The sequence below is a fragment of the Bubalus bubalis genome, chromosome 1 (assembly GCF_019923935.1).
Source record: "Bubalus bubalis isolate 160015118507 breed Murrah chromosome 1, NDDB_SH_1, whole genome shotgun sequence".
Classification (NCBI taxonomy): Eukaryota; Metazoa; Chordata; class Mammalia; order Artiodactyla; family Bovidae; genus Bubalus; species Bubalus bubalis.
Genome location: NC_059157.1, coordinates 152,361,174 through 152,505,352, shown reverse-complemented (window position 1 = coordinate 152,505,352; position 144,179 = coordinate 152,361,174). Strand labels below are relative to the sequence as shown.

The following is a 144,179-nucleotide window of genomic DNA, read 5'->3' as shown; positions in this document are numbered from 1 at the left end:
TATTTACCTGGTACAGAGTGGGAGGGGACTATCCAAGGGTATGGATAGGAGGAGGCAGGAAATATTGGGGGTCATCTGGAAGGCAAGCAACCAGATGTCAGAAGCAGAGACCAAGGTGATTCTCCTAAAGTCACTGGGACGATACAGAGCCAAGTCAACTGTACAGGTGCTAATACAACTGCTGTTCATTGAATTGCTGGAGGGAACCAAAGCAGAACCCTCTGTCTTACCAAATAGGACTTTGAAATTTTCATTTCCAAAAGCTGATCTGAAAGCAGTGATGGGGGACTTCCCTGGTGGTCCAGTGGTAAGAATCCGCCTTCCAGTACAGGGGACACAAGTTCAATCCCTGGCTGGGGAACTAAGATTGTGTGTGCTGCAGGGCAGCTAAGCCTGCATGCCACAGTGAAGACCTAGCACAGCCAAAAATAAATAAATTTTTGAAAAATTAAAGCACTGGTAATGTCTGACCCATAAGTATTTAAAATATTTACACTTTACCTGAAGAACATGTTTTCATCAAGTTCATCTATAAAGCAAGACTGAGGCAAGAAGAAAGTTAGGCTTGCACTCTCTCTCTTGGTTTTCAGAACCGAGACAAGGTCAGGGCTCCTATCCAGAAGAACCTTCCAGACAAAGTGAGTGATGCAATCAAAGTTTTTTCTGGATTTCATAAATCTGGGGTAGCTTACAACTGATGGGCGACTACTTCCAGGCAAACCGAATTCTTATAGACAAGACAACAGCTACATTTCCTGAACTGCTAGCTTTTGACCTTATTTCCAACACCTGGGAACTGAAGACACTTCCTCCCACATCCCAAGAACTTACTCTTCAGTATTTTCTATTTTAAAATTGTGGTGTAATTGCATTCTTATCCCGCATGACAGAATTTGGGGATTGTTCTGATTCAGCTGCAGGGAAGAAAGTTCTGTTTCTGTTCCAAGACAACCTTTGTTGTTTTTTATTATAAAATAATTTACGCTTATTGTATACATTTTAGAAAGCAAAGAAACATCTGAACATACAATTAAAAATTCACTGTCAATAGTTGATGTGTTTTCTTAGGGATTTTCTTTCTGTATATGTGGCATTAGTGGCAATGAATCGGTGTGCCAGTTCAGGAGACTCAAGAGACATGGGTTTGATCCTTGGGTCGGGAAGATCCCCTGGAGAAGGGCATGGCAACCCACTCCAGTATTCTTGCCTGGGAAATCCTATGGACAGAGGAGCTTGGTGGGCTACAGTCCACAGGGTCGCAAAGAGTCAGAAATGACTGAGCGCACATATATGTGAATATAGCTGTAATTACGTTAAAAAGCATGACCTATTTTCCCTTAGGGAAATTCATAATTGGAGCTGTCTTCTCTCTGAATTTCAGCATTTCATACATCACAGGGGCCACAATGATGTGAAATAAAACAAAGTATAACTATAAACTTCTACAACTACTTGAAATGATAAAATGAATACAGTCTTTTTAAATGGGTGATGTTCATTATTCCTATCATAGACAGTATCCCAAATTACAATGTCTACACAGAGACTTCCAAGCCACTGAGCACCACTGCTAATTTTTGCAAGACATGAGCAGTCTTGGAACCAAAGAGTTCCCTTCCTAACCTTGCAGGAAGAGGAGCCTCCAGGATCACAGAGAATCATGGATTTGCAGAACTTTGCTGTATTACTGGTAAAGGTGGTGCCTGTAGCCCCAGTCTCTAAGTGTGACCAGTTATTAGACTGATATCACTGAGGATCTTTGCCTTTCCTCTCTGGAAGCTAGAGACTAGTTAATACCATAATTCCTTATACCCCTAAACCATAGTCCATAAGGCAAGCCTCTCTTGGTTTCTGGTATCTCACATATTCTTAATTCTATATTCCTTAGAATTTCTTTCACCATCTCCCTCCATTATCATTTTTTTTCCTAAGAAAACTTCTGATCATTCCCCCTGGAATCCTCACTCCATGTAAAAATCCTTGCAACCTCTCCTATTTCTGGTAATGTCACAGGTTATTTGGACCAACTTCCTGCCGGAAACAACTAAAAAGGAGCTGAATTCATCTACATTCACTCAACACCTCCATTTCCATTTCTGAAGGATGTGGAAACAGCTCACTTCACTTCAGATGTCAGTGTTTATTAACACCGGGGCAGGGAGGATAAACATCTGAACTGTCAGAGATTAAATAATTGAGACAGACAGGAAAGCTTTTTATGTTGATGTTCTTACATATCATTTATTGACAATCCAATCCTGTTTAACTCTTTCCCATCCCATTTGGGGGTTTGTCAAGAGCCCGCTGGGATATTTTTTGCAAGCCATTTTGGACCAATTCTTTAGCAAGCAAATGAAATCTCTGTAAAGGGTGGCAGGCCAGTGGTGGTCATACTGGGAGAGTCAGACCCTTTCTCGGTTTGGTGCCAAGCTGGCCCATGTTCCCCTTTGTGCATAGTTCAAACAGCTCCCAGGCACTGGGTCTGAGTGGGGTCTGACCGCTGCCTCCCCCTTTCTGAGTTCCTCTTGCTCACTCATTCTGATAACATTACTCAAACTGAGTCAGAAGTTGTGCTATGATTTATATGCCCTTTCCTGTACTGCTTTGTATATCCTCTAAAGTGAATAATTATCTATTTTTATTTGATTATTTTCCAACATGTTTTCTAACAATTTGACCACACATTTTCCATCAGTCTTCTAAATTCTTCTCAAGATGTTTGGAGACATCAGGTTTTCGCTTGGAAATTTCTGACTTGTTCTGACCTTGTTAAACCAAAATTGAGGGGGGGAAAACCTAGCCTATAATTAAGTAAAGATTCTTCAGCCATTATAAAAGTCAAACAAGAAGAAACAAAGGAAGAAAAGAGAAACTGGAAAATCTTAACATACTGATAATTCTGTAAGGAAAATGAGCTTAAGAGTTGTGAATAGCTAAAATTCCAAGCTCAGGAATTCCCCACTCCTGGGACAGCTTTGTGATTTCTCTCTCTCTTTCCCACATGAACTGTGCCCAGACCTTCTCACTCTCTCCATCTAAGACCTAGGTCCCTGTCTCATCTCTCTTTCCTCACTGCCTGTTCCAGACCCTGGTGGTCCGGACATCTTCCTGACTCACCCCTCACCTCCACTAAGTCTCACTGCCGGATCACACGCCCTTCCCCAGTCCTAGCCCACACTCCCAATGCCCTACACTCTGCCCAATCACTTCTGTTGTTCTTAATTATGCACATGTCTTGTGATTACTGGGGATTCCTTGGTGGCTTAGATGGTAAAGAATCTGCTTGCAATGCAGGAGACCAGGGTTCTATCACTGTGTCAGAAAGATCCCCTAGAGAATGGACTGGCAACCCACTCCAATATTCTTGCCTGGAGGACTCTAGGACTGAGAAGCTTGGCGGGCTACAGCCCAGGGGGTCGCAAGGAGTCGGACCCGACTGAGCACAGCAGTGCTAATGTGATTATTATTTATGCTGTGCCCCCTCCCCACCCACTCTCATATAGAGAGACCTTAAAGTTATGTTCACTGATGTATCCAAGAATCAATAGGACAGTGCCTGGCACACAGTATGTGTCAAAAAGTGCAACTTTTTGTTGAGTGAATAAATGTGATTTCTCAACCCAGCACCCCAGATGCTTTTACCATCCTAGTTTTTTCCCACCTTCATTGTGTCCATTTTCAAACTTGAATCTACCCAACACTCATTTTCTCAGCCTCTGATGCTGTGGCTTCTGCTATTTTCAAGCTGCTGAGAGTCGCTGGAGAAAAATCACAGAGGCCTGCCAAGGGGATCCTCCACAAAATCATATTGTTGAACTCATATGTGACTTTAATCATGACTAACGATCTCTGTGGGCTTCCCAGGTGGCTCAGGGGTAAAGAATCCACCTGCCAAGCAGGAGACATGGGTTCAATCCCTGGGTCGAGAAGATCCTCTGGAGAAGGGAAGGGCAAACCACTCCAGTATTCTTGCCTGAAGAATCCCATGGACAGAGGAGCCTGGCTAAAGTCCATGGGGGTCATAAAAGAGTTCGATACGATTTAGCAACTAAACAACAACCATCTTTGTATTTATCTCAAGTTGCCTCCCTAGCAAATTCCACACTGTGATGTTCCAAAACATCTTTCCCTTTTGTATCTGTGTAGAGTCAGACTTGTTGCCAAGCCACAGCCAATGTTTAGATTTGAGCAATTGTTTTCATTTTTGTAATGGGTTCTTTCCAGCTCTATTTTGTCCCTACTCTTCTGGCCTCTTTCCCTCACCTACTTCTAACTTAGGCAATCTCGCTGAATTTTAAATCTACTCACAAGCAGACTTAAATGATTTTGTTTTAATAGGGTTTTAAGTTTGTTGTTGATGTGTTCTAGTTTCTTAGGTAATTTTAAAGCACTTTGTACTTTGTAGATTAATTTTGATGATCGTATAATATTCTATGATAATGTACCTACTTTCACTAATGTTGGACATACATATGTTTTTCCATTTATCATAAAAGCCTAGGCACATAAATCTTTATTTGATATTTCTGCAAATTCTTAACGGTAGATTCCTAGATTTATTGGAGCAAAAGGCCTAAGCATTTTAAGACTCATGATAAATGTAGCCAAATTTCTTTTCAGAAAAATAGTACTGATTTATGTTCCTATTAGTCGCAGTGATCACTTCATTATACCCTCACCAGTACTAATATTTTTGTTTTATCATTTTTTTCAACTGGATACACAAAGAATAGTGTTTCACTTTAATTGCATCTCTTTGATCATTTGTGAATATGATATTTTTCACATATTCATTAGCTATATGTACTTTTCCTTTTGTGGGTTGCCTATTGAATATCTCTCCCCATTCATCCGTTGAGATATTCATGTTCTTGGTCATTTTGTCTATGTTATTGAGAAATCTGTTGCAGTAATTGTGTGTAATGTTTGCTAGAAATAATTTTCTGGCTTGAAAATTGCCTTTTCATTCATTTTTTTCTTCTTAATATGTACACACCATTTTTAAATCTTGTTAGAGCTTTGTATCTTTGCCTTTGGGATCTTTGCATTTGTTTGTAACCGTGGAGAGTCTTCTCTGATCCAGACATTTTATATTATTTTCCAGTTTTTGTTTCTAATAGTTTGTCATTTATAAAAGCTATTCTTCATATATTTGTATGTGCTATGATATGAATTTTTCCCCCAATCAGTCAACCATTTGGTCCAGTTTTGGAGTTTTAGATGGACCAACAAATAATATCCTTTCCCCATCATGAATTGGAAACCTATTAAGAGATAAAGACACAATGCACAATGCAGCCAGATGTTGTCTTCTTTCTTTCTGGGTAAAGCTGATTAGAACATGTAATTTTAGATAAACAGCCAGAATAACCTGTTAATACACCTCACCCCTGGACTAAACTGTTGGAGTCACATGAACTCAGGCCCTTCTAAGTCAATTCAGCTGTGTCTGACTCTTTGAGACCCTATGGACTGTAGCCTACCAGCCTCCTCTGTCCATGCGATTCTCCAGGTAAGAATATTGGAATGGGTTGTCATGCCTTTCTCCAGGAGCTCTTCCAGACTCAGGGACAGAACCCTAGTCTCTTATGTCTCCTGCTTTGGCAGGCAAGTTCTTTACCACTAGCACCACCTGGGAAGCAGGTTGTGCTAGACCCCAGTGATTTCCCATCAGACAGGATCAAAAACTTCCTCAATAAGAGGCCACAGAGCAAAGGGCAGAACAGCAGTCTGCAGCCCAGCAGATCCAAGAGAGGAGGAGCCTGAGCCACTTAACACTCTATTTCTTCTTCCAAACTCATCCGTGAAGTATTTCCCTCCTCTCATTCTAGGAAGGAGAAAGTGAGGACTCGGGAGAGAAGTGGGGCATGGGACTCGAGGTGAAGACTCTGTGCACAGAAACACACATTTAGGAACAGTTTCTCTCCCTTCCTTTCTCCAACCCCTCCCATCCACACCAATAAATATCTAGCACTCTTCATCGGAGAATCTTCCACTTGAGTCCTTTCTGTGACACCATCTTTATCATCATCATATCATCACGTGAACTCAGGCCCTGCTGTGCTAAGTCGCTTCAGTCATGTTGGACTCCTAGAGACCCTATGGACGTAGCCCTCCAGGCTCCTCTGTCCATGGGATTCTCCAGGCAAGAATACTGGAGTGGGTTGCCATGCCCTCCTCCAGGGCATCTTCCCTACCCAGTGATCGAACCTTGGTCTGTTTCTGGCCTATCTATTCTGTTTCACTAAACTATACTAGTAATAGAAACAAAGTGAAAGCATTATTGTTCTTCTGTTGTCTTTCACTTTCTGGGAAAACTAATCCCTCTCTGCCATCCACCTGTTTTGTTTTGCTTTCTCAAAATATAGTAGTTACTATTGCCTGTTGTCCTCCAGCTGCATTTTAGAATGATTTTGTCATATTCCAAAAATAACCCTATTGGGATTTTGATTGGAGTTATATTATAACTATAAATTAATTTGGCAGGAAATTGACATTTTTTATAATATTCAGTTCTCCCATCCAAGAACACAGTATGGTTATGTTAATATTGAAGTCTTCTTTTATATCTTGTAGTAAAATCTTGTCATTTATTCATATAAATCTTTCATAGTTCTTGTTAAGTTATTCCTAGGTATTTAATCTCTTTTGTTGCTATTGGGAATGCAATATTTTTCTCCATTATGTTTCATCACTAGTTATTGTTAGTAAATAGAAAATCCAGTAATTTTCAGATATTTATCTTAATATATATGTGCATGTGTGCATGTATGCAGGTGTCCTTAGTCGCTCAGTCATGTCTGACTCTTTGTGACCCCATGGACTATAGCCCGCCAGGCAACTCTGTCCATGGAATTCTCCAGGCAAGAATGCTGGAGTGGGTTGCCATTTCCTACTCCAGGGGCTCTCCCCAACCTAGGGATTGAACCTGTGTCTCTTGCATCTCCTGCATTGCCAGGTGGGTTCTTTACCACTGAGCTAGCTGAGAAGCCCCTATATGTGTGTAGCTTTCATATATTAAGTCATTCTTTTCCCTCTTTTATTAATGTCAATATTTTCTTCCTTGGGCTTTCTAGACTGGAGCTTTCCATGGTGTGCTTCGTGCCGCCCACTGTTGCGCTGAGAGTGGGACTCGGGTGCTCTGTAAAATACTGACTGCAGCAGTCAGGGAAGGTCTGATGTGGCCACTTGTAGCTAGTCACCTACAATCAAGAGGCTCCTTGGAGACTCAAGAGAGAGTCCCAAGCAGAACAATTCTGACTATGAGATCACTATTAGCAATAAGCACAACCAGCCACATCCCACACTCCTTGCTTTGTGCCAATCTCTTAAACCAGTCCAAGGGGTGCCCTCTAGCCAGGCAAGAGCACATCTCTGCCTTGTAGCCCTGGGATCATGGAGCTGCTGGAGGGGTTTGGGTACCAAGTGCCCACAGGCCCAGATCACAACCCAAAGAAGCTAAGGGCAGGCACTTCACCAGCCATCAGCTTGAAGTCTTGGTCCTGACACACAGGAGATGCAGCCACATTTTTGTGCCAATGGATTCTTTTAATGACATTCAAACTACTTGCAAGGTGACTGCTCAGATAACACCAGTCTTTTCTTCACGTTAAAGAGCTTCATCACTTCTTTGAAGCACGTGATACGAAAAAGCTACATTGATTTGAAAAATCTATTTGCATCATCACAGCAAATTTCAGTATCACATTTGCCAATGAAAGAATAAAAAGCTGTTAGATTCTCTTGGCAACTATTATACATTTTAAAGATTAAAAACTAAATATTTAAAATTAACAAATTATATGAACAAGGTTTCTCATTCATATTGACTAATAAGAGATGATCATTAAAAAGTCAACACAAATGGATATTGATAACTCTTTCAGGCATATAATCTTTTTAAAAAATATTATTTATTTATGTTGTGCTGGGTCTTCATAATTATATAATATAAAAACACACTAAAATTTTTCACCAAACTATAGAAAATTGCCTCCAGCCTTCCTATGGTTTATTCCAATATATCTTACAGATATTATCATTTTCTTCAAGGACCATACTGTGAAAAAGGACTGAGAATCTCTGTTTTAGTTGTTCAGTCACTCAGTCATGTCCAACTCCTTGCGACCCCATGAAGCGCAGCACACCAGGCCTCCCTGTCCATCACCAACTCCCGGAGTCCACCCAAACCCATGTCAGTTGTGTTGGTGATGCCATCCAACCATCTCAGCCTCTGTCATCCCTTCTCCTCCTGCCCTAATCTTTCCCAGCATCAGGGTCTTTTCCAATGAGTCAGCTCTTCACATCAGGTGGCCAGAGTATTGGAGTTTCAGCTTCAACATCAGTCCTACCAATGAACACCCAGGACTGATCTCCTTTAGGATGGACTGGTTGGATCTCCTTGCAATCCAAGAGACTCTCAAGAGTCTTCTCCAACACCACAGTTCAAAAGCATCAATTCTTCAGTGCTCAGCTTTCTTCACAGTCCAACTCTCACATCCATACACGACCACTGGAAAAACCATAGCCTTGACCAGACGGACCTTTGTTGGCAAAGTAATGTCTCTGCTTTTGAATATGCTATCTAGGTTGGTCATAACTTTCCTTCCAAGGAGTAAGCGTCTTTTAATTTCATGGCTGCAATCACCATCTGCAGTGATTTTGGAGCCCCAAAATATAAAGTCTGACACTGTTTCCACTGTTTCCCCATCTACCTGCCATGAAGTGATGGGACCAGATGCCATGATCTTAGTTTTCTGAATGTTGACCTTTAAGCCAACTTTTTCCACTCTCCTCTTTCACTTTCATCAAGAGACTCTTTAGTTCTTATTCACTTTCTACCTTAAGGGTGGTGTCATCGGCATATCTGAGGTTATTGGTATTTCTCCCAGCAATCTTGATTCCAGCTTGTGCTTCCACCAGCCCAGCGTTTCTCATGATGTACTCTGCATATAAGTTAAATAAGCAGGGTAACAGTATACAGCCTTGACATACTCCTTTTCCTATTTGGAACCAGTCTGTTGTTCCATGTCCAGTTCACAACAAGAGAAGCCACCAAAATGAGAAGTCTACTCACCGCAAGAGAGTAGCCTCGCCTCTCTGAAACTAGAGAAGGCCTGTGAAGCCATAAATAAATAAATAATATTTTAAAAGTTATAATTCCAAAATCTGTTGGCTTCTGTCACTTACCTTGTCTCCTATGAGTTGACATTTCCCTGTTTCTTTGTAGGATGGCAATTTTGGATTGTAGATTTGATATTTTGATTGCTAGGTAATGAGGCTCAGGATCTTGTTTAAATCCTACGGAGCATTTTTATATTTCTGTCTTAGCAGGCAATTGATCTGGTTGGGTTCAGGTCACAGGTTCTGACCAGTCCTGTGTGGGTTGCAGTTCTAATGACAGTTGAATTCTCTGAGTTTGCAGGGCTACTGTACGTGCCATCCAGGGACCAGTGTGAGACCAGCATGGTGGCCTGTCACATAGCTCAGTTCTCAGTTGTCTTCAGCAACCTATTTAGGGCCAGGTCTATACATGTACAGATCAAGAGTGAGGGGGTTCATAAACAACTTGATGGGGTTGATTTTCTCAGCTCTTTTCTCTTTAAGATCATCTTATTCTTTTCAGTTCCCTGGGGCTTCCCTTTTCCATCTCAGTGTCTAGCTACCTGACTCTGCTGTGCACTTGCTACATGAAGCGGGCGTTCCCAAACCAACAATATGCACTCAATAGGGTAGGGCCAATTAAGTCCCATGTCCACCCCCAAACCATTGACAGTCTGCAGGGGCAATGCCTTGAGCTGACTGGCATACACCAATCAGGACACTCTTAAAGGGCTGAGAATGGTTGACATTTGACAAAATCGGGCTCTGTGAAGAGCAGTGACATGGCTGTTGGGGTAGACAGCCAGGAGTGTTTAGCCAACACTTCTTGTCTCCTTTTCTTCCCTGAAGCACTAAATGTCAGCAACCTCCTCCCAATCGCTCAGGTTTAAAACCTCAGAGTTTTCTTCTCCTCTGTGCTTCTCCTCCCCATCTTCACTCCTGCAAACATACAAACAGATGCTCAGCCCCCTCACTAAGGCCTCTCTCCTTCATCCTTACATTTTAAAGCCCACCTTTCATACTTCCCTGGTGGTCCAAGGGGTTAAGAATCCTCCTGCCAATGCAGGGGACGTAGGTTTGATCCCTGGTCTAGGAAGATCCCACATGCCGAGGGGCAACTCAGTCCATGCGCCACGACCACTGAAGCCCACGTGCTCTAGAGCCTGTGCTCTGCAACGAAAGAAGCCACCTTAAGGAGAAGCACACGCACCACAACAGAGTAGTCCCTGCTCACCACAACTAGAGAAAGCCCGTGAAGCAATGAAAACCCAGTGCAGCCCAAAATAAAAAACAAACTTAAAAAATAAAGCCCTCCTTTCTGGCTTTCTTGCCTCAGATTTCCCCTCTCTGTGGTTAGCATCTAAAAGCAGAGTACAACTGATTATCAAATTCCCCTGCCCTGCAGAAGAAAGTCCTTAGTGCTGTGACCCAGGCCTCCCTGCATCTATTCTAACCTTCCATGTCTAGGGTCACATGACAGCCCTCTGTCCCCAACACTCCAGCAGCTACCTTTGACTAAAGGTCAGTCCTTAAACATACCCTGCATTTTGTGCCTTTTGTTCCAGCTGTGTCCTCCTAAAAGACCCTTCTACCAAATCACAGTATTCAAGGCTCAGCTAGCATGCCATGTTCTCCCTGAAACTGAGCCCACAGCAAGTTAACATTCATCCCCCTTCCCCTTTAGGCCTCGTGGACATCTCTACTGTAGCTTTTGATCACCATGCCTTGAGTTGCACGGTTGTCTCCTTCACTAGAGCATGAGCTACTTAAGATGTGAGACCCTCTCTTGTTCTCCTTTGTAGCCCCCAGAGTGTCTGGTCCAGTATCTCAGACACAGTAGATACTGACAACATGGTTGTTTCATTCAGTTCAGTTCAGTCGCTCAGTCGTGTCCGACTCTTTGCGACCCCATGAATCGCAGCACGCCAGGCCTCCCTGTCCATCACCAACTCCCGGAGTTCACTCAGACTCACGTCCATCGAGTCAGTGATGCCATCCAGCCATCTCATCCTCTGTCATCCCCTTCTCCTCCTGCCCCCAATCCCTCCCAGCATCAGAGTCTTTTCCAATGAGTCAACTCTTCGCATCAGGTGGCCAAAGTACTGGAGTTTCAGCTTTGGCATCATTCCTTCCAAAGAACACCCAGGACTGATCTCCTTCAGAATGAACTGGTTGGATCTCCTTGCAGTCCAAGGGACTCTCAAGAGTCTTCTCCAACACCACAGTTCAAAAGCATCAATTCTTCAGCACTCAGCTTTCTTCACAGTCCAACTCTCACATCCATACATGACTACTGGAAAAACCATAGCCTTGACTAGACAGACCTTTGTTGGCAAAGTAATGTCTCTGCTTTTTAATATGCGAGTTCAATTAAATGGACTTGACTATTTAGCCTCTAGGCTTTCCAGGTGGCGCTAGTGGTAAAGAACCCGTCTGCCAATGCAGGAGATGGGCTTGATCCCTGGGTAAGGAAGCTCCCCTGGAGGAGGACATGGCAACCTACTCCAGTATTTTTGCCTGCTGAATCCCATGGACAGAGAAGCCTGGCAGGCTACAGTCCATAAGGTCACTAAGAGTCGGATATGACTAAAGCGACTTAGCATGCTCACATGTAACATTCTTGGGATCAAAAGAATAATTGAAAGGTGAAATAATTGAAGGTGAAAAATAAGTTTCACATTCTAATAGGCTTATGTGGGTGTCTTACTCAAAAGGCATTTAAGAGGAGAAATCATTCCCTCCTCAGCGAAGCCTGGGTGCTTACCCCTATGCTACCATAGCTCCCTGTGCCCCTCATTTTTATCATTCATCACTTTTCCATTACTCGATTAGTATCTGTTCCCCCACCTCATGATTTCATATCATTCTTGGAAAGTAGGGACTCTTCTTTCTTATTCTCCACTGTATGTCTGACACCTACTACAGTTTCAGGTTTGAAGAAAGCACTCACAAATATTTATTCTTTGAAAGGAATTCCATAATTAAGAGCTACTAAAAAGAGATAAAAAGAAGTTTAAGTCTGTTATATAGCACTGCAAATTGCAGTGATGAGAAATAAATTTGGACAACCAGAATCAACTGAACAACAGCAAATAAGAAAACACCATAAAATATAGTCTACCTTCACCAAAACAACCTTTGACTTTTCCTTCTCTTTCTCCCTTTCTTAACTTCCCCAATTTTCATTTTCCTTTCTTTTCCCTTCTTGTTTATACATGGGAATGGGACTGCCAGTTTTCCCCTTATTTCCATTCTCATCTTCTTACACGTGAATAGAGTTTTTAGTTCATCATAAAGCCACATAAGTAAAGTTGATATTTCTTAGCCACCCTTATAGCTTGGTATAGCCATGTGGCTAAGTTTTGGCCAGTGGGAGGTAAGTGGAATGATGAGAATGATATACGCAAATTTGGGGTTTTACCCTTCACAGAAAGAAGTGTGCTCTCTCCTTCCATCTATCCCCTTCCCACCAGCTGAAATGCAGATGTGCTGACTAAAGCCAGAACAGTCCTGTTGGCCCACAGAGTAGAAGCCGCATGTCATGATGTAGCAAGAAGATTGAAGAAGCCTGATCCCTAATCCCACATAGCCACCAAACCCACCCTGGCTGCTTCAACCCACATTATTAGGAAAGTGATCCAGAGAACTGTCTATTTTATTGACCTTTGTCTCTTAAAGAACACCAATATTTACAGCCTTCTAGAGCCTGTTATACAGAGTGAAGTCAGAAAGAGAAGAACAAATACAGTTTATTAATGCATATATATATATATATATGGAATCTAGAAACAACAGTATTGATAAACCTATTTGCAGAGAAGAAATGGAGACTCAGGTCTAGAAAATGAACTTGTGGACATAGCAGGAAAGGGAGTGAGTGAGTGGGACGAATGGAGAAAGTAGCATCTATATATATATATATATATATATATATATATATATATACACACTCTGCTGTGCTATGCTTAGTTGTTCAGTTGTGTCCGACTCTTTTGTCACCCCATGGACTGCAGCCCACAGGCTTCTCTGTCCATGGAATTCTCCAGGCAAGAACGCTGGAGTAGGTTGCCATGCCCTCCTCCAGGGGATCTTCCCAGCCCAGGGATTGAACCCACGTCTCCTGTATTGCAGGCAGATTCTTCACCATCTGAGCACCAAGGAAGCCCTAATATACACTATCATGTGTAATGATACATGGTTAGCTGATGAGAAGTTGTTGTACAGCACAGGGAGCCCAGTCTGTGATGCCCTAGAGGGGTATGATGGGGAGAAGGGAGGATGGCTCAAGATAGAGGGGATATATGTATAATTATGGCTGATTCACTTTGTTGTATGGCAGAAACCAACACAACATTATAAAAATTAAAAAACAAAAAAATTTTAAAAATATAATGCATGGTCCTCTTTATGGCCATTTTTCCTAATAGAGAAAAAAGATACCTTTGAAAAATCCTACATTTGCTCTGTGTCTTGAAAAATTACAGATACAGGCTACTTTGTAATATTTCTATTAAAATAATGTTGACTTTTCAGTGTCTAAATGAGAAAGGAAATGTCGTAATTGGATGTCTATTGAGAATCATCTTGGTTAAAGAAAGGGGTTAGGCAACTATACCCATTGAGACCTTTGAGACAAAAGGGAAAAAATCTAGCAATAACATTACTGATCAATATTTAATGTTACCTTGAGTAGGCAGCAAAAGGGATTCTATTGAAAATGCCTTTTAAATTATGTTTGTCTCTCAGAGTTCTGAATCTTTCATTCACTTCTCAATAAAATGAATTAACCACTTGATTTGTGGCCTGGCAAAGCAAGGGGAATTATTGACCAAGAATCTCCCTAAAACACCTAGGGTAAGTACTGAGATGTGTGAATTTCATTAATTTAGCTGCTGAGATCTTTGATTTCTTACTCATATTTTTGCAACTTTTCCAACTTATTGATGATAACTTCACTTTTTTTTTTTTTAACCACACTGTGAGGCATGTGGGATCTTAGTTCCCCAAACAGGGATTGAACCCTTGCTGCTATAATAGAAGGTCAGTCTTAACCACTGGGCTGCCAGAGAAATCTAATAACTTTATGTTTTAAATTAAAAAAAAAAAACAATAGACTCAACATTCTTAGATTTAACCTCATGGTTTCTAATATCATGAAAAACTTAGGAAGTACATGGTATGATATTACATAATTGCTCGAGTTCACAGAGGAAATTATATCCTAGATGATCCATTTGACAGTTCATAAAGGTCTGGGAACATTCAGGATCTCACTTCTAGTATTATGACAGTCCTCTGTTCAGCAGGAAGCTTGCCTGGTTCAATAGACTTTGTTCACCAAGAAATCTGATGGAGGATTTCCCTGGTGGTCCAGTGGCTAAGAATCCACCTGCCAACACAGGGGACACAGGGTGGATCCCTGATCCAGGAAGATCCCACATGTCTCAGAGCAGCTAAGCCTATGCACCACGACTGCTGAATGAGTCCTAGAACACATGCTCTGCAATAAGAGAAATCACCACAATGAGAAGCTGACACACTCAATGGAGCGTAGTCCCCACTCACTGCAACTAGAGAAAACCCTCGCTCAGCAATGAAGACGCAGCGCAGCCATAAGTAAATAAATATTTATTAAAACATAGTAATAACGAAAAGCCAAACACGTATTAAAAAAAAAAAAAGAAATCTGATGAAGGTTTCCTTCTATACAGTCTAGGCTCTGTAGTGCCTGAAGGACCAAGAGAAGAGACTATTTCTTTTCAAAAACCTTTCTGTTAGTCCTTATTGGTAATAGAGAGAATCAAGTGTAAGTTACTGATCCCTCTTCCTTACAAACCATTCCCTTGTTGAAGGCACATCTGCATTACCGGTAGATGTGCAGTTTATAAGAAAGCTTATCACTCAAGAGATTGAAGACGAGTAAGACCCTCCATAGTGGCATCCTGGACTAGAAGTTCCTGTGTGTTCACTGTTCTCTTCAAGAACCTATCACAGAAAAGAAGAAGAAGAAGAACCTAGCCCAGGGTCATGTACACAGCAGGTGCTTAACAAAAATCTGCTGAATGAATAAACAAATAGATTCAATGCATAATGTGAGGAAGCATAAGACACACTTCCTGCCTTCGAAGAGCTTACCAGTCATACATACCCATTACGTAAACCAGAAGAAACTCATTTCCTAAGAGGCAAAGGATTAATACAGATTTTTAGGTACTATAGTTTTTCTGGAAGGTCATTCTGTAGGGTTTTGATTGAAAAAGACAAAGGTGAGATGGGCCAAAAGAGAAGGAATTCCAGAGAAAAAGAAGGCGGGCATTAGGACACAGCCCAAGACACCAGGCAGATTAAATGGCAGAATAATGAAGTGGCTGAGGACAAGGTCAGGGAAAGAAGCTGGGGCTGTGTGTGCAGACGGCTCCAGATGACCAGCTGAGAGTGTGGGGTCCATTGTGGGTCATGGGGAGCCACTGTACTTTGCTCCACTGGAGAAGACAGACAGGAGGGGGCAGGAATAGGGGGCAGCTGCTATCAGGGCCGTGTAACCAGGAAAGAGTGCTTACTAGGGCAGTGGCAGGGCAATGCGGAAAAGGCACTAAAACATCTAGAAGCTCAGCGAACCACTCCTGCAGGAACCGGGATGAACCTGCAGCACTTCCTCAGGCATCGCGAGTCAGTCACCTGGGTGCTACTGTGACACAGGGCAAACTAAAATCGACTCTGAAGTAGAAAAAACTTTAAAAAACAGCTCTATTAACTTTGTTTAAATTTGTTTCAGAAATACACAAAGTCATTTATTTTAAAAAATACACAAAGTATACAGGATAAGTAAAAATTACCCCAAATCCCACTCTCAGCCACCAAGATTACTGTTATTATTTTGGTGAATACTTGCCCTCACATTATTCTATACACAGATACATACAACATATGATAGAATCTTATTAGATGCAATTATTCCATACAAGCTCTTCCAGAGTCAATTTTCCTCACCCTCTAAGACGTTGTAAACATTTTTGCATTTTGATAAATATTGATCTACATATAATGATGTCAATCAGTTTGCCTCTATCACAACGTTCCACTGATGGATATTTGGATTCTTATTCTGTGTGTTGCTCTAAACAATCCTGTGATTAACCTCATTGTGTATATTATTTTTCAACTGTGTGATTATCTCCTTAATACAAATCGAAGAAGTTGGATTAGCTAGGTCAAAGGTATATATCATTTTATGTTTTGACACATATTCCCAAACCACCCTCCAGAAAAGTATGTTTATTCATTTACACAATAACTGTTTTTTGAGCACTTACTATGTACCAAACACTGGAAATACAAAAGTGAATAAAATGGACAAAGTCTCTGCCCTTATGGAATGTACATTCTAATGTAGGACAATAAACAAACAACTAAACATATATTGTCAAATAGTGGTAAGTGTTACAAAAGCACAATAAAACTGAGTAGGGGGGTGGAGAGTCCCAGGGGTCAGGGGAGGAAATAGAGTGTTTTACATAAGATGGTGGGGAAGGGACTATGAGGAAGAGACATGATATCAGACACATGCAATCAGACACGTGCATGCCTGTGGGGACAGCAGTACAGAGAGGGAACAGGAAAGCAAAACATCTGACGTGGGAACACGGCTGGCATGCATCATGGCCAAAAAGCCAGTGTCTCTGGAGAGACTGGAATAAGAGGGAGAGTTGTGGGAAATCCAGATGGAGAGGTGGCCAGGTCAGACCGGAGAATTAGGGATGAGCACTTGTAGAGGTGTTCCAACTCGTTATGATCTTGGCTAAAGGAATGAGACTCTAGCCTGAGACGATTAAAAGGAGAAGAAAGATGGAACTGGGTCTGTTTTAGCTGTGTTTTACCACTGCTCAGTCTTCTATTCACTAAACACTGCTTAATGGATGTCTGCATTCCTTCTTCCCCTCTCCCAACTCCACTTTCCCACTTATGACTAGGGTCTGGCAAGAATGGAACACATGTAGGACTATGTATATGGAAAGTGATTTAAGCGTCCATTATGCAGGTCTTATTATGAAGTCTTAGGATATCTCCCAACTTCAATGGGATCTGAAAACTCCTTTTGCTGGCATCTTAACTAAGCTGAGAGATTCCCTGCTCCCATGATTGGAGACCTCTATCATCTTAATAAAAACTCAGGCAGCCACATGGGTTCATCACGGCTGATTTAAATCCATATGAACTTTCCCAAGTCCTCCTAACACAGAATTTTTAACATGGAAGGTGATCTATAAATATATACTGGAAAAACAAAAGAATATTCACAATTTTTCTCTGAAGGCACCTTTACTTTGTAGGAAGAAGCTCTATCCTATTATTTTGATTAGTGTCAGTTTCAGGGGACACATTCTGACCACGTTCTTCAATCTGATACACTTTGATTACAGTTCCCTGGGCCCTGCCTTTGAGTGTCTCCTTACAATCTTCTGGGAAGGTTCAGGGGATTTAAATGTGTCCAAAGAGAGCTTGGGACTTCCCTGGTGGTTCAGTGGTTAATAAGACTCCACGTTTCCAATGTAGGGGGATTGGGTTTGATCCCTGGTCCAGGAACCAGATCCCACATACCACTACTAAGACCCAGAGCAGCCCAATAAATACTTTAGGGATCCCAGGTGGTTCAATGCTAAAGAATCTTCTTGCCAGTGCAGGAGACAGGAGACAGGAGACATGGGTTTGATGGGGAAGATTTCCTGGAGGAGGAAATGGCAACCCACTCCAGTATTTTTGCCAGGAGAATCCCATGGACAGAGGAGCCTGATGGGCCCAGTCTGTGGGGTCACAAAGAGTTGGACACGGCTGAGTGAGCACAAGGAGAGCACCCACAGACAGTGTTTAGGGCAAGGTTTGAGTAAACACAGGGCTTTACTCTCTCCCATGGTAATTATCTGCTTGGGATAAGGATTTCTTCTCCAGTGTTAGTATAGAAATTGCACAGCAAAAAATAAGACTAAGAGCAAAAGAAATTTTTTTAATTCAAAGAAGAAAGGTGATTTGCTGACAATGGAAATTGCAATGTTGGCTAATTTACTGTTCTTTAAACAAATTAATAATAGTATTTTCTTCTGGTTATGAAAGTACTTTGTACTCATTCTAGAAAAATATTTTAAATATCAAAAAGCATAAAGGAGAAAATAAAAATTACTCATAATTCATTATTCACAGATGACATTTTGCTGGATTTCCTCCCTTTCTAGACATCACTATGATCATACTATATATGTACAGTTTTACATCTCTCTTTTTCACCTGACAACAAATTCTGAACCTTTTCCCCCAAATACATTTTTTAATATTATTACTAAAAGATACACAATGTTCCAACTATGCCTTTGTCATAATTTATATTATGTGTCTATTACAATTAATAGGGGCTAGAGAACATTAGTTTTCAATCTGTATTATAAACTCTTATAAATAATGTTTCAGTGAACATCCTTATACATAATCATTATTTAAATCTCTAAACAATGTCCTAAACTAGACCCTCAGAAGTATAATTACTTGCTCAAAACATGGGACATTTTAAAAGTCTTTTGATAAGTATTTCAAAACTGCTTTCCAAAAAGTTTATATTAACTTAGACTCTCCCACTACTCTCAACCATCCTGCTCATGCCACAGCATTTTAAGAGAGTAGCAAAGAGATGCTGGGTTCAAATCTCAGTCTACTATCTTAGGGAAGTTATTTAACCTCACTAAAGTTCAGTGTCCTCATTTGTAAATCAGGGATAGTAATGGTTATCTAGCTCAAAGAGTTGCTGTGAGGGTTAAATTAAATAACATAGAATTGCTTAGTACAGTCCCTAGAACGTATCAGGTAGTCAATATTAGCAGCTCTCATGTAGTCAATGTTACCAGTAACCAGTAACATCACCCTTCCCCAAATTACTGCTAGCCAGAGCAATATTTGGGTGCAAAATCCCCTAAACACAGTCATAAAAAGTACCAAGCTTCCCTGCTGAAATAGCTGAAGTCACTCAATTATTGTATCCATACACAAAGCCTCAGTATTCTAAAAATACTCACCTATTTGGTTTCCACCTGGAAGCAAAAAGGGTCTACTGAAAGGTGTTATCTACCCTCTATACATTATTTTAACAATGGTATGTTTTTCTTTATTATTCCAAGGGAAATATTTATTTAAGGGTCAATGGCTCAAATTTGGATTTTTTTTTTCCAGCAAGAGAAGGAATCAACATAAACAGCCTTGTAATTCATCAATTATAAACAGACCTCATAACCTTCAATCTATTATGTTTTGGTCACAGCCTCTCAGAAGAGATCCATGTCTTTTTTTTAAAAAAAGTCCCTGAACAGCTTAACAAAGAAAAAGTTATTCTAATTATTTAATAATCTGAAAGGTCCGCTGGAACTTTGCTTAGAATTCAGTGAGTTTTTTATTTGACTATTCTCAGACTCTTCGGTTGAGATGATCCCAAGGTATTAATAAATGAAATCAATTGTGGAAACTTGTTTATTAGATAGATGTCCTAAAATTGCTGCAGGAAATTAGTTTAGCTCTATTTAATCCAAAATAGATCAATTTCAAGTGGTTTATGGGAATATATTTGATTAATCTTTCTATAGAGCTAAATATTTACTGGGTGTGGAAACATTAGTTCTCAGCTGATGGAGAGAAACTGCTCAATAGTGTTCTGTGTCCATTGTCTAAAAGGCTATTACTATCAGTAGAATAAATATACAGTTTTAAGTTCCTTGGGCTTCCCTCATAGCTCGGTTGGTAAATCAGCTGCTTGCAATGCAGGAGACCTGGGTTTGATTCCTGGGTCAGGAAGATCCGCTGGAGAAGGAAATGGCCACCCACTCCAGCATTCTTGCCTGGAGAATCCCATGGACAGAGGAGCCTGGCAGGCTTCAGTCCATGGGATCGCAAGAGGACACGACTTAGTGACTAAACCACTACCACCACCAAGTTCTTTGAAGTTCCTTGACACTGGGTAAATTTACACCATTGGTTAGGAGAGAAACACTGGGGCATTTCATGCTGTGAAAGGATTCATTTTGATATTTGGCAAAACTAATACAATTATGTAAAATTTAAAAATAAAATAAAATTTAAAAAAAAAGAAAGAAAACAACAGAGGAAATGAAATTGTAGGATATCAGAAAAGGTCCTGACTGCTGCTTTCACCTGGAGTTTCTTCTCTGGAAATCTACTCTGGTCTGATACCAAAGGTAGCATCTGGGGACAGAAAACTGATTCAACTCTTCCCTTTCTGAAGTACAAATACGGCCAGTGTTTTCCTGCCCTATTTTCCTTCTCCCTACTCTGAGATCAGTGTTATCAGACCCTGTAAATTTCCCTTGCAGTGGGTCCCAAATAAACAGAAGTATATGATAACAAGCAGTTGGGTTTAGACGTCTTTCTGTCCAACTGTTTTGGCCAAAAAAGATGGGTAATGCTTCTTGTGAGATAGACAAGGAAAAATTCTTGGAATTGTCCAGAATCTGAGTAAGGGAAAGGTACTCCCTCCTTGCTGCAGTGGCTATCACTTAGTTTGACAAGCAAAGTGCAGGGTAGATTTTGCTCTAAATTATCTCTTTGGCCTACACAATCATATGGTGTAACCCTAAATTTCATTTTCACAAGTGCCATGTGTGTTGCTGAATTCTTAACAGTAACATAAGAAAAGCAACAGGACAAATGATAAAACATAACTTCAGATCTCAGCTCCAACCTGGAAATCAAAAGGTTTTATTGTGATTCTGCACGTGCCCATCTCTGTGCAAGGCATGCAGGGGATACAAATGGAAAAGAAGGATGCAATGAGTTCCTGAAGGATGCTATGGTGTAAAGGTCTCTCGGTATATTTCTCATTACCTGTTATAGAAGAGAAAGAAAGATTATCATATTATCTTCTCAATAATAAGACCTTGTTTAAAGTTCTAAGCTTCTGCTAAGAATATCAGAGCCCACATAGATTCAAATCCCAGTACCGTTCCTTGCTAAATATAATTTTCAATGACTCACTAAAATGTCCTGTTCCTCAATTTCCTCATCTATAAAAATGGGGATGATAATACCTATGTTATATGCTGTACTGTGCTAAGTGAAAACTGAAAGTGAAAGTTGCTCAGTCATGTCCAACTTTTTGCCACCCTATACACTGTAGCCTGCCAGGCTCCTCTGTCCATGGAATTCTCCAGGCCAGAATGCTGGAGTGGGTAGCCATCCCCTTCTCCAGGGGATCTTCCCAACTCAGGGATCAAACCCAATTCTTTACCCACTAAGCCACCAGGGAATCCCAAGAATACTGAAGTGGTAGCCTATGCCTTCTTCAGGGGATCTCCCTGACCCAGGAATCAAACCGGGGCCTCCTGCATTGCAGGTGGATTCTTTACCAGCTGAGGTACCAGGGGAGCCTGTGCTAAGTAGCTTCAGTCATGTCCAATTCTTTGCAACCCCACAGACTGTGGCCTGCCAGGCTCCTCTGTCCATGGAATTCTCCAGGCAAGAATACTGGAGTGAGCTGCCATTTCCTTCTCCAGAGGATCTTCCCAACCCAGGGATCTCTTATATCTTAACCCGCATCTCTTATATCTCCTGCATTGACAGGCAGGTTCTTTAACATTAGCGCCACCTGGGAAGTCCCAAAGGTCATTCCTATTATTCTGTGTTCATCACAGCTCTTCTAGTGCCAAGGATAGTATATTATTTTTAAAAAGAAGAATTCCATCCATTGTCATAATCACTCTGAATTTAAGCTTTAACTTTGGAATGCCTAGCAGACCCTGTATCTAAAAGGGCTATTTGGTTTCTATTTCTAGCCATGGCAGGCTGGCTTGTAGTTAAAAAAAAAAAAATCTTCCCATGAAAATAGCTAGAAGAACTAAAAAAAAAATTTTTTTTAATGTTAATGTCTGAAAACATTGAAGAGCCACTGAGGTAGCCAGGGCTTCAAGAGTCAAGTCAATATCCCTAAAAGAAGGCAAACTCATTAAGACAAACCTGACATTCTACAATCCCTACCCAGTATCTGCTGACTCACATGCATAATGGATAGAGGATAGAGAACCTGAGCAGAGAGTGGCTTTTGAAAAGCAGAAAAGGTGAGCAGGAGTTTTGGCAGACTCATTGGAGAGACAAATATTGAAGCTCAGGGCCACCGAAACAAGCCAGGACTTGAGATACTAAGATTTTGGAGGGAAAAAAAGTGCAGAAAACTGATTTAAATAGAATTATCTAGTTTTTACCTCTACATATTTGCCAATTAGTAAGCAGAGCAGACCAAGAGTTAGAGAGGCAGAACAAAAGGCTATTAAGAGACTGAGAAACTAAACAGAGCTAATGACAGTACCATGCTGCTGCTGCTGCTGCTAAGTCGCTTCAGTCGTGTCCAACTCTGTGCGCCCATAGATGGCAGCCCACGAGGCTCCCCCGCCCCTGGGATTCTCCAGGCAAGAACACTGGAAATGGGTTGCCATTTCCTTCTCCAATGCAGGAAAGTGAAAATTGAAAGTGAAGTCGCTCAGTCGTGTCTGACTCTTAGCAACCCCATGAACTGCAGCCTACCAGGCTCCTCCATCCATGGGATTTTCCAGGCAAGAGTACTGGAGTGGGGTGTCATTGCCTTCTCCGAATGACAGTAACATAGTACTGGATAAATAAACATTAGCACTTAGAGTCTAGCAAAGCAGAGTGGGTTTTATAAACATTTCCTGCTTTCAGTGGAACTGATTGAACCATATTCTAGAAATAAGGGTAAATAGATGCAGATCAGCCCTGTAAAGGCTTAAAAACCCAGGCTCAAGTCAGCTTATTCCCTTATTAGTTTAAGGTATTCTGCTTTTAATCTGACCATTTGCCAGAGTTAACATCATTGAGAGTCTTTATAACTTTTCATATGCAATGTCTGGCATTCAATCAAAAATTGCCAGACATACAAAGGGACGGGGCAAGAGAAAAAATACACAATAGAAACAGATACAGAGATGATCCAGACACTAGCATTATCTATCACAGAATGCAAAATAACTGTGATCAACATGTTCAAGAAAATAGATGACAAGACGGAGAATTTCATCAGAGATTTGAAATCTATGTATTAAAAATAAAAAGCCAAATATAAATTCCCAAACTGCAAAATATAATAAATGAATTTAATAGCAGTTTAGACAGATGAAATTGAAGTTCAGTAAATGAATTTAACAACAGTTCAGATAGATTAAAAATGTATTAGCAATTCAGAAGATTGGTTAATAGAAAATATCCAGATGGAAGTATCCAAATCAAAAAAAAAAGAAAAAGGTGAAAAATACAGAAAATAGCATAAAGATATGTAAGACATTGTGAAAAGGTTGAACATATGTGTAATTAAAATTCCAGAAGGGTTCTAGAGTGAAACTGAATTGGAGCAATAGGGGCAATATTTGAGAATTTTTCAAAATCAATTTGAAGGTATCAAGTTATAGATTTAAAGGGATCAAGTTATAGATTCAAGAAGTACTACAAACCTTGAGCAAGATAAATCCAAAGGAAAACACATCTAGGAATAGCATAACCAAATTTCCAGGAAAACAAAACAAAAAAAGAAAATCCTCCCTAAAATCAGTCAGACTATCTTCCATATTACCCTCAGGAGAACAATGAGAAACAGAAGTAATGGAAGTCAAAGGACTCTGGGATAACATCTTCTAAATGCTAAAAGAAAATAACGGCCAAGCAAAAGTATATTTCAAATATTAAGGTGAAATAAAAACATTTAAGACAAAAAGTAAGAGGATTTGTTGCCAGCAGACCTGTGCTTTAAAACAAAGAAATCTAATAGGAGCCCTTTAGGCAGAAAGAACAATTATCTCTGGTATAAGATCATAAAAATGTGGAGGAATAAAAAACACTGGAAAATAAACATGAATAATGACTATATAAAACTATAAAAATGACTATTTGGAGACTTTAAAAAAGCTAGTACTAGCTAGCCTGCTTTTCAGGTCTTGTATGTTGAGAAATTTTCACTGTTTTTTAAAAATCAAAAAAGGATTGTCTTAACTAAGACAACAAAAAAAGGAATATTCTGTTTCCTTCCACATGAGGGGCCATACAGCATCAAAAAAACTAACCTCAGCCTTTCTACTCACTGAAGAATAGGGCTTGTGATGGGCCCTCCAGGGATTATTTAAAACCTCATCAATCACTGTTTAGAAACCAGCCCCACAAAAGGAAATTATCAAGACTCTTGAGAGTCCCCTGGACTGCAAGGAGATCCAACCAGTCCATTCTGAAGGAGATCAGCCCTGGGATTTCTTTGGAAGGAATGATGCTAAAGCTGAAACTCCAGTACTTTGGCCACCTCATGTGAAGAGTTGATTCACTGGAAAAGACCCTGATGCTGGGAGGGATTGGGGGCAGGAGGAGAAGGGGACGGCAGAGGATGAGATGGCTGGATGGCATCACTGACTCGATGGACGTGAGTCTCGGTGAACTCCCGGAGTTGGTGATGCACAGGGAGGCCTGGCGTGCTGCGATTCATGGGGTTGCAAAGAGTCGGACACAACTGAGCGACTGATCTGATCTGATCTAATCTGAAGATGCTAACATACTAAGGGCAAGGCTGCTGTGTTACAGGGCCTCACCCATTGAACTGTGTGTACATGATCCCAATAAATTGTCCCAACAATCCCAGCAGGTAGGTGTTTTTCTTCCTGTTTTATAGGAGTTCAGAAAAGTTAATGAAATAACCGAAAACTGTACAGTTAGAAAACGATGGAGGGAAGGGGAGGAGCAAGGACCATGGCCTCTATGGTAGCTCTTGCAGTAGGCTAGGAAGGAGAAAGGTGACGCATTTCGTGACAGCTGTTTGCCTCACAAATTCCGGGACTCATGCAGTGCTGTGAAGAAGCTGTTCACAATATAAACAGATAACAAGCAAGGAGGACCTGCCTGTTCCAATGGAAAATCCTTATAAAGAGCCTCTGAAAAATTATATCTTGTGTGGAAACCGTGTAGATTGTAAGAATATACAGCTTTTATCCCAGTTTATGTCTCCATTTACTGGATGCATTTATGGGAGGCACATAACAGGTCTTTGTGGGAAGAAACAAAAAGAAATCACAAAAAGAATTAAGAGAGCTCAAATATAGGAAGTTATGCCAGTTACATATAAGGATCCTGCATATCTCAAAGACCCTAAAGTTTGTAACATCAAATATAGGGAGTAAATTATATAAAGTTGTCATCAATAAACTTACTTTGCAATTAAAAAAGAAAAAAGAAAGTAATGGATGTTTAGATTTTAAACCAGTTCTACAAAGCCCATGGTCTTTCCACTGTACCAAGCCAGAGGCTAGAAAGGCTCCAGCCAGTGAAATAAAGTGAGTCACATAATAGTTAAAAGAGAAGATCTAAAGATGTGTAGCACATGTGCGCAATACTCTTCAAAACAGAGTGAAATGATAAAGGGATGGATGGATGAATGAATGGACGGAATACATGTGCATGTGTGCTCCGTCGCGTTCGACTCTTTGTGACACCATGGACCTCTGGCCCACCAGGCTCCTCTGTCCATGGAATTTTCCAGGCAAGAATACTGGAGTAGGTTGCCATTTCCTTCTCCAGGGAATCTTCCCAATCTAGAGATGGAACCCGAGTCTCTAGTATCTCCTGCATTGGCAGGTGGATTCTTTATCACTGTGCCACCTGAGAAACCCCAGAGATTATACAACAGTGTAAATCAACTATGTTTCAATAAAAAAAAATTTTAAGAGCTATCAGAATGGGCCCAGCAGCTCTCTGGGAAGTTCACTTCACCTGCCAGTAGGTGATCTTTTAAAAGACAAATAAAGCAAAACAAAAATAAATAAAGCTGCAATATATTTGAATGTTAAATAATTCAAACAATAAAGAAAACAAACAAAAAATCAGATTTTCTCTGTACTTGAAAGATTCAATCTCCTTCTCTAGTGGAAATGGTCGTTGATTTTTTTATGCTCTTATGAATGTAGATCTATGTTGATACTATACCTACATCTATGTGTACATATATATGTGTGTGTATAAATATATATGTATATACTTTTTCCTTGCACAAACAGAAGCATACTACACAGTGGACACTGAGCCTTAAGAAAAGCCATGCCTTTGGGGGGCATGGCTCACAGCATGTGGGATGTTATTTCCCTGACCAGGGATGGAACCATTGCGCCTTGCATTTGAAGTGTGGAGTCTTAACCACTTGTCCTCCAGGGAAGTCCCTGAACCTTGATTTTTCACATAACTATTTTTTTCAAGATTTTTTTCAAATGTGAACCATTCTCAAAGTCTTTGTTGAATTTGTTACAACATTGCTTCTGTTTTATGTCTTTTGGATTTTTTGGTCACGAGGCCTGGGGGATCTTAACTGCCTGACCAGGGGTCAAACCCACACTCCCTGCATTGGAAGGTGAAGTCTTAACCACTGGACTGCTAGGGAATTTCCTCACATGAATTTTCATATAATGAAGGTTGATCTTATCACACATATAAATCTAACTCAAGCTACACTGAAGAGTCCATTGAAAAGATGAACTATCTTTTAATGAAATAAGCCCTATTAATGGACATTTAGAGTATTCTAGGTCTTTGATATTAAAAATAATACTTTCAATGGAAATAAGTCCTCATGTATATGTGAAAGTGTTAGTTGCTCAGTTGTGTCTAACTCTTTTCGACCCCATGGACTGTAACCCGCCAGACTCCTCTGTCCATGGGATTCTCCAGGCAAAAATACTGGAGTGGGTTGACATTTCCTTCTCTAATATGTGCAAATAGTGTATAGGATAAATTCTTGGACATAGAAATGCTGAGCAAAAGTATATATGTTTTTTTTTTTTAATAGCTATGGCCAACTAATGCTTCCAATAGATTGCACTAGATTTACACTCCCTCCAACATAATATGGCAACCAATTTCAACATACCTATAAATCATCAAAGTTTTTAGTTTTGTGAAGTGTGAGGCTAAAAACCATATCTAATCATTTTAATTTGCATTTATCTAATTTTAAGTGCAGCTATTTGTCATATGTTTCTAAGTAATTTATCTTTCTTTCTTCAAAATGTCTATTCATATTCTTTGCCCATTTTTTATTGGATTGTTGACTTTTTTCTTTTTAATATTCATATTCATATACTAAGGAGATGAGCCCTTAATCTGTCACATACTGTTGCAAATTTTTTTTTTCTAGGTTATTATTTGTCTTTAAATGTTATCTATGGTATCCTTTTGTTGTAGAAATGTTTGTTCTTTATATAATCAAATTTATCATCTTTTTCTTTTTAATGTCTAAGCATCAGGTGATCTCATTAGGCATGAGGCTGCAATGGCCAGGAGCCATATCATTTTTGCTTGTTTGTTTGTTAAACTGTCTCAAGATGCAGAAAAATTTGCAACGATATTCATAAAAACCTTTATTCTGGAGCACCAATGAGCAATAATAACATCTTTCCTGGAAATTTTTTCTTGAAGACCATTGTCAGTATTTTTGAGGTTATTTAAGACAGTATGATAACATATAAATGTTGCCTATAGAAACAATACTATGAACGTTTAGGACTCCCCTTTCCCCTCATTGGGAAGTTGCCACTGAACATTTAAAAGACTGCCAAGAGGCAGCTGTGGAAGAAACTAGTGACCCTGTGCCTTAATCCAAAAATCTTAACTACTCCTGTCACTGTGCAGTGGTATTTCATAGTGATGACTGTCTTCAACTTTACAAATACTTACCTGGTGACTGATTATATAATATGATCCGCATGACTAAACTAGGCAACCAGGCATTACCATCTCCATTTTGCAGATATGAGAATTAGGAAAGGCAGTGGCCTTAGTTTATACAGCTACCAAGTAGCAGAAGGCAGCTAGAATTAAGGTCTTTTGATCGTAGATGCAAAGTCAGTCTTTCTGGCTCAGCTCACTACTTCTCTCCCTGCTGCTAAAACACTTCACCACCAAAAAAAAATTGCTCCATGGAACCAGCCTCATTAACATGTCATGCCTGAGGCTTGTCTATTCAGTTCAGTTCAGTTCAGTCACTCAGTCGTGTCAGACTCTTTGTGACCCATGGACTGCAGAATGCCAGGCTTCCCTGTCCATCACCAACTCCCAGAGGTTGCTCAAACTCATATCCATCGAGTCGGTGATGCCAAACCATCTCATCCTCTGTCATCCCCCTTCTCCTCCTGCCTTCAATCTTTCCCAGCATCAGCGCCTTTTCCAATGAGTCAGTTCTTCACATCAGGTGGCCAAAGTACTGGAGCTTCAGCTTCAGCATCAGTCCCTCCAATGAATATTTAGGACTGATTTCCTCTAGGATTGACTGGTTGGATCTCCTTGCAGTCCAAGGGACTCTCAAGAGTCTTCTCCAACACCACAGTTCAAAAGCATCAATTCTTCGGCACATAACAGGAATATAAGACTCTGCTTCTTACCCTGACAGGTCACCTTTCAGGAGCAGAGCTGTACTGGACCCCGCTCTGTCAGGTGGAGCATGAGAACACCAGCTGATTTATGCTCAAATTCAATGATCCCTATAGAACAGAACTGCAGGAAAACTGACAGCAGACTCCTCACTATGTTATGAAGGACACTGGTGTTTACAATACCTACTTACAGATTCACATTGATACACAGATCACAAACCTCTTTGGAACCTCACTTCTTCCAAGAATGGGCTGCCACTCTAAATCATGGCACCAAAGATACAGTGCTAAGTCTTCAGTTCAGAGCCTATGACTGTGAACTTGTCTCCTAAGGAGAATAACAACAAAGGCAGGTAGTCTGAGCAACTACTGATTATTTGGTACAGCTGCAGATATCCCGCACTACTAATAATTTAGACAGTGTAACTTATTTCAGTTTGGGGGTAGGAGAAGCCATCCTGTGTACTCTAGGATGTTGAGTAGCATGTGGCATCATTTCTCTACCCACTAGATGCCAGTAGCAATCCCTGTCCCCATTATAACAACCAAAAACTGTTCCAGACATTGCCAAATGTCCTCTGGGGAACAAGACCACGTCCAGCTGAGAAACAGTGATACAAGACCTTAAAACATTCTGCCAAATACCTGAAAAGACCTCTGATTACCAGTGATGGATCTATTAGATGAGATCTCAGATTGGTCCACTGCTCAAACTCAATGGGAAAAGAATGACTAATAGAAAAACTATCTGAGTATACCAAACTACAATTAAAGTTTGCAAACAACCCACTCCAGTATTCTTGCCTGGAAAATTCCATGGACAGAGAAGCCTGGCAGGCTACAATCTATGGGGTTGCAAAGGTTGACTGAGAGACTAACACACACACACATACTTATATTTATATATATTCTTTATCCCCATTCCTCATTCTCATCCCATCACTCCTCAGTGGGATCTATCCTAATATGTTTAACACATTTCATTTGTTTGCAAGTGTCCTTGTATAACATGTACCATTTTGAATATATTCTTCTCATTAAAGTAAACACAAGTCTGCAACTGCTTATCCACAACTCTGAAACCTCACAGCTCTGGACCCCAAAAGTTTTTCCTTAAACTCACTTAGCAAAATCTGATGCATGGGACATGAGGTTATTTGTAGCCTTTATCCACTTAATGTAACCCATTCCTACATTTGGCTGCAGAAATATTGTGTTCAATCATGAGATGCTGCCTTTTCTTTTTCTAAAATCTAATTTTTTTGTATTTCTAAACAAACCTGACTGCAAGAGGTTTAACTGTCTGTGTCTAGTATTATACACAGATCTTATTCTGGTTTTATCTTTATGTTTTTACCTAGTATTATGTTTTAAAGATATACTCATATTGATGTGTATACATCTAGTCCACTGCTTCTAAATGTGGCAGAATACTATAGGAAGTGGATCCCTCACATTCTATTTATTCATTTCCCCGCTGGTGGGCAGCTAGATGGTCTCCAACTCCCACCACTACAACCAATGACTTAAATGTATGAACATCTTCATACATGCCCTTTTATGGACCATGGGATCTATATCTCTTTAGGATGTATACCCAAGCTAGAACACTGGATAATCAGGTATGCATATACTTAATCCAACTGAAGCCAGACGCCAAAATGCCCTCCAGGATAGCTGCATCAGTCTACTTGCATTATATAAAAGAACCTGGGATCCTACATTTTCACCAACACTTGTCAGTGTCCAATGTACTCATTTTTTTTTGGTGGTCTAAAAGGTCAAAGTGATATATTCTTCTTCTTTGCTGTTGTAGTTTTCAGATTATACAATATTTGACCATCTCATGATGCTGGTTAGCCTTTGAGGTTTCCTTTCTGTATATTGTTGCCTGTTCATAAGTTTTGCCCGTTGTCATTGGGGTTTCTTTTTCTTACTGACTTTTAGTCTTCTATACCTCTGTACCTTCTATACTTTCCTGTTGGTTTTAGACATTGCACAATATTTTCTCCCAGTCTGTCAGCTATCTGTTAACTTTGTCCATAGTTAACAGGAAATCATACTACAGAAATTTTTAATTTTATGTAATCAAATATATGAGTATTTCACTTACGACTTGGGGCTTTCCTGTTTTTTTAAGAAGTCCTTCCCACTCTTGAATGATGAAGATAGTGTCCTACATTTTCTTCTACTACTGTAATAATTTTACTTTTCACATTTAGTCTTTAATCTACTTCTAAGTGGCTCCACTTCTGTATGATAAAATTTTCTACTAAACAATCCATGCTTCCCTGATTGATCTAAGTGCCATCATACCTTTATACTAAATATACATACATATGAGTCTGTCTATAATTTTCTATTTTGTTTGAAAGGTGCATTTGACTGTCTTATTGCCAAATGTTATTTTTATTACTATTGCTCTGAACTATATCTTTATATCTGGTAGGACTATTTGCCTATCTCTATTATTTCTTTACAGGTTTAACTTAGATATTCATGGGCTTTTATTCTTATATATTTTGAAAGTTAGTGAAAGCTAAGTCACTCAGTTGTGTCCGACTCTTTGCAACCCCATGGACTGTAGCCCACCAGGCTCCTCCGTCCATGGGATTCTCCAGGCAAGAATACTGGAGTGGGTTGTCATTTCCTTCTCCAGGGGATCTTCCCGACACAGGGATCGAACCCAGGTCTCCCGCATTAGAGGCAGATACTTTAACCTCTGAGCCACCAGGGAAGCCCCAAAGCTAGAGTACTGTGATTAGGCTTATTATTAAGTTCCTCAGGAAAGTTATTTGTAATTTGTTTTGGGATTGCATTGAATATGTGAATTAACTAAAAGAGACTTGAGCTATTTATATCTTAAGATCTTCCACCCAAGGTTATGTGTTTCCATTTAAATTAAATCACTCTATGTTCTTGACTGAATTTTCCCCAATGGTGATTTTATGCTTACATTAACTCATGTAATAATCACAACCACCCTACAGTACCTTTATTATCATCATTTTTCAGATAAGGAAACTGAGCTCAGACAGATAAGTAATTTGCACAAGAACACACAGCAAGTAACTAGCAGAACCTGGATTCAAACAGTTTAAAGTCTATATTCTTAACCACTGTACTGCTTCCCCATCAACAGGCAGTTACTTTATAGTTTGGCTGCTATTGTGAATGGTATCTTCTTTTTATTACTGTCTATTTATTATCTGGTACATTATTTTTATTATGTTTTCTAAAAGGTTGTTACAGATGTAGAGAAATTTGGTTGATTTTTGAAAGTTAGTATTTGTATCCAATGAAGTTTATAGATAGAGTTCATACAGATTAATTCTCTTATTAGTTTAGTATTTGATCTATTCTTTCTGTTGCTTTTTTATATATCAACTCTAAATAATGAGAGTTTTGTCTTTTACTTTCCAATTTTAAATCTCTCATTTCTTTTTCTTTCCTTATCTCATTGGCCAAGACTTCCAATATAGTGCTAGACATCATGTAATAGTGATCATGGCCAAAGAATGTCTTTTATAGAAGAGTAATGTTATCTCAGAAGAAGGCTGTCCTTTTATCTTGGCTACAGAATGTGCAGCACATCAGAGAACTGTTTCACTAAAGTACAGGTTAGAAACCATGTCTGGTGGCCAAGAATCCATTCTGAGCATAGGCCTGATGTTCATTTACGCTGCAGAAATTCTTTTGCATAGGAGACAGGCCTTCCAAGGGAGAAATGGCTCAGCTAAACTTGACTTCATTCTGACTTTGCTGCTGCTGCTGCTGCCAAGTCGCTTCAGTCGTGTCCGACTCTGTGCGACCCCATAGACAGCAGCCCACCAAGCTCCCCCGTCCCTGGGATTCCCCAGGCAAGAACACTGGAGTGGGTGACTTTAAGCACACATAACTCCATCCTAAATCCCTATGGCAACAGTACAGCCCAGCACCCCTTATTTGCTTCACACAACCTGCAGATGCAGCTGTTTCTGACAATGCATTGCTCTCTATCCCCAAGGGGTAATTCATAGACCACAGCATTGGAAGGAGCCTTAGAGAGCAACTGTTGGTCTCATTTTATACACATCTAAAAGTCCCTATGGTGAGTATCTCATAGCAGATGATCTGCTAAGGGGACTGATACCAACAAAAGAGAGAGCTGGAATCAGAAAAGGGGTTAACACAGCTTTCTCCTAATTGGTTTCATCACCACATCTTTAGTAAAGGTTGGCCCTGCCTTGCATTCACAGTAACATCTCAAGGCTTACTACGACTTCATCCATCCAGACTTCAACAGGAATCCAGAGGAAGTGCCACTCTTCTCTCCTGTACTCCTGAAGGCTTATCCCTCTACAAGATGAGTGCATCTGCCTAAAGGTGGACACTGGACACCAGACACTGAAGTTCTGGGGCCATAGTGCAGTCAGATCCATTGGAGGCTCTGAGTGGATGATCAAACACACCCTTCCCTTTCATACATACCCAGGGTGACTAACGCTCATGGTAGAAATGAGTGAACTAAAAAGTCCCACAGGAACCTCAAACCCAACACATCCAAAGTGGAACTTCTCAGTGTCTCCTCCAAACTCACTCCCCTCTTACAGTAACCCCTGCACAGGAACCAGAACAACCTCTCTTCACCCATCCTCAGCACCTTCCTATCCTACACACCTGAGGAGTTACCAAGTCTTAGTCCCTCCCCACCCTGAGGATTCCATTGCCCACCCTTGAGGCTCCAATCTGAATAGGGCTTGGTCATGCCCTCCACTCCTGACCCCTGGGACCCATCCCCCGTGTGTATGTGTGTGTTAGTCACTCAGTTTTGTCTGACTCTTTGTGACCCTATGGACTGTAGCCCATCAGGCTCCTCTGTCCATGGAATTCTCCAGGCAAGAATACTGGAGTGGGTTGCCATGCCATCCTCCTCCAGGGGATCTTCCCGACCCAGGGACTGAACCCAGGTTTCCTCCACTGCAGGCAGATTCTTTACCTTTGAGCCACCAGGGAAGCCCCTCCTCCACACTACTGCTGATTTTCCCATCATGCAAATGCAACCGCATCTCCTGCCTAAAACCCTAGACTGCGTCCCACTATTCTCAGCAGAATGTACACTTCCCAGCAGGGACCCTACTACCCCCACAGCACAGCACCCTGACCCTTTCCAACCTCACACCCCGTACAGGACTGCTAGATCACTCCCTTCCTTTACCTTCCCCAACCGTGTATCTGATCCCTGTTCCCTCGACCTAGAACTTGCATCCCATCTCACCCGCAGCGGTCTAATGTCTACTCACCTGTCAACAATCAAGTCGCAGCTCCCTCCTTCTGGGCGCTTTTGCTGCCTCCTCAAATGCATGCTCCTTGATGACGTTTCTCCGACCTCTCCTCCCAGGACTCTGTACATCCATCCCACTAAACTCTAATGATTCTCTCCTGGACACTGTAAGAAACTGGATTTTCTAAGAGTAGTTATTGCATAGCCAGTCTGGTTTCATCCCTTTTTGTATTTTAGATGGTACCCAGGAATAAAACACATTGAGTCAGATTTGGTGTGGGAGTGAGCCGAAAGTGACCAGTTCACTGCTGGGTGCCCCTCGGTGTCACCCTGGCACACCGTGGACTATATGAAAAAAAAGAATGATGATTGAATGATTTGCCTACCCTCCTCCAGAACTAGGCGAGAGGTCCGATCTCATCCTAGATTTGGGTGGACAGGGGGTGGCCTTACTCGGTGTTCCGTCGGGAGGGGGCGCTGCGGGGCGGCGGGGCCAGGGCTGGGTAGCTGGGGGCGGGGGGCGTCCGAGGAGGGCGAGCCAGGGGTCGGGCTTGCCCGGGGACCCTGCGCCGCGACGCTGCGCCGAATTTCACTTTCGTTTTGGGCCAGGCCGGAGGCGGCGGGGCCGTCCCGGAACGACTGCGGCCGGGCGCACGGGGAGTTAATCCGAAAGCGCTCCAGCCCCGCGGGCTAGACTCCACGTGTCATCGAGAAGCTGATGTAGAGAGAGACAGAGAGAGAAAGCAAGCAAGAGATCAGAGTCCCGGGAAAGTCCTGCCGCGCCTCGGGCAATTATAAAAATGTGACCCCTGGGTTGGCCTCCCAACCACCACCCTCACCTGCCGCGTGCACCCGTCTGCGTCCAGCTGCCGGCTCGGTTCCGCGTCCCCGCCGCTCCGCTCAGCATGTGCCCGCTTCGCAGTGAGTAACCAGCCTCGCGCTCTGGTTGGGGGACCGCGGCCGGGAGGCAGAAACTTGGGATGGGCTACGTGGAGACTGGAAGACCGCAATCTCGTGCAGAGGAGGAAGGACGCAGGGAGACACTGCGGGCTTATCCTGCGGCCTATAAGACATCCTCTCTTTCAACCGTGGAACAGCCCCAGGAGCTAAGTATTATGCCCACTTCACAGATGAGAAACTGAGGCCCCGCAGGATAATTTCTTGCCCAGGCTCCCTGGGCGACACCATTAAGAGGACAGATCCCAGCCAGTCGGCTTCAAAGCAAGGCTGTGTCTACCCACTGTTTCCAAAACACTGGGTGGCTTCCCCACCTGGCCTAGCTTTCCCTCCTCCTGAAATGGAGACTTCTTCTGGGTGAACTCTGCCCTGCACCCTGGTCTGAACTCACAAGGCGATGTGTCTGTGAGTTGGTTTCCAACCCTAGAACAGAGCACTGACCTTCAAGAGCTTAATTCATCATCTCTCAGTTGCTGAAAGATCAGTGGGAGGTTGGTGCCCAGAAGGAGATGGGTGGACATGGCCAGAAGAGATGGAAGGTGGAGGCCAGCCTGCTCATTCGTCTCCTGGATTCCCTTGCAGGCCTCCTCCTCATATCCACCCTGGTTCTCCTCCACCACCTGCCCCACCTCAGTTTGGGCAGGAGCCTCCCCACCACCACAGCAAGCCCAGGAAGGAGTTGCCTCGACTACTCCCAAAACCTGCTGAGGGCCGTCAGCAACACGCTGCAGAAGGTGAGCTTTTCATTGTCCTTGTTCCCACTGCAGTCTCTCTAGTTAAGGGACATCTCTGAACCCCTGGTCACCTGAAGGAACTGCAGGGAAATTGTGGAAGTTAATCAGGAGCTGTCAAGAGAGAAAGAGGGAACTTTACAAATGGCCCAACTATTAGCTAAAGAGTCTCAATGAAATTGTGTCTCCAGAGAAGGCAGGAGAGGTCATAAATTATAATGGCATTCGTTTTGGCTGTGCCTACACAGAGGAAAGTGGATATTTACAGTGTTCCCTGTAGCCTGCCAACAGAGATGGAATTGTGTCAAGCCCACACTCTTCCTCTGACAACTTATCAATCCAGGAAACTGTTATTAGGGGCGGCCTCTGTGCTCCGGGGGCTACAAAGATGAATCGGCCCTGCCCCACACAGTCCTCGCCAGCTTCCAGTCTGATGGCTGTTTGTTGTTAGAGTAACACATTTCAGGGGGCTTATGACAGTGCATGTCCAGGCTTCCTTTTCTAGGGGGCGAGTTATCTAATTTTATTTAAAGCTTCAGTCATTTTTTTTAGCTTTCATATTTTAATGCAAAAAAATTTTTCTTCTTCTTCCTTTAAAAACTTTCCAACATCTATTGCTTTGGCTGCAACAGCCTAAACTGATATTTTAAAAGATGTCCTTTGACCTTCCTGCTCTCTAGAAAATCTTTCTTGAATATTTCTAGCTTGTTGCTTCATGAATATCTTAAAGTAAGCTCAGTGCCACAAGTTCTCCTTAACGAACTCTCCCCACCTCCAACCTTTTATAATGAGCTGACTGCTGTTCCTTACAGTTCAATCCATCTTAATTAAAAAGGCAGTTCACCAAGTGAAAACTACAGAGATAAGTCCTTTGATTCCTAAAGAAAAGTATGATATGGATAAAATTTAGGAGCTCTGATTTAAATAGATGCTTCATGTGAAAAATTTGACTCTTCTACTCCCAGAGGCAGCACCAAAGGTCAGAAGATCACAGAACTCAATTTGATTTTTTAATATGATTCCTGTGTCAAATTTGCCAGAACAAATCAGCTGGCTACTTGTAGAGAAAACAGAGGTAGCAAATGCATGTGATTCAGAGGCTATATCCAGCCCACAGATCTGTAAAGTTTGGTCAGTGTCTTTTACATTTTATTTTAATTTTTGAGTTTGATCTCACTGAAAAAGTAGACCTTTCATATAAGAATCCAGATTTCTAGCTTCTCCTGAAAAGATTTGAAGAACTATAACAGTTGGACCCACATTTCATATATATATATATATATTGCTCTATTTATTCATTTTTTCATTTTAAAAGTACTTATTGAGTGCCTACTGTATGCCAGGCAGTATTTCATAGATTCATCTTTTTTAAACAATGCCATAATAATAGAAAGTCACTGTTTCATTTTGGAATGCTGCTGCTGCTGCTGAGTCGCTTTAGTCGTGTCTGACTCTGTGCAACCCCATAGACGGCAGCCCCCTGGCTCCCCTGTCCCTGGGATTCTCCAGGCAAGAACACTGGAGTGGGTTGCCATTTCCTTCTCCAATGCTTGAAAGTGAAAATTGAAAGTGAAGTAGCTCAGTCGTGTCCGACTCTTAGCTACCCCATGGACTGCAGCCCAAAGGAAGGCAATTATCACAGAAATAAAACTATTGTCTTATTTGGAGTTTTTTTTCTTTTTCTTGTTGCAGTGTAGTTGCAAATCTAACTTTTTACAACCTGCTCAGGCCTCCAGGAGCAGTGTATTCATTTTCTATTGCTGCTGTAACAAATTACCACAAACTTAATGGCTTTAAGCAACACAAACATATTATCATATAGCCCTGGAGGTCAGAAATCTGAAACAGGTCTCACTGGTCTAAAATTAAGGTGTCAGCAGAACTGTATCTCTTTCTGGAGACTCTAGAGAAGAATTCATTTTCTTGCCTTTTCCAGCATCTAGAAGCAGCCCCCATTCCTTGGTGGCCCCCTTCCATCCTCAAAGCCAACAAATGAGTCTTTCTCATGCTTCATCTCTCTGACCTTGACTCTCCACCCTCTCTCTTCCATTTACAAGGACCCAGAGATTACACTAGACCCACCCAGACACTCCAGGATAATCTATTTCAAAGTCAGCTGATTAGCAACCTTAATTTCATCTGCAACCTTAATTCCCCTTTGCCACATAAGGTGACATAGTCTCAGGTTCTAGGGATTGGGAGGTGGATATCTCTGGCGGGGGCTTTTCTTCCTGCCCCAGAGAGGGTCGCAAGCTTTGCTACTTGTTGCCCACACGTGTCCTGTACTCTCAAGCTTTGTTTCATGGCCCATGCTGTTCCCTCTGCCTGACGATCCCCCTCCTCTGAAGATGTCCCATCTCCAGGGAACCTTTTCATCTCTTTCCACGCCCTTCTCAGAGCCTTCTGACCCTTCAATTCAGCCCTTCTCACCTGCCGGCATGTCCCCTGGTCATTTGGGCACTGGCCTGTCTCCACAGCTGAACTGGGAATCCTGGTGGGAATAATACAGTCCCCTTCTTTGTCATATTCCTTAGTACCTAGCATAGCATATATCAGGCTTGTTGAATGGAAAAATGATCTCGATCTTCAATCAACAAATCATTGACTTCTTAAGCTAAATTTCATAAATATGTTCAGCATGCTTGTAAGATGATGTGTGTGTGTGTATATACCACACATTAAATCTCCACTTGTTTTCATGGTTGCATGTTTGTTATATCCGTCAAGTGGTGACCTTAACAATCCCCCTCTAGAAGCTATATTTGAAAAAGATATTCATAAAACACAGATGCTTTGCCAAAAGGAAAAAAAACTGTTTTCACCAGAAGCAAGTGTCCCAGCATGGTGTAGAGGCTGATTAGCACAGCCTGTTGAAATGATTTGTAGTATTTACATAACGGAAAAACATATCATCTGGAGAAACATGTCATAAGCAAAAGGAGAGGAGGGAGTGGGAGAGAGTGTCAATGACCTGTTTCTTTGGTCTTATGAAGACCTTGAATTTTCTACAGGTCAGAGATGGTGGTCAAAGGCAGCCAACTCTTGCTTTTGGTGCCTTATTAATATCATAAGCTGAGTTTTTTTTATATTTTACAGGCCAGACAAACCCTAGAATTTTACTCCTGCACTTCTGAGGAGATCGATCATGAAGATATCACCAAAGATAAAACCAGCACAGTGGAGGCCTGTTTACCACTGGAATTAGCCACGGTATAGAGGATTTTCCTCCCAAAGCTTATAACATGGTTAAGGGCTGTGCATCAGACCTCATCTTCTTCCAAAAATGTGCATGCTTCTGGGCTCTGTCCTCATAGGATGTCAACAGGCCCCCTTGTAGAAGTTCAATTTGAAACAAAAATGTGTAAAAATATGTGGTTTTTTACAACAGTGTGAAATATACATAACACTACTGAATTATACACTTTAAAATAGTTAGGATGATAACTTTTATGTGTTTTTTACCACAGTGAAAAAATTTGATATGTTTGAGGAGTCAAAAAAATTTATATTAAAAATTAGTATCTTTCTCATGTGTGATTTTTTTTTTCTCTAGAATGAGAGTTGCCTGGCTTCCAGAGAGACCTCTTTTATAACTGTAAGTCAGAAAATTGAAGGTTTCAGCTCATATTATGAATTCATATCATTGATATCTCATTATTTTTTTCTTCTAGAATGGGCGTTGTCTGGCTTCTGGAAAGACCTCTTTTATGACAGTAAGACACAAGATTCTTTCTTCAAATGCAGCGTTGGGGTAGGGGGGGATGTTTTTAGCCCATCTCAATGGTTCCTTCCCCACTTCGTTGTATCACCCAGACCCTGTGCCTTAAAAGTATCTACGAGGACTTGAAGATGTACCACGTGGAGTTCCAGGCCATGAATGCAAAGCTTCTGATGGATCCTAAGAGGCAAGTCTTTCTAGACCAGAACATGCTGGCAGCTATTGCTGAGCTGATGCAGGTAAGACCTCCCGTCCTTCATGCTGAGACAGCCAGCCAGGGTCCCTGATGAAGGGCTCTACTGTCAGCCCTTCCTGGATTGGGCGAGGCCTGAAATGCCCCCTTCAAAGCCAGCTACATAGTAGGGGAGACAGCCTTGAGGGCGCCCTCTAGTGAGAGGGCAACGTGAGCCAATCACGTGAAGGAAAGCAGCCTCCCGCTTGCTGATCATGCGGTGTGCCCCAGGCTCTGGGCAAAGATGTTCATACGTGTGCTGTCCCCACGGCAACCACATGGGGTCTGTGGAAAGGAGGAATCCCATGCTTAGAGGGTTGTTTGCTTGTCCGAGGTCACACAGTTTGGAAATGGCAGAGGTAGGATTTAAACCTCCAAAAAGGGATTCCACTCCACTCATCTTCTCACACATCTCGAAAACCTCTGCAATGTTCATGACAGGGGCCAGCATGCATATCTGCAAATACTGTTAGTAAAGACACACTAGTCTAGTGCCTGGATAGGACCCATCCGGAACCAAAATGTGGATGGAAGAGAGAAATGACCTATCACCTGGGAACATCCACAGTGTTACTCAGAGACAAGAACTTGCTTTGTAATTTCCTGAATAACCAGAACACATGATGCTAATATGAAACATAGAAATAACCACTTAAGAAAGAGCAGGGTGCTGCTGTGGTGACCAGGGCATGGGATAAATACGGTGTCAAGAATGATTATCTGAAAAGAAATTTATTTTTATTTCATTCCTTTTTGGGGGGGGTGCTAAATTACTTGTTTGAAAAGCAGTGAACATCATGCAAGTATCAAAGAATGTTACCATCTAGACAGTTGTAGATGATATTTTATTTTCAGGACCAAGAATGGAGTCAGTTCCACCAGAAATCAGACAACTATGCCCAAACATTCTGCACCTCTGTGCCTCAGTTTCTTCCTCTCTGAAATGGGGTGATGACCCACTCTACATTTCTTTTAGGCTTTTTGTGAGGAAGTACAAGCAAAAATGCTGATCCTTGTGCAAATATATGGGCTTCCCAGGTGGCACAGCAGTAAAGAACCTGACTGCCAATGCAGGAGACCCAAGTTCTATCCCTGAGTCAGGAAGATCCCCTGGCAGAGGCAATAGCTACCCACTCCAGTATTCTTGCCTGGATAATCCCATGGACAGAGGCGCCTGAAGGGCTAGAGTCCATGGGGTCACAAAGAGTCGGACACAACTGAGCAACTGCACACACATGGTCTTGCGTTGTGTTATCAAATTTAAGGGCTCAAACTGGGAGACCCAGTGCCAGGTTTATATACTCTCACACGACGAGTATCTGTAGTCAGCAGGTCTGATACTGACAGTTTCCGATCAGTAGCAATCCATCACCTCCCTGTTCTGAAAAGGACATAGCTTCTTAATGTAACGAACAAAAATTAATTGGATATCACAGCAGATGTCTCTTAACAGAATTGTTCCTTTCTAAAATGCAACTCCCACTGATGATTTTCTAAATAGCTTTCAGGGTCTTTTCAGAGCTCACTGAAGATCCATGTGCTTGGATAATGAGCACTTCTTCTCTCAGGTTCTGCCTGCCCATCTGGCTGGGAGTGGATTTGCGTTGGGTTTAGGAGAAGCAATGAGGGAGTGGGTTGCAGGCTCTGAGACGTGTATTGGCTTCACCCGTTTTTACAGATGAACGTTTTAATTTTGGAATACCGTCTATGTCATGCTCAATATTTATTCTCCTAGGCCCTGAATTTCGACAGTGAGACTGTGCCACAGAAACCCTCCCTGGAAGAACTGGATTTTTACAAGACAAAAGTCAAGCTCTGCATCCTTCTTCACGCCTTCAGAATTCGTGCGGTGACCATCGACAGAATGATGAGCTATCTGAGTTCTTCCTAGAATGCTGAGGTTTCTCCTAACCTTAAAATCATTTTTAGAACAATTGGAACCAAAGAGATTGTAATAGGGCATGGGTTAAGAACTGGGGAGGGGGTGGCTGGACCTGTCCCTACTGAAGCTGGTACAGAATTCTCATGCTTGTTTTCATGAGTCATCTCTCCAGACTTGCAGAATGTGACTGTTCTATCCACATGATTCTTTTGATCAAGTCTATTCATATTTACTAGGCATAAGTTATTTTTATAAGTTTTGATGAGCAAATTGATGAGGGCAAATGTCCTCACAGAACGTATTTTCTTTTTTTTTCGCTTTAAAAGAAGAGTAAGGAATTATAAGCTATTTTAGTACCAAAGTGTTTGTAGAAACAAACACTCAAACATAATTTATTTTAAAGTATTTATTTATATAATTTTATGTTCATGAAAGGGTGTGAACTAATTTATATTTATTTATGTTATATTTATTAAGATATTTATTGCCCAAGTGGATTTGAGATATATCTTATGTTGTTCTAAAAATAAAATGGATGAATTAAAAAAAAAGTAATTCTGTTTTTCTAATGTGATTGGAATGCTTTGAGTGCTAAAATACACATTGTGGGAAAACGGAAAACTGGTGAAATTTGAAAAACATCACCTTAGAAAGAATGCCACGATATCCTTGCCCATTTACTAGTTCCTTTAATCCCATATTTTATTTTTGTAACATCTCTAAAAAATTTTATTATTTATTTATTGGCTCTGCTGGGTCTTGGTTCCTATGTGAGTTTTCTTAGTTGCGGCAAGTGACCGGGGGCTATTCTCTAGCTGCGGTGCCCAGGCTTCTCTTCGCCATGGCTTCTCCTGTTGTGGATCATAAGCTCTAGAGCACGGGCTCAGTAGTTGGGGAGCTTGGGCTTAGTTCCTCTGTGGCATGTAATCTGAATCTTTCCAGACCCAGGGATCGAACCCATGTCCCATGCATTGGCAGGCAGATCCTTAACCACTAGACCACCAGAAGAAGAAAGTGAAAGTGAAGTCGCTCAGTCGTGTCCGACTCTTTGCGACCCCGTGGACTGTAACCTACCAGGCTCCTCCGTCCATGGGATTCTCCAGGCAAGAATACTGGAGTGGGTTGCCATTTCCTTCTCCAGGGGACCTTCCCGACCCAGGGATTGAACCCGGGTCTCCCACCTTGCAGGCAGATGCTTTAACCTCTGAGCCACCAGGGATACACTAGACCACCAGGGAAGTCCTTTAATCTCATATTTTAAAGGGAGCCTCATAAGCCTGATCTACTTTAATTCTGAGGCCATTTGAGTGAAGTTACAGCCTGTGAGTATATACTTTATTATTTTTGTTCAACATCTGACTCTAAAAGTAAAACACATAAAAATGTTTTTCCCTATTAACCACAGCTCAGTAACATACTGTGCATTAGCCAAATACATAATAACATCCTCCAACTGGGAAAAACATCATTCAGAGGCTTTCTAGTTACATTATTCTAATTTTTGTGACCCCTTGGTCTCTCAGGGGAGAATTGTTTCTAAATTACAATAAGAAAAACTCTCCCTTTGCTTTAAATTATATAGAACTCCTGCCCAAACCACATGGATAATAGCCTTGCTCTGGCTTGAGAGATGTGCTTTTTAATTCTTTAAACAATGAGAATTTTAAAAGATTTACCTGATGGAATACCATGTAATTTTCGAACTCTGTTAATCACATTCCTCCTTAATATGAAAAGGCCATAAAGAATGGACTATTCAGAGTCCGCCCCTGTCCCTCCTATCTTTTCTCAGGTGAGTCCTCCCCTCAGAACTCAATTCGTATCCCAGTGAACAGGGAGGGGAGTGTATATGACCACCCCAGGTCCTCACCTGTGGAGAGACGTACTCGTTTTTCAGAGTCTCCCCCCGCCAAATTGATGTACAATCGGGTAGAAATCATCAAGCTAAGATCCCATCACATGCCTCCTCTTCTTTAGGGACTCCTCCTCAAGCTTGGATGGCCAGCAGGTAATTCACAGATAGGAGTTTCTTGCCTCTGAGTACTGGGTTTGGGGCGGCTGGCTTTGATCATGGCAAGAATTCAGTGGCTTTGATGGACTGGCACCATTGAGTTGCCGGCATCCCATCCCAGCCCCTCCTTGGAATGGCAAGGTTGTCTGGCCGGTTGTCTGTGCCTGGAAACGAGGACAGGCAAGACTGTCAACTGTGCTATAGACTGGGTTTATACAAAGGATCACAGGTGTCTCCTTGGTTCCAGAAATTGCCATGACATATCCTTCAAAAACATTACTAGCCCAAGAAACATCTTTACAACAAAGTCTATTCTTCACTACTTGACCAGTTTTCTGGTTTTTCTCATTTAAGCCTAGTCTGCCATTTACAACTTGTATGATGTGACCATGTTGTTCTAACCTCTCCTTACCCATTTTCTCTTCTAAAAAGTGAAGATAGGGACTTCTCTGGTGGTCCAATGGTTAGGGCTCTGTGCTTCCACTGCCGGGGCTACCGGTTCAGTCCCTGGTCAGGGAACTATGATCCTGTAAGCTGTGTGGCACATGACCCCTAAAAAGTGAAGCTAATACTAGAACCTACCTCAAAGGATCAGATCAAGGGTTACATAGAGCAACTCCTTCAAAGCATTACCAGTGCACCTGGCATGTAATATGTACACAATAAATGGAAGCAATTTTTGATTATGATTATTAGCCCTTAGGTTTGGTGATGGGCCAAATGGGTTTGCTCTTTGCTACTATTTTCATCTGTGAAATTCAGAAAACTGTAGCCCTATTTCACAGCACTATTGTGAGGACTGAATGACTCATTACAGTGCTGGCCTCTAGTCTGCACTCAACATCAAGGTTCTAAAATTGTTAGATCGTTGGCTTGAAGACCTCAGTGATGCCTTGCCCTGCCAGGGCAGTTGCCTACTAGGGGCGTTCAGCAGAGGAGACTGTCTGGCCAAGACACGATGGCAAACAAGCAGGGTTCCGCCTTCCCAGAGCAGAGGGTGGGGAACGAGGTAACTTAGGAAGACTGAGGGCCCTCCTAAAAATAGGCCTCAGATCTAGCCTATTAGAGAAATTTGATAACAGATCACTTTTTAAAAAGGAAATAAGAACGACTGAATCTGATAATTAACATAAAAAACAGCTGACAGAGGCCCCACCGAAGGCCCAGAGCTTTGGGGAAAAGGGATCAGTTCTGCAGAGAGATCTGGCCAGATAGCCACAGGTGGGTATGTTACAACTCAGAGATGCACAAGGGCCTTAGACACCCTAATGGGGAAAGAAAGCCTGGGAGTCAAAAGGGGAGAACACCAGCTTTGTCTAAAGCCAGAAGGGACAGAGGCCAGAAGTCCCTGTGGCTATGTCACCTGGGCCACGCAGTTGTCTCTGTTTGAGGACTAAACGGTTGGTTCCAGCTAGCATAACTGTGGCTTCCTGTTTTAAGGCAAAGTGCATCTACAATACTGCCATGGACTGAACGTCTGCATCACATATGGAATCCCTGATCTCCAGTGTGACGGTATCAGGGGTGGGGCCTTTAGGAGGTTAAGTCATAGTGGGATTAGTGCCCTTGGTGGCTCAGACGGTAAAGCGTCTGTCTACAATGCAGGAAACCCGGGTTCAATCCCTGGGTCAGGAAGATCCCCTAGAGAAGGAAACGGCAATCCATTCCAGTACTATTGCCTGGAAAATTCCATGGACAGAGGAGCTTGGTGGGCTACAGTCCATGCGTCACAAAAGTCGGACACGACTGAGTGACTTCACTTCACTTCACTTCGAGAAGAGACTCGGAGGGGACTTTCCTAGCGGTCCAGTGGTTAAGACTCTGCCTTCCAATGCAGAGGGCACAGGTTGGATCCCTAGTCAGGGAATTAAGATCCCATGTGACTTGCAGTGTGGCAAAAGAAAAAAAAAAAGCGGGAGGGGCTTGTGTTAATAAAGTTTGAGACTTGGAAAGGTCTCCCCCAGCCCCAATGTGAGGACACAGTAATAAGGTGACCTGCTACAAATCTGGGAAAGTTTTCACCAGACACCAAATCCACCTGATTTTGGACTTCCCAACTTCCAGAACTTTGAGGAACACACTTCTGTTGTTTAAGCCATTCAGTTTGTGGTATTTTGTTGTAGCAGTCTGAGCTGACTGAGAAAACTTTTAAATAAGGAAGAAAGTCCAACCATATTTTTCAAAAATTGAATTGTATCAACTTTTCGGTTGACATGTACTAGGTCAGAACAACTCAAAACTTTTAGTTATTTGTATGTATCTTTTAGTATGTTATTAAAATGATGAGTATAAATTATGACATCAATGTAATATCAGAGACAATACACTCAAGTAACCTTTTTCTAGAAGCAACAGGAACTAATGCTTACTCAGTGCTTACTAAGTCCCAAGCGTGTTTCTACAAGTGTTTATACCACAAATGCACAGAATCCTCTCAAAAACCCTGTGAGGAGGCACCATTGCCTTCCCCTTTTTATGGATGAGGAAATAAAGCAAGAGACTATAGAGGATTACTCAGTAAGTAGTAGACGCTGGGATCTGAGCCCAGGTGGCCTGGTTCTGGCCTGTGCTGGCAACCTGTACCCTTTGCTTCTCATAATCAGGTCACAGGTTTCCCTGGTGACTCAGTGGTAAAAAATCTGTCTGCAATGCAGAAGCCACAGGAGACATGGGTTCGATCCCTGGGTCAGGAAGATCCCCTGGAGAAGGAAATGGCAACCCACTCCAGTATTCTTGCCTGGGAAATCCCATGGACAGAGGAGTCTGGTGGGCTGCAGTCCATAGGGTCGCAAAAGAGCTAGACACAACTTAGCAACTAAACAATAATTTGGGTCACAGTAAGTCATCATAACCATGCAAACAGCATCAAAGTTACTTATGCTTCTCTCTCCCTCACTACACTGTGAGAGAAGCAAGTACAGGAAAGGTCATGTCACTCATGTATTTGCGTACTTAGGCCCTGGCACTTAAAAATGGTAGAGAGAAAAAGGCAAATTTTCACGAGTTCCCACGTTTCTCATTTTTAATCTATGAATAAATAAGGTCTTTTAAAAATCAAATCATTTCCAATCACACGAAAAAATTATAAAATGCATATGTTCCCTTGGCTCAAAACAATTATACCTGCTCAGAATGGGAGAACATCCGTAAAAGTCACCAAGGCTCTTCCTAGTTTTGGTTTCCTGGCTTAAAACAAAGGTCTATTTCTTGCTTGAGGAACAGGCTCACTGTGGATAGGCTGGGGGCTCTGCTCTGCTGTTCTCTTCCGGAACCCAGGCTGATGGAGCATCAGCTGTCACATGCTCTGGGTGGATGATTTAAGTAATTGACATATCTATGGTCTGGGATTCTGTGGTCCATCAGGAGCAATGTGCCACAGAAGTAGTACCAGTGAACTGGAAATGGGGTTATTTCCCACTGCAGATGTCATAGATACAAGCTATGAGAGACCCAGTCATCTCAATGGCAGTCATCTCAATGGTTGGTTCACACACTGCTCAACAGGAGCCAGTCAGGGGTCCAGCAGAGCACCTCAACAACCCCGCATCAGCCCTCAGTAACCCCCTGAAACAGAGCAGCGCCACTTCCGAATGTTTCACCAATGCAGCTTCCAGGTGGACTTCCTTTCACAAAAGGCTCCTCCAGCTAAAGAAAACATGGAACTCATCCAAGCCCCTCCCTGCAGTTTTTATGTCACAAAACCATCTTTTAGATTTCCCAACTTGCTTGAAAACAAAACACTGCTATAAATGCACAGACAAGACCCCCTTCTAAAAATGAAACTCATGCCAAAGGTTAAAGCACACAGCAAAAATGGACTTCTGCAGAATAAAGATGGCAGCCTAACTCCAGGCTGCTTAACTAGGAATTTACAACATGATTGGAGTAAATTGCATCTGAGTCCTCTGGAGGCTCCAGGCTGGAGGTCTCAGTTAAAAAAAGCAGAAGAACTTCAGAACTCTGCACTCAGAATTCTACCCCAGGGCCTCTGTTAAGTAGCTGCAGCCACAGAACCATTATCAGAAATGCTCAAACCCCGGTGTGTCGGCTGGAAGAGATACACTCCCAGCAGTCGGGATCTCCGCCTTCAGCAAGCAGCAGGCTGCTTCACCCTGAGGACTTCCAGCAATGGCAACAGGCTGGACCAACTGCTGAAAACAACCATCCTCATGAGAACACACTTCAATTCAGCAAAGACGGTGTCCTCTTTAGAAAATGGAGTGAAAACACTTCCACTTGACAAAGCAGGGGAGAAAGCCTGTCCCCTAAAGCCACCCCCCAAAATAACAAAACATGTCCCAAATGTGCAGGAAAATCCTGTTACAGAGACACACAGGTAAGGAGCTCATTATGTTTTTATATTTTTTTTTTTTTTTTTTTGGGAGCTCATTATGAATACACCTGGTTTTAAATAAAAACACACCTTCCCATGCACAGGTGGGAGAACACTCATTCCTGGAGTCATTCCTGGAGGGAAAAGGGTTAGGGGATGTGGGGGTGCTCCTGAATCTGTGAAAACTCCTGGGTTAGTTGCCCCTGCTTTACCCTCACTCAACTTTACTCCAAGAAGTGGGTCTGGGAGTAAAACCAACTAATGCCCAAACAGCCAAGATAATAACAATCAAGGAAGATGATGCTTTAAAAAGTAATCTGTAAGTAAATAATAACACATAGAAGACACATTTGCACTGTACAAATGCAGATTTATTGTTCTTCCCTTTATCCACAGTAAGAAAAAGGCTGGAAAGTGTTAGGAAACCAGCTTACATACAAAGCACCTCTGAAATTATGATTTTCTTTGGAAAACAACTTAAAAAAATAATAAACAGTTAAAAAATTCAAGACCTTTAAGTATTTTACATTTCTGAATGTTAAAACTCCATGTGTTTCCTGAAATATAGAGCAATTAAAAAAAAAAACTCATAAAGTGACACTGATTTGAATTCCACTGGATCCCTGATCATTAATAATATCAATACGTTCTTCCCTATAAAATGAATTTGTTCTTCACAGGCAAAGCTATAAAGTATGTTTCTCTGATTAATTCATTAAGATTGAATTTACTCTCCAGCTACTGTCAACAGGAGACTAATGGTAATTTATAGTTTCTTCAAATAAGTTAACAAAACATATCCAAAATGTTAATCACCACACGCATGATTCTGGGAGAGCGACAATATCTATACATATTAAAAAAACAAAGATTTACCCATTAACAAGAGCCAATATGGCCCATGATTCCCTGGGGCAAGTCCTCTTCGAGAAGAGATGACAATGTTCCTTGGTCCTGACTAAGGCTATTTCTAAGTGGCATTCCCGCACTGCCCGCCCCCCACAACCCTCCCAGAAGTAAACAATCCAGGGTCAAGGTCAAGAAATGCAGTGTTTGGTGATTTCAGAAGGTTGATGAAATCTGCAGGGACTCTGACGATGGACCCAGGTGAATTTCCCCAGCGAGATGAGGCCACCACCTGCGAGTGTTTGCACCAACACAGATGGGGAGAGGATTATAATCCTTTCTAATGACCCTTGGGCCAGGTAACATGATTGATTTAATGGTTTAACAGCCCACCAGCCAGACTGGTTAGTAATAAGACACGGAAATCACACCTCACATAAAAAGACATATTGGACCCGGCAGCACATGGGTATCTGTGTGGGAGCTAACAGAACAGGAACCTCTCTTCATCATTAATGACACGAGGAAAAAAAGCTAAGTGAAATTGGTGCAATTTAAGTCCTCCACCACTTAATTGCTAAAAAAAATGTTCCAAACGCTTGATATGAATTTCATAGTTCACAGACTCCAGTAGGAAAATTACCACATTTCTCGCCTGACTGCTGTTGAGTCATTTTAGGCAACCTTTATAAATGTATGTGTTTGGGTGGGGAAGCCGGGTGGGATGGTGAGAGTGGAAGATACAAAAAAAAAAAATTCTTGATATTATAGAGGTTTTTTTTTCCTTCCTCAAGGTTTCCAAATATTTCACATTCCCTTTGCCCCTGAATAATGTGAGCTGCAAGTGGTCTATGAAAGGAGCTGCTTCCACAGGCTGTGTAGCTCTAGGTCCCGAAGTCTGTGCCTTATTACCACGGAGACAGTCTTTGAAGGCAGAGTTCCTGAGGCTTCCTCTTCCAGCTCATCTTTCAAACCTCACGTTTCCTGTAAGAAGCCTAACAAGGGAGAGAAACGAATTCAGGGATTCATTGTTGTGGGGAAAGAGCACATGCGTTTAAAGAAAGTCACTTGTCCGTTTCAAAAAGGAACTGCTAGAGTGGCTGGGTTTTCCTGAGATGAAGATAGACCAGTGCAATTTTTTAAGGCTGCAGTTTTAAGACACTAAAATGCCCTGATAAAGACACAAAATTCAGCCAATCACCCAGATATTTTGACTACAGGAGGGCAGAAAACACTGGAAAATTTCTGGCTTTTTGTTCGTTTGTAACTTACTGAAGATTTTTCTCCTATTCAATGACAAATTGAACTAGTAAGCTTTTATGATCCATTTCACTGCCAAAAAATGTCACAAATCCTTATTCAGCTTTATGTGGCGCCAAGTTAGGCGTCTAGCGAAGTCAAGAGCAGATAAAAACAAAACAACCACCCATTCTACAGGATCTGTGAGACGGTCAGATTTCCAAGCCTTCCTTTGATGGAAGAGGCTATGATTGTTTCCTTATCACAGCAGAGGCCAGTACTGTCGATAGGCAGAAGTGCCTATATGCAAATAGGGAGATTTCCACATGTGGGCCTCAGTGATTTACATAATTTCAACATATTCAAGAAAAAGAAATTTGATATTGAAACTGGCTATTCTATTGCCTTGCAGCTCTTGCATCCAAATTGGTGGGGGCGTTCAGAAAGTTCGCCCTCCACACCTGACATCATCCTGGGCGGTTACCCCAGACTTTAACTTTTCATATAAGCTTTTGGGGTGGCTGACACACTTTTACATTCTTTAAGGAACAAAAAGTCCGAATAGAATTCCAAATAAAAACCTCTCTCTGACTTGCTTCTGAGAAGTAACACAGGATTTGTTAATCATGATAACAATACATATTAATAAAAATCCAAGTTGTGAATTGGTTTGACCTCGGGTCTAACAATATGCTAAGTCAAGCCACAAAAAAAAGAAGTGCTTCAAAACAAAGGAAGGAACCCTGTGGTTTTCTGGACTGAGACCAGAAACAACTCCCTTTAGCTCTCTGTTCCCATCTTTGCTGCTGGAGGCTCACTAGTGCCACCAAGTGGAGCACTGCATCAACACCACAGGAAGTCTAGAAGGCTCAAGGCTTCCAGTTAGGTCTCCAGTTAAGGACATTATCAACGGACATGAGTTTGAGCAGACTCCAGGAGACAGTGAAAGACAGGGAAGCCTGGCATGCAGCTGCTCATGGGGTCTGCAAGAGTCGGACATGACTGAGCAACTGAACGACAACAAAGGACATTATCTACTCCTGCCGGAGTCTCACTGCCTGAACCTAGAGTTTTATATGCATTATCTCTTTTCATTCTCACAAGAGACCTAGGACATTGGGAGTTTCACATCCATTTGACAGATGAGAATATAGAGGCTTTATGCAAGGTAAGGAATTTGCTTAGTCATAGATATATTACACAACACAGGGAATATAGCCAATATTTTATAACTGTAAATAGAATATAACCTGTAAAAATTGTGAAACACTACATTGTACACCTGTACCTTACTGTATATATCAAGTATACTTCAATTAAAAAAAAAAAAAACAAATCTGCTTGGTCACAAACCTAGTCAGCACTTGAGATGGTATTCAAATGCTTCCTCTGATGCCACACGTGGATCACCTTTACTTAGATTATGACCCACGTGCTTACTGCAGAGCATTTGCACAATCTTCTGAACCTGAGCTTAGACATGACTAACACCTTCTAGAGTATAAATTTGCTATTTGCAAAGATACAGCTTGACCCCCAGTAAATGACTAAGATAATTTTCTGCTTACCTCTCAGCACATCTTGGACTTCAACTGAATCAACATTTTTTAAGCAGTTACATAAATTCTGAGCTGTGGCATTATTCTGCTCCTTTTCTTGCCACTTCTTCAGCATCTTAAACTTACTGATCGTAACATTGTCTTCCTTCTCCCGGATAGCATCGATTTCGCTAATATTCAGCTTCAGGTTGGCAATAGCAATCTTTAACCACTCCTTCCCCAGCTTCTCAGCAAGGTTAAACAACTGCGTGTCTGTTAGGGTTTTAGTCTTCACCCCATCTAAAAGCACATGAAGAATTCAGCAGTTCCTCTCAACACTTCATTTATAGTCATTGACAATGAAAATGTATTCTCTTTATATAAAAAAGGATACCAAGATTTGAAAATTTAACTGCTTTTAAAATAAATTTAAGTGCCAAAAAAGTCCCGACTTTCCAAACTATTAGAAGAACCGAAGGGAATGATTACACATAAGGTTGAACTGGGATATAATGCTCACAAGGATAATTCAGTGATTCAGGGAATGAAATTGTTTTACAAAGCTGCACAAATTAGGCTGGAGGGGAAAAAAAAAATCAGGCATCAAAAATAATTTACGTGGCTCAAAAAGAAAAATATACATTTCCCCTTGCCCATCTCTGCATCTTCACATACAAAGTGCTATCTTTAGTAGTCTAAAGAGGGCAGCAAGAGATATGAACTGCAGTCTCCATTCTGCCATCTCCTGGCATTAGGGGGAAGAGCATAGTCCACAGAAAAGTCAGGGGCACAGTGTCTGTAATATCAGTATCTGTTGTTCACTAAGAAACCATGTCATCATTCTGGAAGGGATTATGTTTACCAACACAAGCCAGTGCCCCAATACAAAATACCAGCCCCAGCTGGGTTTTCTATGCTCACACTTTTCAGATGGTTGTGCTATGATACAACAAAGCTCACCAGGTGTAGAGTCTCGTTAGGGATCCTCCAGGCCTTACAAACCCTGGAGGTACCATGAGAAGAGGGTGAGGAAGAATCCTTCCTGCCCCTCCTCCAGAACCATAACACTTTGCTCATCTACAGCCAATAGTCTAATGAAGGGAACCTAACATTTCTATTGAACCCTAACCCCCTTAACTCAAGAATGGTTTCTAAAGGATGGCCACTGCCCTCTAGTGGTCTTCTAACGCATGTGGCTTGTGTTCCTCTCTCAAACTGCTACAAGAGAAACAACACAGGGAATCCATCCATCAAAGATGCAAGTTCTCAGGATCATCCCCAAACCTACTGTGTCAGATTCTGTATCTAAATTTTAACAAGATCTCAAAGTGACTCAGAGTTAAGAGATGACTATATTTTAAAAAGCAATATGGTGATATGCTGAGCCTCAAACTATCAGGATAGTGACTCAGTATCTTTTAAAATGTTGTGAAAATACCTAAACAAAAGTAAATCATTATTAATTTATTTGCTACCACATTGTCAACTCTAAAAAGGCTGGAAATCCTTAATTTTCTAGGTAGTATTTGATCATTTTATTCTATGTCTAGCTACTTGTTCTTGGAGCTAATTTTAAATAGCCAAATAGCTGCAAAAAAGGAAAAAAATTTTCCTATGTGTCCCATTCCGTTATAAGTGAATAATTTTTGAGGATCTAATATACAACATGATGACTACAGTTAATAATAAATACTATGCTGTACTCTTGAGATTTGCTAAGAGAAGGCCTTATGAGTTCTACCACCAAAAAAAAAAAAAAAAAAAAAAGGTGGCTGTGTGAGGTGATAGATATGCTAATTAATTTGATTGGTAAATATTTCACAATGTATGCATACATCAAAGCATCCCATTGTGTACTTATATACAATTTTTATTTGTCAACTATATCTCAATAAAACTGAAAGAAATATGTATCCCAATTTGGTTAGGTTTTAAAAATAATTCCAGAGCCTCATTTATTTTGATGTTCATTTAATAGAAATAATAAACAATTCTCTAGTGACAAACAGTAAAATCAGACATACACCATCCTCTTCAATGCCAAGCGGGTAACATCTTATTTTAGTCTATAGGGTTTATCTGCTTTTAGAGTCACACCTTCTTACAATAATAAAAGGTATTTTGATGAAAGGGTTCATCTACATGAGGCCCCCAAAGCCTGAAGATCTTGTCTTGTGTAATTTGAGTCTGGGTTTTTTAACTTCAATTTGTGAATTCAGGTTGGACTTGAATTTTGAGGTACATACTCCATCTTCTGGCTCCTTGGAGTACTGTTGTTAAGTGCTTAAATCTCTACTGTATTTTCACAGCTACCAAGCCTTGGTCTCTGCCATTTAAATGGAAGAAATTAACCTGAACTTTATCTCTAATAATTGAGCTGCTGGCTCCCTCCCCGCAAATATAGTGAATAACTGTGAAGCCAGTGAATGCACACATGGGCATTCACTATTCACTTCTTCTCATTATCTTCTACATTAGAGGCTGCAGGCTCAGTGCTATAGGAAGTGCACAGATGGACAAGCCATGGCCACTGACCCTACAGGCTGCAAGACCTTCCCTTGACCCCCAGTTCTACTTTCACCAAGTGCAGGGGAGGAGGGGGCAGTCAAGGTGGAAAAGTAGGCTGGGGCAGACCACCTAGGACCTTTATCCAGGCCCGAGAAGCTTGGACCCAGGGGGCAGGTAGCTGGGAGAGCAGGCACACCTGGGATATGGCTCCAGGAAGACTGACCCAAGAAGAACATGTGTCAGATGAACGTCCTGGGGGAGACCAGAGGAAGTGACTGATAGCCACAGAGGACATGTTTACAAACCTGAACTGTCAATCTGCTTCATTCTTTTATCATAGACCATCTCATCAGGTAAGCTGCTACTCATTTTTCGTCGCCTGTTACCTTTAAAAAAAAAAAAAACAACATTTGGCAAAACTAATACAATTATGTAAAGTTTAAAAACAAAATAAAATTAAAAAAAAAAAAAAAAACAACAACAAATTGGCTTTCCCTTATGGTTTTATTATCCACCCATCTTTAAGCTGAACTTTTAAAAAATCATTTTAAAATCATCATTCTGACAGAACAAATTAAAAAAGGTTCAAAGCTCATTCAGATAATTAAGAGTTATGGAACACTTAACAGATCCTGAACATTACTGAATTTGCAAAGCAGAATTAAAATTCTAGTGGATGGAAGGAAGAGACGAGTTTAATGTCCACTTACAAGCACTTACCACTTGTGCTGCTTTTTGAAACATTCTGGTTCTGATGATGCTGAACCCAGTCACCTGTTAAGGTACAATAAGCAGCAGTTAGAAAAGTGGTATGAAATTGGAATTAAAGCATCGATGTGTGAAAGCACATGAAGCTCTAGGGTTCTGGTAATCTCTCTCAAATTCAAATGCGGGTTTTAACTTGGTATGTATGCAAATACCCTGAGCTTGAACTCCTTCCAGCATGTCTGGTGAGACCAGTGTCTCCCATATTTCAGTCATCTGCACACTGCTGGCATGGTATCTGCCACACCCAGAGGTCAGGTGAAATGTCATTCCTTCCGTATTTCTCTAAATCTAAAACTACTATAAACAGAACATTGACATCATGTGCCATATGGAGAAGGAAGCCTTAAACATTTTTAAAAAATAAATAACATCTTTAAATTTTAAGTGTATTTATATGTATCCCTCTCCAGTATTCTTGACTGGAGAATTCCATGGACAGAGGAGTCTGGTGGTCTACAGTCCATGGGGTCGCAAAAAGTCAGACACGGCTAAGTGACTAACACACACACACACTAATACACACACGTAAAAGAATCTCATATATGTATTATCATTATATATACTTGGTGGGTTCTTTGCAGAAACTTCATTATGATTTGACACCACCTGCCCCATGAGTTCAGCCCTGCTCTAACAGATGCCTACATGTTGGGCAGGCCTTCCACAGGTCGCTTGAGTGAAGACATCTTATGAGTGATGGGCAATTTCTGTTCATCGTTAGGATAGGCCTCCCCAAAATAATAGAAACCAGAACCATCTTATGAGGCAGAATATTATTAAGTAAGTTTTAAAAAGAGTCTTAAAAGGTGGTCTTTAAAACTGAAAAGAGACTTAGTCTGGAAGAACATCTGTTATTCAGGTTGCTACATATTAAATATCTTTATTACTGAGGCATTTGCTATGATTAAAAAGTAACATCTTTCAGATTCACTTATTTGAGCAAATTAAATAATATAATCCCCAATACAGAATCCCAAAACTAGGACTCCTCTGGGGTAAGTAACTGTAGTTTGGATAAAAGGGCCTGTTTCAAACTGGCTAATTTAAGGGTATAATATTAAGAACAGGAATCACACCTATACAGAAGCTTCCGGCTTAAACTAGGACAGAATCCCAAATGGATCAGATTGGGTTTTGTTTCTGGAGTAGAAAGCCTCAACAGCAAATATGGGCTCTGTGCACCTGCTGAGTGTGGGGATTTGACGGTGGGGGCCTGAGAACCAGAGCCGGCACGTCCGTCCCAAGAACTGGGGCCTCTGCTTCTCTTAATCGAATTTTTTGATGTTATCGTGATGGGACAGACGAGTACTCTATTTGCTTTCCACCCGAGCCACTCCCCCCAACCCTCCCCAACCCCCCACCTGCCAAACAGAGTTTTAATTCAAGATACAAGATACTCACACTCTCTCAGTTTTGCTTTCCATACAATTTCCTCAGAATCCATTTCAACTAAGAGTAATTTAAACTCCACTGGTTGCTCCAGATACACTTCAATATAACTTTTCAATTTTAAAAGTGAACCATCCACAAATTCAATTTCCTTTAAAAAAAAAAAAGTGGTTTTCTTAAATTTACAAGTTGCATTAATTAACAACATAAAACGTCAGATAAGGAATAAAGGCAATGAGAAGGGTTAGTGCTTCACTGGACACCTGCTGAAATTCTGACCTTGTAAATCCACTCCTTAACCACACTTCCTCTCACTCTCCCGCTTTCAGCCCCTTCTTACTCTTAATCAGAACTGTTTTCCACCTCATTGAAGCTTCTAGTCCCATGGCCCTTGTTTTTCAAAGTGTAACTTTTTGGCCCTTTCCTGACTTCCAACATTTCATGTTCCCCAAATGGAACCTGTGCTCAACCATCAGCCACCCTCTCCCAGGTGCTTTAAGCTCCTCAGCACCTTTCTCTTAGATCATTCTCTGATCTGTCCAACTGATTTCACATTTACAGAACTACGTGCAGTGTTGTGTCCACATTCCCTCATTGAACACCACCTTCCCCCAACAAATCCTTTTATCACTATTTTATGCATAAAGGATCCCAGAGAAGTGAACGAATTTGCCCAAGTCCACATCGAAGTGGTGAAACTGGAATTGGAATCCACGCCTGTGACTCCAAAGTCTGAGCTCTTAACCACTATTCAGACTGTCTCCTGGTTTCCCTGCCTCTGCTTCTCTCCAGACTGGCTAGCAAGAAATACATCTTTAAAAAACATCAGTGAACTGCCCTGGCGGTCACCATCACAAACTAATGCTCTTAATCTGTTCCTCTTCCTTTCTGTTCCAAGTCACTAGCATTATCCTCCTAACCTTCCAAGGGTCAGTCACCAAGGTCTACAAAGGAGACAGCGGCTCCCCTAACCCCACTCTCCTAAATCCCTCCAGGTTCATTTCCCCACAACTCTCCTGGAGCTCAGCCCAGCTGCATGGTCCCGTGCCCTCCTTAGGCACCTGGGGCCACCTCTCCCAGGACAGCCTGGGAAAGCTCGTCTCTCCCAGGGAATCCCTCACCCTTCAAACCCAGAGCCAACATCACCCACGAGAAAGCCTTCCTGGAAACCCCCTGCACTTGGTACTCGTCTCTAAAGGAACACCACGTTATAGTAACATTATTTCTCTACATGAAGGGAGCATTTCCCGCACTACACTGGCATCTTTGAGCGAAAAGACTGTGCCTTACTTATTTTTTAATTCTTAGCTCTTATCAGGCTGGCTGGTAATAGGCACATCTGATGTCAGTTAAGCAAATCATTAATGGTATAAAACTAATAAGAGCACCTTATATTCACACGGAGTTTTACAACTCTCTCAGGACTGCCCCAAACCATTACTTTATATGATCCTTACAGCAATCTTGGGAGATTATCCCCATTTTATAGGCCAGAAATTTGGTTAAGAGGGAGCCCACAGTTAGTGACAGTCTATGCACTAACTATGTGACTAAGCACGCACTAGAATGCAGACTGTTTAAAGCCTTCTAGCTATTAACATCTTTTGTAAGAAACAACTCCTGGGATCCCCTCGGTCTCTTTCTGGGAACAGCCACCCATTCAATATGTATTCTTCCCTCTCCTAGTGGTTCTTAACCTTGGCAGCACATTATAGTCACCATGGGAGCTTTAACAAGTCCAATGCCTGGGCCATTCCCAGACCAATTAAGTCAGCATCTCTGGAGGTGGGACCCAGGCCACCGAATTTTTTTTTTAAGCTCCCCAGGGAAATTCACACTCAAAAGCACACCCTTCTCATTTAGTCCCACTGCCCAGACAAGGCTGCAGTTTGAGTCTCATGAGTCTCTTGATGTGCCACCTGCTGGGGCCTGATTGGTGTGGAAGGTACGAAAATCAACCTTTCAGATCCCAGTGGGGAGATGGTAGCTTCAGGAGCCAAGGCAGTTGGGGCCGTAGGCGAGCTCTGCTCACATGTGTGGCTGGGCAGAGCGCCCGCCTGCTTTGCACACTGGTTTCCTCAGCCGTGTTACTGTATGGTTCAAATGGTTCAAAGCATGTGCAGAGATGCTTTGAAACTGAAAAGGAAGGAAGACTGTCCTGATGAACCTGACTGCTTCTACAGGGCACAAGGCCCTGATAATACCAATATGATAAAACAATGCAATATGGACCACTGCCATTAGCTCTCTTGCCTCCCACTTTTAATTTAATGGAATCAAAACATGTTTTCAACTTTTCATAAACTGTAAAACAGACAAAGGAGGTAGACAAAAGGAATTTCCATGCAGATGTCCAGACTAGATAAGCTATGGCATACACCCAGGGCACATAATGAAAATAAACTTTAAAAATAACTAAGTCATTTCCGACAAGCCAAAATCACTTGGAAGTGTCGTGGTGTGTACAGTGAATGCTTCAAATCTAACAATTTATTCCCATAACTACTTTTCAAACGCCTTCCAGTGGGAAAAGCCCAATATCCTTTGTTAGCAACTCTTTTCCATTAACCTTTAATGCTTTGCATGACTTAAACTTAAGTTTTGTATTCCTTTGAAGCTAAAATTATTTTAATAACTTAATTTAAAATGCAAGAAAACTGAAAACCTTTTCAAAGGGAAAGAGAAATGAAGAGTCTATTTTTTTGATGACTGCAGATGAACCCTGAAATCCAACAGCATCTTTGGAATAAACTGCAAGTTTAACAAAACAACTGCTTTCTTAGACACTGGGAAATAAAAAAGGAGAACAAAATGCATTTATTTTTAAATATCTTCAAAATGCTGTATCTAAGAAATCTACACGCTCCCCACACTGCTACGCCAAGTTGATTTTTTACAGTGTCTACCTCTGGGGTGATCTCAGCTTCTGGCTCACTGATCAGCCGGTACTTCTTCCCATTCTGCAGCAACTTCTGGCAAACCGGAGGCTTGTCGATTTTCATGAATTTCTTAGAGGAGTGCTTTACAGACTTGGAAATATCCTAAAGGTGGAAATAGGTCTGGGTTTTGAAATCCATCACCAACAATTATGAGAGTCGAAGTCAAGAACCGAGCAGTGCGTGTGCCAGCTGTATTATTTTCACGTCCTCCTACAGACATGACGGCCAGGGAGGATGCCCCACAGTGATCACGAGGGGAAAAAGGCCCAGAAGTTGAGGCACCTTTGTTCTACGCATCTGTCACATAGCCCAACTCCTTCCCACAAAAGCACTACAGACAGAAGTCACTTACACCCTGTGTGGGACCACCAATTTGCTTCTGAAGGGTCTGAGAACATAACATGAGCACTTGCATCCCACATGGGCACTAATTCCATGCCCATCACGTGAACAGAGAGCACCTCTTTTACTAGAAGTGGTTCCAGCTGACTCAAAGTTTGTCTCTGCCCCACACTTGATATGTCCTCATCCTTGCTGTCATTAACTCTCTTTCTGACATGGCCCTAGAGGGGACCCCGATTTTACATGTATTGTTCCAATGCCCCCCAAGAGGTGAATGTAATCTCTGGCCCAAGCTCCCTTGGTAAAGTAGCTGTATGGCTAAATATGAAATTTAGGTTTCTTGAAACAGAGTTCAAGGAAATCTTTTCCTACACAGGAAAAAAAAAATCAGCTGGAGAAGGCATAAAAATAAAACACCAGCCAGGAAGGATATCCTGCCTTCCCCATGCCACGCTCTCCATTGTCCTGATGGCAGCCTTCTCCACATCTGCTGATGTAATCAGCTCCTGACCCCAGCTTCCCAGGAAGTCTGGATAATGCTCTTTCAGTTAACTGAATTTACTTTTAAAATATAACGTTCATTAAATAATAGTGCTTTTTCCAAATCTATACTAATTCTACTTTATATGTATGTGTGTTCAGTCGCTCAGTCATATCCAACTCTTTGTGACCCCATGGGCTATAGTCCACCAGGCTCCTCTGTCCATAGGATTTTCTAAGCAAGAATACTGGAGTGGGTTGCCATTTCCTCCTCCAAGAATTATACTTTAGGTGCAGTTATTTTTATACCACTTTGAAGGCTACTTTCCCAACTGAAAGTATTATCTTTAGTGAGATTACAGGAAGCATATTTTACTTTCTTAGGAGGAAACAAAAAAATCTATTACCTAAAGTTTTTACACTTTAATACATATTGCTAGTTATAATCCATATAACATTTTTAAAGCATGCAAATACTACAACCTAAAACCACTGGGAGTGGGTAGCTTGATATAAATTCTGTAACTCAAATTATAATTCACAAAGTAGTATACTTTACAATAGCTGTGTGGATCACAATATACTGTGGAAAATTCTGAAGGAGATGGGAATACCAGACCACCTGACCTGTCTCTTGGGAAACCTGTATGCAGGTCAGGAAGCAACAGTTAGAACTGGACATGGAACAGACTGGTTCCAAATAGGAAAAGGAGTATGTCAAGGCTGTATATTGTCACCCTGCTTATTTAACTTCTATGCAGAGTACATCATGAGAAACGCTGGGCTGGAGGAAGCACAAGCTGGAATCAAGATTGCCGGGAGAAATATCAATAACCTCAGATATGCAGACGACACCACCCTTATGGCAGAAAGTGAAGAAGAACTAAAGAGCCTCTTGATGAAAGTGAAAGAGGAGAGTGAAAAAGTTGGCTTAAAGCTCAACATTCAGAAAACGAAGATCATGGCATCACTTCATGGCAAACAGATGGGGAAACAGTGGAAACAGTGGCTGATTTTATTTTTCTGGGCTCCAAAATCACTGCAGATGGTGACTGCAGCCATGAAATTAAAAGACGCTTCCTTGGAAGGAAACTTAGGACCAACTTAGATAGCATATTCAAAAGCAGAGACATTACTCTGTCAACAAAGGTCCATCTAGTCGAGGCTATGGTTTTTCCAGTAGTCATGTATGGATGTGAGAGTTGGACTATAAAGAAGGCTGAGCACCGAAGAATTGATGCTTTTGAACTGTGGTGTTGGAGAAGACTCTTGAGAGTCCCTTGGACTGCAAGGAGATCCAACCAGTCCATTCTGAAGGAGATCAGTCCTGGGTGTTCTTTAGAATGATGTTGAAGCTGAAACTCCAATACTTTGGCCATCTGATGTGAAGAGCTGACTCATCTGAAAAGACCCTGATGCTGGGAAAGATTGCGGGCAGGAGGAGAAGGGGACGACAGAGGATGAGATGGTTGGATGGCATCACCGACTCAATGGACATAGGTTTGGGTAAACTCTGGCAGTTGGTGATGGATAGGGAGGCCTGGCATGCTGCGGTACATGGGGTTGCAGAGTTAGACACAACTGAGCGACTGAACTGAACTGAATGCTTATTTTTTTTTCACATCTGTCAAACCCTGATTTTGAATCTGAAAGGATAATTTTGAGTCACCGCTTTCTCTTTTGTCAGTGCTCCACCCACCTCTAAGTCATTATAACTGTATTGACAGTGAGTCAGGGTATAAAAGGAGATTCAATCCTCTGTTTTCAATGATATAGTTCAGAACCTGGGCTAAACAACATAGATTTATTCTGCATTCTGGCAAACGGGTTCCATTACAAATATCCAAACCCTTCCCCTCAGGTCATTCTACCTTAAACATATTAGGTGCTTCATGAATATTTGCTGCTACAAAACCCAGAATGTTGAACCCATGAACCAAACGTCAACTTTTATCCAAAAAATTACTCTGGTATGAGGTGTGTCTTACTGGCAGAGCTTTAAGCCAAGGAGGAATCTCCAGTCTCCCTGCATTTGACCCAAAGACCCGAAACGGCCCCCCAGTGTATCCAGAGCAGGTGCCTCGCCAACTGTAATGTCCCAGTCACCTGGGAATACTGAGCAGGGCAGGCTCTGAGTCTGCAGGTCGGGGCGGTGCTGAGATTTGGCATTTTAAGCAGCACCCTTGCTGATGGCAACCAGCCACTCCTGGTTCCCTGGTCCCCAAATCACATGTTCAGCAGCAAGGCTGTAGAGAACAGATGGCCTTGGCTGTTCTCCAGGCAACCGTCTCCAAGGCCAGGCCTGCTGGATTGTGCCACACCCACCTCTAGAGAGCTATTTTCCTATCTGCTCTCCTCCCGACGGTGTTCAGGTGTATAAACACTCATGCTCCATGGCTCTGAAGACCTGGCACTGATCTTATAACTTCTGTGAGTGAACATGACATCAGACCCACCGTAGGGAGACAATTAAATCAACAGAGACACCCGGATCTTAGATCAACAGACATCACCCAGACCTTGTATAAAGTCTGAACACACAGTATGCAACATTTAGTATTCACTTTCATTGGCTTTACCTTGATGAAGGATTCATTATTGGTTGCTACATACACTCGAAAAGACAAGGACGGGTTATGGTCAATGGCTTTATACAGAATCACCGCCCCGTGATGGAATATCGTCTCTTCGCTTTGAATAACGGGTCCCACAGGAGAAAGAGAGCTCACACGCCATTTGACATGGGTTGCAGAATGGTCCACAGTATATTCTAATGAGGGCCCAGTACTTTTAACATGGAAGACTTTGAATGTCATGTTGGCATCTCGGTCTGTCAACACATGAAGGTGAATTAGTGTTCTGGGCATTGCATGTGTTACACACATACTCTCACACATCCACACATGCACACGCCAATTAAACTTTTAGCAAACAAATACTCACGACCCAAGCAGAGGGAATGTGGAAACTGAATGGAGGTCAGACAGAGCGGGTCACATTTAACGTCAAACAAGGGTCCACCAACGGCCCAGGGCTTCACAATGAGGTCTGAATATTTGCTCCAGGACAAGACGCAATACTTGATATCAACTTTCCTGTTAACCTCAAATATCAGACCAGTCTCCGTGCACTGGTAAGTTCCCTCTCCATCCACCTTCAGCCTGCATTGGACGGATAAGAACACCTGTCAAGTCCTGATGTTTGTTTAGGAGAGGATTTCTTAAAAAAAGTTTTTTTAATTCAGTTTTTTGTTGTTGTTTAATTTCACTCAAAAGCACTGAGGGAACTCCATAACATTTTGAAGCAGCATCACAATTAAAGGAAACAATCTAAGGCTTTCCCTGGTGGCTCAGTTGTAAAGAATTCTCCTGCCAATGCAGGAGACACAGGTTTGATTTCTGATCCGGGAAGATCCCACCTACCTCGGAGCAATTAAGCCCGTGTGCTTACTTTCCGTGTACTACAGGAAAGTAGCCCCCACTCCTCGCAACTAGAGAAAAGCCCGCATAGCAAGAAAGACTCAGCACAGCCAAAACAAATAAATAAAATTATATATATATATATATATAAAGAAAACAATCCAAGAAAGTACATAAAATGTGCGAAGTTAAGTTATGCTGTTTTGTGTTTCCCCAACTTGGGGTTATTTTTACATAGACAGATAAATTACGAATGGTATCATGTCTCCTGTATTCCCAATGACTCACAAAAACTGTCCTCGGGAAAGAAGCCTGGGGGTCACCAGTTCATTGTGTTTCTGGAGAAAAAGTACAGATATAACATATACGTAAATGTCATTTTCTTAAATAAAGCAAATGAAAGAATGATCCTTTATAATTAAAAACATACTTACATTTTCAGCATTACAGTGTTCACAGTGAGAATGGATTTTATTAGATTCTAAATGATAGAGAAAAAAATTTTATTTACAGGAATGTGGCATTTTCAGACAAAATTTTTTTGACAAATATATATGATATGACCATATCACAAAATTCAAAGATATAGGCCCCCTCAGCAATAATGAGACTATTTTGGAGAATGTAAATTCATACCTGAATTATAATGCTGTGTGGGCAATTCTTTATCCTCCCATTCTTCAACTGTAAAAGATATTGTCACACATGTATTGGCATAAGTCAGTCACAGGGTAAATCAGTTAACCCCCACCCCCCACACCCAGCTTCACAACCCATAGGAACTTTGTGCTAAATCACTTCAGTCGTGTCCAACTCTTTGTGACCCTACAGACTGAGGCCTGCCAGGTTCGCTGTCCATGGGATTCTCCAGGCAAGAATACTGGAGTGGGTTGCCATTTCCTGCTCCAGAAGATTGTCCCGACCCAGGGATTGAACCTGTGTCTCCTGCATTGCAGGCAGGCTCTTTACCTTTAAGCCACCGGGCAAGCCCAACAGGAACCTTAAACGTATATTAAACATCTCTGAGTGGATTCGGTGATACATGACACTTTCTGTTTGTGAGTCTCGCTGTATAAGGTATAAGGCAGCAGTTTCCAAACTTTCTGGCACGAGGGACTGGTTTCACAGAAGACAGTTTTTCCATGGACTGGGGGATGGTAGGACGGGGGGCGGTCATGCACTTCATTTCTATTTTTATGACATTGTGATATATAATGAAATACTTATACAACACATCACACAGCAGAATCGGATCATCAGGCATTAAAGTCTCACAAGGAGTGGGCAACCTAGTTCCATGGGCAGTTTACAGTAGGGTCTGTATTCCCATGAGAATCTTGTCCCACCGCTGCTCTGACAGGAGGTGGCACTCAGGCAGTAATGCAAGCAATGGGGAGTGGCTGTAAATACAGATGAGGCTTCACTCGCTAGCTCACCGCTCACCTCCTGCTGTGGGGCCCGGCTCCTAATGGTACCAGACAGTGGCCCAGGGGTTGGGGACCCCTGGTATAAAGCAGAAAAATAAGCTTGAATGTGAAAGTTTCCATGCACCCTACTTTGGCACATTAAGTCTTCAGCTGATCTTTTGACACTGAAACAATAGCTTTCTCATCTCACACAGGCACAGGGTGAACAGGATACATTAGAGAAGATAAGAGGGCAAGGGCACTGCCTCACTCTTACTCTGAGCAGACGCTTCCTCGGTGGAAGACTCTCCTAGTTCCCCATCTGTGGAGACAAAGAGAGCTCAGGGCACAGGTGGTCATGGACAAACTCTTCATCAGTCACTCCTAGGCTAGACCAGTGTCTCAGCTGGACAGCCGCAGGCCCCAGTGAAGTGTCCCTCAGAGTGGTCAGAAGTCGGGAACTAAGCTGGAGTTGTTATCCCCAAGACAGAGCCTGACTGGCATCAGCCCTTCAGGTTAGTATAGTTAGAGATCAGCTGAGCAGTAAGAGAGGAACTGACGTCTGATTTTAGGCATGTTTAAGCTGGAACTGTCTTCTAAGAGTCTCTGATTTAGCATGTAGACTCTTTCCATTGGCTCCCCACCACTCATCTCTGGTCAGCCTCCCTGCATTTACTGCCCTCCAGTCACTCTGAACCACTATCCACACCAAAGCATGCTCCTGCCTCAGGCCCTTTGCACTCACCGTCTCCCAGGCTGAATATTCACGCTGCTCACCCAGTCACATCCCTGCCGTCTCTGCTCAAATATCACTTTATCAGAGAAGCTTTCATGACGTCCCACCCCTCTCCCAAAGCAGGGCCTGCCTGACACATCTCTTCCCCCTTTCATTTTCATCAGGGCACTGCTCACCACCTCGCACATGATAAGCTCAGCGTTTCTGCTTCCTGTCTCTATCCCCACTAGAATGTAAGTTTCACAAGGACTGTAATCCCAGGGCCTGGTAAGTGTTCATTTTCTGAATTACTAGAATAGCAGAATACAAAAATACATTATGAAAGGGAACAGTGGTGAATCTTCCTATTATCTACACCAGATACTGCTTGCATGAGTTTAGGCTCTTTAGTTACGTACGAAATCTTTGTCTATTACTTTCCTCATCTGTTAAATGAGAGTTAACGTAATACCACTCCCCAGAAAGACAGAAAATTAAATTATAGGTAGGGATTGCGCCTGGCACTCAGCAAGCAGTCAGTGAGTGTTATTATTTTGCTATGGTGATGTGTGAAACTCAAAAACATTAATAATTCTGAAGCAGACAATAACCCTTCACTTGGGAGATGACCTAATGTGTTGACTACTTGGTTTTATATTTGAAAGATCTGAACAACCTTTGGGAGGATGAGTCCCGTTAGTAAGATAGGCATCTTGAGCACATGTGGAAGGTCCAGGCCACCACCAATGCCCAGAAGCAGTGGACCCCCTCTCTGCCCCCCCAGGACCCTGGCTCCAGTCCTTGCTACACAAGCTGCCTGCTCTCAGGACATTACATGGGGACCAGGGGTTGCAAGACAGAACCAGATTTTAAAAACAGCATTCAAATGAAATAGAAAATAGAGACTAAACGTGTTCAGAATTCTGGACTCAGAATACCATAGATCTGAAGGTTCTGAAACACCGATCCAAGTCCTGCACCAGAAAATCTTTCAATCCTATTCCACAGCTGCTATCCTAAAAAGCATCATAAAATTCTAAATATTTAATGACTATCATCTACACTGCATTTCACCCACATCCCATGTTTTTGTGTCTTGCTATTTGCCTGGGGAGCTGAGAAAACGAAAGTTGTTAGAGAAGCCTAACCGCCCAGCACAGTCTCCCACCAGGTCTTCCCAGCCAAAGCAGAGAAACTGATGCACTTCTCTCCAATACATAATTCTCGGCTTCTCTTTAATCCATGCGATTCAGGTGACTTCAGGGCTCAGAATAGAAGGTATATCCAATCAGAAGGATGATGGGTGGGCCAGTTGGCCCACCCACAGAGAAGCAAGCATCCCAGGGTAGCCTATTTGGTCCTCCCATCTGACCTCAGAATGGAGATGAATGGGGGGTATCTTTTTGACCTATTCCCCAAGGTGGAGGATAAAAGGTCTTCTAACAAAGAGAATAACCTTGGGGAAAGGCAGGGCCCTGTGGACAGCCCTGGACATCCAGGTGTCTCATATGGCCAAGGGCCAGGTCCAGCGGCTCGCTGACCTACATGTGCCCTGTCTGACGGCACTGACTCCAGCCTCCCATCCAAATCTGAACCTATCTTGAGCCTCACAGACTCCAAATGCCTTCCACCTGGTTGCCACCCTGACGAGGCCCTGGGCCAAACCTGGCTCCCAGAACCCTGGGGGCCCTGCCTCTGGATCCTGTGTCTCCATGGCCATTTACTCAGTTATTAACCAGGGACAACAAAGAACAGATCCCAAGACACAGCCTCTGACTTCATTTCTATTCTAGTCCAATCTATGGAGGCTGGACTTCTGATTGCATTTAATTGGATGAAATAATCCTTGTTATGTATAAGGAGGACTGGAAGTAGGAAGGCTGGTACACATTATTCCTTATGGGTATCAGATGGTGACATCTGCTCCACAAGTGATACAGAAATAACTACAGGCTCTTATCTATACACAGCATGACTGCAAGGAGCTTATAGCTACCTTCATGGGTTCCCCACTGGGAAACTGCAGAGACAATTAGATTAAATGCAAGACTTCTGAGTGAAAAGACTTCCGTTATTTTAAAATATTATAAAGACACCCCCTGACTGCCTTGTTATAGTATTTGTGTTCATCAGCAGATTATAGTCTAAGAACCGGGAGGGAAAAAAATCCTAAAGCATAATAAAATCAGTTAAAATAAAAGCTTAGTCATGCAACTTGAGTTCTTCACAAAACTTTGGACCAAAAGCAAATTTTATATTTAGAATCTATGTCTTTACAGTGGTTTCATGACTCAAGTTGTTCATAAACAGCCAGAACAGCAAGCCAGAAACTTTAAACCACAAATGGTACCACATTTTCAGCAGTGAACAGTCTAGTCTGTGATTCACTGTGAGCAGTGCCCACCACGGGAGGAAGCAGAGGCTGTGGCTGTAGATTTTGGTCAGTCCCTCAATCTCTTCTCCTCTGGGAACCGCAGAGCAAAGCCGCACACGCAGAGTCTCGGCATCAGTGCAGACCAGGAACACACCCCTTGTATTCCAAGTGTACTGAGCTCAAATTTTCAAAATGCTTATTCATTTCCCAGTGTTGAGCCCAATCTGACACAGAAAAAGACCATGAACAAGCCACTTGCAACTTAAAAATCTCAAAGCCTATCCTTCTTTCTTCCTTTCAGTAACAAAAAAGAAAGTCAGAGGAAGGAAGGATATACTCACTTGTTTTTTCTGGTTTTGCCTCCTCATTATCTATGAAAAAAAAAAAAGGTTGAAATCATGTCATATGAAATTCATATGACAACTAAGAAAAAAACACACAGGCTAATGGAAGAATAGGTAAAGTGTTTGCCTCTCACTAATAGCAACCATTTCCTGTCTTTCTTCCTCAGCTCATCCTGTTTTGCCATTTTACTTGCCAACTAGAAATTATTTACCATATAAGTACTTTTCAGTACTTCACCAAAAGGACACTTGTAATTATTATGTCCTCAAGCAATATCAGTGACATGGGCTTTACATTAAAATAAAAATAAAGGTGTCCATGTTTAACTAGAATTCTGTTATTAAAGAAAAACATACACAGATAACTCACCAGATTCAACTTCAGAACCGCTCTCAAAGCTGCTGTCCTCACCTTAAAAAAAAAAAAAAAAAAGGATACACAGAAGCACACAATGAATAAAAAAGTAGGAACTATTTTTAAAAATTATACATATAATAAAATAGACCCAAACTCAACTAATTTCCTCCTTTTACTCCATTCTCATTGAGTCCCAAACTAGTCTGGTTTACGAAAAAGAAGGCTTATCCTTCTTTGGAGCTGGATGAAATATACTTTAATTACTTAAATATGAGCCCAAATCATACTTTGGCTGCAATAACCACTTTATTTGGGTATCATCCAAGTCTCATCCAGCCTGACCTGCCTCTACTGCTCCCATCTTGCCTCTGCACTGTGCATCTAGAAGGTTCCATGCACAAGTTCAATGATACAACAGTGCAGAATTCTGTAATGCAAAATGCCATTTCCCTGAAGCACAGGACAAAGAGTCTACTTCTGGAGTGACCCCAAGAATGTTCCCTCCCTTTCCTCACCCCCAACTCAGCCCGTCTATCCACTGCAATCAAGCTTCTGTTTCCACAGTTAGCTTGGAATTCTTTCCCCAATGTCCCCAAAGGCCCACTAACCCCAGACCCATGGGATAGATCCATAGTTCCCAGCGGTAAAGGCATCTAGCAGCCCTTCCTGTCCACACAGCTCTCCCATCTATCCTGGTTCTCCACGTACCTCTGTGTGTCTTCATCTGCCCTACTGTGTGTCCGACTGTTTGCCACCCCATGGACCGTAGCCCGCCAGTCTCCTCTGTCCATGGGGATTCTCCAGGCAAGAATGCTGGAGTGGGTTGCCATGCCCTCCTCGACGGGATCTTCCCACCCAGCAATCAAACCCCGGTCTCCTGCACTGCAGGCGGATTCCTTACCATCAGAGCCACCAGGGAAGCCCACCCAACTACTAACACCCAGGCCCCACTTCCCATACACACCCAGCCTTCTTTCTACCTTGAGAGCCCCGCAAGGACCTATCATCTACTCCCAAAACGGATTCCAACCCCCACCTCCAAGGGCGCCCTGACCTGTTCCTGACAGAGCAGACAAGCACCAAGGCACCTCTCTCTCCCTCATCCACCCCCTTCAACTGCTCCTCCTGCTTCACCCTGCTTGGGATCCCCTGAGTAAGTATGTGGAAAGCTATTAATATGATTCTCAGATCTTCCCTCGATATACACACGCTAACAACCAAAACCAAGGACAGGCAATAGCTATATGGAGGAAAGAAAAGATTTGAGAATAAAGATGAGAACAATAATATAGCCCCTAAGAGCAGCTTTTCTGGGGTGTTCACCATGTGCCAGGCACTATACAGTATATATACTTACTCATTTACGTGTATTCATTAATTACATTTATGTACTCATTTTGCATATCTATATTTACATATATTTATGTAAGAGCTTTATATATGTTAACACATTAGCCCTCACAACTGCCCAATGAGGTAGGCTGAGGTCAGTTAATTTCCTTATGTAAGACCACCACCACCACCAACCCCAGTACCCCAATTCTCCACCCAGGGAATCTGAAGCTAAGATATCAACTTGGGTAATCTAGCTTGAACTTGCATTCTTAACCATGTTGTTTCACTTGCAAACATGCTTCTTATTGCTTCAGCAGTTTAACACACAGGAGCTGGTGATGGATAGGATGAGTGAGAAGAAGGGGAGGAGGAGGCAGGTTCCTACATGAGATGATTCCTGAGTGGAAGGCGAGGCACTGAAACAGGGGCTGGGAAATCAAAAGTGATAAGACATGGCCTTGGTCCTCTAGGGCTTGAAGCACAGAGCAGTGGTTCTCAACCTTGGCTGCACACTGATGCCACCCAGAGAGCTTTCCACACACACACAGCCATGCCTGGGATTCTGGCTTCCTTGCTGCGGCTGCTGCTGCTAAATCGCTTCAGTCGTGTCCAACTCTGTGCGACCCCATAGACAGTAGCCCACCAGGTTCCCCCGTCCCTGGGATTCTCCAGGCAAGAACACTGGAGTGCGTTGCCATTTCCTTCTCCAATGCATGAAAGTAAAAAGTGAAAGTGAAGTCGCTCAGTCGTGTCTGACCCTTAGCGACCCCATGGACTGCAGCCTACCAGGCTCCTCCGTCCATGGGATTTTCCAGGCAAGAGTACTGGAGTGGGGTGCCATCAGCTTCCTTAGGGGGTACTAATTAACTAATTGGGGCTAGCATTTTTGGTAAAGGGCCCCAGATAACTGGAATGTACAGCCAGGGCTGAGAACCATGGACTAAAACCAACCCACCGTAATCACTTCCTTGTTCCCCAAGCTGTACCCCAGCGTGATTATGACTCCTTCCTCCAAGTCTCAGTCACGCCATCCCATTGCCTGGATAGCCCTTCCCCAGATCCCACCTCCAGACCCCAAGGTATCCATGAGAAGCCAGCCCAGTCACTTCTGCTGACCAACTCCCTCTGCTCCACCAAGTCAGATAAGCCATGCCTCTCTCCGATCCATCCGTATATCCCTCTGTCAAGCAGTGGCTGCTTGCTGAGCTGTTGGTGCCTGAGCCCTGGAGGACTGAGGCCATGTCTCACCACCTGATCCCCCTAGCACCTATCCCTAGAGATGCTCCATGAGATGCTTTGCCTAGCTTTAAAGAACCGAGCAGCCCCCACCATGTCTTTATCTGCCAATTCCCTTGCAGTCTAGGACTTCTGCGTGTATGTGTGTGCGTGCGTGCATGCTAAGTCGTGTACAACTCTCTGAGACCCCATGGACTGTAGCCCACAGGCTCCTCAGTCCATGGAATTCTCCAGGCAGGAACACTGGAGTGGGTTGCTGTGCCCTCCTCCAGGTGATCTTCCTGACCCGGGGATCGAACCTGCGTCTCTTATATCTCCTGCATTGACAGGCGGGTTCTTTACCACTAGCGCCACCTAGGAAGCCCCTAGAACCTCTGCAGGGATGTAATTCTGCCTGGACCAGCCCCAGGTGAGGCCCACCTTCTGCTCCAGGTCCCTGGGAAGTGGAGTCTGGGGCCATCCCTTCAATTCACCTTCCCTCTGGTTTGGGGCCTAAGACTCCTTATTCTATTTCTGCTTCCCTGCCCTGCAAGCCCCCTCAAGCCCCCAGGACCATTTTTCTATCTCATGGCACATATCTGAGAACTAAATAAGATGTCTGTGAAGAGTGACCAGCCCGGGGCCTCATACACAGTAGTCATGATTTTTCAGGGGTAGCGATTTTTACTAACAGGTCACACTCCTAAACTCTAGGGACAGGCCAGCCCAAGCCTGCTACCACCAGCACTAAACCCTCCCCACGTTTGCGTAGGTTAGAGCTCTGGCAGCAGGATCCCTGTGTTGGGAAGCTAGCATGCAAACAGCCCCCAACTCTGAGTTTCTTTTCTCTCATTTTCTCATCTTGATGGGTTCCACCTTCACTACACCCAGCTGTCCTGAATGCCAGCCTAGATCCAGACAAAACCTACACCCCTTTGACCCATTTCATTCCACTAAAAATAGGCTAAACTTTTAAAAATAAACCTTAAAAAAAAAAATTGAAAGGAAGGACAGAAAGGTGGGAAAGGGAACAGAGGCAATGGGGCAGCAGGCAAACTGAAATCCCAAGTCCCATGCCCTCCCCGGGCTAGCAGCCCGGTCCTCAGCAGTGAAAGTGTGGAGTCCTAACCACCGGACCGCCAGGGGATTCCCACCTACACTTCCTGACCAGCCTCCCTTCGTCCAGCTGAGAAGGCTTCACCCCACTCTGACCTGAAGTGTCTCTCCCCTCACTCGAGAATCTGAATTATCTACTATACTCCGCATTCAAACATTTGTAACTCTCAATTTCAGACACTGCTGCCAGCAGCAGGCTTTCTCCTCCTTCCTTAGACAGCGGTCCTTGCACAGTCTCCTTCCAGTCTTCCTTTTGGTTGCATATTACGAAACCATCGTTCTTCTGCTTTTTTATTTGACGTTAAAACCAAAGGGTACTTAGCACAACTTTAGGGACCAATCTTCTTTAGTCACTAGGAACACGGAAACCTCATAAAGATAACTGACGTAATCATCAAACCAGTCCAAAATTACCTTGATGAAAAAGGGGGGAATATACTTAATCTTCCAGATATAAAGATTAAAAACTCCCATCTGGCAACAAGATTGCCAGGTGGCCCTGTTTTCAGAAATGACAAGGGCAAGGAAACAAATTAGAGGGACAACTTTTGCTACTTGTCCGTCCTAAATATATTCTGTTGCACATAAACCTAATCACAGCAGTAAATCAAGCATGCAAAGACCACAGTCCCAGAAAATGGTTCGGGACGAACGGCCCTGTGACTTCTGTGATTTCACAATCACAGAAATAATTGAGCTTAAGTTTTTTCAAGAAAACATGGATTTTTTTCTGGATGACAAGCTTTGGATTTTTTTCTTCTGATATAACTTTTTTTATTTTTCTATAACAACCTTGAGTGAGTGAGTGAGTGAAGTCGCTCAGTTGTGTCCAACTCTTTGCGACCCCATGGACTGTAGCCTACCATGCTTCTCTGTCCATGGGATTTTCCAGACAAGAGTACTGGAGTGGATTGCCATTTCCTTCTCCAGAGGATCTTCCCAGCCCAGGGATTGAACCTGGGTCTCCCGCATTGAGGTCTGCACACTACACAATTCAAAGTGTACAACTCAATGGCTTTTCACATATTTACATTTCCCTGGTGGCTCCGACGGTAAAGAATCCGCCTGCAGTGAGGGAGAACCGGGTTTGATCCCTGGGTTGGGGGATAACCAATACTTAATTTCCTGCCTGAATAGATTTGCATATTCTAGACATTCCATAAATGTCCAGATAAATCCCATAAATGGAATTACATAATAGATGGGCTTTTGTACCTGGCTTTTCTCACTGAACATGTTTCCAAGCTTCCACCATGTTGTAGCATGTATCACCACTTCATTTTTTATGGCTGAATAATATCCCACTGTGTGGTGTTATAATATTGAATTGTGTCCCCAAAGAAAAACTTCATGTTTTAAGTCCTAACCCACCTTAGAATATGACCTTATGTGGAGATACAGTCTTCATAGGAGTATTTACATAAAATGAGGTCATCAGGGTGGACACTAATCCAAGATGACTGGTGTCCTTACAAAAAGGGGAAATTCAGACCTAGAGACACACCACAGGGAGAACATCATGAGATCACAATGATGGCTACCTACAAAGCCAAGAAAGAAATCTGGAACAGACCTTCCCTCCTAGTCCTCCGAGAGAACCAACCCTGCCAACATCCTGACTCAGACATCTAGCCCCCAGAATGTGAGACAACATACTTCTGCTGGCTAAGCTCCCCAGTCTAGGGCACTTTCTTACAGCAGTCACAGCAAACAAACACAAATGGGTACACCACATTTTGCTTATGAGTTTAAAACCTGATGGACTTTTGGGTTGTTTCCAACTTTCGAATATCATGAATAATGTTGCTGTGAACATTCATGCACAAATTCTTTTGCAGAGATATGGTTCCATTTCTCTTGGCTATATACACGGGAGAGAAATTGCTGGGTCAAATGGCAATTATCTTTAACTATTTGAGGACTACCAAACTGTTTCCCCAGGTGGCTGTGTCAATCTACATTCCTATCAGCAGTGTGAGTGGGTGTGGGTGTTCAATCGTGTCTGACTCTCTGTGACCCTATGGACTGTAGCCCACCAGGCTCCTCTGGTGGTATTTTCCAGTGGGCTGCCATTTCCTCCTCCAGGGGATCTTCCCAACCCAGGGATTGAACCCACATCTTCTGCATCCCCTACATTGCAGGAGGATTCTTTATTACTGAGCCACTGCGGAAGCCCTCAATCAGCAGTGTCAGTTCAGTTCAGTTCAGTTCAGTCACTCAGTCGTGTCCCACTCTTTGCGACCCCATGAATCACAGCACACCAGGCCTCCCTGTCCATCACCAACTCCCGGAGTTCACCCAAGCTCATGTGCATCGAGTTGGTGATGCCATCCAGCCATCTTATCCTCTGTTGTCCCCTTCTCCTCCTGCCCCCAATCCCTCCCAGCATCAGAGTCTTTTCCAATGAGTCAACTCTTTGCATGAGGTGGCCAAAGTATTGGAGTTTCAGCCTCAGCATCAGTCCTTCCAATGAACACCCAGGACTGGTCTCCTTTAGGATGGACTGGTTGGATCTCCTTGCAGTCCAAGGGACTTGCAAGAATCTTCTCCAGCACCACAGTTCAAAAGCATCAATTCTTCGGCACTCAGCTTTCTTCACAGTCCAACTCTCACATCCATACATGACCACTGGAAAAACCATAGCCTTGACTAGACGACCTTTGTTGGCAAAGTGATATCTCTGCTTTGTAATATGCTGTCTAGGTTACTCTTCGGAGAAGGCAATGGCACCCCACTCCAGTACTCTTGCCTGGAAAATCCCATGGACTGAGGAGCCTGGTGGGCTGCAGTCCATGAGGTCACTAAGAGTTGGACACAACTGAGCGACTTCACTTTCCCTTTTCACTTTCATGCACTGGAGAAGGAAATGACAACCCACTCCAGTGTTCTTGCCTGGAGAATCCCAGGGACAGGGGAGCCTGTTGGGCTGCTGTCTATGGGGTCGCACAGAGTCGGACACGACTGAAGTGACTTAGCAGCAGCAGCAGCAGGTTACTCTTGCCTGGAAACTCCCATGGACAGAGGAGCCTGGTAGGCTGCAGTTCATGGGGTCTGGAAAGTCGGACACGACTGAGCGACTTCACTTTCACTTTTCACTTTCCTGCACTGGAGAAGGAAATGGTAACCCACTCCAGTGCTCTTGCCTGGAGAATCCCAGGGACGGGGGTGCCGTCTGTGGGGTCGCACAGAGTCGGACACAACTGAAGCGACTTAGCAGCAGCAGCAGCAGGTTAGTCCTAACTTTCCTTCCAAGGAGTAAGCATCTTTAATTTCATGGCTGCAATCACCATCTGCAGTGATTTTGGAGCCCAAAAAAATAAAGTCTGACACTGTTTCCACTGTTTCCCCATCTATTTCCCATGAAGTGATGGGACCAGATGCCATGATCTTAGCTTTCTGAATGCTGAGCTTGTGTATGAGGGTTCAAATTTCTCCACATCCTTGACAATTCTTGCTATTATCTTTTTCATTGTAGCCACCCTAGTGGCTGTGAAATGGCATATTTCTGTGGGTTTGAATTGTATTTCCCTGAAATAATATTGAGCATCTTTCATGTGCTTATTGGGCATTTGTAAATCCACTCTGGAGAAAAGATTTTTTAATCCAAAGGTCCTATGCAATCTAGCCCCCACCTGTCTCTACAGACACACTTTGGCCCTGCCACCCTTCCCCTCGCTCTCTGATTCCAGTCATCTGACCTTCTTCAGTCTCCACAAACAAGCACTGTGCACTTTCCCACATGGGGACATTTACACCTGCAAGTCTTTTGAACTCAGATAACTCTTGTCCCCACCTTTGCCGTGTTACCACAATGCATCCTTCAGAGTTCAAGTCAACCATCACCTCCTCAGGGAAACCTCCCAGGACTACCCCAGCCAAGTATCCACCACCTGGTTTGGCTCACAGAGGACCCTGTATTAGGTTAGTGAAACCCATCTAGAAAATGGTCCAGTTACCCCATCAGATAAATTCTCAGTTTCATTAAGTACAGCTTCATCACCGAATTTTAAGTTACTGATTTCACTAGGCTAGGTAACCATGAAAGTTTAAAACTTAATCAGCTCTTTCAAGTAGAAAGATGAACGTTCCTATCTTTCATGCAGATTGCTTGAAGTAAAACAGAAAAATTAATTGTTATTTATCTTGCAGTGAATTGATTATTTTATAAAAATTTCATTTGGGCATTTACCAATGTTAATCATATCTCTTACCTGATTTAGAGTCCCCTGAAGTATCTAGGTTGGGGCTGGGGTAATCTAAATTTTGAGAAAGAAATCAAGGTTAGTAGTATAAATACAAGGATAAAATAGAAGATTGTGTTCATTTTTGTAAAATATTGCTAAACCAAAAATAACAGAAGTATCCTCTTCTATAAACTGAATCATCTCTTTAAACCCAAAGCAGCACTGCAAGTCAAATTAACATCCAGTTACCAATGGTAAGCAAGGCCATATTCTCAAAGGAAAAAAGATTTAGACCAAGCAACCTTAAGCCTTTTCCAAGAGAAGGCAAACAGAAAGCCAATAAACTTTATAATGACCTTTGGTTGGGTCCCTGGCAACCTCTTAGTTCTGTGCCAAAGGAGTGGCACTCTTTAATCAACTTAGCTGCTCCCTAAAAACATCCCTGGTGATTAAGTAACTTGACACCAGAAAGGGAAAAAAAGCACCTGGTTTTAGATTTTGTAATTGAAGAGCAGACAATGGTGTTACTATAGAAAAGATTCAGAGTCCTTTCCCACTGAACAGTCAATTGATGCAAACAACCATCACCGATTTAGTGAAAAGACACAGATAGGTTAGAGGTGAGGATCCAGGTAAGTTGGGACCAGATTAGGGAGGACCTCAAACGCAATTGAGAAGAGCTGGCCTTGGGGGGTGTTTCTCCTACAGGGAATGATATGGAGATGCAGAATTACATGAGTGCTTCAAGCTGAAATGGGCCATGGTGTTCCCAAAGATGCTGGTGAACTTTGGGGGGGTGGGAGGGGGGTACTGTTGTTCAGGATGCATTAGACTCCAGAGAGTCTAAAACTCTGCTGCAGAGATTCAGCTATGAAGTGATAAGACCTGAGGACAGTGTAGGTGCATGGGAATGGAGATATTATAGTAAAGGACAAGAAGGGGTAAGTGTTGCAGAAGTTACCAACAATATCAACTAGAGCAAGAGTATTTCTGTGTAGGGAAGGACTGCCACTTAGTTACCATGCCCCTCATCCATATTTATGCCACGCTCAATTAGATGGCTCATGGAACAGGACCTAGCACTCTTCCATTTCATTTGTCTGGAACATTCACCCATGCCAGGCTGGTGAACAGAAGGGGCTCGATTACTGGTTGACTGCTTCCCCTCGGCGCAGGCAGAGACTACTGTCCCTTCACTGACTTACTGTCCACCATGTGATGCGCACTCAGCAGAAATTAGGAGAAAATCCATGTCCTAGCCAACAGCATGTGTGAGGACAAGGAAGGACCACACAGGAGACAAATGAAATTAGGACCATATCAAAGTAAGGAAGGCGCCAGCACTTTGCTGGTCAGAGAGAGAAATTGAGAGAAGGGACTCAAGCCTCAGCAACCCCTAAACCTAGACCATGACCTCCTTTTAACAGCAGAGGTTTTACTTGATCCAGTTTCAGGGACAGAATTAGGTGTTACTATTTTCATTAAGTATCTATAATTGATGATAACACTCAAGTATTCAAGAAAATATCTACTCATGCATAGAACAATTATAGAATTCCATTGACAGTGCTTCTCTATTCTTACTCTACTAAATTTAAAATAAGGTTAAAAAGAACATTAGAGCCAGAGTTTAAAAGGAAAGAGATGTAAGAGTATTTGTTCTCTATTTTTAAGTTATAAAAACCACAAAGGTATGAATTCTTTACATTTCATTGTTTTAAATATCTGTTGACAAATAATCTTAAAGAAAATTCTGAAAAACTGTCATTATCTTATCATCCTAACCTACTGATTATTTCAACACATTTCTGTAAGTTGGTGACTGCATGAATGTAATGAGGCAATTGCAGCCCATAAATAAAATGAATAAAGAAATCATTTTCTAAAAATGAAAATTTCCACACAGTGCAGCTTAAGTTTTTCAGTTACTCATCGTTGACTTAGAGTTCATACCTTTTTCTTCTAAAGAGCCATGGTGATCATCACTAGAACAAGAAAAGAAAAACAGTTTTATAAACGGATACTAATTTTATACAAATAATTATGAAAGTCTTCAAAATGATCATACTATGTTTCTCCAGAAATTTTGGCAGGTGGAATGACTCTCTCTCTCCTCAAGGCTCTTCTTGCCCCCTCACTCCCCACTCCAGCCGGACTCAAAACCACAGGGATAGAGATGACTTTGGAGTGTGCAGGTGAAGCCTTGCCAGTCCGCTCACACCCCGGGTACCAGCAGCACCACACACAGGGTCACTGTGCTGAATCCCCACACCCCACGTCTCCAGCCCATCCATCCACCTCACCCCGCCACACTGGCCTCCAATCCTTCCTCCTGGTTCCTACAGAGGGCTGCTCGCCCACTCACTCCAAGGTCTTCTCACCTGCTTCTCCAGCCTCCTCCCTCCCATAGAGCACTTCCGGAAATGAAGGGCCTGGACAGCTCCCGCATTCAATTAACTGGGCCTTCCACTGCCTGCCCTGGTGTTTGCATCCCCACCCCGGCTCTGCCCTGCTCAGTCTCACGGGAGGTCTCAAGGGAGAACTCCCCATCTCCGCTTCCCACTCCCCATCCTCTCCCAGACTCAAAGCCACCAGCCTTTTGCTTTTTCCCACGTACGGAAACCACTCGAGCTAGAGGCACCGAGGACCCCTGCCCAACAAAGCCAAGGGGCCCTCTCCATCCTTAGGGACCACCTCCCTTTCGATGAAGCACGTGACAGGCTCCGTGGTGGCTTCCAGCGCCCCTCACCTGGTCTCTTCCTCCTCTCGGCTCAGTGGCCTCTCCCGCCTCCAGGTGCCTCATCTCCCAGCTCCATCACCTCCTGGCGATTTGCTTTGTCCCAGGACCACCTCAGTGCGCCCTCCACACACTGCCCCAGGCCCGCCTTCAGGCCAAAGCTTCAGATCCTTGATCTCTGACCCCTTCCCAGGCCTCCTCCCTGACTTCAAGGTACTTAAGGCCCGAAGGTCACTTCAGCACTTTATATACAGTCAGCACAAGCTAGTCCTTGCCTCTCCTCTTCAAGAAAACCTGCTCCTCCCAACCTGTCTTTGCATAGAATCACCAGGTCACCTAACTGGAACCTCCGAGTCATCACTAACTCTTGCTCCCCCTTTCTTGGCAAGCAGCACAATCAGACTCCTCCCATGCTTCCTCCAACCCATCTCTCAAACTTCTCCCCTCCTCACTGCACACCGCTTCTGCCTGCCTGCAAGCTCTCTCTCTCACTGGTTCTCACGCTAACAATTACTGTCTCACTCTCTTGGTCTGTCCCTCTGCAGGACCTTAGCATGTCTTTGCCCTTCTGTGGCTTCTCACTACTTCCTGGCCTGAGCTTCCTGGCACCGCACGCATGGACCCCCACCCTGCTCCCTTGTCGCCCACCCTTCCTGCTCCCCCAGAGGGAATGTTCTTCAGTGTCCCAAGCACACCCTGCATAATACACACACACACATACACACCACCCTCTGCACTCTCCCCAGAAAAGAGTCACTGCCAGGAGCCTTGCAGGTGTGCAGCTCAGCTATGTGTGCCCCATGGACACGTAGAGTTTGTGCATATAAGTAACAGCCCTGCCCTCCACCATGATGCCCAAACTGCTCCTTATCCCCCAGGAACAGCATTTCACAAGGTGTGGACTTGAAGACATTAGAACTCTCAGAGAGCCTTCTAAAAACCATTTTTCTGGGCCCATCAAATCAGAATCTTTGATGAATAAATGAAAAACCAGGAAGAAAACAACAATGGTGTTATTTGCACTTATGGGTGTTTAAAATCTTTCTGGATTTTCTCATTGAATCATCCCAATAAGCCTATGAAGGCCATTTGACAAATGCAGAGACTGGGGCTCAGAGAGGTTCATTAACTTCCTTGAGGTCACACAGCTAACAAACAGAAAAGGAGCACTTGACCCTAGGCCATTAGGACTTCAAAGCCCCTGGGACCACGTCTCCCTTCACGCCCCGCCACTTCACCGGCTGCCCCCAATCCTGGCAGTGACAGTAAACTAAGGAAGAAAAGGGCCAAAGCAGCAGATGAACTGCTAGTCCCTTCCTTTCTCTTCTTCAGTCAAGTCAGTCAGGAGCCTCCAGATTCTGAAAACCTCCTTGACTCAAGGTTTTTTCTGATAAACATTTCCCAAGTATTTGGTATTTCCCAAGCTTCATGTCCGATGAAAACTACGCATTTTCATTTTCAGACCCAAGTCCTCTTATTTTTTAATCTTAACCTCTGGCTCAGAAGGCCAGAGAGTGGTGGTAAGCCTGAAATTAGGAAATGTTTCAAGACATTAAGAAAGACTAAAACACAGTTCCCAACAAAATGCATACAAGAACAGGCCAGCCATTGCATTGTTTTTCTCCAGACTCATACTCACAAAACTAAGATCATGGCATCTGGTCCCATTACATGTTCTCATAATTACTTTTAAATTAAAAGGTACAATGCAGTAATTATGAGAACATGTAATGGGACCAGATGCCATGATCTTAGTTTTGTGAATGTTGAGTTTAAAGCCAGCTTTTTCACTCTCCTCTTTCACTTTCATCAAGAGGCTCTTTAGTTCTTTGCTGTCTGCCATAAGGGTGATGTAATCCGTCCATCTGAGGTTATTGCTATTTCTCCCAGCAATCTTGATTCCAGCTTGTGCTTCATCCAGCCTGGCATTTTGCATGATTTACTCTGCATATAAGATAAATAAGCAGGGTGACAATATACAGCCTTGACATATTTTCCTTTCCCAATTTGGAACGAGTCTGTTGTTCCATGTCCAGTTCTAATTGTTGCTTCTTGGCCTGCATACAGATTTCTGAGGAGGCAGGTAAGGTGGTCTGGTATTCCCATCTCTTGAAGAATTTATTCTGTCAGTAAAGCAGAAGTAGATGTTTTTCTGGAACTCTCTTGCTTTCTTGATGATCCAACGGATGTTGGCAATTTGATCTCTGGTTCCTCTGCCTTTTCTAAATCCAGCTTGAACATCTGGAAGTTCAGAGTTCACGTAATGTTGAAGCCTGCCACTTCATGGCAAATAGATGGGGAAACAATGGAAACAGTGAGAGACTTTATTTTCTTGGGTTCCAAAATCACTGCAGATGGTGACTGCAGCCATGAAATTAAAAGACACTTGATCCTTGGAAGAAAATCTATGACCAACCTAGACAGCATATTAAAAAGCAGAGACATTACTTTGCCAACAAAGGTTCATCTAGTCAAAGCTATGCTTTTTCCAGTAGTCATGTATGGATGTGAGAACTGAACTATAAAGAAAGCTGAGCGTCAAAGAATGGTATTTTTGAACTGTGGTGTTGGAGAAGACTCTTTTGAGAGTCCCTTGGACTGCAAGGAGATCAAACTAGTCAATCCTAAAGGAAATCAATCCTGAATATTCATTGGAAGGACTGATGCTGATTCCAATACTTTGGCCACCTGATGTGAAGAACTGACTCACTGGAAAATACCCTGATGCTGGGAAAGATTGAAGTCAGGAGCAGAAGGGGACGAAAGAGGATGAGATGGTTAGATGGCATCATCGACTCAACAGACATGATTTTGAGCAAGCTCCAGGAGTTGGTGATGGACAGGGAAGCCTGGCGTGCTGCAGTCTGTGGGGTTGCAAAGAGTTGGACATGACTGAGCGACTGAACTGGACTGATGAGAACATGTATTAAGAGTTAGACATCCTTATTGTACAAAATATGTCTGCTTAAAACAGTGACAAACTTCTCTTGACTGTCCCTTTCATAGTCCCCTTTCTAAAGCTGTTTATCTTTATTTCCAGATGTATATGCATGTGCATAGATATCAGAACTTCTGCTAAAAACCAGAAAACCTTTATGGAAAACCTTTATTTTTACCACGTAATGAGGCTGCAGGGTAGAGGGTCAGCTCTCTGTATCAAAACACCCAACAGTTATGGGGGAAGGGGCTTCGCCTGAGGTGAAGGAGCCGCCCACTGGGCAACACCAAAGTCACAGCCCAGTGAAGAAAGTAACCCAGGGGACCCGCAGAGCCCTTGCACGGGCTCTGGAATCTGCTTTAGAGGTAGCAGAATCTGCTACCCTAAAATATGTCTCTTCGGCATATTAATTATTTTAAGCTAGTTATTCTCTAAGAAACAGCAGGCAAAGGAAAAACATTCAAAACCCAGCAGGAGTTAGCCTTTTGGAAGAAACATTAACATCTGTATGGGAAATCTCCATGTGTAAGGGTGTCCAAATCTGTATCTTATCAGTGAAAGGGCAGGGACAGAAATCTCAGGACAACCTCACCAGGGTTTACTGTGCTCTTCCTGGGGACCTCCCAGAACTGAGTCTCCCCACCCTCAACATCCTTGTCTGCCTGCTGAGGCCGGTATTCAAGGTGAGGGCTTTGGCCATTTTGGAGAGTTACGCAAGTTTTCCTTGGTATCTCCCATATACGGCTGTTGTCGCCAAGTCATGTGTGACTCTTTTGCAACCTCATGGACTGTAGCCCGCCAGACTCCTCTGTCCATGGGATTCTCCAGGTAAGAACTCTGGAGAGATTCCATTTCCTCCTCCAGGGGATCTTCCCAACCCAGGGATCGAACTGGGCTCTCTTAGGTCTCCTGGACTGGCAGGTGAATTCTTTACCACTAGCACCACCTGGGAAGCCCCTCTTCCATGTACACCAGTTATTATAACTTTTGTTTGTTTTTCTCCTGTTAATCTGACACATGTCAAGTTAATCCTTAGACTAGAAGAACCCAGAAGGGTGGAGGAAGATTTTCTTCCTCTCTGACACACCACGTGGATGCCAGTGCCCCACATCTTCCTCCTGTCTGCCTTTCCATGTGGTTTGTTAAAAGGAAAACTAATCATGGAGAGGGAGGACCCATTCCAGATGTTCCCAGTGTAATTTAGGGGCTGAAGATCAGTAGGGAATGGAAGTGGACATTTACTTAGTATCACTTTTAAAATTCCTTACATTTTCATCCCGACTCAATCGTGATGACTGGGTGTAATGTCAATGCTGCCTTATGCCTACCAGCTCCCAGGCCCTGCCTAGTATAGGTCTCTTTCCCTTAGTGGGAGGAGAAAAACACTGCATCTTGGCACTGTAAAATCCAACCAGAGGGAGCCTTTCTCCCACCTCTGCACCTGGGCCTGACTGCAGCCTGGACAGGTGGATAGTAGGCGCCAGAAGGGTTTCAGTCAAATCTGGCTCCATGAGTAATAATTCTCCAGTTAAAGATTTTAACAGTCCTTAAAGTGAAAATAAAACCATAATTGTTGTTGTTCAGTTGCCAAGTTGTATCCAACTCTTCACGACCCCATGGACTGCGCACACCATATAATATATATAATATATTAATATATATCAATATAATTACTAACATAATATTTTATTGTATTTAAACCATAATATAATAGCTAATACTTTTTTTTAATATTTATTGTGTGCCTGAACCTGAGCCAAGGACCTGGCAGGCATCAATGGGTTCCTTGCAACAAACTTTCTAGTGCCTGATGCTGAACTAGTATCATCCCCATTTCACAGATGAGGAAATAAGGCTGGGTAACTTATCCATAAACCCAGTCCATCTGACTGCAGAGCCCAAGCTTTTATCAGTACATTTCACAACAAAAAGCCTAAAATTCTGCCAAGCAGGTAAAGACAAAACACTTAATACTTTCTAGTCTCTGTTCCTAAGGTGTCACTGTCTGTGAAGGTAATTCGCAACTAGAGTCACCTTGTAGTAAATAATAAAAAGTTATTAGGCATAATTAAACCCATAAGGGGTCGATTCAGGTAAAGAATCGACCTGCAATGCAGGAGCCACAAGAGATACAGGTTCAGTCCCTGGGTCAGGAAGATCCCCTGGAGGAGGGCACGGCAACCCGCTCCAATTCTCTTGCCTGGAGAAGCCCATGGACAGAGGAGCCTGGCGGGCTACACAGCATAGGGTCGCAAAGAGTCAGACACGACTAAAGTGACTGAGCATGCATGCACACAAACCTATGATGAGGCCCAAATCCTCCTCTAACTCTCCACCAGAACGAAACCAACTAGTGTTTTACTTATTTCAGCTCCTATCAACCTTCAGGAAATAGGTCAAAAAAAGTTAAATGGGTTAAGAAAGTGGAAAAGAGTTTGTTAGTCACAAACTAAAGTTAATTTGCATAATCATAAAATAGTTATACTTTCCAGAGAATAAACTCGATGAAAATACTATTCTCTCTAATACAGATCTCTTTTCATCAGCTGAAATCAACTCACAGTTGCTGTGATGAGTGGAGGGGATATAAAAATGACACAGGAACCTGGTCCCAAGGGGCACACTAACAGAAGAGAAGATAGATCAGGAAATAAAATGTATGTGATGTGGGAAGAGCACAATAAAAGCAATATAAGCTATCATTTTAGCCCAGAGCAGGCTATGGTGAACTGGGAAGAATGCAGCTCTCGTGCCAAGAACACAGGCATGAAACTTAAGACCACTTAAACCTCAATGGAAAGGTCAGCTTTTGCATCTTCAGAGAAAGCTACCACCCCTCAGGATCCTCTCACTGTTAGACTCAGAAAAAACTGAAACAGAAAGGAACCTATAAAGATCTTCCAGTCTGATGCATTATCTTACAGAGGGAAAGATGCATTCTAGGAGAGGTGAAACTAATAAACACCCAAGATCACACAGCAAGTTAGAAGCAGAGACAATCTTACAACCTGTCTCAGGTCTCCTAGTTTACCCATCAATTCAGCCATTTAACACAAACAGATGGACTATGTGCCAGGCATGAGTGAATAGAGCAAATGGCGCTGTGGCTTCAAGAACCCATCAGCCTGATGGGGAAGACTGTCTACTTGCATCTGAGAAAGGAAGTGCTGTCTAAGATTGAAAAATTGGGGTGGGGGTGGGTGGCAGGGTGGGCAGCTTCCTGAGGAAGTGACATTTAAACTCAGCCACAAAGGACAAGCAGGAATAGGCAAGAGAAGAATTGGGGCTGGGGGAGTAGAGGTCACACAGCTTCTGTCTGAGGCAGGAAGGAACTGATCAAGATCCAGGAACAGGAGGAAAGCAAGCATGATCAGAGGGAGAAAGGGAGGAGATGAGGAAAGACAGGGAGGTGGAGAAATTCCAACTCTGTAACCAAGCCTATGGCAACCCCAGGATGCTGAATGGAGATCATCTGGTCCACCGAGTGGTCTCTAAATCTTCCCTCTTGGGAAGATCTGAAGTTTGAACACAAAGGAGGAAGTCAACAATGCAGGGTTCCAGAATCTGCTGTCGTCAACATCTCTCATGGGGAATGTCTGACCCTGTGCAACCCTGATAGCCTACAGGCTCAGTTCAGTTCACTTCAGTTGCTCAGTCGTGTCTGACTCTGCAACCCTATGAATCGCAGCACGCCAGAAACTGCCTATGTTGAGCCCAAAAGATCCAAGCATTTCCCCAAAGAATATCTCAGTCTCCAGGCCACAAAAGCCAGACCTCCCTGCCCAGGAAGTTGTAGTACTAGATGACAAACACCCCTCAGGAGGCTAGGAAACTTTAAAGCATACTCCAAGGAAACTGTCTTCACAGACTTGAGGTCTGGAAGCCAACTACACTGCCCCTTGCATAGGGACAGAAGGATTTCCTGTACTCCAAGCCCTCTGGGACTAGTCTGGGGCCGGGGAGGAGAGGTGGGGAAGGGGGGGTCAAGGACTCCATAGGGGAAAGTGGCAGACAGGTGGGGGAAGGTGGAGGAGAGATGTGGGAGTCATGAGCTACCAGCTGTCAGTTCTCCCAAGGGACACTTCCCAAGCTGGGCAGGCTTCTCATCATCACCCAGTTTCCTTTATTCTAAGCATCCCATAACCACCACCTATAATCAGTTCACCTGCGATGTAAGCCATCCCATCGCTTTTTTCTTCTATGTTCAGGTCCCGGAATGAGAGCACAGCCTTAAATGCTTTGGAAAACATTTAGTGCCAGCAAAGGTGAAAAACCCACAGGCCTGGCTCTCCAGGCTGGCTCTTTCATCTATTCCCTCCCTTCCTTTTCTTCAGTTATACCAGTAGGAAAAAAAAAAAAAAAATAGTGGTCAAACAGGTAGGTTTTTGGATATCAAAAGGCTAAAGGATTCACGCATCATTAGTTGTGACAGGCAAAACCTGGAAACAACTGCCATGTTCATCAAGAGAAAAATGGATGAACAAAATGTGATTCCGTCATAAAATGGAGTCCTGTAAGCCACGAGAATCCAAAACTGCTTACACGCAACTGAGAGGATGAATCTCACAAACAATACGGCACAAAAGAAGTCAGACACAAAAGGGCATATGCTGTATGAGTCTATTTTTATAAAGTTTACAAACTAGCAAAACTATCTCTGGTCCCTTTGGGATGAAGGGATAGGAAAGTACGAGGAAAAGGAAGGGGGCTTTTAGGATGCCAGGTTCTATTTCTTGACCTGGGTGGTAGTTACACAGATGTGTTCACTTGGTGATAATTTATCAGCTGTACACTTAAAATGCTGTGTTTTCTGTACGACTGTACGTACACATACTTCAAGGAAGGGTTTTCAGCATCTTGGGAAAGGAAAAGTACATAGGCCTTTAGCTTTGCGGGCCACATTTATGAATGGAGAATGAGCCTGGGTGGTAGGGGGCAAAGTGAAGAGATGACTGCATTTGGGATATGGCCCAAATGGCAGCTATAGGGTGACAGGAATTAGGGTGAACAGTTTCAAGGTCTACTTCCTTCTTTCTCCTATAACTAACTGTCAATGAAATCTCTGCATACTGTACTCCAAAGGGAAGTGGGACCAGGAGGAAAAGCTGGAACTGAGCTGGCTTAAGGGAGAAGGAAGGCAACTGGAACACTTCTATCAGTGAGGGGTCAAGGAGGGGAGGAGGAAGAAGAGGGGAAAAAATGAAATCACAAATGCCCAGGGCAGGCAAGAAGGAGAGCTGGCCTGACTGGGAATGGATGGGGTGGGGTGATTCCCTTACTCAGCCCAGTTGAAGGGATCCCTTCTCTACTCGCCTCCCTGAGCCCTGCTCTGATGCACACCTAAATTAATGGCTTTATTGTGCTGCTCAAGAGATGCAAGAGACACAGGTTCAACCTCTGGATAGTGAAGATCCCCTGGAGCAGGAAATGGCAACCCACTCCAGTATTCTTGCCTGGAAAATCCCATGGACAGAGGAGCCTGGCGGGCTACAGTCCACAGCGTTGCCAAGAGTCAGACACAACTGAGCACGCATGCATGTTGTACTTTGTAAGTCGTTTATAACTCTTGGGAACTAAAGAACAAGAGGGGTGTGTGGGTGTGTGTGTGTGTGTGTGTGTGTGTGTGTGTACAGCAAAGGATTCCACATCCTCAGCATCTAACACACTGTTTGGCGTATGGTTTGCACTATTAAAAAAAAAAAAAGGTTCACTGGATAAATGACAGATACAATGTGGTAATTAGATATAAAGTTGCTGTTGCTGAGTCACTAAATCATATCCGACTCTTTTTCAACCTCATGGACTGTAGCCCACCAGGTTCCTCTGTCCATGGGATTTTCCAAGAAAGAATACTGGAGTGGGTTGCCATTTCCTTCTCCATGGGATTCTTCTGGACCAGGGATTGAACCCACACCTCCTGCATTGGCAGGCAGATTCTTTACTGAGCCATCTGGGAAGTCCCTAGATATAGAGACCTCCTTAGTATTTAAAAATCAGTAATAACAGTTTAAATGGCAAAAAATGTGGGAATAACTAAGTATCAGAGTGGCATACTGTGCAGCTACTAAAAATTACAAGTAACAGTAGCAAACATCTGTAGGGTGCTTTACAGTTTACTGAGAATTACACCTCCCCCTTGTTTGACACACAATAATACAGACTTTGTGCCACACTGAAATGTGCAAACGACTCATTAGTAAGTCTTCCTGAAGAGACCAGAAAGATCAGCAATTGCAGGCTAGCAAGTTTTTATGAAAAGAGGTAGGGAGGACCCATATTTCAGAGTAATGGGGTCACAAAGAGTCAAACACGACTGAGCGACTGAACTAGGAAGGAGTAGGTAGAAGTTGAGTTAGCTCTGCTTTGTTTGTGTAAATAACCGTGCATGCTAATTCCACACACTATACTTCAATTCACTTCCCTTTTCTTTTGGAACAAAACTTGACTTTTGCTGTATTTGACTGATTCAAAATTCACTTTAACCACCATTTGCAAGTCTTCCTGCTAACTGACCACCTCTAAGGAAGTGTTTTTGATGACCCAAGTGGACCCAGTTCTTGTCCTAGTGCGGTTTTATTAATGCTAATGTCAAGACATTCAACAGCAGAACCCCACAATAAACTTTTCTACACTGTCTTCCTGATTGCAAGTGTTTTAAAGAACAGAGGCGAAAAGAAAAAAAAAAAAAAAAAAACACACACACACACACATAAAACAAAACAAAAAAATCCTTCCCTCCTTCCTAAAAGATTATGAGCCTAATGTTCAACGAATAATTCACGAAACACTGAAGTCGTGAAACACTTTAAAGCTCCGTATTCTCTAGCTGATCGTGCATAAACTGTGATGTGGCAGGGACTGTCTCATAAGCAAGTTCTCTGCAGAGTCTGAATCTTTGCCCAGCGTTTCTGCACTGCTTTGGGCGGGCTTCCGGCATGTGCTTACAGCAATGAGAAGATTACCTAAAGGATACATTTCACAAGCAAGCCGTCACGTGTCTTGTGCTGAAACTGCATCCAATGCCAAAAGTCTGCTTCTGCAGATGAGAGCTCTGGAGAACTCGACCACTACAGCCCAAACCAGCTCTGAATACACATTCCCACGTGAAAAGAGGCTGCCTTTAAAGGTCTGTGGGACGCTGATGACAAACAGAGGCATTGGCAACCTTTACAGTAATAGCAGATATCCTAAAAGCAATGTTGATTTCGTGCCTTCTGTACTAAAGACACTATTAGGGCCCCATGGGAGCGTAGAAGGGATGACTGGCGCAGGGGGATGATGGGGGTGTTTCACGCATGGGCAAAAGGGGATTACGGAAATAATTCCGCTCTCGGCTCAAACCATTTGAAAGTCAAGGGGCCAAAGCGCCGGTGGTGTTCAGAAAAACTTCCCAAGTCCTCCCCGACCCGGGTGCAGTGGACGCAGGGGATCCGGAGAGCTGAAGCTTGAGAGATGGGAGCAGATGAGGACAGCAGAAGCCGGCCTGGGCGGCGGGGAGTCAGTGCGGAGGCGGGAAGGGCGCGAGTCCACTCGCTCTGGGAGCAAAGGGGATGCCACAGGGCGATCAGCCCCCTCCACACCGGCCCGCCGCCCGCAGCCGCTGCTGCCGGGTGGATGTGGACAAATCGGGCCCACCTGCCGCCGCCTTTGCGCCGCCGCTGCCGAGGGGCCGGGTTGCTGGCGCCGGCAAGCCGCGACGGCAGGGGGCAGTAGCGCCGGCCATAGCTCCTCCTCCGGGCCGGGCGCCCGGGGCCTCGGAGCCGCGCGCCACCGCTTCCCGCGCGAGCACCTGCGCGCGACCCCGGCGTAGCCCGCCCGACCCAGGTGCAGCCGCCCGGGGCCTGCCGGCGGATAGGGAATCGGAGTCCGGGCTGGAGGGCGAGTCGCTACCCCCATGCTCCGTGCCCGCGCCAGGCAGGCGCCGCCACCGAAGGGTGCTTTGTTTGTGCAGCTCGAGCGGGGATGCCGGGGCGGGAGTGGAGCCCCCGCCCAGTCCGGAAAACGGGAAAAGCAGAGCCCACGGTACAGGGTGCTGAAGACCGCAAAGCCCCTTCTCCACGCGGCGATGTCGGGGCCAGCCGCACCCCACCCCCGCTCTGCCCGTCCTCCTTCCCAAACCCCTACCCCCACCCAGCCCCGCGGCTGCGCTCACCTGCTCTCCGCGACCCCCGAGTCTTGGCTCATCGTCGTTAGGCGTCTGGGAGGGGGCGCCAGGCGCGCCCGGGGCTCGGCGCTCAAGTAGCGCCCGGGCGCCTGCAGGAGGGGTTCGCGTGCAGTGCGCTGCCCTCCGCACCCGGAGGCGGCGGACGCTGCTGGGGGAGGGACGAGGGCGAGCGAGAGCCACCGGGGGAGGGGACTGGGCGGGAGGGGGCGCCGGGCGCGCTGCTGCAGCCGCAGCCGGAGGCTGCCCGGACTCCCGAACGGAAACGCAAGCTCGCCGGCTGCCCCGCGCGTGCACGCCGGCGGGCACACTCTCACACGTGCGTACACCGGCTGCTCGGTGGCTGCTTACCTCCCTGAGGGAGCTAGGTTTGGTGACACTAATACCGGGGCTTCTGTGAAAGAGCAGGGCCAGCGCCATTCTGCAGGGAGCTCATATCACCCTGATTGGGCGTTTTTCACGAGACAACCCGCCTCCCTCGAGGAATTCCCAGATTCTCTTCCTAGGGTCTGAAAGCCCCTCGAAATTTATATTCAGATTTTATATCTAAATCCAAGTGTCTAGAATGAGGGACCGCAGCTTTCATATGGTTAAACAGCCTTATGACCCCGGCCCCTCCACCCTAATGTAAGGGTGGATGGGCTAAACCAATGATTTCCCAAGTTTGCCGCGCATTTGATCACCCAGGGAGTTTTTAAAATCTCGATGCTCTGAGTGGTATCCCAGATGAATTCGATTAGTGCAGTGGGATCCAGAAAGATCCAGGTGATTCCAATATTCAGAAAAGTATAGGAACCACTGCTTAGACTGCCAGTGGTCCTCGTGGTACCCTGTCTTCTTTTACCCCGTTTCTCAGCATGGTCCTTTGCTAGTTTATTTTCCACGTGGTGGTGGGTGTCACACAGCATCAAGCCCAGGTCTGACAGTAAGTGCAGAGTACACCTCTACTGCAGGAAGGAAGCTAAGGCAGAGTCCAGCCTCTACCTTGCAGCCCCCCTCTTTTCTCTTTCTGAAATTGTCCACAGGCTGAAATGCCCTTGACCTCATGGAAATGGCTTCATGTCATGCCTGAAGCCAGAGAAGGCAAAGGCAGCCCACTCTAGTACTCTTGCTGGAAAATCCCGTAGATGAAGGAGCCTGGTAGGCTGCAGTCCATGGGGTCGCTGCAAGTTGGGAACAACTGAGCGACTTCACTTTCACTTTTCACTTTCCTGCATTAGAGAAGGAAATGGCAACCCACTCCAGTGTTCTTGCCTGGAAAATCCCAGGGATGGGGGAGCCTGGTGAGCTGCTGTCTATGGGGTCGCACAGAGTCGGACACGACTGAAGTGACTTAGCAGCAGCAGCAGCATGCCTGAAGCTGGGGAAGAAAAGGAGTCATTGCGCTTGAAGGGACATCTGTCTTTTAATTTCCTCCAAATGTCTCCACCTCAGAACACCCCTATATGTCTCACTGTGACTCAGAGGTCCAGTGCTGACAGTGTGGGAGAGCACAATAAAAGTCATGGCTCAGTGACTGGAACACCAGTTGAGTCCAGCACTATGACTAGATGGTTTATACCTGGGAAAGAGATGGCCTTGGTACTATCACTGGGCCTTGGTGTTCTTCTGTTTAACATAAACATGAACAAGTTCTCAGAACATCAGCATTAGACAAGGCCCCTCTGTGACCACGATGTACGAAGACAATAGCAAGACTCCTTAATCATGTCTAAACACAGACAAAATATGAACATCGTCCAAGCCACAGTGGACACACAGCCATTCTGGCGAGTTAGAGCCTCTTTGCCAATTATAGCCTTAGTCTCCCTCTGGTCTTCCCTTCTAAGAATAAGATTTACAAAGATATACATTTGTAGAATGAACTCTGGTTTCCTGAGCACCCCTGCAATCAGCTAACAAAAAAAAAAAAAAAAAAAAAAAAACAAATCCTTTAATAATATTTTCTAATACCTTCTCACTGACACACCTCCAAGGTTTCCCATGGTATGCATTTCCCTCAGTGCAATGAGTAATAAATTCAACTCTTAAAATGATAGGAAATATTCCTAGTGTTCTTTGGCAAGGGAGCATTAAAAAATATCTCAGTCATCACAATAACAGCACAAAGTAACTATTACACCCTCTTCACATATAAACTAACTGGGGTTCATACAGATTATATAACAAACTCACACAGGGCTGCCTGGCTGTCAGTGGAGAGGCAAGCTTCATGTTCACATGGGTTTGAGGGGAGCCAGGCTGGTATGCTACCTTCTCCCAGTAACTCTGACTTCCAGCTGAGCCTGAGTTCCAGCCCCAGCTCAGCCCTTTTCTAGCTATGGGCATTTGAGCAAGTCATTTAACTCTCTTGAGTTCACCTTCCTTGCAAAAGAAAAAAAAAAAAAAGTAGACCTAGAAACAGGTATTTTTTATTTAGATATACACCATCTTATTAGTTTCAGATGTACAATATAATGATTTGGTAGGTGTATATATGTGAAATGCTCACCATAATAAGTCTAGTTCATATCCATCACCACACCTAGTTACAAAAATTTTGTTCTTATGCCAAGAACTTTTAAGATATAATCTCTAAGCAACTTTCAAATATATAATACAGTATTATTAGCTATAAGGATGTGTATACTACTGGTATGTTTTTGATAAACTCCCCAGGTGGCCCGACACAGCACCTGTTGGCAGACCCTGGTTTTGGAAGTTACCTTGCATCTGCGAGATCTGAAGTCCCCTTTTCCGAATGTTACTATGTCACTTGACTCTTCTCACCTTCCAGAAGTTTTTTTGGCTTCCAGGAGGCCCATACAGTATGATAAGCAAATGAACTAAAGCCTGAAAAAACCATGTGAGTGAACTGGTATTGGATCCTTCAGCCTCACCTGAGTCTTTGGACCACCGCAGCCCTGGTGGACAGCTTGCCTACAATCTCATGACAGACCTTGAGCCACAACCACCCAGCTAAGCCCTTTACAGATTCCTGACCCACACAAACTCTGAAATAATAAATATTTGTTGTTTTAAGCTGTTATATTTGGGGGTAATTTGTTATGCAGCAAAAAAATAATACAAAGGAAATACGATCCCATAGTTAGTGCAGTAGAATCTCACTGTTTGCAGTTTAAGGTACATTTAACCATATTCATTCTGCAAAAGCAGGAGAGAAAACAATTTACAGTGTCAACAATTCTACCTGTTATTCCAGTGAAATGAGAGGATGAGTTGAGAGAGGTGGGTCTGATTTTATCCGTCAGTCTCTGATTCACTCCTTGGTATCTCTCACAGAGATGAAAGTCTTAATACTGGCTATGTTGCCTGTATTTTAAATATCCATGTTTTGCACAAAGTGAAAAGAATGATTCACTGACTTAGATTCTATATATAACATAATCAAAATGACACTTGAAACCCCTTAACTCATCAGGACCTGAGCCCAGAACATCCCCAAATCAAGAATAGCACTGACTTTAGACCAGTGCAAGAGGGGACCCAAACCCAGGATCCTGGCTTCAGAGGACCATTCCTCAGCTCTCATTCAATCACACTTCCCATGGGCTAAGGAGTCCATGAGGCCCAAGGGATGTGCCCTTCCATAGCTTTTGTCCTGTCTCCACTTCTAAACCAAGCTCAGGGGAAGAGAGATCCCACATTCCTCTCCAAATGCCCTAAGCTCACTTCCAGGGCCCACAATAGGCCTTTCCCCAGTCCAACCTTCACCAGCTCCAACTCTCCAAGGCTGGGACATAGCAGGGCCAGAGGAGACCAGATGTAGCTGTTTTAAGGGATGTGGATGGAGATTGTCTGTGCAAGCCTAGTGGTCCACACATGCACAGAGCCCCTCGCCACACAGGCCAGCAGCAGAAAACCAAGAACAAGACCCACGGACCACGAGCTGGCTCTCCAAATGCTGCCTCTTGCTGGTGTCCGACTCTGACAGCTCTCACTTGACCTGTCCCTCCTGTCAGTTATTCATTTGGCAGGAATATTTGTCAAAGCAGGAAGACACAATATATTTCATGTAACAAACAGCATGTTTGCTTAACTTATAACTTACATGTTTAGACATATTACACATGGATGTCCATTTGTACTCTAGCCCTGGGTCCCACAAATGACTGGGATGACCTGGCCCAGAACTAACTTCTTCACCTTTACTTTGTTTCACTTTTTTCGTTTTGGCCTCTTTTTGCCTAAGAGAGTGGAATCCAAGGCATTATTTGAGTGGGGAGGAGGACAATGAGATAATTCTCCTCCCACTTTTATTTAAGTATATTGGTGTGGGACTTCCCTGGTGGTCCAGTGGTTAAGACTCTGTGCTTCCACTGCAAGGGGCACAGGTTTGATCCCTGGTGGGGGAACTAATATCCTGCATGCTGCTCATGACACACCCAAATAAATAAAAATAAAAGCATGATGCTTTCAAAATTTTAAGAATAAATAAATATATTGGTGTATGATTTTGCCTAACACATTTGATTAAATCCACAAAAATGGTGTGTCTTCTCTCTCTGAGGCCCAAATGGGGCTTGTTCTTTGGGGTCTCTCTAGGTAAGGTCCATGCTTGGATTTGTGTGTGTAGTTGTTATTGTTTAATCTTTTGCTAGGATAATTACTCAGCTCAGATGGAAATGTCTCTTCCAGACCATTTTCCTTACATCTTCATATATATTATAAAAAAAAAAAATTGTGTGTGTTTGCCTCAAAATTGTATGATATATGCACTATTTTTCAATTTGTTTTTATGCTACAATATATCTCAAAGATCTATCCATCTTAGCTACAAATTTTGCTATTCATTTATTTATTATTAGCACTATTATTTATTTTTTAGCTCTATTCCATTAAAGATAGTTCAATTATCTCATTTTGATTCCTAATGTACTATATGAAATTTGTATGTGAGTCATGCATGTTTTCAGATTTAAAATGTGAGTTTATTTATGTTAAATTGTTTAGAAGGGGTGTTAGTGGAGAGAGATCTGAAGAGAGAAGATTTCCTGAAGACATCTTGGAGAATTCCTTAAATACTACAATACCAGAGTGAGAATTGCTTAAGTAAGCTGTGAATAAGGGAAGGCTAGCCATTTTCTGACTTAATTATGGCAAAACCTACTCAGTTTTCTCTCCATGTCTGTTTTCTCTGTGTTGTAGATTTTTGTCTTTCTGTTTCTGCCTTGGAAAGGCATGTGCAGCCAAGAAACCAACAGTAAGATGTTCTTTGGATGCTGGCATGAACCAGGGGAAATCTTGGTGTGTTCACACAACTCTTGGTTTTCTTCCTAAAGTCCATTTGATATACTCTCTTGTGTTCTGAGCTACCTTGGAGTTTGCCTTGTTTGTTTTCTAGAACCAGAGCATTCATTTTTTGTTTATCCATGGCCTCCCAGGGCTTGTTATCCAACTGACAGAACGCTGCCACCCTCCAGGCTCCACAGGAAAGCAGGTGTTGCCCACTGCTCTGCTGTCGATCAGAGCTCACCACGGGTGCACGTTCATTGCAACAAAAGCATGCCACCACTGGTAACAGGGAACTCTGCCCAGAACTGACAGGATCCTAGCACCAAAGCTAAATCATTTATCTAAAAGAGTCTTTATCTAGTTGTAGTGGACCGAATGTCTGTTTCCCTACCCCCTACAAATGCATATGTTGAAACTCTAACCCCGCTGATGTGATGGCATTAAGTGGTGGGGCCTTTAGGAGGTAATTAGATTTAGATGAGGTCATGATAGTGAGGCCTCCAAAATGAGACTCATGTCCTTATAAGAAGAGAGACACCAAAGCTGTCTTTCTCCATCATGTGAAAAAATAGCAAAAAGTCAGCCATCTGTCCCTCACCAAATTCCAAATCAGCTGGTCTCTACAATTGTGAGAGAGTAATGTCTGTCTAAGCCACCCAGGCTATGGTGTTTTGTTATGGCAGCTTGAGATGACTTAGACACTAGGCTTTAGGCCTCTATTGTCCGTACCTGTTACCATAATTTGGGGAGGGCTACTCTGCTTCTTGGCTTCCCAGGTGGTGCTAGTGGTAAAGAACCCGCCTGCCAAAGCAGGAGACACAAGAGATGTGGGTTCAATCCCTGGGTCAGGAAGATCTCCTGGAAAAGGGCCTGGCAATCCACTCCAGTACTCTTGCCTGGAGAATCCCATGGACAGAGGAGCTTGGTGGGCTACAGTCCATGGGGTCACAAAGAGTCCGACACAACTAAAGCGACCCAGCATACATGCACTCTGCTTCTGCCTTTATCTAGCTGAACTCTCTTTGTCTCGGTTATTTAAAGAGACAGCGCATGAGGGAAAGATTCTGGCAAAGTGAATTTAGTCAGGAAGTTATTGTTTCTGCCTCCTACACCGCTTACACCCCCACTCTAATCATGCACCTGAAGATGTAAATACCTCACAGAATGGTTTCCAAATCTAGTTTTAGGATCAGATCAGATCAGTCGCTCATTCGTGTCCGACTCTTTGCGACCCCATGAATTGCAGCACACAAGGCCTCCCTGTCCATCACCAACTCCCCAAGTTCACTCACACCCACGTCCATCGAGTCAGTGATGCCATCCAGCCATCTCATCCTCTGTCGTCCCCTTCTCCTCCTGCCCCCAATCCCTCCCAGCATCAGAGTCTTTTCCAATGAGTCAACTCTTTGCATGAGGTGGCCAAAGTACTGGAGTTTCAGCTTTAGCATCATTCCTTCCAAAGAAATCCCGGGGCTGATCTCCTTCAGAATGGACTGGTTGGATCTCCTTGCAGTCCAAGGGACTCTCAAAAGTCTTCTCCAACACCACAGTTCAAAAGCATCAATTCTTTGGCGCTCAACTTTCTTCACAGTCCAACTCTCACATCCATACATGACCACTGGAAAAACCATAGCCTTGACTAGACGGACCTTTGTTGGCAAAGTAATGTCTCTGGTTTTCAATATGCCATCTAGGTTGGTTATAACTTTTCTTCCAAGGAGTAAGTGTGTTTTAATTTCATGGCTGCAGTCACCATCTGCAGTGATTTTGGAGCCCAGAAAAATAAAGTCTGACACTGTTTCCACTGTTTCCCTATCTATTTCCCATTAAGTGGTGGGACCAGATGCCATGATCTTCGTTTTCTGAATGTTGAGCTTTAAGCCAACTTTTTCTCTCTCTCTACTTGCACTTTCATCAGGAGGCTTTTTAGTTCCTTTTCACTTTCTGCCATAAGGGTGGTGTCATCTGCATATCTGAGGTTATTGATATTTCTCCCGGCAATCTTGATTCCAGCTTGTGTTTCTTCCAGTCCAGCGTTTCTCATGATGTACTCTGCATATAAGTTAAATAAACAGGGTGACAATACACAGGCTTGATGAACTCCTTTTCCTATTTGGAACCAGTCTGTTGTTCCATGTCCAGTTCTAACTGTTGCTTCCTGACCTGCATACAAATTTCTCAAGAGGCAGATCAGGTGTTCTGGTCCAAGTCTTTCAGAATTTTCCACAGTTTATTGTGATCCACACAGTCAAAGGCTTTGGCATAGTCAATAAAGCAGAAATAGATGTTTTTCTGGAACTCTTTTGCTTTTTCCATGATCCAGCGGATGTTGGTAATTTGATCTCTGGTTCCTCTGCCTTTTCTAAAACCAGCTTGAACATCAGGAAGTTCACGGTTCACATATTGCTGAAGCCTGGCTTGGAGAATTTTGAGCATTACTTTACTAGCATGTGAGATGAGTGCAATTGTGCGGTAGTTTGAGCATTCTTTGGCATTGCCTTTCATACATCGCTTCAATTAACTCTAGAGGCTATTACAGAACAATAAAATATCACTCAACACAATTTTGACTCACCTTAATTTTTAAAATTAAGCATCATCCAGCCTTTTCCCTAGAAAACAATAGAATAAATAGAATATTTGTCATCCCAGAAAAATCGATAATTTTCCTTTTTGTGTATTTCAGTATTGGTTTGTATATAAACCATGCCACCCCACCCACTATTGATGACAGAATCTACAAGTATTAGTCAAGATATTTGTTAAGCTGAAAAGAAATAGAAAAAGCATGCTGCACAAAGTGGGGTCCTCAGCAGCTGCAGCAGCTGCAGCATCTCCTGGGAGCTTGTTAGAAATGCAGAATCTCACTTCCACCCAGAGCTCTTAAGTCCCATTCTACATTTTAATATAATCTAGTGATTTGTGCAGAGAAGGCAATGGCACCCCACTTCAGTACTCTTGCCTGGAAAATCCCATGGATGGAGAAGCCTGGTGGGCTACAGTCCATGGGGTCGCTAAGAGTCGGACACGACTGAGCGACTTCACTTTCACTTTTCACTTTCCTGAATTGGAGAAGAAAATGGCAGCCCACTCCAGTGTTCTTGCCTGGAGAATCCCAGGGACGGGGGAGCCTGGTGGGCTGCCGTCTACGGGGTATCACAGAGTCGGACATGACTGAAGCGACTTAGCAGCAGCAGCAGCAGCAGCAGTGATTTGCAGGGCTTCCCAGATGGCACAGTGGTAAAGAATCCTCCTGCCAATGCAGGAGACTCAAGAGATATGGTTTGATGCCTGGGTTGGAAAGATCCCCTGGAGGAGGAAACAGCAACTCACTCCAGTATTCTTGCCTGGAAAATTCCATGGACAGAAGAGTTTGGTGAGCTACAGTCCACGGGCCCACAAAAAGTCAGACACAACTGAGCACACACACACGTATGGTGATTTGTGTGCATCTTACACTTTGTGGTGTACTGGTTTTAAAGATACTAGGTATGGGATTTCCTTGGTGGTCCAGAGGTTAAGAATCTACCTTGCAACACAGGGAACATGGGTTTGATTCATGGTCAGCAAACTAAGATCCCAGTGCTATGGGGGAACTAGATGAAAGATCCCATGTGCCACAAATAAGACCTGGTGCAGCTAAATAAATTTTTTAATTATTAAATAAAGTATTATTTAATATTGAATTGTATTATTTTAATAATTAATATTAATATATAATATTTAAATAAATAAAGATACTGGGCAGCTCACAGACTCTCCTTCAGAAGAGTCAAATTTGGAATGTTAACATCAGGAGCAAAACCCAAGTCAGTCCTCAGAGGGACTCAGTGAGGACAGCCACCTTTGGGCCCGGGTCAGTCTGCCACCCAGTTTAAGTGAGGCCAGGTAAAGCAGTAGCATTTTCAGTTTAATTAGTGAGCATTTAAATGATGAGAGGAGGGGTATGGCTCTGAGAAGGAGGGCATCTTCAAAACATAGGCAAGAGGGTTCAGCTGCTGGGTGGCCAAAAAATGACAGACTGCCCCTCCCTATGTTGTTTTTTTTTTTTAAGAAGAATGGTGGAGTCCAACTCCACCATCACCTGCCCAGACACCTTTAGCAAGTGCAGGGACATTTCACAACCTGGATTTCCTCATCTGTAACATGATAGTTTCTATTGACACAGAACTTTATAGTTGGCAAGGCATGTATTTTCATTTGAGCTAACAGAGCAACTCCATGTAATAGATGAACACAGTAGTGTTACCTCCAATTCACAAACTGGAAAAGAGAGAGACACAGAGTGACCTGCCTGAGAGTGCTGAGACCACAGAGCTTCAAGCCCTGGTACTGTGACCCTGGAACCACAGCCACATGAGTTTACGTGTGTGAAAGTAAATTGAAAACTGTAACGCTTTCTCCCAATAAAAGGTGTTCCTTATTACTCTAGTAACATTCCGCAAACACACAGCTATCTGAACTGACTCACCCACCAAGATAGTGGTCCCAGAATCAGCAACCCCCTTTCTCTCCTTGTGTTGTGGTAAAACTATTACCAAGAAAAGCTAATAATTAATATCAGTGATGATTTGCATATGAATGAGCATTAAAGGAAACCCCAGCAACCCAGATGGAAAAAACTAATCACCCCTGCTTTGTTTCATTGTTCAGAGTCTTCTGCAAGAAGTAACTGAGAAAGCCTTACATGTTTCCTTACAACTATTTTGAAGAAATAAAATCATGACCATTTCAATTATTTGTTATTTATCCTCATTTTTTTCACATTCTTCAACAAGTTCCTATGACCAATCCAAGGAGGTTCCAAGGCAGCTAAAGGACCAGGAAAATGATAAGACCAGAATTCGGGCATTCTGTTCTCAAAATCAATGTTTATTTTGGGTTTTTCAAATAATGAATCTCTTCTATTTTTTTCTCTAGAAAGACACAATAATTTCCTTTCATCTCTCTCTTAACAGTAGGTCACAACCTACATTTCTTTTATCATCTGTTATGAATTCCACTAATTCTCCTCCTTTCTTTGTCACTGATGTTACATTTAAGTGAAAGGCTTTTCAACAGAGTTCTAAATTGGGTGAGGTCTCAAGGTCAAATGTCTTTGCATAGCCTACTCAAGAAAATAGATTTTCAGTTACAGTAGTAGAGAAAGGAATATTATTTTTATTTATTTTTATAATCCCTGCTCTGCAAATAGATGATGAAAAATACATATTAATACCATTCTATCTAAACTGAAATATATTTATTCACATTTATTTCCTTGCCTTTTTTTGTGGGGAAAGGGGTTCTTTTTTGTTTTTTTAGGGGTTCTTTTCTATTTTGAATATGTATGTATTGATAATAACCGCCATTTGTGGTTGTGCCTATTGTATGCTAAAGATTATGGCAAGTATTTAAATATATTATCTGGAAACTCCCTAGCAATTCAGAGGTTAGGACTCCACACTTTCACTGCCAAGGGCATGGGTTCAGTCCCTTATGGGGGAACTAAGATCCCACAAGCCACTCAGTGCAGCCAAAAATTAATAAAATATATTATCTTAAATCCTCTTTGGTACTATCAACAATATTATCAACACTCTGCAGTTGATTATACATTTGAATATTTGCAATCATGTTGGTGGTGGTGGTGGTCAGTCCTTAAGTTGTGTCTGACTTTTTGCAACGTCATGGACTGCAGCACGCCAGGCTTCTCTGGCCTTCACCATCTCCTGGAGTTTGCCCAAATTCATGTCCATTGAGTCAGTGACACTATTTTTCCGTCTCACCCTCTGCGACTCCCTTCTCCTTTTGCCTTCAGTCTTTGCAGCATCATGGTCTTTTCCAATGAATTGGCTCAATTTTCACTGCTTTTTATACTACAATTGGCAATAGTGCTGAACTCTTTTGCATGCGTTGTCTTGCTTAGTCCCCACATCAGCCTTATGAGGTATTAGCAGGCAGAGAGATGTCTCCAATCTCCCTCCTCAGGATGAGCAACCCAAGGCAGAACCTAGCACGGGTGACCCACTATCTCAACTGGCCTGAAACTCACCCAGTTTTAGCACAGAAAGTGCCATGAGCTGAGGAAACTCCTCAGGCAAAAAGGGACAGCTGCTCATCCTCCAGCAGAGGGCACCTTGTGAGCCCTACCACACTGCTGTCTCCGGGTGAGAGTGGGCGCAACAGGCATTATAATTGCCCACCCACTTCCTGTTCCCCTCTACTTCCTAGCAGGAGGGAGGACACTTCTCTGCTCCTGTGAGGTTAGGTGATGCCCGTGTGACTTGCTCAGTCCAATAAAACATGAATGGAAAAGATGCTTGTGACTTCTGGGTAGAAGCATGTAAGCACCAGTATGGGGAGGATGGGGGAGGGATAAATTAGGAATTTGGGACTAACAGATACACAGTACTGTATATAAAATAGGTAAATGACAAAGACCTACCATAGAGCACAGGGAACTGTACTCAATATTTTGTAATAACCTACAAGGGAAAAGAATCTGAAAATGAATAGATATATGTGTATGTATAACAATAGCTTTGCTACACACTTGAAACCAACACGATATTGTAAATTAACTATATTTCAACCAGATAATAATAAAATATAAATTTAAAAATAAAATAAAAAGAATCAGTATGTAATTCTCCATATTTCCTTCCTCTTGCCCTGGCACTGGCAACATCTAGACAGTGCGGGCTCTGTCAACCTGAGCCCCTGAGTAAGGACCACACAGAGCAAAGCCCTTTGTGCCTATGTGCTCAGTGACTTAGTCTTGTCCGATTCTTTTGCGACCCCATGGACTGTAGCCCAGCCAGGCTCCTCTACCCATGGGATTAGGAGTGGGTTGCCATTTCCTTCTCCAGGGAATCTTCCTGACCCAGGGATCAAATGTGTGTCTCTTGCGTCTTCTGCATTGGCAGGCAGATTCTTTACCACTAAGTCATCTGGGAATCCCTGTATATCTTTTTACGCACCATAAACTTTGTATATTCTTTTGCTCTGCTAAAAAAAATAATAAAAGCTTAAGTAAAAAGACACCACCATATTGCAAAAAGCACTTATCCCCGGAGCTGAGGAAAACTGCCAGGGGACATGTTTCCAAAATTCCCTAATCCAGGGATTCCCACCTTGGCTGTGCCTTAGAATCACCCAGGGATTAATTCATATGCTGCCCAGGCCATGCCCCAACTGTATTAATTTCCTGTGACAGCAACAAATCAGCAGAAACACAGAGGCTTCACACAATAGAAACTGATTCTTTCACAATTCTGGAGTCTGGAAGTTTGAAATCAAGGTGTCAGCAGGGTTGCCATTGAAGGTGTCAGCAGCCTTTGAAGGCTCAAGTGGATTTTCCTTGTCTCCTTAAGCTTCCGGTGGCTCCAGATGTTCCTGGGCTGTGGCTGCATAACTGCCTCCATCTTCACATGGTTCTTTCCTCTTCTTCAGGTCTCTCTTCTCTGAATGTCTCTTATAAGGATACTTGTTGGAATTATGCCCTACTGGGATAATCCAAGATGATCTCATTGCAGCATCCTCAACTTCATTACATCTGTGAAGACCCTTTTTCCAAAGAAGGCTACATTCACAGGTTCTAGGAAGTGAATATACCTTTTGGGGAGTAACTGTTCAGCCCACTAATAATTTTTTAAAATATTTATTTATTTATGGCTGTGCTGGGTCTTCATTGCTGTGCAACCCACTAATAATTGCTGTAGACTAGATGTTTCTGTCCTCCTAAAATTCATTTGCTGAAATCTAATCCCCAATGTGCAGTTATTTGGAGGTGGGGCCTTCGGGAAGTGATTGGGCCTTGAGGGTGGAGCCCTCATGAGTGGTATTACTGCCTTGTAAAAGAAGCTTCAAAGAGCTTCTTCACCCTTTCACCAGGTAAGGAATCAGCAAGATAGGCTACTTATAAACTAAAAGTGGGTTCTCCAATATGGAATTTCCTTTAAAAACTAGGAATAGAACTACCATATGATACCCTGAGAAAACCATAATTGAAAGAGATGCATGTACCCCAGTGTTCATTGGAACACCTTTTTTACAATAGCTAGGACATACAAGCAATCTAGATGTCCATCGACAGATGAACGGATACAGAAATTGTGGTACATATATACGATGGAATCCTACTCAGCTATAAAAAAAAATGCATTTGAGTCCCTCCTAATGAGGTGGATGAACCTAGAGCCTGTTGCACAGAGTGAAGTAGGTCAGAAAAAGAAAAACGAATACTGTATATTACCACATGTGTATGGAATCTAGAAAGATGGCACTGATGAACCTATTTGCAGGGCAGCAATGGAGATGCAGACTTGTGGACACAGTGTGGGAGGGAGAGGGTGGGATGAACTGAGACAGCAGCATGGAAATATATACATTGCCATATAGAAAATAGATAGCCAGCGGGAGTTTGCTGTGTGACATACAGAGCTCAACCCAGTGCTCTGGACAACCTAGAAGGGTGGGATGAGGTGGGAGATGGGAGGGGAATTCAAGAAGGAGGGGACATGTGTATACCTATGGCCAATTCATATTGATGTATGGCACAAACCAGCACAATCTTGTAAAGCAATTCAGTTCAGTTCAGTTGCTCAGTCATGTCCAACTCTTTGCGACCCCATGAATCGCAGCACGCCAGGCCTCTCTGTCCATCACCAACTCCCGGAGTTCACTCAGACGCACGTCCATCGAGTCAGTGATGCCATACAGCCATCTCATCCTCTGTCGTCCCCTTCTCCTCTTGCCCCCAATCCCTCCCAGCATCAGAGTCTTCCAATGAGTCAACTCTTCGCATGACGTGGCCAAAGTACTGGAGTTTCAGCTTTAGCATCATTCCTTCCAAAGAAATCCCAGGGCTGATCTCCTTCAGAATGGACTGGTTGGATCTCCTTGCAGTCCAAGGGACTCTCAAGAGTCTTCTCCAACACCACAGTTCAAAAGCATCAATTCTTTGGCGCTCAGCTTTCTTCACAGTTCAACTCTCACATCCATACATGACCACAGGAAAAACCATAGCCTTGACTAGACGAACCTTTGTTGGCAAAGTAATGTCTCTGCTTTTTAATATGCTATCTAGGTTGGTCATAACTTTCCTTCCAAGGAGTAAGCATCTTTTAATTTCATGGCTGCAATCACCATCTGCAGTGATTTTTGCAGTGATTTTTTTGGAGCCCAAAAAAATAAAGTCTGACACTGTTTCCACTGTTTCCCCATCTATTTCCCATGAAGTGATGGGACCAGATGCCATGATCTTCGTTTTCTGAATGTTGAGCTTTAAGCCAACTTCTTCACTCTCCACTTTCACTTTCATCAAGAGGCTTTTTAGTTCCTCTTCACTTTCTGCCATAAGAGTGGTGTCATCTGCATATCTGAGGTTATTGATATTTCTCCCAGCAATCTTGATTCCAGCTTGTGCTTCTTCCAGCCCAGCGTTTCTCATGATGTACTCTGCATATAAGTTAAGTAAGCAGGGTGACAATATACAGCCTTGACATACTCCTTTTCCTATTTGGAACCAGTCTGTTGTTCCATGTCCAGTTCTAACTGTTGCTTCCTGAACTGTATATAGATTTCTCAAAAGGCAGATCAGGTGGTCTGGTATTCCCATCTCTTTCAGAATTTTCCACAGTTTATTGTGATCCACACAGTCAAAGGCTTTGGCATAGTCAATAAACTTTCAAAAAAAAAATTTAAGATATATACATAATTTTTTTTTAAAACAAGTGGATTCTCACCAGATGCCAAGTTGCTGGCACCTGGATCTTGGACTTCCCAGACTTCAGAACATTTCTGTTCTTTGTAAGTCACCCAGTCTATGGTATTTTGTTAAAGCAGCCCAAGAAGACTAAGACAGAAATCAACCAATTAAATCAGGCTCTTTCTAAAATTTTTATTTATTTATTTTGACTTCTCTGGGTCTCAGCTGTGGCTTGTGGGATCTTCACTGTGGCACTCGAAATCTTAGTTTCTACATGCATGCAGGATCTAGTTCCCCAACCAGGGATTGAACCTGGGCCCTTTGGTACTGGGAGTGTGGAGTCTTATCCACTGAGCCACCAGGGAAATCTCTAAATCAGTCTCCTTAGAAAGTGAATCTGGGCATTAGAATTTTTTAAATTTATTTCTTTTTAATTGAAGGATAATTACTTTATAATAGCCTGTTGGTTTTTGCCATACAGCAGCATGACTAAGCCACAGGTATTCATATGTCCCCTCCCTCTTGAACCTCTGTCCTGACTCTCACCCCATCCCATCCCTCTCCATTGTCACAGAGTAGCAGTTTGAGCTGTATCTGTGTCATGCAGCAAATTCCCACTGACTATTTTACATACGGTAATGTATATGTATCTAAGCTATTCTCTCAATTAGTCCCACCCTCTGCTTCCCCAACTGCGTCCACAATCTAGTTTTTAAGGTTTAGAATCTGCTAATAAAAGGAAGTGTTTCTAATGGTGAAAGGTAAGGCCATGAAGTCAAAGAGGCCTGGTTTCAAACACTGGCTCTGTCATTCTCTTGCCGTGTAACCTTGGACAAGCTACATAACCTCTCTGCACTTTAGTTCCCTCATCTCTCAAAATAGAGATGGAATACCAGGCACACTCCTGTCAGTTACAGAGATAAGGTTACAAATGGAAATCAGAAATGACAGATCCAATTCCCAGAGAGTTGGCTAACTGGACACCCAGGGGAAAAGAGCAAAACAATGAGAAACAAATTAAATATATAATCCCTTGGTTATTTTTACCTGTAATCCCTAAAATAAAAGTAAAAGGAGGAGATGCTGGCACTGTGCCATACTTGGATTTGCCCCAGTGGGCCAGAGCGGTGGCTGCCGCCCTCGGGACTACTACCAAAGGCACAAATGATGCATATCAGACAATACATCTACAGTCCCTAAAGGAAGTAGTCCAGGTGGTGAAGGGAAGCAGCTGTGCGAAACCAAAGAACTATGAAACCAAAGGGTATAGTCTGAAGAAGCAATTTCATTTTGTAGATCAATATCATCAGCTTCCTAAACTTTCACTAAAATGGATAACGTGCGTACGTACTAAGTCAGTTCAATAGTGTTTGACTTCTTGCGATTCTACAGACCGTAGCCCGCCAGGCTCCTCTGTCCATGGGATTCTCCGGGCAAGAATGGAAGTGGGTTGTCATGCGCTCCTCTAGGGAATATTCCCTGACCCAGGAATCTCTTACATCTCCTGCATTGGCAGAGGGTTCTTTGTCACTAGGGCCACCTGGGAAGCCCCTCCCCCCTCAATGCGTGTGACTTAACTTAGGAGCGGTCTTCTTGGCTTTAAATGCTGCAGAGAATAAGGGCACGTTTGATTCATGCAGGACCCATAGCTTACTGTTGAACAATCAGAGGTGGCAATATATAATCCAAACAAACAGTAGGTTGTTTATGAAGGGACAGCTAAACTGAGGGACTGGATGAAAGCCACTGTACGATTTATATTCACTGAGAATGTTAACTGATGACTCCTCTCCTTAAATGCTGAGTGGAACTCCCCAGATGAGGCAGCTCATATGCTGAATATGCAGTCCGTACTGGATTGGCTATATGAAGACTGGGGTGTGCGTCCAATAATATACTCCTTACTTAGCTTATAGCAAATGCTATGACTAAGGGAGCCCCTTTTGCACAGACACCCCATATAAACTTACTTCTGCGAAATCAAGCAACAGTCCAGGAAATCGTATCAGAATTTTTATCTTAGCTTACCCTTAGTCTAAGAAAATGGAATCATTCACAAAAGCATAGTGGAGGAAAGAGGGATAGTCAAGGGGTTAGTCCCACCAGGGTGGAAATATTCATTAAGTTACTAAGAAATGGGAAGAATATGGAGGACACTGATAGGCAAAACATGAGGCACTGCTGGAGGTTGAGTGGACTGATGACACTCTGGCTGGTGCCCCAACATGAAAGAGCCCTAAACAAACCCATTTTATTTACTCTAGTTTTAAAATTCTAGAGAAATTTTCAAAGCTGGAAGGCAAAGAGAGCATTGAAAAACCCAACTTTGTATCCCTGGGAGCTAGGGCCAGCAAATTAATCTGGGTGAAGAGTAACAAAAAGGGTCAGGGTCCCTTGGTCTGATCCCTAGCTGGGGACCCAAGGCCATGTTCATATGTGTGAGTAAAGTGACCAGAAGGTGGACACAAAATATTCTGGGTGAGCTTGAAATCTAAAGAAGGCCTCGGTTAGCTTGGGCACATATGGAGATGCAGCAGTGATGGGATTAAAGTGAAAGTTAGGATCAAAATTGAAATGTTTGAACAGACTTAATGTGAAGTGGTTGTGTTTTCTCCACTTGAATGTATTACTGAGATGGATATTATGTCTGACGGGGGAACCCTTTCTGTATCTTATACTGTAAAACTGAAGGCATGTAAGTTTGCCCTTTGGCTCTCATTATTTGAACATACGAAATGAGAACCCATAGATTTGCTTGCCCACACAGAGGTTGTTAACTTGACACAATACTGGATGCCTAGTGGACACAAAATGATTTCCACTTTAATTAATGACATATTGGAAGTTGGAATGCTGGTGCCAACAAATTATCTGTGAACTAGCCCTGTGTGGCTCATGAAAAGGGTGGATGGCTCATAGAGACTTCTGGTAGATTATCAAGGCTTGAATAACGTAGTGTCATCTGCAGCTTTTTTCTTAACCACAGTCTAAAAAAGGAGCCAATTACTGTTTGCCTTCATGTGAGAAGGATCACAATTCACATTTGCTGTAAAGCCCCAGGGTTATTTGGATTTACCAGCTGACTGCCATAATTTGGATTGATAATATGCTGATATGTGTGTGGCATGATTTTAATTACCTTTTATATATGTACACAGGGCTTCTCAGGTGGCTCAGTGGTAAAGAATCTCCCTGCTAATGCAGGAGAGGCAGGAGGCACAGGTTCAATCCCTGGGTAGGGAAGATCCCCTGGAGCAGGAAACGGCAACCCACTCTAGTATTCTTGCCTGGGACATCCCATGGATGGAGGAGCCTGGAGGACTACAGTCCATGGGGTCACAAAGAGTCAGACTCAACTGAGCACGATTCAGCACAATTAAACAGGACACGTCAATGTCCAGGAGGAGAATCTCTTTTCCAGATTTCACTGTGATAGAAACCAATAAGTGGGTATCTCGGTGCGCTCTCTTAAGGTGTTCAACTGGCTCTATGAAATGAGTGGCTCTGGGGGAGCTGCAGCAGCGCTGAGATGGGCTGACTGTCTACACAATCCTCCTTCACTTGAGAGACACAAAGGGCCAACCAGAACTGTCCTGTCTGCCAACAAGACAGGGACTGTAGACGGCTGTGAGGTCTATTACCGGAGAGAAGACCCTCAAGTATAACTGGTAAGTAGAATATATGGGGCCACTGCCCAGTAGCCCCAGAGGTTATACATAGGTCCTGACAGAAATAGACACTTCAAACTGGACTTCACGTACCTAGTGGTAGATGTGAATGTTCAAAACACCATGGAAGGAGTGAAGCAGAAGATACAATACCAATTTGGACCAGGAAATGAGTTATGTTTCTTCAGACCAGGGAACACACTTTATAGCTCAGTGTGCAGCAGTGTGCAAAGAGATATCACATTTAATGGATGTATCATATTGCTTATCATCCTCAGAGTAGTGGTTTGGTAGAGAATTGGCAGGGACAATTGAAACATTTACTGCAAAAATTGTGGGAGATAAAGGCATGCAGAGCTGGTTTTATGCATTTTTCTGAGTGTGTGCTCACACTCAATAGATTTCCTCTGGGTTTTTTTTGGAGGGGGTGGTTAAAGGAGGGGGCATACGGAGGATGTCAGTATAACTATACAATTATTCCCCACATCACCTCAACTTTCTTTATTCCAAGCTGACTCAGTATTCTGGGACCACGGTTGCAACCATGGGTCATTGAAGCAGGATAAAATAGGGGTGTTCCTTAAGCAAGAAATTGTAACTGTACCTTCTAAAACTTTATGGCAGAATTCCTAAGGGCCTCATGAACTGCATCATGCCTTCACTCTATCTAGAAAAATTTTAGGTGACAATGAGTGCAGCCATGTTGCGATGTGACCATACCCTATACGAACAGGGGGGACTAAGGGGGAGGCACTGGATAGGCTGGTACTACGGCCAGAAATCTGGACCTGCACAGTGACTGAACCTAATATCCCTTCAAAAGCTGGAAAAATTTGTGTTAAAATCAAGGGCAAATGGAGAGAAGGAGAAATAATAACTGGGAGGAGAGGAATGAATAAATGGATTATGTAACAAGGGAAATCCAGTATTCCATTGTTGCCTCTAGAGAGGCTCAGAGCAACAGAAGGATGTTGTTTCTTAGCATGACTGTATCAGATGCCTGAAAGAGTAAAGCCGTATGCTCAGCTTTTGGAATCTGCAAACCTGAGTGGTATTGCTCTGGGAGACATTTTAGTCATACAATATAATGATGAACCAAACTAATTATCCATGACTGAGTGGAACTCTATTGTTCCAGCATCTTTTGGCTCTTTTTTTTTTTTTCCAGGTCACATCTACTGCAGAGGATATCAAAATAGAAATTTTCAGGAAACATCTTCCACTGGGCTATTGGGCCATATATTGTATAGCTTCTGGTGTGCTGTGTAACAATAAGCCTTGGTGATCAAATGCTTATATTAATAAAAGTCTACAGTTCTAACAGTCAAATATAGAGTGCCATGCCCACCCCACAGTGTACCATGTACAAATGTATATTCCCCTTGTTTTTGTGGATGCGTGCGTGCTCAGTCACTTCAGTCATGTCTAACTCTTTGCTACCCTATGGACTGTAGCCCACTCAGGCTCTTCTGTCCATGGGATTCTCCAGGCAATAATAAAATATTGGAGTGGGTTGCCATGTCCTCCTCCAGGGAATCTTCCCAACCAGGGATCGAACCTGCATCTGCCTGTGTCTCCTGCATTGTAAGCAAATTCTTTAAACACTGAGCCACCGGGAAGCCCCTTTTTATGGGTGGGAAGCTGTAGAACAGAATAGAGAAAGACAATGATTTCTTTCTTTCTTTTTAAAAATATTTATTATTTATTTATTTGGCTGTGCCTGGTCTTAGTTGTGGCATGTGGGATCTAATTCCCTAATCTGGGCTCCCTGCATTAGGAGCTTGGAATATTAGCCACTGGACCACCAGGGAAGTCCCGACACCAAGTTTCTGATGGGAATAAAGCAGAGGGCTTCAGACAATTGATCTGAGTTCCCCAGGGGAACACCCCACTCCCCAGATGAATAAGGCTATGAGATGCCTAACAGCATAATCAAGACTAAACTGTGCTGAGGTGTGACAACCACTCATCCAACCCTAGTACTCAATATTTTTCAGTACAAAACATGTATCATATCTGCAGTTAGACCATCAGTACGCAGTGACGGCAACATGCATGGTGGATTCAACATTGACCTGCAAAACAAAACAGGGCCTTAGGCGAGACAGGTACCAGTCTAGGCAGCATGGAATAAACCAATTTGCTTTCTCTCTCTTTACTTTTTCTTTTTTTTTAACCATTAAAAATTTTTTTAACATTGTATAGGAGTATAGTTGATTTGGTGCTCACACAGTAAAGAATCTGTCTGCACTGCAGGAGACCCAGGTTCAATCCTTGGGTCAGGAAGATCCCCTGGAGAAAGGAAAGGCTACCCATTCCAGTATTCTCACCTGGAAAATCACACAGACAGAGGAGCTTGGCGGGTTACAGTCCATGGGGTCTCAAAGAGTCAGACACAACTAAATGACTAACACTTTCACTTTTACTTTTCATAGTTGATTTACAATATTCTGTTAGTTTCAGGTGTACAGAAACATATCCATACTACCTATATATATAAATAGATAGTCAAAAGGACCTACTGTATAGCACAGCAAACTGTACTCAATATTCCGTAATAACCTATATAGGAAAAGAATCTGGAAAAGAATAGATATATGTATATGTATAACTGAATCACTTTGCTGTAAGCCAATTTGCTTTTAATGAGGAGCAGGATTCAGAGTAAAACAATAGAGTTTTATCATTAGCATGAAAGCTAGCCTATTTAGGCCCATTATGTAGTACATGGGGACAAAGTCCAACCATGTCACTGAAAATTAGAATACACTTTTATTGAATGCCAAAGGCAACTTTAAAATAAAATCCAGGATTTCCCTGGTGGGCCAGTGTCTAAGACTCCACACTCCCAGTGCAGGGGGCCTGGGCTCGATCTCCGATCAGGGAACTAGATCCCAGGTGCTGCAACTAAGACCCAGCTCAGCAAAATAAATAAATAAAAATCTTTATTAGAAAAAAATAACAAAATAAAATCCCACTTTTTATTGGGCAAGTAGCCAAAAAAAATATGCCCCTTGAATTTATAAAACGAAGTTCTTTACAGTCAGCAAAAACAAGACTGGGAGCTGACTATGGGTCAGATCATGAACTACTTATTGCAAAATACAGACTTAAATTGAAGAAAGTAGGGAAAACCACTAGACCATTCAGGTATGCTGCTGCTACTGCTAAGTCACTTCAGTCGTGTCTGACTCTGTGTGACCCCGTAGACGGCAGCCCACCAGGTTCCCCTGTCCCTGGGATTCTCCAGGCAAGAACACTGGAGTGGGTTGCCATTTCCTTCTCCAATGCATGAAAGTGAAAATTGAAGTCGCTCAGTCGTGTCCGACTCTTAGCGACCCCATGGACCGCAGCCTTCCAGGCTCCTCCATCCATAGGATTTTCCAGGCAAGAGTACTGGAGTGGGGTGCCAGACCTAAATCAAATCCCTTACGATTATACAGTAGAAGTGACAAACAGATTCAAGGGATTAGATCTGATAGACAGAGTGCCTGAAGAATTATGGACGGAGGTTTGTGATATTGTACAGGAGGCAGTGATCAAGACCATCCCCAAGGAAAAGAAATGCAAAAAGGCAAAATGGTTGTCTGAGGAGGCCTTACAAATAGCTATGAAAAGAAGAGAAGCTAAAGGCAAAGGAGAAAAAGAAAGATATACCCATTTGAATGCAGAGTTCCAAAGAATAGCAAGGAGAGATAAGAAAGCCTATCTCAGGGATCAATGCCAAGAAATAGAGGAGAACAATAGAATGGGAAAGACTAGAGATCTCTTCAATAAAATTAGAGATACCAAGGAAACATTTCATGCAAAGATGGGCACAATAAAAGACAGAAATGGTATGGACCTAATAGAAGCAGAAGGTATTAAGAAGAGGTGGCAAGAATACACAGAAGAACTATACAAAAAAGATCTTCGTGACCCAGACAATCACGATGGTGTGATTACTCACCTAGAGCCAGACATCCTGGAATGTGAAGTCAAGTGAGCCTTAGGAAGCATCACTACGAGCTAAGCTAGTGGAGGTGATGGAATTCCAGTTGAGCTATTTCAAATCCTAAAGGATGATGCTGTAAAAGTGCTGCAGTCAATATGCCAGCAAATTTGGAAAACTCAGCAGTGGCCACAGGACTGGAAAAAGTCAGTTTTCATTCCAATCCCAAAGAAAGGCAATGCCAAAGAATGCTCAAACTACCGCACAATTGCATTCATCTCACACACCCCACTCCAGTACTCTTGCCTGGAAAATCCTATGATAGACGGAGGAGTCTGGTAGGCTGCAGTCCATGGGGTCGCTAAGAGTCGGACACAACTGAGCGACTTCACTTTCACTTTTCACTTTCATGCATTGGAGAAGGAAATGGCAACCCACTCCAGTGTTCTTGCCTGGAGAATCCCAGGGACGGGGGAGCCTGGTAGGCTGCCATCTGTGGGGTTGCACAGAGTCAAACATGACTGAAGCGACTTAGCAGCAGCAGCAGCAGCAGCACACGCTAGTAAAGTAATGCTCAAAATTCTCCAAGCCAGGCTTCAGCAATATGTGAACCGTGAGCTTCCAGATGTTCAAGCTGGATTTAGAAAAGGCAGAGGAACCAGAGGTCAAACTGCCAACATCTGTTGGATCATCCAAAAAGCAAGAGAGTTCTAGAAAAACATCTACTTTTGCTTTATTGACTATGCCAAAGCCTTTGACTGTGTGGATCACAACAAACTGTGGAAAATTCTGAAAGAGATGGGAAAACCATACCACCTTACCTGCCTCCTCAGAAATCTGTATGCAGGTCAAGAAGCATCAATTAGAACTGGACACGGAACAACAGACTGGTTCCCAAATTGGGAAAGGAGTACGTCAAGGCTGTATATTGTCACCCTGCTTATTTAACTTCTATGTAGAGTACATCATACGAAATGGTGGGCTGGATGATGCACAAGCTGGAATCAAGATTGTCGGGAGAAATATCAATAACCTCAGATATGCAGATGACACCACCCTTATGGCAGAAATCGAAGAACTAAAGAGCCTCTTAATGAAAATGAAAGAAGAAAGTGAAAAAGTTGGCTTAAAACTCAACATTCAGAAAACTAAGATCATGGCATCCAGTCCCATCACTTCATGGTAAATAGATGGGGAAACAATGGAAACAGTAACAGATTTTCTTTTCTTGGGCTCCAGAATCAATGCAGATGGTGACTGCAGCCATGAAATTAAAAGACACTTGCTCCTTGGAAGAAAAGCTATGACCAATCTAGACAGCATATTAGAAAGCAGAGACATTACTTTGCCAACAAAGGTCCATCTAGTCAAAGCTTTGGTTTTTCCAGTAGTTGTGTATGGATGTGAGAGTTGGACTAAAAAGAAAGCTGAGTACAGAAGAATTGATGCTTTTGAACTGTGGTGTTGAAGAAGACTCTTGAGAGTCCCTTGGACTGCAAGGAGATACAACCAGTCCATCCTAAAGGAAATCAGTCCTGAATATTCATTGGAGGACTGATGCTGAAGCTGAAACTCCAATACTTTGGCCATCTGATGCAAAGAACTGACTCATTGGAAAAGACCCTGATGCTGGGAAAGATTGAAGGTGGGAGGAGAAGGGTATGACAGAGGATGAGATGGTTGGATGATGTCACTGCTTCGATGGACATGACTTTGAGCAAGCTCTGGGATTTGGTGATGGACAGAGAGGCTGGCAAGCTGCAGTCCATGGGATCACAAAGAGTCGGACATGACTGAGCTACTGAAATGAACTGACTGATTGCTTTTGCTTTTAGAGTCTGTGTCAAGAATATGCTTATAAATTCTTTTTTTTTTTTTTTTTACTGCACTGGGTCTTCACTGCTGCGGGGGATTCTCTTTAGTTGTGGTGGGCAGGGGCTACTCTCCAGTTGCAGTACATGGGCTTCTCATTGCAGGGGCTTCTCTTGTGCAGCACAGGCTCTAGGGTTTCAGTGGTTGTGGCACGTGGGCTCTGGAGCACAGGCTCAATAGTTGTGACGCATGGGAGCACAGCATGTGGCATCTTCCCAGACCAGGGATTGAACCTATTTCCTACTTTGGCAGGCAGATTCTGAGCCACCAGGGAAGCCTGCTTATACATTCTTAAACATAATTGTGTGAGTTTGATTTTTTTTTTTTTTTTGAGGGTAAGAATTTTATGTCAGCAACACTGAAGCTCCACGTGAATCAGAGAAGATAACTTTCAGAAAACATAAAATGGCCTGTCTCCTATATTTCAACTCCTAAAACTCTCTTTCATGGGCTTAAGGGTCCAACAAGTTCATTTTAAAGTAGGTTTAGGCTCCTGTACCTGTCCTCTGGTTTCAGAAGACCCCAACCAATCTTGCCTCCGTCATTCCCTGAAGCTGCTGCTTAAGCTGCAGAGTTTTATGGGGTTGGGAGGAGGACAGGAAGCATTCCAAACCATGAAGTAAATGGTAAACAATGAAATATTGATGGAGCCAAAAAGAACCTGAGGGAGTCACAGAGGCTCACATTACGTAAAAGCCTTGTGGGTTTTGTAAGGTTGCTTAGCCATATGTTCAAGGATAATAAAACATAAGCACACTGCACAAGACTCCGATTATGAAAGATACTAAAACTTGCAAACAATAAAGAAAAAATTAAATTCTGGGTCTTAAAAAATATTTATTGTCACTTTCATCTGTTGGGAACTATAAGCAGATAAATTGAAACATTCATATTTGAAACCAAATGCCAAAAAACCCCCCAAACTGCATACTTTAAGACAAAACTTCCAACATCTTATCGTCATTTTGACACTTACCAACTTCTCCTAAAAGAAAGACGAAAGATAGATTTGACACTTTTGGAAAACATGTTCTTTTGAAAGAGTTTTAAAATACATTCTTTGAGGATTTTAAGTAGCTAGTTGAGAATAAAATACTGCCACATTTAGCTTCTGGTAGACCATGTCTGAAAAATATTTTTATTTCTTTAGAAGGTTCAAAGCCAGATAATTTGGGGGTAATTGCTTAAGCATCTGGAAATATCAACTCATTTTGGTCTGACCTCTGGGAGATGCAAGCATACGCTGAGAATCACATCAACTTTTCCATTGTTTATGTAGCCATGCTTACAAGGATAGAAAAAAAATCAGACAAAATGAAGGTAATTTGATTTATAGGGGTAGATGAAGGGTTTATGGGTAAATTTTTTTTCTTTTCCTCTGATTTATGTTACTGTGCTACTATTGCCATGATTTCACAACCACATTTTCACAAATGTTCCCTGCATGATGTTTCCTCTAGAGCCAAAAAGATTTGGTGTTGTACAAAAGCAGTTGTGATATAAGCAGGTTCTTACTCAGATTTGTGTGGATTCCCTCTAGGGACCAAGATGAGAGGCCAGAATTTGAGGGATTGTAAGTAAAAAATAAAGACTTCCAGTTTAAAAAAAAAAAAAACACTGGCTAAGGTTATACATAAGTAATCATCTAAAGGAGCATATGAACCATAGGAGGGAAAATCTAGCTGTAGGTCAGAATTACCTTCAAGGTTATTTTAATTACTTTTAAAATTACCTGCTTAAAATACAGCTGCTTCAATTCCCAGGTCTTTTGATTCAGTAATTCTAGTGAAGAGGCCAGACATCTGTAACTCTTCATTTTTTAGAAGCTATTTATTTGATTGTGCCAGGGTGTTTTGTTTTTTTGGTTGCCCTGTGTGGCACATGGGATCACAGTTCCCCAACCAGAGATTGAACCCACGCCCCCTGCACTGGAAGCATGAAGTCTTAGCCCACTGGACACCAGGGAAGTCCCAGACATGTGTATCTCTTCAGATCTCCATAGACTGCAGTCAGGAGGGAGAGCCTCTGTCCTGTACAAAACAGACTGGTTCCTAAAAGTAGGGTAGGGGGTTACTTTTCATTTTATGTCCAAACCTGTATTTGACTTTTTTTTTAATCTGTAGATGTATTATTATTACAAACACAGCTTAATTTGAAATCATATATTATAGAAATTTGTCCTTGCTAAACAAGCCCATAAACATCTCCCTTCTCTGTTCCTGCCAGAAGAGTTGGTAGACGCCTTCTCAGCTTTACTCCTTTGATTGCTAAATGCCATATCCCTTGAAACATCGGTCCTTGGAACCAGGTTAAGCATCAGAATCATCTGAGAAACTTTTCAAAATAGAGATTTCCAGGCCCCTGCCCCAGGGAGATCTAATCTGCATTAGCTAGCATTAGGGCTTTATTTTTTTGTCTGTTTTTTAACATTTTAAAAAAATGTATTTATTTGGCTGCACCAGGTTTTAGTTTCAGCACGTGGGATATTTAGTTACAACAAGAGAACTCTTAGTTGTAACACGTGGGATCTAGTTCCCCTACCAGGGATGGAACCTGGGTCCCCTGCATTGCGTCTTAGCCGTTGGACCACCAGGGAAGTCCCCAGGAATCTGTATTTTGAAAAGGCTATCCAGAAACTTCTATAAGGTGTGGGATCTGCTGCCTCAGGAGAGCTGGCAGACAAAGTAGGTCCCAAGCCAGCATTGACACCTTTGAGCCTGGGGACTCAGGACAGGTTTGGCCATAGTTGGTCTGCGGAAGGAGAGAGGAGGCTGGCGGATACTACCTGTCTTGTTGGGGGCAAAGAGGGGAGAGGACAGCCTTGAACCAATTCTCCTTCCCTCGGGTTTGCCAGGCTCTAGCCAAAACCTTAAGCTGAACAGATTTTGACTACATCTTTTATCCTTTCACAGGCTAGACCCCACATTATAAAATACAGTAAAATCCATTGCCTTTCAACCGTTTTGATACTTTGGGATTTTTTTTTTCTTTTTTTGAAGTACAGTTGATTTACAATGTTGCCTTAGTTTCTGGTATATGGCCAAGTGATTCAGATACCTAAATAAATAAATAACAAATATTGATATATATGTAAAAAAAAAAATATATATATATATATATATATTCTTTTTCAGCTCTTTGGGACTTTTTTAAAAATAAATAATGTCTGACAGAAGCTTCCCAACCCAGGGATCAAACCCAGGTCTCCTGCATTGCAGGCAGATTCTTTACCAGCTGAGCCACAAGGGAAGCCCAAGAATGCTGGAGTGGGAAGCCTATCCCTTCTCCAGGGGATCTTCCCAACCCAGGTATTGAACCAGGGTCTCCTGTACTGCAGACGGATTCTTTATTGGCTAAGCTACGAGGGAATCTAAAGTGAGAAGCAGAGCATACTAAACTGTAAGTTCTCGAAGGCAAGGGGCAGGGTCCACCCTCCAGTTTCCCAGCTCTGGTGGCACCTACTGAGGAACTGGTGGACACCCAGTGTGAGTCATTGGCTCACAAACAGTCCAACAAGCCTCCTGGTTTTTATTTCTAGCTCTTCCTCTGAGTTCAGTGGGATAAGTCATCCCTTCAGGGTCTCAGGTTATTTTTTTGGCTTATCAACAAGAATGTTTTCTGCAGAACTTTGAGGATAGGCCTTCCATGAAAGTTGCTAGAAACTAGAAAACTTTGTTAAATACGGCAGAAGCAGTTCTGGACATAATCAAAGTAGAGTGTAGAATAAAAGTAAAGCAGGATACTTTTTCAAAATCCTAGAGAACTTGTGGGAATAGGGCCTGAATGGTATTTATTTAAAGAGCTAGTGAATCTGTTCACAATTGTAATGTGATATAAAAATAAGTCACAAGATGGTATCAAAGCTCAGGAGCATTTCTTCAAGTCAACCTTTTAAAGACGTGTTTACTAATTCAGACGTGTTTACATCTGCATGGATGTAAACATCTGCTCAAACAAGATACATAGATTAATATGTATGAAGGCAACGCTTAAGTGACATTTACTTTCGCTTTTGAAATGGAACCCTCTCCTCCTCTTTAAGCCACATATTTTGGTTCCCAGTAACATTTTTTCCTTCAATTCCACTCACTTGGTTTAATTTTTTTTTTTAAGTGCCTTTCTCCACCAGCTTTCAAATAAATTATTTACCCTTCTGAAAATGTTTTAAACATCAACCCAGCCAAAGCTGATGTGAGTGAACCCAGGGGTATTGACAGCACACAAACTGAAGGGTTTTTTTCTTAAATGGGACTACAGAAAAACAAAGAAAAATTGATAGGAGAATAGACTTAATTCTCTTTTTCCGAGGAGGAGAAATGAGTCAAGACAAATTGAGGCATGATGAGATCTTCCTAGAGTTTTCATTTTCCACCTGGAGGCAAAAAATAACATATTACAGATGCCTATTACAAATGGGCAAGTCGCTAACTTGCAAAAGTTAACTGTTGAATAGAAGAATGTTAGGATACTTTATCAAAAAAAAAAAAAGAAGAAGAAGGAAATATTGCAACAAGATACAGTAAATATTTAGTGTGATTAAGTTAACATATAGGATTTAATTAAAGAAGGTTGAAAAGAAGTATCAGCATATCAGCATAAATTTCACTTTTAAAAAAGTCTTGTGGCAAATGACCGAAGATACAAATAATGAACTGTGATTTTTCTCAAGTTCACAAAGCAAGAATAAAATTTTCCAGACCCTTTTACCCTAAGAGAAATGCAGACATGGATACAGCTTTGGCCAAAAAAGGGATTGTGTCCTGAGTTCCCACCTGTATTTACTAAAGTGCTCCAGGAGAATCAACAATAAACCTTTTACTGCTGTTTATCTCACCATAGCTGGATAAAGTAGCCAGAAAAAGGGTAGAAAACACAGTAGAAACAGCGCCGAACTTCTTCGTGGGAGCAAGTGTGGGCAAAGTAATGAGCCGGGATCTGTTCCCACAAGAAATGTTTATATTTTCATTAAATCAGTGACTTGAGCCAAAGAAATGCCTCCAGGGACTAGGAATCAGGATTCTTTTGAATGCTTCAGCTTGTGATGAGCTATTAAAGAAAGAAAGTTGATACAGGAGAACTTGTTTTAGTTTTCTACCTGCAGATTCCAGATCCTTGCTTTCAAAGCGAGAAGGAATTCACAGAATTCACAGAATCTAACTTTTCCTCCACCCTATGCTCTAGTTTCTAAACTTCCTGTCTGCCCTCAGAGCCTCAGTCTGGTCACTTGCTAAGTGCCCTCTGCTGGCCAGTGCTCCAGTACCGCCCTGCAGCCCTCTTAGTGGCAACAGTTTTGGTCAGCGGGATCCTCAGATCAAACTAAAAACCCCTCAACAAGCCACCTATTTCCTTCTATACACAAGAGCGCACGCACACACACACACACACACACACACACACACACACCCTTACCCACAAAGGACACAAGCAAGAACAAATCCCTCATCTAAATAGTAAAATGACAAGCGTTTACTACACGCTGCATGGGCACAAGGGAAATACGTAAAGTAACTGTGAAAACGCAGCATGAAAGACAAAAGCAGTGTAGAACTGTGAGAGTGAAAGAACAGCAAACTTGGGGAGGTGAGGAGCAGGTAGAGACAGATAAAATATTCTATTTATTTATAGTGGACGAACCTGACAAACTCTACCTCAGCCAGAAGATCAAGGTCAACATCAACAGTGATGTCATGTTGATGGTAGGTACCCTTGATATGATGTGATGAAAATTATGCTATGTTACCTCTGTGGTCTATTCCCAAAACACATAACCCCAGTCTAGTCAACAGAAAAACAGCAGCCAAATCCCAATTGAGAGACATTCTATTAAAATACCTGACCAGTCCTCAAAACTGTCAAGGCCATCAAACACAAGGAAAGTTTGAGAAAGTGTCACAGACAAGAGGAACCTAAGGAGACATGATGACTATCTGTTATATGGCATCTTGGGTGGGATCGCTGAAGAGAAAAAAGACATTAGAAAACAACTAAGGAAATCTGAATAAAGTGTGGCACTTTAGTTAATAATAATGTATCATTCAGATCAGATCAGATCAGTCGCTCAGTCGTGTCCGACTCTTTGCGACCCCATGAATCGCAGCACGCCAGGCCTCCCTGTCCCTCACCAACTCCCGGAGTTCACTGAGACTCATTACTGATTATTTGTCGCAACTGTACCATACTGATGTGAAATGTTCGTAACAGGGATGCAGTATTTAAGAACTCTCTGTGTCATCTTTGCAGTTTTTCTGTGAATCTAAAACTGTTCTAAAATTAAAAGTTTATTTTTAAAAATTCTATTTATGTGGTCCATATGCTAGTGGGTTTGAAGTCAGAGAGATCAGTTTAGAATCTAGTTTCATCTCATCAGCTTTGTAACCCTGGATGCTTCTTGCCTTCATTTACCTCAACTCTAAGTGTTGTAGAATCTGATGCTGCTGCTGCTGCTGCTGCCAAGTCACTTCAGTCGTGTCCAACTCTGTGCAACCCCACAGACGGCAGCCCACTAGGCTCCCCCGTCCCTGGGATTCTCCAGGCAAGAACACTGGAGTGGGTTGCCATTTCCTTCTCCAATGCATGAAGGTGAAAAGTGAAAGTGAAGGGGATCCAAATACGTCATCCCCAAACACAGCTCTTTGGCATAGAGCTGATTATTCTGATTATTTTTTGCTAAAGGCAATTAGGAAACAGCAGTCAGAATAGAAAGAGCTCTCTGCCCTCTCCCTTTCTCCCTAAAATCAGGGCATAAATTTCCTTTTGTAAGGATGTTCCTTGCCCCAAAACTAGAAATAGAACTAGCTTAATCACTGAAGAGGGTCAGAGTAAGCATAACAAATCTTACTAAAAAACTCTTTATCTATTGTCCATTTCCTAGTTAACTTCCCACAATTTACCACCCCACCACCCCCACCAAGGAGCCCCAACCCTCTTTTACCTAATCACTTCTTCACAATTCATCACTCTTTGTCAAAATGATATATAAACCCTCAAATCTAACCATATCTTTGGGTTTTCACTTCTTTTCTGTGAAGCCACCATGCATGTAAGCTGTGTAGTTGCTAAGTCGTGTCAGACTCTTTTCTAACCCCATGGACTGTAGCTCACTAGCCCCTCTGTCCATGGGATTTCTCAAGCAAGAATACTGAAGTGAGTTGCCATTTCCTACTCCAGGGGGTCTTCTCAACCCAAGGATCAAACCCACATCAGTGGCATCTCCTGCATTGGCTGGTGGATTCTTTATCGTTAACACCATCTGGGAAGCATCCCATGCATGTAAAAAAACTAATAAAATCTGTCTCTTCTTCCAGTATTCTGTTTTTTGTCAGTTTAAATCGCAGGCCCTAGGTACAGAACCTAAGAAGGTAGAAAAACAGTTTATGTTCCCTTATGAAATCAAGTGAGAGCATACAAACTATGTGGAATTATATTAAGAGCACAGGAAGCTTCAAATTACTCCCTATTTGTAGGACTGCAGTAAATATCTTCTTTAGAATTTTGTTTCCTCATCTAAAATCTAGATGGAATAATAGCACTTTTATCTCAAACAGATGTTATAAGCAATACATGAGATCATCAAATGAGGTAAAGTGTCCAATGCCATTCAGGTCATGTGAGCCATTGTACAGAGTCCCTGTCAGCTGCATAGCTGACTTTCAGTCGGTGACTCTTCCCTTCTCTTGTTCCCCCACCCCCTGCCCCCAGAGGTAGAGGCATCTCAGGGCAATATTTCATTCATAGCTTTGTTAGTTTAAAAACCATATTTTATCCATCCAGTTAGGTGTGATCAGGGCCAGGGAAACTGAGGCACCTCAGCCAAACTTTCAAGAGATTAGCTCACAAGCCAGCAAACTGATGTGTATTAAGTTTCTTGGGAAATATGAAGGTCCAAGAGACTGTGTCTGGCTGTGAGACTGATTTCTTCCAGTTGGAACATTCTTGGGGAAACCATCTTAGGTTCAGAAGACTGCTCAAGAATGATTGGGATAGAGTGCAAAGAATGTTATGGTCTTGATAGAATACGTAGTGAGCTCTTGATAATTTATGTTTGCACCCCACTGTTAGGAACTGAGGGCTTCCTAGGTGGCACTAGTGGTAAAGAACCTGCCTGCCAGTGCAAGAGACGTAAGAGATGCAGTTTCGATCCCTGGGTCAGGAAGATCCCCTGGAGGAGGGCATGGCCACCCACTCCAGTTCTCTTGCCTGGAGAATCCCCATGGACAGAAGAGCCTGGTGGGGCTCAGTCCTTAGGGTCACACAGAGACAGGACTGAAGCGACTTAGCATGCATGCATGCACACGCCATTAGGAACTGAATTGTGTCCTCTCAAAATTCACGTGTTGAAGTCCTAACCCAGCAGGTGACTGTATCTGGAGAGGAGGTTTTAAAGAGATAATAAAGGTAAAATGAAGGCATCACAGCTACTCTTTTCCAGTACAACTATGTCCCCATGAGAAGAGGAGAAAGGTACACAGACAAGCACAGAAGGAAGCCCACAGGAAGACACGGGGAGAGTGAAGACACCCGCGAGCCAGGCAGGGAGGGGTCACAAGAAGCCAATTCTGCTAATCCCTTGACTTTGGACTTGCGGTTTCCAGAACTATGAGAAAATACATTTCTGCTGTTTAAGCCACCCAGTGTATGATGCTTTGTCATGGCAGCCCTAGCAAACAGCACTCTCAACTGTAGAGAAATGCCTAGTAAACCTGAGAAAAATGCTTCCTACTCCCCAGTTTCTTCTATTTTTCTCTGTAATCACAGCATATACTGAGATATGTTTAATTCATTTGTGAAAATTAATTTTTATACACTTATTTGCAGAGATAAATCTTTTTGTAGAACTATATATAAGCAGATAATTCGAACCCCTTGTTGAAATTTAAAAGCCATGCTATTGTTTATGACAGTCTGCAAGTCCATCCACATTTCTACAGATGACTCAATTTCATTTCTTTTAATGGTTGAGTAATAGTCCATTGCATATATTATATATATGTACCATATCTTCCTCATCCATTCTTTTGTTGATGGACATTTAGGTTGCTTCAATGTCCTGGCTATTGTAAACAATGCTGTAAAGCATGGAGTTTGCCAAAGTAGATTTCTTTACAAAAAAAAAAAAAAAAAAACTGTGATAAAACACATTTGGAAAATACCACAGATCATAGCTTCTCTTAGAAGTACATCATGTACTTTAACATATTAATGGTTCAAGAAATGCTATGATATGTGTTTTAACATGATTTAGTTCAGTATCTGCAGAAAGTATTTGGTCATGGAACTCTTTCTAGTAGGCTTCTCTTTACAATTCACTTTGAGGAATCTTGCTCTGATCTAATGCTTCTCACTTACCCATCATCACTTAAATGTGCTATTTCCTCATAAGTTAGTTAATGTCATCCTTTTTATTCCCATGGTTTTTGTTTTTCTCTGGGCGACGTTTCTTGGCTGTCTTCCCAGATGCCCAACCTTTTATTCTTTTACTCACACACTATGGAAGAATAAAATTCTCCTAGCAAAACAAGGCCAAAGGAAACACGAAAACCATTGGAGTTAGTATCGTTATCTTGTCACGTCAGTTAACTATAAAAGTTTCAACAGGAACCCAGAGAATATGAAAGAGTATAAGACGCTCCCACTCAATAAAATGTACTTTTTAAAAGGCCATTTTCCAAGGCTTTCTGAGGATCTCTAATTTCGGTTAATATCGTCAACAGCTAGATAAATCAGAGAACTAGGTGGGAAACCATCTGTTATCTGTGTGATGGCTGAAAAGGCCCTTCTGCAAATTAAAATTTATCGTATCTCTAGCCATCTTAAACTTGAGTTTTATCTTGATTATAAGAGAATACTTCAGACACCTAATGTGAAGAGCTAACTCATTGGAAAAGACCCTAATGCTGGGAAAGATTAAAGGCAGGAGGAGAAAGGGATGACAGAGGATGAAATGGTTGGATGGCATCACTGACTCAATGGACATGAGTATGAGCAAGCTCTGAGAGATAGTGAAGGTCTGGGAAGCCTCAAGTGCTTCAGTCCGTGGGATCGCAAAGAGTTGGACACTACCTAGCGACTGAACAAAAACATAAGGGAAAAGTCAGCTCAATGAGTTAAAAGTCACTATTACTTATAATCGATTTCTGTCTTACTACTTGGCCAAATGACCAAAAAAGAACCAGTATTCTTGTTTTAGTCTATTCTCCTCCTTCATCTCATTTAAGATACTGATAGTCATTTCAGATTCTGCACCTTGGGAGACAGCACCTTCTGAAAAAAACAGATGACCAGCTTGAGCGTAAATATAAAACTTCGTTTTCTAAAATAAGTAAGCTAGGATGCAACCTACAAACCTGCTAAATGCCTCTGGGGAACTGCAAGTAAAATTAGAAAAGCTGCCCAGAATTGTAGAATTGAGAGAGAAAATGATGACTCTCCCATGTAACATCCAACCCCTCTCATTTTTCTGTTAATAAAAGAGGAGGTTTAGGACCAGAATGGAAGGGAGATGGTGTGGTTCCCAGCAAGGGCAGGCACAGTCCCAGACACCTGGCTTCCAGCGTGGGCCAGGCAGCTGCGTAAGCCTTGGCCATTCAGTCAACCCCTCCACAAGGCCGCTGCCCCTCCATCAGATGCTATCATCACTGCTATGCTCTCCTTATGGATGATTCCAAGCAGTTAAGCATTGGAAACATGAGTGAGTCAGTGCTGACAGAGGTTGGTGGCTGAATGTTCTCCTAGTTTAGAGGCTGTTGTAAAAAGCAAAGCCCTAAGGAGACAGGAAGGGATAGCAGGACACAGCTGGAGAGATTTTTAAAGAGAAGAGTGAGAGGTGCATCTTTGTGATGTGTAGAAATTCCTCTAAAAGTCATTTATTCAAGACAATTCCACAAGGCAAGACGTGCCATCTCTCCATTTCACCTTCCTTCTGCTATCTCCTGAAACATCTTCAGTTTTCTTACTGTGGTGTGTCTTTCATGCCCCCTCCAGTTGTTTAAGGAAGTCCAGCCCTGATCACTTCACTGACCCTTTCAGCAGACTGCGGTTGTTCTCCATTGCCTTTGAGGTCAAGATCGAAATCCTTAGCATGGCTCAGAAGACGGATTGCAACTTGATCCTATCCTGTCTTTGCTGCAGCTTCTCCCCACCAGTCTTCAAGCTTCAACATCCACTGCACCACCACTCAACCCCTGCCCATTACAGCAATAGAAATGAAGCATTTGTCATTATGGCAAGGGAAGGGTCCCAGAGGAGCTTAGCCTCTGCATTTCTTGTTGGAACCTTGGCAGGCCAAGGCAGGTCTCCAGGAGCCCTGTTTACATAAGGACCAAATGACCATGAGAGAAACAAAAAAAGAGAAAAAGAAGTGTTGGCGCCAATATTAATCCCAGAAACCCTGGCATTTAAGGCTGCTGCTACTGCTAAGTCGCTTCAGTCGTGTCCGACTCTGTGCGACCCCATAGACATCAGCCCACCAGGTTCTGCCGTCCCTGGGATTCTCCAGGCAAGAACACTGGAGTGGGTTGCCATTTCCTTCTCCAGTGCATGAAAGTGAAAAGTAAAAGTGAAGTCACTCAGTCACAACCGACTTGTAGCGACCACATGGACTGTAGCCCACCAGGCTCCTCTATCCATGGGATTTTCTAGGCAAGAGTACTGGAGTGGCTTGCCATTGCTTTCTCCGGCATTTAAGGCTATCCCAATATAAATGGTGCTTCAGTTAGAGGTTGTAGAAAAAGAATCGTGCTTTACTGGAAAGCTAGACATTGTCTAGAGGACAGCCCTCGGGTTATCTGATTCTAATCTTTCATTGCCTTTGAGCTATTTTACAACCTTTCCAGTTGTAAGTAATTGATAGTAATGCAAGATGATTTACATAGATGTGCAAGTTCTGTCCTGTCTGGTAGAGGTCCAATTGATTTCCCTATCCCCTGTGGAAAAATCAGTTTGCTTCCATTTACATGTTCATTTCAATATTTCTGATCTATAAATATGTCTCTTTGAATTACAATGTCTACTTGGTTCCTTCATTGATTAATAAGTAAAATAAAATCTTTAACATGTATACGTGTGTGCATGCTCAGTCGCTTCAGTCATGTCCGACTCTTTGAGACCCCATGGACCATAGCCCACCAGGCTCCTATGTCCACGGGGTTTTCCAGGCAAGAATACTGGAGTGGGTTGCCATCCCCACCTGCAGGGGATCTTCCCCACCTAGGGATCGAACCCACGTCTCCTGCATCTCCTGCACTGAAGGCAGATTCTTTACCACTGAGCCACCAGGGAAGCCCTTTAACATATATATGTACATTAACAATGTACATATATATATTCGTATAAACTTATAATATATATACACAATATAAATATGTATATATAATATATCAATCATATCTGACTCTTTGCGACCCCATGGATGGTAGCCTACCAGGCTCCAAGATCCATGGGATTTTCCAGGCAAGAATACTGGAGTGGGCTGCCATTTCCTTCTCCAGGGTATCTTCCCAACCCAGGGATCGAACCTGAGTCTTCTGCATAGCAGACAGATGCTTTACCGTCTGAGCCACTAGAGTGATCCATATAAATCATATATACATATGTAAACGATAATTAAAATTAAAATCATGCCATACAGACACATCATAACACACATACTTACATGTGTGTGTGTGTGTACGTGTGGTACATGTGGCATGATTTTAATTTTAATTATCTTTAAATAGAGAGTAAGATGCTGTCTGACCCCACCCCACACAAATATCCTCCAAATCAACCCAGAGAGAAATTGTTTCAGAATCTTCAGGGAGTTGCAGGAGGCCAAGGGAGGAATGTCACTCTTTCAGGATTTTATGAGTTGTGAAACATTATTAGTGGAGCTTCTTCACTAGAGAGGCAGCACAAGCAAGTCAACAGACAGCCCTTGTCTACATCAAAAGGCAGAGGGTCCCCAGGGAAGTCAGAAGTGGGGCTGCAACCGCAGTCAGGTTCTGTGACGTGGCAGCAGTGGGTTGGGAAGAGCCCAATCCATGGCTGACACTGAAGGACTGTGATGGACATTAGCCCCAGCCTGGACAAAGCAGAAACGGAACGTGGAGGAAAGCATGAGCCTGAGATCTCAGCGGGCCTTAGACATACAGGTTTTTCTTGTCATCACTGATAGTGTTACCCACATTCTTTGAATAACCTCCTCAAGGCAGATGAGGGCATCAAGCTTTAGGTTGTGTGCATGCGTGCTAAGTCACTTCAGTTGTGTCCGACTCTTTGCAACTCCATGGACTGCAGCCTGCCAGACTTCTCAATCCATGGTGTTTCCCAGGCAAGAATATTGGAGTGGGTTTCCATTTCCTTCTCCAGGGGTCTTCCTGACCTAGGGATCAAACTCACTTGCATTGGCAGGCGGGTTCTTTACCACTAGTGCCGCCTGGAAAGCTCAGGATTAGGTCACCTTCTGCTATATCCAAGGAGTTCTCGTTATCCTAGTACTCATTATACAAGAACATGGGATACCAGGTTATGTAGGAAAGCAAATATCTTACAATTAAAAAAAAAAAAAAAAGCCCTCTTTCACTGCCCTTTTCTTTAAATTACCCCTCTCTCAAGCATCCCGCTTCAAACACACTAGTATCCGTATCAGCCATCAGTCAAAGACTTGAGGTCAGACTCTCGTCAGCTGTCAGAAACTGTAAAGGGATCTGCCATTTTCAATGACATCTGTGACTAGGAAGACTACAAAGAAATCAATTGCAAAATGAAATTGTAAGTCTTCTAAAAGATGAAGGTTCATGAAGCACTGAGTCTGACATTGGAGAACAGTTTGAATCATGCACAAAGCCACGACAGGCAGGAGGAAGCAGTTAATAACAGAGAAAACTGACCAGATTTGGCAGGCATTATAGGTGACTCATTCAATATCTCCCAACCCCTTCTTTTCTTGCCTGTTCCTACTTTAGTGGCTGGAAAAGCTAAAACAACCTCTCTCTCTCTTTCTGTCCTGCAGCCAACAAGAACCAGACTGCCCAAGTTCAAATCTGACTTTGTTTCTTCCTACCTGTGTGATCCTGACTGAGTCACTGAAGTCTCTTGCCCTCTGTTTGTTCATCTGTAAAATGTACCTTCTTCATGGAGTTGTTCTGAGGATTAAATGAACTAATATACTTGAAGCCCTAAGAATACCTCCTGACAAATAGCTTGCTGTAAGTATGACCAGGAGTCTAACTGATCTAGAAGTAGGGTCACACACATGCACCCTGCTTGAGGTGGAAGTGAGGAGATGTGATTTGTAGCCCCACAAACACAAACAATTTTACTGAAGGAAGCTCTGAGTGCTGGGCTGCCCAAAACTCTAGAGATCCACTAGCCCTGCTCAGTCACCAGGGACTGCTGCTGCTGCTGCCAAGTTGCTTCAGTCGTGTCCGACTCCTAGCGACCCCATGGACGGCAGCCCACCAGGCTCCCCCATCCCTGGGATTCTCCAGGCAAGAGTACTGGAGTGGGTTGCCATTGCCTTCTCCAAGTCACCAGGGACAGCCCAGAGCAAAGGTCAAAAATCATCCACTTGCCAGTGGCCCAAGGAGAAGTTGTATAACGCCTGGACTATTGAATTCCAGAGCCTTGGCCACTGTGCTCTTGGAAGTTTAGCCCAGAGCCAAAACAGGGTGGAAAGTTCTTTTCTTCCTTCCCCTATATTCCTTTTACATTTTCTTGGCTGTATATTGTCACCCTGCTTATTTAACTTATATGCAGAGTACATCATGAGAAATGCTGGGCTGGAAGAAGCACAAGCTGGAATCAAGATTGCCGGGAGAAATATCAATAACCTCAGATATGCAGATGACACCACCCTTATGGCAGAAAGTGAAGAGGAACTCAAAAGCCTCTTGATGAAAGTGAAAGTGGAGAGTAAAAAAGTTGGCTTAAAGCTCGGCATTCAGAAAACAAAGATCATGGCATCTGGTCCCATCACTTCATGGCAAATAGATGGGGAAACAGTGGAAACAGTGTCAAACTTTATTTTTGGGGGCTCCAAAATCAGTGCAGATGGTGATTGCAGCCATGAAATTAAAAGACGCTTACTCCTTGGAAGGAAAGTTATGACCAACCTAGATGGCATATTAAAAAGCAGAGACATTACTTTGCCAACAAAGGTTCGTCTAGTCAAGGCTATGGTCTTTCCTGTGGTCATGTATGGATGTGAGAGTTGGACTGTGAAGAAAGCTGAGCGCTGAAGAATTGATGCTTTTGAACTGTGGTGTTGGAGAAGACTCTTGAGAGTCCCTTGGACTGCAAGGAGATCCAACCAGTCCATTCTAAAGGAGATCAGTCCTGGGTGTTCATTGGAAGGACTGATGCTAAAGCTGAAACTCCAATACTTTGGCCACCTCATGTGAAGAGTTGACTCATTGGAAAAGACTCTGATGCTAGGAGAGATTGGGGGCAGGAGGAGAACGGGACGACAGAGGATGAGATGGCTGGATGACATCACTGACTCGATGGACATGAGTTTGAGTGAACTTCAGGAGTAGGTGATGGACAGGGAGGCCTGGCGTGCTGCGATTCACGGGGTCGCAAAGAGTTGGACACGACTGAGCGACTGAACTAAACTGATGCTTAATTTTCTTAGCCCTATATTTTGTCACATGAAATTGTGATAAGCATTCTGCTCCCCCACTGCAATGTCCCTCTGCAACTATTTGGAATACATAATCTTGCCAACCCTTGGTTGGCTATCCATCATTAACAAAACAATTTTGCCCTACTTCAGCCACACTATCAAGTTCCTACTATTTGCGTGGCTCACACTCTCCTCCCTTAGTAAGTCTTCTTGGTAAGCCCCTCCATTTCTTCTATCTTTCTGCTTGTATTTTCATAATAGTTTTTCAATTTTCCTGCTCCCTACTCCAGACTCTTCAGCGGCCCAGCTTGGCATGTGTTCACTGGCAGGCAGCTGAGCTGAACACACACGTCCCAGTTCTCAGCTAACCTCGATCCCTCATCTGTTTAGTTTTCTCTAGAGCCTAGTGAAGAGCAATTGCGCCCAAGCCTACAGCAAAATCAGTGCCAAGAACTAACAAGAGGCCCCCTGAGCATAAAATGACAATTTCAAACTGAGGAGATGTTTTTCTAACCATTTCCTGCCTTCCTCAATTCCTTCCATCCCATCTATATGCATCCTCCCTAAAGATAAAAATAAAATCAAATCTGGTTATAGAATCACTGGACATTAAGCAGATTTGTCCAAACAGGTCATAGAGCTTCCATCTTGTGCAAAATTTCCTATTTGAAGAGAACAGGTATGCAATCCACCTGTGAAACTGATAAAAAATTACTTTATTAGTAAGTGAGCCAATTCAATGCAGACATAGAAGGGACCATCAGGGTAACCAGTGGAACTTGAAATGATGAAGTAGTGCTATTACCAGCACTGTAAAGTTGGGTCTTTAAGAGCAGCAGACTTCCCCAGTGGTCCAGTAGTTAAGACTCCCTGCTTCCACTGCAGGAGGCATGGGTTTGATCCCTGGTCAGGGAACTAAGATCCCACATGCCATGCAGCACTGCAAAAATAAATAAATAACAAAAAATAAAAGAGAACTCTCAATTGTCTTTTTTTCTGTTATCAACAATCTTGAGAATATTGTTCAAAGCATAATTTTCAGTTTAAAATATTATCAGCTAGCAAATACTTCAAAAAAGAAGATAACCAGTGACCAAAAAGCACACCCCCCAAAAAAAGTTTAACATCATTAGTCATAAGGACACACAAATAAAAAGTACAGGGGGATAAAGTTATATACCTACTGGGATGGAGATAATGTTTTGTTCTTATTGTTCAGTCACTCAGTCCTGTCCAACTCTTTGTGACCCCATGAACTGCAGCATGCCAGGCTTCCCTGTCTTTCACCATCTCCCAAAGCTTACTCAAACTCATGTCCATTGAGTCAGTGATGCCATCCAACCATCTCATCCTTTGTCATCCCCTTCTTCTCCTGCCTTCGATCTTTCCCAGCATCAGAGTCTTTTCCAGTGAGTTGGCTCTTCTCATCAAGTGGCCAAAGAATTGGCACTTCAGCTTCAGCATCAGTCCTTCTAACGAATATTCAGGGTTGATTTCCTTTAAGATTGGCTGATTTGATCTCCTTGTAGTCCAGGGGACTCTCAAGAGTCTTCTCCAACACTACAGTTCAAAAGCATCAATTCTTTGGCACTCAGCTTTCTTTATAGTCCAACTCTCATGTTGATACATGACTGCTGGAAAACCTGTATCTTTGACTATATGGACCTTTGTCGGCAAAGTAATGTCCCTGCTTTTTAATACACTGTCTATGTTTGTCATCGGAGAAGGCAATGGCACCCCACTCCAGTACTCTTGCCTGGAAAATCCCATGGACGGAGGAGCCTGGTAAGCTGCAGTCCATGGGGTCGCTAAGAGTCGGACATGACTGAGCAACTTCACTTTCACTTTTCACTTTCCTTCATTGGAGAAGGAAATGGCAACCCACTCCAGTGTTATTGCCTGGAGAATCTCAGGGACGGGGGAGCCTGGTGGGCTGCCGTCTATGGGGTCACACAGAGTCGGACACAACTGAAGTGACTTAGCATAGCACAGCATAGTATGTTTGTCATAGCTTTTCTTCCAAGGAGCAAGGACCTTTTAAGCATGATGGAGATAAGGATGGAAATAATGGCAAACCCCATATTCTGAGATGAGTCCTTCCTGAGTTAGGGTGCTGTGGACTAGAGCTTTGGAGAGAGTGCGCCTCCTTGAGTTCCCTGTTTGATTTAGCCTTCGCAGGCTTTGTGTGTAGCCCTAGTAAATACAATACAGTTGGAGATGACTCAAGTCTCTAAATCTCATTGTAGAGGTGATGTCCACTCCACTGACAAGACTGAGCTCCTCAGGGTCAAGGACCCTGGCTCTTCCATCTTTGCCTCCCCATTGCCAGGTGTAACTCATTAAATGCATGCTGACTGCATGAAGCAAGGCATTTCATGTTACTGGCACATTAAAAACAAGGGACTTCTAGGTTGCAGTCATAGAGCATCCTCATTTTGCTTGCCATGTCTCTCTAGATTTCTCTGGTGACATTAGTTCTCTCTGCGCCCGTGTTAAGAAAAAGTCAGGCAGGTCCTATAACTTCTTTGTCCACCTCTCAAGTCAAAAATCCAGTCTCAAATTCAGTATTTAACATACATAAACTGATATACAATGCAAAACTCCAAAGTAATTTAAAGTTGAATTGTTCCCCTTGGGCAGGTGGCTGCCCAGAATCTGATGACAACAGAAAGTCTCAATGTGGGGAAAGACGGTGCTTGTCTTTTCTTTGCTCCTGCCTTGCTGTTTTCTGCCTTCTCCATGTAGCCCACCAGGGTTTTAGATCTCTCCAGGGTCTGAGGGACATAGCAAAGTTCTGAGCTGACTGGCTCTGTTATCTCCTGGCTCCAAGCTTTTGAGTCTGGCAGGGGTTTAAAATCACTGCTTCCTTTCATGAATATTTTGTGGGTTTTTCAGAGAGCTTTGTTCCCCCTCAAAAGAAAGCATAGATTATTCAGCATGCAGTTATCTTGCCCTGGGTGAATTCAACTCATTTCCACTGGTACTTGACCTAAGATATTAATTGGCCCTAGAAATGCAACCAGACCCTTGTCTCCTCTCAGCTCTGTTTGCCCCTCACTGGATCTCTGGGATAGGACTAAAGATGACCCATGCCAGCTCTCTCTACTGTTGTGACCTACACTTGGTACACAAGTAATGTGTGTTCTTAGCCTGCCAGGGTCTGTGAGTGACATCCGATTCCAACCTGACCCCCTTTTTTGTACCAACAAAGCTGTTGGCTAGCCTATCATTCAGCAATGAGATTCACTTCTCAGGCCAGAGTTCACCCCAGATCGCTGTGACCCAACTGTAAAGACCCCCATGTAGCTCTCCTGAGGCCCCTTGCACTGGACTTGAGATGGAAGCAATCCTTACCCCTTGGCTGGGATCAAGTACCCAGTGAACCTAAAGTGAATTTCCAAACATCCACTCCCCAGCTCTCTGTCTCTGCTCCCTTCAACCCTTTCAGTTCAGTTCAGTTCAGTCGCTCAGTCCTGTCCGACTCTTTGCGACCCCATGAACCGCAGCACGCCAGGCCTCCCTGGCCATCACCAACTTCAGGAGTTTACCCAAACTCATGTCCATTGAGTTGGTGATGCCAATCAACAATCTCATCCTCTGTCATCCCCTTCTCCTCCTGCCCACAATCTTTCCCAGCATCAGGGTCTTTTCAAATGAGTCACCTCTTCTCATCAGGTGGCCAAAATATTGGAGTTTCAACTTCAACATCAGTCCTTTCAATGAACACCCAGGACTGATCTCCTTTAGGATGGACTGGTTGGATCTCCTTGCAGTCCAAGGGACTTTCAACAGTCTTCTCCAACACCACAGTTCAAAAGCATCAATTCTTTGGTGCTCAGCTTTCTTTATAGTCCAACTCTCACATCCATACATGACCACTGGAAAAACCATAGCCTTGACTAGACGGACCTGCTTTTGAATATGCTATCTAGGTTGGTCATAGCTTTCCTCCCAAGGAGTAAGCGTCTTTTAATTTCATGGCTGCAGTCACCATCTGCAGTGATTTTGGAGCCCCCCAAAATAAAGTCAGCCACTGTTTCCACTGTTTCCCCATCTATTTGCCATGAGTGATGGGACTGATGCCATGATCTTAGTTTCAACCCTTTACATGCTCTTAATGCTGGAGAAGAGTTCAAAAGTCTGTAAGCACTTTTCTGCTAAACCCTTTGGAAGCTTGCACATTGTTATGTGGTATCTATTAGTTCTGCAATGGCTCAGCAGTTACACATACATTGAAATGAACTGAAGCATAAATGCTATTAAAGTAAAAGTAATTTGTCGGCCTAGTGAAGTGAAGACTGGCTGAGGAGCTGTCATGACTGAGTGCCCCCAGAGGACTCACATTTGTGCTCTGACAACTTCAGGGGTGTAGAATGGGCCCTGCAAACTTGAGCCCAGGCTTCCTGCAGATGTATGATCAGAAGGCATTCCTCTTAGGGGAGTCTGTAATGGCCAAGGCTCAGTGAGAACAACCGGAGTGAAGTAACAGGCCCCACCCTGCAACCTTCCTTGGCCGTGGTGGCAGGGGACTTTGGGGTCTGCTGACAGAGTACTTCCCAGAAGCCCCTGTGGCCCCTGTTGAAAAAGTGAAGTGTTAGTTGCTCAGTCATGTCTGACTCTGGCTCCATGGACTGTAGTCCACCAGTCTCCTCTGTCCATGGAATTTTCCAGGCAAGAATACTGATGTGGCTAGCCATTCCCTTCTCCAGAAGATCTTCCCGGCCCAGGGATCAAACCCAGTTCTCCTGCATTGCATGCAGATTCTTTACCATCTGAGCCACCAGGGAAGCCCCACACTGAATAAAAGTGAAAAGTCCAAAGTGAACTCCCCTCAGGAGGTCAGGAGTTAAGGGAGTTTGCAAACAGCTGGGGTTGGCTTTAGGAATATCATATCTGATATCAACTTTTCTTCTGTCTGTGGCTAAAGAGGGATAGAAATGGTTCTTACAAAGTTCTGGACTTGTAGAACAGGTGGCATGCCAGATGGGTGATGAAGAGACTTGGTTGACATTGTAGGCATGACACAGGCATTTGAGAGGTGACAGTGGTTTAGGACAATGCTGGGCAATGAACACCTGACGGAATTTCATTTGAAGATCACTCCATAGGGAGTCAGGTAAAGGCGAGGAGATTTAGAGACACAATTGACAATCCTACAGACCACTGGGCAGTGGAAGTCATTACTGCTGCTGGGGTTCAGCACACACTGCCCCAAAATATGGTATCTTGGCATTTTTGTTAATATTTTAATCTGAAGGAGTTTGAGAACATGGCAGAAGCAAGAAGGTCACCCTGACCTTGTCCTCCCAACCCTTGTCACCCTTCTTCCCTGAAACAAGTCATAAAACCCTCACATGAGAGGTGCTTTCCTTATGTCTGGAAAAAAGGAGCATCCTAATCTTCAAAGATGAGTGGATGCTAAGGAGAATCCTAACAAGTCTGCCTTGCTAACATTCCCTTAAGTTTACTATCATTACCTCATGTTCCTTAATCAATCATATATACACGGCTGCCCACTCTTCATTAAAACCTACCATAAAATAGAGGTCTGGCTGTCTCTTTGGGTCTTTATTTCCTTATAAAAGAGTCCACGTCCTATAAAATTTATATTAATAAATGTATATGCATTTCCCTTATTAATCTCCATTCATCAGTTTAATTTTCAGTCTCAGCCAATGACCCCAAGGGGTGGAGAAAAATTTTTTCCTCTTCTACATACCTTAGGATTTCTTTCTCTTTAACACTACAGGTAGTTGCTCAGGATCCTGAAAAATAAAACCCACAGGAAATCCAGGACCAGGCTTTTCCCAGGATTCTTGCCCCTCATCCAGGCTTGGGAAATGGATGAAACCTCTAGGAAGGAAATCAAGGAGCTCTCTTCATTTCTGGAGCCCAGGACCTAAGGAGCCTGTTCTCAGCTTCTTTGCCTCTGAGCCACCTACCAGAGACACTGCCCCAAACCTCCCATCCAATTGCAATCTCTCATGATCCTCTGTCAAGTTTCCAAAGAGACTTACCTTGTGGTCCAGTGGTAAGAGTCTGCCTGCCAATGCAGGGGACATGGGTTTGATCCCTGTTCCAGGAAGATCCCTCACGCTGCAGGGCAGCTAAGCCTGTGTGCCACAGCTGCTGAGCCCATGTGCCCTAGAGCCTGTGCTCTGCGACAAGAGAAGCCACCACAAGGAGAAAGCCAAGCACAGCCTCTAGAGAGTAGCCCCCACTCTCTGCAACCAGAGAAAGCCTATGCAGCAACCCAGCACAGTCATTAATTAATTAAAAGAAGTCTCCAAGAGTTCACCCCAAATCCTCACTAGCTATTTTCACTTGTCCAAATAAAATTTCAAACACTCCCTCCTCCTCTCCTGGGGAGGAGGCAAGAAAGAAGGAAACATCTGTCCAGTATTTCTGAGCCCCAAACAGGCTAGTCTCTTTTCTCCCAATCTTAACAGATAGTATGGTTTCCAAGATCTTATTTGTGAAGGCTGAGATAAAGAGGAGCAGGGAGGGCAGAGACATCAGAGGATAAGACCAAGAGAGCCAAGAAGTAATGGAAGTGAAGGTTCAGGCTGGAGAAACCCTTATGACCCAGGAGTTCAAGACCTACCAAGTTTGGGACAAATGGTGTGGGGGTCAGGATGGTGCAGAGGAGCACTGTGGGCTTGGACCAGAAGTTGTTCCTCAACTCTCAGTTTAGAAGTCTAGCTTCCCCATGGATTAGCACCAAGACAGTGGGTTAAACAGTCCAGACTTATGTATTATCCTGCCAAGCTGGATTCTGCAACTATACTCAGTTGCTGTCTATGACATCTAGAGATTCTTCACCCCAAGTATCCTGGTTTTCATGACTCACCCAGAAGCAAAGCAAAGAACAGGACTGTGGGGTCCCAGCAAGCAATATAGATAGAAACTCTTTCATCTGTTTGAGTGGAAGGGAAGTAGGAGGACTAAATATGGAAAGAGCATTAGATAATTGCACGTCCGACTCAGACACTTTTGTGACAAATGTTCAAAGAAGAGACACAGCTTTAGGCTTCATGAGTGAATGAAGGAACAATATTTATTTTTTTCTTTTGTTGTAACATAAATCTTACATTAAAAAAGAAAGTTAAATGACATAGTGTTACCCATTAGAATTTGATGTCAAAGTAAATTTTAAGTTTACCAATATTTATACTAAGATTTTACCTCTTCAGATTTTCTCCCAGTGAAAACTTCAATCTTTTGACTTTTATATTAAGAATTTTTTTTTTTTAGTTTTTTATGCAACTTTCAAAGGTTACACTCCATTTACAATTATTATAAACTGTAATTTTGAGTATGCCTATATTCTCTGTGGAGAAGGCAATGGCACCCCACTCCAGTACTGTTGCCCGGAAAATCCCATGGATGGAGGAGCCTGGTGGGCTGCAGTCCATGGGGTCGCTAAGAGTCAGACACGACTGAGTGACTTCACTTTCACTTTCCACTTTCATGCATTGGAGAAGGAAATGGCAACCCACTCCAGTGTTCTTGCCTGGAGAATCCCATGGATGGAGAAGCCTGGTAGGCTGCAGTCCATGAGGTCGCACAGAGTCGGACATGACTCAAGTGACTTGGCAGCGGCAGCATATTCTCTGTGTTGTACAGTACATCCTTGAGCCTATCTTACACCCAGTAGTTGGCACCTCCCACTCCCCCACCCCAACTGGTAACCATTAGTTTGTTCTATCTATGAGTCTGCTTGTTTTTGTTATATTCAATATTTTGTTGTATTTTTTAGATTTCACATCAATACCCTATCAGTTAGATAATATTAGAATATGTCTTTTAATTTATTTTTAATTGGAGGATAATTGCTTAACAATATTGTGTTGTTTTCTGCCATACAACAGGAATCAGTCATAACTATACATATATTCCCTCGCTTCTGAGCCTCCCTCCCAACCCCCACATCCCACCCCTCTAAGACCTAGAATATGTTTTTTTAATCCTCCCTTTTATGTGTCTTCCAGTTGTTTGAAGTCTAATAATCATGCCTTAGACTGTATTTCCTTAGTGCGTCCTTCATAAGCTTAAGCCAGTAGCTAGGAGGAAAGAAGGAAGCTCTTAAATTAGACTTTCCTATTCAGAGGGTTTTTAATTGATAATAAGAAAATAACAAGAGTCTAACAACTAATTTATTTCCTAATGTAAAGCCTTACAATTTTAACTCATTATGTGAGTGTGAGTCTGTGTGTGTGTGTGTGCATGCACACGCGTGTGCGCATGGGTGCCTGTACCTGTTACCTGAGACTTGGTATCCCCTGGGATTTCAATTGCAAATTCTGAGCATTTTGAGTGGTGGTGTATTAGATATTCTCTGCAGTCAGATTTGTAGGAAATTGAGCTCCTTTCATTCAAATGAAAAATGAATCCAATGCCTTTTAATGGGATTTATATTCAATTAGTCTACAATTGGAAGGAAGAGTCTACCAATGAACATAGTCTGGATAATAGAATTAAGCTAATTTAACTCAACCTGATCCTAATTTTTCCCTCCTAGAACAAAGTATATAGTGTAGACAATTCTGAACTTTCTTTAATCTTCACAGCTCATTCCAATTTTGTGCCTAAAAACAGATACCTTTGTATGATTCTGAGAAGAGATCTTAATGTAAGTAACTCATTAGCTATCATTAATTCTAGCCACAAGTGTATAGCTTTATGCATTTGCATAGAGGCCTCTCCTCAAAAGGCCAATTTATTGTTCAAGGTGACCTACAGCAGTCTCCATGGACCCAGGTAGATATTTCTTCTTCGACTAAAGGAGGTTTCATAGTTTCAGTGAACTTCTATAAAACATACAAGTTCACATAAGTCATAAAATTTATATAAATAGTGACAAAAACCCTCACATAAAAACAGAACACCTTTATCCTATCCCTGGACAGTTAAGCCATATGACAATGAAACAGGGACTTCAGTGGACAGCTCCATCTCCGCAGACAGCTTCTTGTTGAAGTTGCAGAACTGGAGCTGGATTCAGTAGGACTTCCCTGATAGTCTAGTGGTTGAGAATCTGCCTGCCAATGCAGGGGACATAGGTTCAATCCCTTGTCTGGAAAGATCCCACATGCCTGATGGCAACGAAGCCCATGCACCATAATTATTGACCCCACACTCTAGAGCATGTGCTCTGCAACAAGAGAAGCCACTTCAACTAGAGAGAAGCCCCCACTCACCACAACTAGAGAAAGCCCTTGAGCAGAAAGAAAGACCCAGTGCAGCCAAATAAATCATTTTTTTAAAGAATTAAAATGGATGAGTAAGGCTAGCTTTTGAAAATAACATCAGGAACATCCCTGGTGGTCCAATAGTTAAGACATCACTTTCCAACGCAGGGAGGACTGGTTCAATCCCTCATTTGGGAGCTATGTTCCCACATGCCTTGTGGCCAAAAAAAACCCAGAACATAAACAACAGAAGTTATACTGTAACAAATTCAATAAAGACTTTAAAAATGGCATACATCAAAAAAAATCTTTAAAAAAAAGAAAATAACATCAAATACTGAGCAAAGACATTCCCCACCAAATAATGACTGTGACTAAATACGTTTGTTCAAATGATCGTCCTTAGGTTTCCCTTGTCAAATGTCATGGCCTTGGTCATTCTGTTTTATGAAACAGTGGCAACAACAACGACAGCTAAAATTACAGGGTGCTTAGGCTCTGGCAGGCAAAGGTAAAACCTGATTTTCCTCCAAGTCTCCCCCCTAGGATAGTGCATCAGCCAACCAGCATTTGCTGTTAGGTTTAAGCATTTGAAGGAAGTGGGTGTGTCACTCAGCCCCACAGGGTGTCATTTTCCATGATTTGCAGTGATTTACAGTGACCCAGGGCCCTGACTTCAGCCTCGAGGGGTCAGACCTTCAGTCTTGGGAGGGTCCCAGATTTGACTGAAGTTTGACTCATGTTCACAGAAGCTGATGTACATGTTCATTTAGTAATTTCCAGTGAGAAGTAGAACTCTATGGTGGTCCAGCATGCATGTCAGCTCAAGCAGCTGTTGTTCCCCAGAAGCAAGAGAAGCCAGTGTGTTGTTGCTGTTGTTCAGGCACTCAGTCATGTTCGATTCTTTGTGACCCCATGGACTGCAGCATGCCAGGCCTCCCTGTCCTTCACTATGCCCGGAGTTTGCTCAAACTCATGTCCATTGAGTTGGTGGTGCCATGAAACCATCTCATCCTCTGTCATTCCCTTCTCCTCCTGCCTTCAATCTTTTCCAGCATCAGGGTCTTTCCAAATGACTTGGCTCTTCACATTAGGTGGCCAAAGTATTGGAGCTTCAGATTCAGCATCAGTCCTTCCAGTGAATATTCAGAGTTGATTTCCTTTAGGATTGATGGGTTTGATCTCCTCACTTGTCCAAAGAAATCTCAAGAGTCTTCTCCAGCACCACAGTTGGAAAGAATCATTTCTTTGGCACTCAGACTTCTTTATGGTCCAACTCTCAAATCCATACATGACTACTAGAAAAACCATAGCTTTGACAAGACAGAACTTTATCAGCAAAGTGATGGTGGTTACTTGGTCAGCATGGCTTCAGAACAAGGGATGGGAGTTACATGAGTTGAAGGCTTGGTCCCAGCAGATATGAGTGACTCATTGGACCAGTTCTACAATAGTTATTCCTGTCCTGCACCCTGGCTAGGCACTCTTCTCCCTGGATGGTGTTTGAGTGGGCAGCACTAACAGTTGTTTCAGGGACTGTCCTTATTCTAATCTCCATGGCCAACCAATACTCTCTTAATGATGCTTTCTTTCTTTAGAGAATTTATTACATTTGATCAGGGTACCTGCAGTCTGGGATCCAGGCTGTGTCTTTAGGATGAATCTGCACATTTCTGTTCTGAGCCCTTTTGGACTCAGAAGATAATATATTTCCCCTTTTTCACAGCATTTCCAAATGTGCACACTGTTCATGGGTACTTCCTTTTATTTATTTTTTTTTCTTTTTCTTTCTTTTTTTTTTATTTTTAAACTTTACATAATTGTATTAGTTTTGCCAAATATCAAAATGAATCTGCCACAGGTATACATGTGTTCCCCATCCTGAACCCTCCTCCCTCCTCCCTCCCCATTCCATCCCTCTGGGTCGTCCCAGTGCACCAGCCCCAAGCATCCAGTATCGTGCATCGAACCTGGACTGGCAACTCGTTTCATACATGATATTTTACATGTTTCAATGCCATTCTCCCAAATTTTCCCACCCTCTCCCTCTCTCACAGAGTCCATAAGACTGTTCTATACATCAGTGTCTCTTTTGCTGTCTCGTACACAGGGTTATTGTTACCATCTTTCTAAATTCCATATATATGCGTTAGTATACTGTATTGGTGTTTTTCTTTCTGGCTTACTTCACTCTGTATAATAGGCTCCAGTTTCATCCACCTCATTAGAACTGATTCAAATGTATTCTTTTTAATGGCTGAGTAATACTGCATTGTGTATATGTACCACAGCTTTCTTATCCATTCATCTGCTGATGGACATCTAGGTTGCTTCCATGTCCTGGCTATTATAAACAGTGCTGCGATGAACATTGGGGTACACGTGTCTCTTTCCCTTCTGGTTTCCTCAGTGTGTATGCCCAGCAGTGGGATTGCTGGATCATAAGGCAGTTCTATTTCCAGTTTTTTAAGGAATCTCCACACTGTTCTCCATAGTGGCTGTACTAGTTTGCATTCCCACCAACAGTGTAAGAGGGTTCCCTTTTCTCCACACCCTCTCCAGTACTTCCTTTTAAAACCCATATATATCACCAAAGGAAACCAGAGAAAAATCCCTAGAGATTCTGTATTATCAGGAAGCTGTGTTATCTTAGGGAGGCATGTTCAAGGTTAGATTGTCATTGACCTGGTCGAGAGGAGACAAAAGTCACGGTAGATGAGTAGGAAGTAGTGGGGGATAGTAGACATGAGGCTAGTATGGAGTGGAGATTTTATCTGAGCAAAGACAGGGAAGCCTGGCGTGCTGCAGTCCATGGGGTCACAAAGAGTCATACACGACTGAGCAGCTGACCAACAAGGAGGTAGGCATGTCTCCATTCTCTAATAGTCTATAGGACTAGGAACTTTTTTCTCAATTTGTCTGCAGTAATTGCTCAATAAATATGCAGGAAGAGCAGGGATGCAAGAAATAAATGTATTTAGAGTAAAGGATTCACCTGAAAGAATTTCATGTTGGGTGGAAAGAATAATAAAGCTACAATTAGAAGATCTGAGTTGTGTGATCCGATGTGTGACTGGGGAACAAATTAGCTCAGCTCTTTGAGCTTGGTTTCCTCATCTGTAATGCAAGGATGATAATTCTCACCCTGTTCACTTCAAAGGATTACTGTGAAAAGCAGGTACAGGAGTGAGTGGGAAAGTTGCTTTGGAAAACACAGTATTCTCCAGAGGGTGGTGGTGGTGAGGGCAAATATCTTGGTTCCTTTGTCCACTAAGGAGGTGAGTTGCAAGTCTTTCTCTCTGAATTCCTCATCTGTTATGCAAGATCATGGGGAAGGCTGCCTTTGACACTGGGGTAGGGGTAGGGGTCGGAGAAGGCAATGACACCTCACTCCAGTACTCTTGCCTGGAAAATCCCATGGACGGAGGAGCCTGGTGGGCTACAGTCCATGGGGTCGCTAAGAGTTGGACACGACTGAGCAACTTCACTTTCACTTTTCACTTTCCTGCATTGGAGAAGGAAATGGCAGCCCACTCCAGTGTTCTTGCCTAGAGAATCCCAAGGACAGGGGAGCCTGGTGGGCTGCTGTCTATGGGGTCTCACAGAGTCTGACACGACTGAAGTGACTTAGCAGCAGCAGCAGCAGCAGGGGTAGGGGTAGGGAGCTGGAGCAGGAAGAAGGATTTCTCACCCAAGATTGCAGACTTGCCAAAATTAAGCAAGTGAGCAGAGCTGAGAGTCAAATGAAAAGCTGATTTCAATTTTTTTTTTAAAGAGAGAGAAAGAGATTCCAAACAGGACAACAAAAGTGAGGCCTCAAAAGCAGGAGAAAGCCAGGAATCTTCAAGAATGCTAAATACAAGCACATGCCTAGAAAAGAGTGACTGCCTGGGGCTGATTTTTTTTTTTTTTTGAACAGTTATATTAAAATACAATTTATATATCATGTAACCATTTAAAAGTGCAATTCAGTGCTTTTAACATTTTCACACAGTTATACACCTATCACCACAATCAATTTTAGAACATTTCATCAGCTTAAAGAGATAATCCATACCCTTAGCCATTATTCCCTAGCTTCACCCCTAGGCAACTAGTAACCTACTTTCTGTCTTTCTAGACTTGACTTGCATTTCCAATAAGAGAATCATACAATATGTGGGCCTTTGTGAATGGTTTCTTTCACATAGTGTGTTTTCAAGGTTCAAGCAATACAGTAGCATGTATCAGTACTTCATTTCTTTTTATTGCTAGACATCACATTTTGGTTACCCATTCAGCAGTTACGAACAGAACTCTATACCTGACCAAACTAGCATTAAGGCAGAGGTCACAATAATGACTCTTTCTGGGTTTGCAACATGCTGGTATTTTCAACACTGTTAAAATATATCTAAGGCTTATTATGTTGAAGAAAAAGACTGGAATTCTAATCAGTTATTAGCCACATGATTGATGCATTTCATATCCAGATATGAAAAAAAAGACAGTCCATGTTATTCACTTAAAAACATCAGTGCTAGGACTCCCTGGGTGGACCAGTGGCTAAGACTCCACACTCCCAATGTAGGAGACCCAGGTTCTATCCCAGGCAGGGAACTGTTTCCCACACGTGACAAGTGAAGATTCCGTGTGCCACCGCTGAGACCCAGCACAGCCAAATAAGTAAATATTTTTAAAAATATACATATCAGTGTCTGTGCTTCCTCTCAGGGGCAACAAGCCTTAAGGCAAAGGCTCACTGGCATGCTGCAAGGGAATACTTAGGTGATTATGCTGGTTTCATTGATAGCCATGAGAAAATTAAACATCTCACTAATTCTCCTTAAAAGAAAACTGTGGACCAGTCCATGCAGTAAGGGACTCTTTTTTTCTTACACGACTTTGACAGAGTCAATGATCCCAGCTCTTTTTCTGGTGGTGAGTTGCACTGAGGCCCCATCTTAAGACCTAAATACCTGA

General features: G+C 42.9%; 2 protein-coding genes and 1 pseudogene across 4 annotated transcripts; 2 read left to right on the top strand and 1 right to left on the bottom strand.

Annotated features, from left to right (window-relative positions):
- The first annotated feature begins 24,833 nt into the window (after positions 1–24,833).
- LOC123465656 lies at positions 24,834–25,313 on the top strand (annotated as a pseudogene).
- A 9,404-nt stretch (positions 25,314–34,717) lies between these two features.
- On the top strand, positions 34,718–41,364 carry IL12A (interleukin 12A). Its single transcript, NM_001290878.1, is given in 7 exon segments — positions 34,718–34,734; positions 35,353–35,504; positions 38,598–38,711; positions 39,055–39,096; positions 39,173–39,214; positions 39,315–39,458; positions 41,187–41,364. Coding segments are annotated over 7 exon segments (666 nt in total). The 5' UTR covers position 34,718; the 3' UTR covers positions 41,343–41,364.
- A 6,662-nt stretch (positions 41,365–48,026) lies between these two features.
- On the bottom strand, positions 48,027–90,555 carry LOC102409360 (NACHT, LRR and PYD domains-containing protein 1b allele 5). Of its 3 annotated transcripts, XM_025268781.3 has the most exons (17): positions 90,020–90,550; positions 78,146–78,177; positions 76,220–76,264; positions 68,355–68,396; positions 67,982–68,011; positions 64,829–64,873; positions 63,782–63,829; positions 63,580–63,626; positions 63,434–63,483; positions 62,670–62,887; positions 62,306–62,556; positions 58,872–59,006; positions 55,978–56,116; positions 54,529–54,582; positions 54,114–54,194; positions 51,331–51,600; positions 48,027–49,518 (listed from the first exon to the last, which is right to left on the bottom strand). In XM_025268781.3, exons 1-17 carry the CDS (start codon positions 90,049–90,051, stop codon positions 49,499–49,501), a joined length of 1,539 nt encoding a protein of 512 aa, XP_025124566.3. In that variant the 5' UTR covers positions 90,052–90,550; the 3' UTR covers positions 48,027–49,498. The 3 variants fall into 3 exon arrangements, with proteins under 3 accessions (XP_025124566.3, XP_044801383.2, XP_044801385.2); XM_044945448.2 differs by lacking the exon at positions 64,829–64,873; XM_044945450.2 differs by lacking the exons at positions 48,027–49,518; positions 51,331–51,600 and adding an exon at positions 53,255–53,626 and having other exon boundaries at positions 90,020–90,555.
- Positions 90,556–144,179: the final 53,624 nt, after the last annotated feature.

Coding starts and splice junctions, on each gene's coding strand:
- LOC102409360 (XM_025268781.3), bottom strand. CDS start 90,051: ATGAGCCAAGACTCGGGGGTCGCGGAGAGCAG. Junction 62,557..62,669: donor ACATTCCCTCTGCTTGGGTC/GTGAGTATTTGT, acceptor ATGTGTTGACAG/ACCGAGATGCCAACATGACA. Junction 51,601..54,113: donor GAAGCAGATTGACAGTTCAG/GTTTGTAAACAT, acceptor ATGTGCTTTTAG/ATGGGGTGAAGACTAAAACC.